The sequence below is a fragment of the Balaenoptera ricei genome, chromosome 7 (genome assembly GCF_028023285.1).
Source record: "Balaenoptera ricei isolate mBalRic1 chromosome 7, mBalRic1.hap2, whole genome shotgun sequence".
In the NCBI taxonomy this organism is placed as follows: Eukaryota; Metazoa; Chordata; class Mammalia; order Artiodactyla; family Balaenopteridae; genus Balaenoptera; species Balaenoptera ricei.
Window position 1 is genome coordinate 16961502 of NC_082645.1, and position 144179 is coordinate 17105680.

A 144179-nucleotide genomic window follows, 5' to 3' on the forward strand; every position below is an offset into this window, starting at 1 on the left:
AATCATATTAGGAGACTTTAACACCCCACCTTCACCAATGCACAGATCATCCAAAATGAAAATAAACAAGGAAACACAACTTTAAATGACACATTAAACAAGATAGACTTGATTGATATTTATAGGACATTCCATCCAAAAACAACAGAATACACATTCTTCTCAAGTGCTCTTGAAACATTCTCCAGGATAGATCATATCTTGGGTCACAATCAAGCCTTGGTAAATTTAAGAAAATTGTAATCGTATCAAGTATCTTTTCCAACCACAATGCTATGAGACTAGATATCAATTACAGAAAAAAACTGTAAAAAATACAAACACATGGGGGTACACAATACACTAGTAAAAACCCAAGAGATCACCGAAGAAATCAAAAAGGAAATCAAATAATACCTAGAAACAAATCACAATGAAGACACGATGACCCAAAACCTATGGGATGTAGCAAAAGCACTTCTAAGAGGGAAGTTTAGAGCAATACAATCCTACCTCAAGAAACAAGAAACATCTCAAATAAACAACCTAAACTTACACCTAAAGCAATTAGAGAAAGAAGAACAAAAAAACCCCAGAGTTAGCAGAAGGAAAGAAATCATAAAGGTCAGATCAGAAATAAAGAAAAAGAAATGAAGGAAACAATAGCAATGATCAATAAAACTGAAAGCTGGTTCTTTGAGAAGATAAACAAGATTGATAAACCATTAGCCAGACTCTTCAGGAAAAAAAGGGAGAAGACTTAAATCAATAGAATTAGAAATGAAAAAGGAGAAGTAACAACTGACACTGCAGAAATACAAAGGATCATGAGAGATTACTACAAGCAACTATATGCCAATAAAATGGACAACCTGGGAGAAATGCACAAATTCTTAGTAAAGCACAACCTTCTGAGACTGAACCAGGAAGAAATAGAACATATAAACAGACCAATCACCAGCACTGAAATTGGAATTGTGATTAAAACTCTTCCAACAACCGAAAGCCCAAGACCAGACAGCTTCACAGGCGAATTCTATCAAACATTTAGAGAAGGTGCTAGCACCTATCCTTCTCAAAATCTTCCACAATATAACAGAGGGAGGAACACATCCAAACTCATTCTACAAGGCCAACATCACCCTGATACCAAAGCCAGATAAAGATGTCAGAAAAAAGAAAACTACAGACCAATATCACTGCTGAACATAGATGCAAAAATCCTCAACAAAATACTAGCAAACAGAATGCAACAGCACATTAAAAGGATCATGCACCATGATTAAGTGGGGTTTATCCCAGGAATGCAAGAATTCTTCAATATACGCAAATCCATCAATGTGATACACCATATTAACAAATTGAAGGAGAAAAACCATATCATAATCAATTGATGCAGAAAAAGCTTTTGACAAAATTCAACACCCATTTATGATAAAAACCCTCCAGAAAGTAGGCATAGAGGGAACTTACCTCAACAGAATAAAGGCCATATATGACAAACCCACAGCCACCATCATTCTCAATGGTGAAACACTGAAACCATATCCACTAAGATCAGGAACAAGACAAAGTTGCCCACTCTCACCACTATTATTCAACACAGTTTTGAAAATTTTAGCCACAGCAATCACAGAAGACAAAGAAATAAAAGGAATCCACATTGGAAAAGAAGAATTAAAACTGTCACCATTTGCAGATGACATGATATTATACATAGAGAATCCTAAAGATGCTACCAGAAAACTACTAGAGCTAATCAATGAATTTGGTAAAGTAGCAGGATACAAAATTAATGCACAGAAATCTCTTGCATTCCTATACACTAATGATGAAAAATCTGAAAGAGAAATTAAGGAAACACTCCCATTTACCACTGCAACAAAAAGAATAAAATACCTAGGCATAAACCTACCTAAGGAGACAAAAGACCTGTATGTAGAAAACTATAAGACACTGATGAAAGAAATTATAGACGATACAAACAGATGGAAAGATATACCATGTTCTTGGATTGGAAGAATCAACATTGTGAAAATGCCTATACTACCCAAAGCAATCTACAGATTCAATGCAATCCCTATCAAACTACCAATTGCATTTTTCACAGAACTAGAACAAAATATTTCACAATTTGTATAGAAACACAAAAGACCCCGAATAGCCAAAGCAATCTTGAGAAAGAAAAATGGTGATGGAGGAATCAGGCTCCCTAACTTCAGACTATACTGCAAAGCTACAGTAATCAAGACAGTATGATACCAGCACAAAAAAATATATAGATCAATGGAACAAGATAGAAAGCCTGGAGATAAACCCACAAACATATGGTCACCTTATGTTTGTTAAAGGAGGCAAGAATATAAAATAGAGAAAAGATATCCTCTTCAGTAAGTGGTGCTGGGAAAACTGGACAGCTACATGTAAAAGAATGAAATTAGAACACTCCCTAACACCATACACAAAAATAAACTCAAAATGGATTAAAGACCTAAATGTAAGGCCAGACACTATCAAACTCTTAGAGGAAAACATAGACAGAACACTCTATGACATAAATCACAGCAAGATCCTTCTTGTCCCATCTCCTAGAGAAATGGAAAGAAAAACAAAAATAAACAAATGGGACCTAATGATACTTAAAAGCTTTTGCACAACAAAGGAAACCATACACAAGATGAAAAGACAACACTCAGAATGGGAGAAAATATTTGCAAATGAAACAACTGACAAAGGATTAATCTCCAAAATATACAAGCAGCTCATGCAGCTCAATATCAAAAAACAAACAACCCAATCCAAAAATGGGTGGCAGACCTAAATAGACATTTCTCCAAAGAAGATATAAGATTGCCAACAAACACTGGAAAGGATGCTCAACATCACTACTCATTAGAGAAATGCAAATCAAAACTACAATGTGGTATCACCTCACACCAGTCATAATGGCCATCATCAAAATATCTACAAACAATAAATGCTGGAAAGGATGGAGAAAAAGAAACCCTCTTGCACTGTTGGTGGGAATGTAAATTGATACAGCCACTATGGAGAACAGCATGGAAGTTCCTTTAAAAACTAAAAATCGAATTACCATATGACCCAGCAATCCCACTACTGGGCATATACCTTGAGAAAACCATAATTCAAAAAGAGTCATGTACCACAATGTTCATTGCAGCTCTATTTACAATAGCCAGGACACTGAAGCAACCTATGCGTCCATTGACAGATGAATGGATAAAGAAGATGTGGAACATATATACAGTGAATATTACTCAGCCATAAAAAGAAATGACATTGAGTTATTTTTAGTAAGGTGGATGGGCCTAGAGACTGTCATACAGAGTGAAGTAAGTGAGAAATAGAAAAATAAATACCATATGCTAACACATATATATGGAATCAAAAAAAAAAAAGGTTCTGAAGAATCTATGGGCAGGACAGGAATAAAGATGCAGATGTAGAGAATGGATTTAAGGACGCAGGGAGGGGAAAGTATAAGCTGGGACGAAGTGAGAGAGAGGCATGGACATATATACACTACCAAATGTAAAATAGATAGCTAGTGGGAAGCAGCCACATAGCACAGGGAGATCAGCTCAGTGGTTTGTGACCACCTAGAGGAGTGGGATAAGGAGGGTGGGAGGGAGACACAAAAGGGAGGGGATATGGGGATATATATATTAGTATAGCTGATTCACTTTGTTATACAGCAGAAACTAACACAACATTGTAAAGCAATTATATAATAAAGATGTTAAAAAAAATAATAAGATGCAAGTGTTAATTACTCTTTTTACATATTTCTGTTCCTCACCTGGGTCAGCAAATGCCTTTCAGTTGATGGATTAACCTAGTCTAAACTCTCTCTTGATATTTGGATTTCTTAATTGTAAATCTTTCCCATATCCCCAAACTGCCCTATGAATTACGTCTTTCTGCTTTCCCTTGGGTAACTGAGTATATGAAAGGGAATTCAGTGAAACTTATGGAGGCCTCATTCTGCCTTCTAATACTAATTCTTAAATTCTGGGCTACATTTAGAAGTTGAGGATCCAATCTGATTAAATTTTCAGAAGATCTTTTCTGCATATTTTGAAACATATCAATAAGTTTAAACATGGCTTAAATAAATACAATTTCCCCCTAAATCTATGCTAATTATACTACTCTGGCTCTTCCTTCCTGAAATACAAGATACAAATCCAATTTTAGAAGAGCAACAACAAATGTATACAGCAGCTAATGGATACTATTTATTACTTGATTAATATTAAAAAATTACAGTGTTGTATATGAGAGTAATACAAATCATAGCTTATTGGACAACATGGAGGAAGGAAGTTCTAGAGTTAGCACTCACCTTATAAGAATTTTATAAGAACTCAAGTTTCCAAATTTAAGATAAATTAGGGAGAAATAATTTGGATTTCAAAATATTGATGTGATTTATGACGGAATTCAACAGAGTTCTTTAAAACAGTAAGCCACCTAAATGAATGTAAAATATGGTTTTGATTTCCTAATGTCAATATGTATTTTTTCAGCAATACAACAATGGTTTAAATAACATAATACACTAAAAACATTATGTAAACTATGAATAGAACTCCTTGAATATCAGATACACAATGAAAATTCAAATTTGCCATTAAATTACATCAACTTTTCAGTCAGACTGTATTATCTACTTTCAGAACAGAGACAATTACAGTTAAGTCCACTAGATATGAACGAGTTCCATTCCTGAGAGTGCATTCGTTAAGTCCAGTTTGTTCATAAGTCCAACAGAGTTAGCCTAGGTACCCAACTAACGCAATTGGCTATATAGTACTGTACTGTCATAGGTTTATAATACTTTTCACACAAATAATACATAAAAAACAAACACAGAAAGTAAAGAAAACATTTTAAATCTTACAGTACAGTACCTTGAAAAATACAGTAGTACATTACAACAGCTGGCATACAGGGCCTGGCATCAAGTGAACAGGCAACAAGCTTTACTGACTGGAAGAGGGAGAGGAGATGGGCGATGGTAGAGCCGAAACATCGTCAGCAATAGGAGACAGAGGTCAAGCAGCAATTTCACTCATGTCTGACACTGATGGAAAGCACGTTTGCATCTTTGAAAGTTTACAACTTGAAGGTTTGTATGTAGGGGACTTACTGTACCTGATTTTCCCCCTCCGGTTGTCTCTTAATTCTTTATAATAGGTGAAAAAAATGCAAGCACATACAATTGTGTTTTGTTTTGTTTGCGTTCACGTTCATGGCTAAGGTTTTGCTAGAAGATTATCTCTTGTAGTAGGAAAAGCATGAAAACAAATAAAAACATCTACAGACATACATCTTAAAGAAATAGAATTTATGACAGTAAATTTTAACTTTATAATGTTTATTTGTATGTAATATAAATATCTAAATTCTGGGCCTTTCTCACCTTCTGAGATGGCCCATGCTCTGTCTATGAGATGTGTATCTCTCTAAATAAATCCACTTCTTACCTATCACTTTGTCTCTCACTGACTTCTTTCTGCAATGGGACATCAAGAACCTGAGCTTCTGATCAGCTCGGTGCTTTGTGACCACCTAGAGGGGTGGGATAGGGAGGGTGGGAGGGAGACACAAGAGGGAGGAGATATGGGGATATATGTTTATGTATAGCTGATTCACTTTGTTATATAGCAGAAACTAACACACCATTGTAAAGCAATTATACTCCAATAAAGATGTTAAAAAAATAAAGTAAAGTAAATCCATTACTTCTAAAAAAAAAAGAATCTGAGCTTCATTAAGTCCTGAAGCCAGGTATGTGATCTCAGTTGCAAGACCGTGGGTTTTGGCCAGGTTCGAGTCCCAGCCGTGTGGGTTCGAGTCCCAGTCTGAGTTTTGGCTGGGTTTGAGCCTCAGCCGCGTGGTTTCAAGTCCCAGTCTGGGTTTTGGCTGGGTTTGAGTCCTGGCACGTGGGTTCAAGTCCCAATCTGAGGTGCACAGTTTCAACAAGGGTAGTCCAAAAGGGAAAATCCCAACCAACATTCTGCTACAGGCAAAGCCCAACGCGATAGGGTACCCTGGTGTTGTCACATGCGAGCCCTGTTATTCGTCTCAACCAGTCAATGCAAGTACTGAGACACATACATAGAGACAACAAACATGGTCCCACAAACAAAAGATCAGACAAGATGTAGCCCACTTCCACTCCCAGACAGAGGACTCAAAATGGCTCGCAATGATAACGGTAGAATTTTCCCACCCTACACAAACAAGAGTGGCTCACCCCAAAACAATACACACAAACAACAGATAGGCTATGGCCACACAGACAGAAACTCAGAGGAGGTATAGTTTAAAAATTCCACTTCCACTCCCGGACAAAGGCTTCCAAACAGATTGGCTCAGTTCTTGAAAGAGAACAAACCCAGAGTTGGCTCTCAGGGGGCCCAGAGTGGCTCAATTCTTGCAAGGGAGTGAGGCCAGAGTGGCTAGCCCAGATGGAGTGGAGAAAATTCCCAGCCTTTCCATTCCTGTGACAAAACAATTCTAGCTGAAGAATAGTATAATAATTTAGGCCACCATACAAAGGCCACCTCTCCTCACTTTTAAGAATATACATTGGCTAAACAGAGATTCATAGCTATAGGCTGACCAATCTGCCAAAATCTTCCCTGGGGGGCTGTCAGATGGAGAGGAAGAGGAAGCACTTCCCATACTGAGTCGAATTAAACAGCTATGTGCACAAAACCGAAAGCAAAACCAGAATTCTCACCAGCCAAACAGAAGCCACACACATGCACAAAACAAACCAAAATAATTAATTAATTAATTAATTAAATAAAATAAATTCTGACCTAGTTATAATATAATTAAATCACTTTGCTGTATTTTTTGGTTATTTATATGAACAAAAAAACCTGAAAAATAAATCTTACTCACAGAAAAAAAACAATAGTTTAGAGATTCATCTTAATGCATTTATTAAAAGAAGAAATGTTCATAATCTGAGAAAAAACATTTGTGGTAATACTAAAATGATCAAAATGTTAAATCAAGATTGTGATTGATATAAAAAAATAATAAAATAAAAAATTTTTAAAAATAAAAAGGACTATGAGCAATTATATATCAACATAGAAAACTTAGATCAAATTTACATATTCCTAGAAAGATGATAAACTATCAAATCTCACTCAAGAACAAGTTTAAAAATCTAAATAGGGCTTCCCTGGTGGCACAGTGGTTAGGAATCCACCTGCCAATGCAGGGGACACGGGTTTGTGCCCCAGTCCGGGAAGATCCCACATGCCACGGAGCGGCTAGACCTGTGAACCACAACTACTGAGCCTGTGCTCTGCAACGGGAGAGGCCGCGACAGTGAGAGGCCCACGCACCGCGATGAAGAGTGGCCCCCGCTCGCCGCAACTGTAGAAAGTGCTTGCACAGAAACGAAGACCCAACACAGCCATAAATAAATAAATAAATAAATAAATCTAAATAAGCCTATAATAAGTAAAGAAATTGAATTCACATATTTTAAAACGTCCCAGAAAGAAAGTCACAGGCCCATATGGCCTCACTGAAGAATCCTAACAAAAATATAATTAAAACCAAGCCTTCAGACACTCTTCTACAAAATATTAGAGAAGGGAATACATACGAACTAATGCTGTGAGGCTAGTGTTAGGCTGACACCAAAAACCAGACAGAGATATCACAATAAGATAAAACTACAGATCAAAATCCTTATAGACCCAAATATCCTCAAGAAATGCTTCAATTAGCAAATCAAATGCAACTACATATAAAAAGCAATCCATGGTGACCAAGTGGGATTTTTTCCAGGAATACAAGGTTGGTTTAACATCCAAACATCAATGTATTACAGTATACCTTATATATAAATTATAGGACAAAATCCTCCCAATCATCTCCAGACTAGCCAAAAAAGGCATATGACAAAATCCTACACCTTTTCATGATAAAAGCATTCAGCAAACTGGTACTAGAAGGAAACTTCTTCAACCTTATAATGGATATCTCCAAAAACCTACAGGTAACATCATACTTACTGGTTTAAAACTGAATTCTTTCCCCCTTAAAATCAACACCAAGATAAAGATGTCTGCTCTCATCACTTCTATTCCGTAGTGTATGGAGATTCAAGTCAGGGCAGTTAAGTAAGAAAAAAAGATAAAAGACATCCATACTGGAAAGCAAAAAAGTAAAACTATCTTTATTCACAAATGACATAATCTTATATACAGAAAGTCTTAAAGAATCCACTAAAAAACTATTAGAACTAGTAAATGAGTTCAGAAAGGCTGGATAATCCAGGGTCAAAGTACAAAAATTGATTGCATTTCCGTATGCTAACAATGAACAACATGAACTTAAAACACGTTAGAGCTTCAAAAATCAAAGAATCACGAGCAGGGGGCTTCCCTGGTGGCACAGTGGTTGAGAATCTGCCTGCCAATGCAGGGGACACAGGTTCGAGCCCCGGTGTGGGAAGATCCCACATGCCGCGGAGCAACTGGGCCCGTGAGCCACAACTACTGAGCCTGCGCATCTGGAGCCTGTGCTCCGCAACAAGAGAGGCTGTGATAGTGAGAGGCCTGTGCACCGCGATGAAGAGTGGTCCCCGCTTGCCACAACTAGAGAAAGCCCTCGCACAGGAACAAAGACTCAACACAGCTAAAAATAAATAAATAAAAATAAATAAATAAATAAATTTATTAAAAAAAAAAAAATCACGAGCAGAGACATTAGATTACCTAAGGCTTTTAATTTGGACAAGAGCTATTTCACCGTAACTGAACACAAATCACATCACCTTCAGGCATGCCAGTACCTCAGTCTTCAGCCACATCATCTAACAGTGGTTGCCATGGCAAAGATGGTTGTAATTTAAAAACGTGGCAGGAAACCTCTGCTTGGCACCCAGGACAGCAGAAGATACTGGGGAGTCCACACCCACTAAGGGATATCTCCACACCTCCTACTAGACCCTGGACACTTGGATATTAAAGCAATGAGAAGCCAGAACAAGCTCAATAGGAGTAAATGGCTACTCCCTAAAGGAGATGGATTTTTAAGAGGAATTTGTTAAAATTAAATTGTAGGGGTGTCTTTGTTTTTGTGTTTTAACAAGACAGTGCACGTACAGAGGTTGAAAGTTAAATAGCACCACAGGATGAAAAAGATGTGTAAGCAGGGCCCTGCCTTACTCCTTCTCACCTCAAAGAGCCCGCTGCTCAAAGGCACCGCTTCAGCCTCTGCACCTGCTCCCACGTGGGATGCACCCACCTGCGTGCCACGGTGTGTCCCTGCTGCTGCTCCTTCACGTTCAGCCTTTACCGATTGAATTCCTGCCTTTTGTACCGTCTCCCTTCCCACCTACACAGACTCATCTCCCTCTCAGCCTGCCATTATGATTGCATCATACTTTCTGTTTAAATAATTACCTGAGGTTTGAATTATCATAACAATGGACATAAACATTTTTCATGTCAGGTTCAAGAGTATACAATGATTACATTTTATTTCTTGCATAACTTTTTTGTTTTTGTGGGGGTTAATAAGTCCCTGTTTGTTTGTTTAGTTTTCTATGTGCCTTTCCCTAGTTTAAGCTCTTAAATATCAAATGAACCCAAAAATGTATTAGTTCATATGTTTCTCTTGGAGTGATCTCCGTGGAGTCCTGTGTGCTCCTGCACAGTTCCCCTCACCATTTCTGGGCACTCCCTTCACTTCTCCACATGCATGGGATCCCTCATTTCCTGGATTCTATGTGTTCCATTTTCTCAAACTACTGCCTTATCTTCTTGGGGCACAGCTTCCGGATAGGCTCTTGAAGAAGGATGACAAGGAGGTAAGTTTTCTAAGATTGTAAATGACCCAAATTATCTTTATTTTAGAGGCATCTAAATCTCCATCCAAGAGGCAAATGGATAAACATACTGTGATATATTTACATAATGGAGTACTATATAGCAGTTACATAGATGAGATTTACACGTATGAACATGGATGTAACTCACAATAATCATATTGAAAGAAAAAAAGGAAACTGCAAAAGACTACATAGTGCAATAATGATCTATAAATATGTAACATCACTGCAATACGTATATATATATATATAGTCATCTCATTATTTTGTATTTGTGAATTTGCCTGCTGGCTAAAATTTACTGGTAACCGTCAAAATCAATACTTGCCGTTTTTGCAGTCATTTGCAGACAATATGCAGATGGGAGAAAAATTTGAGTAGCTCTCACACATCTTCTCAGATGAAATCAAGATGCCTTCTTGTCAGAGCTCTCATGAACAAAGGGCGGAGATGGAAGGGGAGAGTGTGGTGCAAGGCAAGCAGCTCAGCTCCAGATGCATGGGTTTGAATCCTGACTCTGGCACCTGCCAGTAGGGAGGCCTTGGGCAAGTCACTTGGCACTTCTGAACCTTGTTTTCTCTTTATAAATAAAGAAAGTAGAATAAGTTGTTTTAGGATTTAAGATTACAATCTATGTGAGACATGTAAATATTTCCCCTTGGAGAAATGTTTCACACACACACACACTTTGGCTGAGCACAGAATTCCAGATGAGAAATCCATTACTTACAAAAATGTGAAGGCACTGTTCCATGGTCTTCTAACCTTCAATGGTGCTATTAGCAATGCTATCTTACCTAATACTTTACCTAATAGTATTTTAAATACTAGTTCTTTAAATCTAGCAACTTGTTCCTTCAGTTCTGGATGTTTTTCTTTTATTATTCCTTAAACAAGTTCTTCCACTCGGGGTGACGGTTCTCTCTGCAGAATGATCAGGCAGGGACCTGGCCATTCCACTGGGCTTTTAGCATTTGGTACCTGTCAGCATTTCCTCTTAGATGTGTCCTTTTTCCCATAAGAAATTCTCCCCTTCATGCCTTTATATAAATAAAGATCTGATTAAGCGGAAAGACTGATCATTTTCATGGCTAGAAGACAAAATATTATAAACTTAAATCTATAAATACAATAAAATTGCAAAAATCATGTTTAAGTGTGTGGGTGTCTGTGTGTGTGTGTGTGTGTGTGTGTGTGTGTCTGTTTGTGTATGTGTGAATGTGTGGGTATGGGTACGTGTCAATATGTTCCATGACAAGCTCATCTTACAATGCATAGGATGATAAAGAGACAGGATAATTTTGGAGAATAAATGTAGATACACGCCCTAACAATTACCAAAGCTATTATAAAGCTAGGGTAATTAAGATAGAGTAGGATATTAGCACAAGAATAGACAAATTAACCAATGAAACAGAAAAGAGAACCCAGAAACAGAACTTGAAAAATTACACAATTTAGAGATCAGAGGGGGAAAGATGAACTATTCAATAAAGGATGCTGGGGCTCTCCAAATGGCAAAATTATAGCAATAATAATAACAACAACAACAACAAAATTTTTTTTCACTTTCCCTATTAACAAAATTAATTCCAAGCAGATTAAAAATTGAAATGTGAAGAGCAACAATTCTAAATTTTTTGAAGAAAAGACAGGAAATACACTTATGATCAACTGATAGAAATAGAAAAGAACTTCTTATATTAAGACACAAAATTAACTAACCATAAATAAAAGCAAAATAAGAAATTTGGCTTCATTAAAAGAAAAAAATCTAAACAAAAGAACAAAAATTACCTTCTAAAAGGTGAAAGTATGAGCCACATGCTAAAATTAGATAATGAAGTATACAGATAGAGGCAATGCATTTGACCAGCATAACCATCTGTCCTGGTCTGCCTGGGACAGTCCTGGTGCACATCTATGGCCTCAGTGTAACTGTTATTTATACCCTATTCTCACTCTCAAAAATATCTAGCTGGCATGATGTATTATATGATCACTCTACATATAAACAAAAAGGATTAGTATCAAACAGTAATCACAGAACCCTTGCAAATAAATAAAAATTCTAAAATATTAAAAAGACAACAAGAAAATAAACAAGGAAAACAAAACAAAACAAAATGAGCAAAGACTATGGTTAAGCAATTCACAGAAGAAGAAAAAACCCTAATGGCCATAAACTCATGAAAAGATGTTCAACTTCACTAGTGAACAGGAAAATACAAATAAAAACCACACCCATCATATTGGCAAAATTTAAAGTCTGAAAATGCCAAGTGTTGGAAGGATATAGAAAAACAAGGATGCTCACGGCCTGAAGGTATGAATGTGAAAGGACTCACCTCCTTGCAGAGCGACTTTGTATTATCTGGTTAAAGCAGATACTCTTAGACCAGCAACTTGACTTCATGAAACTTTTATTTATGTCCACAGAGAGATACGGACAGGATGAGAAAATTTGGAAATCATCTAAATGGGCAAATGAATTAAGCCATGCTTTGGCAAAATAATATTATACAATACTCAAAATAAATGATCTGGTCCTAAAACATCAACATAGGCAAACCTTAAGCACAGTAGTGAGAGGAAAAAGCAAGTGGCAGAAAGACATATAAAGTATGATACAGGGCTTCCCTGGTGGCGCAGTGGTTGAGAATCTGCCTGCTAATGCAGGGGACACGGGTTCGAGCCCTGGTCTGGGAAGATCCCACATGCCGCCGAGCAACTAGGCCCGTGAGCCACAACTACTGAGCCTGCACGTCTGGAGCCTGTGCTCCGCAACAAGAGAGGCCACGATAGTGAGAGGCCCGCGTACCGCGATGAAGAGTGGCCCCCCGCTTGCCGCAACTAGAGAAAGCCCTAGCACAGAAATGAAGACCCAACATAGCAATCAATCAATCAATCAATAAATAAATCTTTAAAAAAAAAAAAAGTATGATACAGCCTATATAGAGTTAAAAACATGCAAAGCAATGCTACTCATTGATTAGGTGCAGCTTATAAAGAGTTGCTACTCACTGAATACATTGAATACATAAACACTAGAGAAAGATGCATGAAGATGAGAAATGCAAGCACCATGATAGCCATATTTCTGGAGAGAGAAATAGTAGAATGGGACAGGAGAGGGTTCATGGAGGGCTTTAACACTACCCGTAGGATTTTCTTTCTTTTGAGAAAATAAGATATGAAGCAAAGATGATGAAACCCTGAGACTGAACGAAGCTATGTGGTGTACACATGTATATTCTTTTATATAATTCCCTATACTTGCCTGCATGTGTGAAATATTTCATAATAAAACCTTTTGATAGTAAAAGAAGTAAATAACCATCAGTGGGTCTGGGAATTTAATTGTCCATACCTAGTTTCTGGTGGGGAAAATCAGCTGTTCTCTCCAGATCTAGTGTCAGAGCCCACAGGAAGCCAGCCAGCTTTGTCTCATCATCTCAGCCAAGAAACTGGATCCCAGTTTCACAGAAGCCCTAGCAGGTACTGCCCGTTCCATTTTACACACAAGGACACCGAGGCTCAGCAAGCAGGTGGCATGTCCAAGGTCACACGGACTGCAGGCAAGGCTTGAACTCAGACTGCACAGCTCCAAAGACCCTTCATGTCCCAGTGCCCCATGCCCCCCGAGTGTTAGTATAGCTTTGCCTGTTATTCGCGAATCACAGATAATAGAAGTGATCCTCAAGAAGGCCCATGAAAAACTCACAGCCGGGAGCCAGGTCAGCCCTCACCCCTAAGAAAACCTGTGTGATGGACTTCCTTGGTGGTCCAGAGGTTAGGATTTGGCGCTTTCACTGCCAGGCCTGGGTTCAATCCCTGGTCGGGGAACTAAGATCACACAAGCCCAGCGGCGCAGCCAAAAAAAAAAGAAAAAAAGAAAACCTGTGTGGGAGCCCGTGGGGACCCAGGTGAGCCACACAAGTCCACCAGACCAGACTCTTCCTTCAAGAAGACAAATGCTCCAGCAGGAGCCGGATCCCCATGCCGCTCCCAGGTACCCTCCCAGCTGTGCCCCCTGCCGCAGCCCCAAGGGTCAAGCAGTATCCACCATGGGCCAGGCAGGCAGCTGAGGACAGGAGCTCCCCACCCTGCAGTGACCTGGGCCGAGTTCTTCTGCAGCAGCTCCCAGCCTTCCATAGCCTCTGGAGCAGCCACCCGCCCAGCTCATCACTCACTTCTACTGCCAAACCCCAGAGCCCTTCCCCCTATTTGAGGAAATGTCCACCGTGTGAGCCCTGGAGGAAGACCCCAGCCCCTCCTCAGAAGCTCATAGCCATGATCCGACTTCCCCAGACTCCTGGGCAGTCGGAGTGAAGGCTCAGAGCTGGAAGGCTTGCAGACGCCCCATCCCACGCTCTGCCCCAGCGGCCTGGCGCGGGGCCAGGCAGGAGCAGTGCTGTGCTGGGCCCAGGCGGGGTGCAGGTAGACCGGGGGCCCGGAGGCAGCCTGCCGTCCTCACTCCTCCCCAGCCCTCTAGTAAGTTGGGAGGCCCAGGAACCATTTAATGAAATGCTTTTCTGCTTCAATCAGCCAGAGTTGGTCTCTGGTGCTTTCAACTAAAAATCTTCCTTCACTTTTATTTATTCATTCACTCACTCACCAAGTACTCGTTGCTCCCCTGGGATCCACAGGCTCCTGAGCCACCTCCACCACTCACTGCTGTGTGACTGCAGATGAGTAGTTTACTTTTTTGTGTTCAGTTTCCTTACCTGGAAGATAAGAATAATTATCACTGCTAGCTCACAGGATTGCTGTAAAGTTGCCTGGGGTACAGTAACTTGTATGTACTAGTTAATGCGGTCACTATCGTCATCATCACCATCATCATCATCGTTATAGCTACCACTACCACCATGGGCCAGGCACACAGCTGATTCTGGGAGGTAAGTACCACCAGGGCCTTAATCCCAAGGAGCAGCAAGTCTGACCGTGAAATAGACAGGACATGTGACCATAATGGCAGATGGTGACAATGTTGGGGAAGGGAAAGAACAGAGGGGGTTGTTCCATGGAGGGGTCAGACTTGCATCCGAGAGAGACCTACCCCAACAGTAGGGACCAAAATCTTTCCCCCACTGGCTAGTCTGAGGTGGACACATACCACCCCTTTTTTCTGTATTCTTTCAAACTACAAACACGTGGCCAGCAGGGGGCGGGAGGGAGGTCGGTTCTTGATGTCCTCCCTTCTGAAAAGAAGACACACAGCAGCAAAGCAGCTGCAGCCTAGGGCTGGCAGTGAGAATATTTCCACGAGGCAGAGAAGGGAGGTGGGGAACAGTGGAGACTCCCAGCAATTTGCTGAGGGGGTTTGTCATTCTGGGCCAGCTGCCTGCCTCCCCTAGGCCAGAACCTGACCTTGAGGTTTGATCAGAGATGAAGCCCCAAAGCCACCGGGCAAGAGGGGAATGAAAAACTCACCTGGGGAGGGGTGTCTTCTTCTAGCCCTCACAGAGGGCCCCCTCTCCTCACTTCATCAGCTGCACCCTAGGAGGCATGAGGAAGGATGCTGTCTCAGCAGGCCATGCGGGAGGAGAAGGCAGCTCTCCAAGCTGCCCAGACCTTGGAAAGGAGAGGTTTGCTTCCTGGTTTTGTTTTTGTTTTCTTGGGGTTCCTTGCTCACTGTCTTCTGTCTCACCACCGTCCCCAAGGTTTCCAGGGCCCTCACACTGACCCCTGGTGGTCTGCAGTCCCACTATCTTAGTCCCACCCTTCTGAACCTTGACCTGCCACAATACCTCCCTGAAGAAGCCAGTAGTCTACCCAGCGGCTCCTTCCCCTCTAAACAACGGCACAGGCCTCTTTGTTAAATCCCCCTCTCTCTCTCTCACACACACACACACACGCATGCACACACACGCACACCTCCCTCACATTTCCACCCTCCTCATCCTGGGCTGTAGGAAATCCTGGGACACCCGAGCTCTTCCCACGCCGATCCCGGCTTCCTCATCCAACCCACACGTTGCCCTTTCTCCAGGACGCAGCTCAGGTGCCAGGAGCCCCAGAAATTCTCTGGTTTCTCCCTCTGACTTCCACTCTTCTGTGTCCGTAGCACTCTGTTCTTGCCACGTTACAGGTGGATCCCAGCGTGGCAGTCCACACTCAAAACTTCCAAACGTAGCAAACATAAATGCAAATGCACCACTGAGGTCGCGCTGAGAAATGATGATTTCACTGGACACTGAACGAACCTCCAGGCCATACCACACACTACACGACAGAAGCAGAATAAACCCCCTTTCTTTACTTCTACTCTTTCCCGCAAGCTCCTCCCGCTCCCAGCCTTCGCATCTTGCCTCTTCTTTTTCCTACACTGCCCTCCGCGGTCCTAGGTCACGCTGGCCCCCTGCGGCCTCCGCCCCTCACCCCGTGAAAAGGAGCCAGAGGAGCCCTCTGGGGCATGAGCGCGCATGCGCGCCCGCGCAGCCTGCAAAGGGGGCGTCCCGCCCTATTCCAAACCGTTCTGTCCTTGAGGCTGTATGGTGGGGTCTCGGAAGGGGTTTGGGTGGAGAGGGAGACCACATGCCCCCAGAATTTCCTTGGTTGCCGGATTTGCTCCGCAAGCGAGAGAAAAGCGGTTTCCGAAATCAACGCATTCTCACTGGGGTGTATTTTGACAAGAAAATAAGATTTGTGTCACATTTTTAAATTATTTGGGTAATGAGTTCTCCCACGGCTGTGAGCTCCGCTGAGGCAGGGTCCTTGCTTCCTTCCTCTGCACACCCAGCACCACGCAGCTCATGCCGCAGCGGAAAAGATAGGATCCAGCCCAAAGGGCCACACTGCGGCCCCAGCGTCAGACCCCACGCCCACTGCCACCGTTACTGTCCTCATCACTACCGCAGTTCTGGTCACTGTAAATATGCCCTGAACTAGACGAAACAGTGGTCGGGCTGTGGGCGTTTGTAAACCTGGTGCCTTGAATGCAGGAAGGAGTATGTCCCACAAACGTCCATATTCATGACTCCGGTGCTTCTTGTTCTGCCAATTGCGCAGCCCAGCCGCAAAGGAAGGGGAGAGGATAATTCACGCCTTCCTCAAGAGTTAATCCTGAGCCTTTATCTATGCAAAGCCTAGTCTGGGGGACCATCAGACCCAGCCCACGTGAGGACCCAGCTTTAAGTCCAGCTTCCCAGGCACTGGACTCGCGCGGGGGGAGGTGAGGGCACTGCAGGCAGGACAGGCTGTGGTCTCCCAGCAGGCAGACAGCAGGTGCCCCCGGAGCAGTCCTTGGAGGAACATGAATAATGATAAGGCCCAAAGAAGAGCCTGGTGATTGGCCCCTGGGAGAGTGTGCAGCACCTGTCACACGCACTTCTCATCATACACGCATCTCCCCCGTGCCTGGTGTGAAAGACCTCCCACGACACATTTCTTTTTGTCTAGCGTGTGCCTGGGGAGTATGACAGGTGGCAAGATCTGAGAATACCCTCATCTGCCTTCTAAAATGAGATGGAAAGGGGCCCAGCGGGGAAGTCCTGGGCTGAAATATTATTATTATCAATTACAGTGACACTTTCTGACAGTACAATGCTTTGTGATATGTCAAAGCCTGATAATATCTGCTCTTTTGTTTGGCCCTCGCCAGATCACTTTGCAAGACCAGGGCTGTGATCCCCCGCCTCTGACAGGGGAGGAACTGGAGGTGGACTCCAGAGGCTGACCCGAGGCCACATGGAGGGAGTGGCCTCAATAGGCCGGGTCTCTCTGGTGCCCACATGACATGTGGCAGAGCCTATGGTCCAGGCACTAAGAAGAGCAGGAAGAGGGGAACTGACCCCCAGTGCTTGGGCGCTCCCAGCTTTGGCTGGCTGCTGTTCAAGATGGGGAGCTGTGGCCCCGCTCCCAGGGAGCCTACCTCACTGCTCTGTGCATGGTCACCACTTCCCTCCTGGTATAAGGGGCACATGTACTAGTATGTCCTGAACTCTGAGGGTCTGTGAGAGCTCACAAGGCGGTAAAAATATGTTCCAAGAGCTTTTAAAATATTCACATCATTAGACCCAGTCATTACACTTCTGGGAATGCAACCATGGCAGAGTGGAAAGAGGACTGCTTGAACTTCACACGAATCAGGATTCACATCCTGACTCTACATTCTCTCACTGGGTGGTGTGGGAAAGTTACCTGCCCCATCACCTCCTGCTCCCTAGCCCATGACTCATAGTCACAAGCCCAGTGGACTGTGTTGAAACACAAGGGCCACTCTATGAATAGTGACCAGTGTTATGAACACAGAAAAACCACATTCACCAAGACGCTTTTCACAGGTATACTTAGAGAGTAGAAAAATCAGAATGGTGCAAGCTGCACTATTTTATTCCAGAAGTTTAAGAGTTTAATTTAAAAAAAAAAGAGTTTAATTAAGTGTGACTCTTTAGTAGATGCCACAATCGTGGTGAACTTCCAAGGCCAAGAAGCCTGGTACCTGCTGGTGGTCACCCAGGAAACTGCATCCCAATGAAAAAGAGTTTCAAGGGGTTCATTCATGCCACCGTAGTGGCTGGAGAGTTCAGAGGACCCTGGAAACCACCCACACTGATCCTGTAAATTCATAAGTGAGGAGACCTAGACCCCAGACAAAGAAATAACCCACCAATGCTCTTAGGCCCCAGAGGTGGCATCAAGTCCATGACACCAAGACTTCTGAAGTCCCTGCCATCAGGCCAGATCTTGAAACCACACCAAGGGATAGAAAGAGCACCTGAGCAGAGGCAAGGGCGAGGAGACACAGCTGAGTTGTTCCTGCATTTTATGATCTGATTACAGCGGGAAATAAGAAGAAAGTCTGGTTCTCCACTAGCAGGGTGACCAGCCTCGGCCCACCGCTGTCCTGGAGTCATGTCCAATTTAGCATTTGTCCTGGGTTTATTAATGAAGAATCATTACTAGTAGTTGTATTGATAACCCAGGATGAATTTGCAGACTTCCAATTTACACTTCCAGCTTCTTCTGAGGTCTGTTAAGTATCATTTACGATGAATGGGTCCAGAGGTCTTCCATTGGCATCTGAAAGGTGACAGTGATAAGTCATCTGTAAACATCTTCCTTTCCAGGATAGAATGCCAGGTCATTGCTGTCATGAGAAAGCTCACTCAAACACAAGCCGTTAGGGACAGCTAACTGCTCCTGGCCTCTGTGGTGGTAGGAATATTCAAGGCTACCGCTCCTGCTCGGCAGGCTTGCAAATGAGCCATGACCAGGCTGCAGCCCTGTGGCTCCATGAACATGCGTGGGAGACTGAAGTGGAAGACTCCCGCTGTGGCACATGAGGAGAGGAGGTCGAAGGATCTGCTACAGTGTTTGTCATGTGGCCGTTTACTTATTTTATTATTCCATAACACTTAAGAGAATTTTTTTTCAATAAGCACTTTCAGTAGCAATGAACTCAAAGAAACCCACATTCATATTTAATGAAAGTTAAGTACTGTTGGCTAGTATTTTATTGAGGATTTTTGCATCCATGTTCATCAGTGATATTAGCCTGTAGTTTTGTTTCCTTGTGACAACTTTGTCTGGTCTTGGTATCAGGGTGATGGTGGCCTCGTAGAATGAGTTTGGGAGTGTTCCTCCCTCTGCTATATTTTGGAAGAGTTTGAGAAGGATAGGTGTTAGCTCTTCTCTAAATGTTTGATAAAATTTGCCTGTGAAGCCATCTGGTCCTGGGCTTTTGTTTGTTTGAAGATTTTTAATCACAGTTTCAATTTCAGTGCTTGTGATTGGTCTGTTCATATTTTCTATTTCTTCCTGGTTCAGTCGCGGAGGTTGTGCATTTCTAACATTTGTCCATTTCTTCCAGGTTGTCTCTTTTATTGGCATATAGTTGCTTGTAGTAATCTCTCATGATCCTTTGTATTTCTGCAGTGTCAGCTGTTACTTCTCCTTTTTCAATTCCAATTCTATTGACTTGAGTATTCTCCCTTTTTTTCTTGATGAGTCTGGCTAATGGTTTATCAATTTTGTTTATCTTCTCAAAAAACCAGCTTTTACTTTTAATGATCTTTGCTATCACTTCCTTCATTTCTTTTTCATTTATTTCTGATCTGATCTTTATGATTTCTTTCCTTCTGCTAACTTTGGGGTTTTCTTGCAAAAATCCTCAACAAAACACTAGCAAACAGAATCCAACAGCACATTAAAAGCATCATACACCATGATCAAGTGGGGTTTATCCCAGGAATGCAAGGATTCTTCAGTAAATGCAAATCAATCAATGTGATACACCATATTAACAAATTGAAACAGAAAAAACATATGATCATCTCAACAGATGCAGAGAAAGATTTCAACAAAATTCAACACCCATTTATGATAAAAACCCTCCAGAAAGTAGGCATAGAGGGAACTTACCTCAACATAATAAAGGCAATATATGACAAACCCACAGCCAACATTGTCCTCAGTGGTGAAAAACTGAAACCATTTCCACTAAGAGCAGGAACAAGGCAAGGTTGCCCACTCTCACGACTATTATTCAACATAGTTTTGGAAGTTTTGGCCACAGCAATCAGAGAAGAAAAAGAAATAAAAGGAATCCAAATTGGAAAAGAAGAAGGAAAGTTGTCACTGTTTGCAGGTGACATGATACTATACATAGAGAATCCTAAAGATGCTACCAGAAAACTACTAGAGCTAATCAATGAATTTGGTAAAGTAGCAGGATACAAAATTAATGCACAGAAATCTCTTGCATTTCTATACACTAATGATGAAAAATCTGAAAGTGAAATTAAGAAAACACTCCCGTTTACCATTGCAACAAAAAGAATAAAATATCTAGGAATAAACCTACCTAAGGAGACAAAAGACCTGTATGCAGAAAATTATAAGACACTGATGAAAGAAATTAAAGATGATACCAACTGATGGAGAGATATACCATGTTCTTGGATTGGAAGAATCAACATTGTGAAAAAGACTCTACTGCCCAAAGCAATCTACAGATTCAATGCAATCCCTATCAAACTACCACTGGCATTTTTCACAGAACTAGAACAAAAAATTTCACAATTTGTATGGAAACACAAAAGACCCCGAATAGCCAAAGCAATCTTGAGAATGAAAAATGGAGCTGGAGGAATCAGGCTCCCTGACTTCAGACTATATTACAAAGCTACAGTAATCCAGACAGTATGGTTCTGGCACAAAAACAGATACATAGGTCAATGGAACAGGATAGAAAGCCCAGAGGTAAACCCACGAACATATGGTCACCTTATCTTTGATAAAGGAGGCAAGAATATACAGTGGGGAAAAGACAGCATCTTCAATAAGTGGTGCTGGAAAGCTGCACAGCTACATGTAAAAGAATGAAATTAGAACACTTCCTAACACCATACACAAAAATAAACTCCAAATGGATTAAAGATATAAATGTAAGGCCAGACACTATAAAACTCTTAGAGGAAAACATAGGCAGAACACTCTATGACATAAATCACAGCAAGATCCTTTTTGACCCACCTGCTAAAGAAATGGAAATAATAAGAAAAATAAACAAATGGGACCTAATGAAACTTAAAAGCTTTTGCACAGCAGAGGAAACCATAAACAAGACAAAAAGACAACCCTCAGAATGGGAGAAAATATTTGCAAATGAAGCAACTGACAAGTGATAAATCTCCAAAATTTACAAGCAGCTCATGCAGCTCAATATCAAATAAACAAACAACCCAATCCAAAAATGGGCACAAGACCTAAATAGACATTTCTCCAAAGAAGATATACAGATAGGCAACAAACACATGAAAGGATGCTCAACATCATTAATCATTAGAGAAATGCAAATCAAAACTACAGTGAGATATCATCTCACAGTGGTCAGAATGGCCATCACCAAAAAATCTAAAAATAATAAATGCTGGAGAGGGTGTGGAGAAAAGGGAACACTCTTGAACTGTTGGTGGGAATGTAACTTGATACAGCCACTATGGAGAACAGTATGGAGGTTCCTTAAAAAACTAAAAATAGAACTACCATATGACCCAGCAATCCCACTACTGGGCATATACCCTGAGAAAACCATAATTCAAAAAGAGTCATGTACCAAAATGTTCATTGCAGCTCTATTTACAATAGCCAGGACATGGAAACAACCTAAGTGTCCATCAACAGATGAATGGATAAAGAAGATGTGGCACATATATACAATGGAATATTACTCAGCCATAAAAAGAAACGAAATTGAGTTATTTGTAGTGAGGTGGATAGACCTAGAGTCTGTCATAGAGAGTGAAGCAAGTCAGAAAGAGAAAAACAAATATCGCATGCTAACACATATACATGGAGTCTAAAAAAAAAAAAAAAAAAAAAGGTCATGAAGAACCTAGGGGCAGGATGGGAATAAAGACGCAGACCTACCAGAGAATGGACTTGAGGACACGGGGAGGGGGAAGGGTAAGCTGGGACAAAGTGAGAGAGTGGCATGGACATATATACACTACCAAATGTAAAATAGATAGCTAGTGGGAAGCAGCCGCATAGCACAGGGAGATCAGCTCTGTGCTTTGTGACCACCTAGAGGTGTGGGATAGGGAGGGTGGGAGGGAAGGAGATGCAAGAGGGAAGAGATATGGGGATATATGTATATGTATAACTGATTCACTTTGTTATAAAGCAGAAACTAACACACCATTGTAAAGCAATTATACACCAATAAAGATGTCAAAAAATAAATAAATAAAGTTAAGTACTGAATTTCTACTACTCAAGGAAGTCTTTGATGGATATGCACAAAATGTCAATATTTACCATGAGAACCCTGGAAAACCAAACCCCCAAACTTAAAGAAAGAGATCAGCTTTTAATCCAAAAATTCAAAGGTTTGTGTGCATGTTTTAAGACTGTGCCCTGTGATGATGATTAAATCCTCATAACTGCAGAATGTACCCCTCTGTCTGTGAGGCATGATTTTTTTAACATAATTATCACAGTATTTTTGTATAGCTGGTTTATTATTTTTTAATTTAATTTAATTTTTTATTGAAGTAGAGTTGATTTACAGCATCGTATTTGTTTCAGGTGTATGGCACAGCAATTCAGAATATGTATATTCTTCTTCAGATTCCCTTCCTTTATAGGTTGTTACAAGATATTGCATATAGTTCCCTGTGCTATACAGTGGGTCCTTGTTGGTTATCTATTTTATATATAGTAGTGTGTACATGTTAATCCCAAACTCCTAATTAGCATGACTTTTTATTTACATCCACAGGTTGTGTTCTAGGATGTATTTCCTTTGTTTTGATTCCAGTGTTTGTCGTGTAGTTACAAAATGTAAAATGATAGTTGACTTCATCAGCAGAAGAACATCACACACAGTGAAATGATGCCAGGTTTACACCACTGTCCTCAGATGCTTCAAGTAGAAATTAGTTCATTCCATTAACGGTTTGATTTTCTCATCAATCAATGGAATCAACATCAAACTTGTGTAAGTTCATTCCATCAAAGGTGAAACATTTGACATTATTATGACTGCTATTATAAATCAGTTTAAAGGTTCAAAGCTGAAGATAAAATTGTTTTGCAATGACTATGTGAATAAAAATTTTAGTAGCACACAACATGTGGTAAAAAAAATTCTTAACTAAATTTAAAAAACATCTGTAGGGCTTCCCTGGTGGCGCAGTGGCTGAGAGTCTGCCTGCCAATGCAGGGGACACCGGTTCGAGCCCTGGTCTGGGAAGATCCCACATGCCACGGAGCAACTAGGCCCGTGAGCTACAATTGCTGAGCCTGCGCGTCTGGAAGCCTGTGCTCCGCAACAAGAGAGGCCGCGATAATGGGAGGCCTGCGCACCGCGATGAAGAGTGGCCCCCACTTGCCACAACTGGGGAAAGCCCTCGCACAGAAACGAAGACCCAACACAGCCATAAATAAATAAATAAATAAAAATTAAACTTAAAAAAAAAAAATCTGTAGCAGAATGTATTTGGAATAAATTGTAGTGTGCATATAATTGATAATTGCATTCCAGCAAGCTGCACTATTTTATTTGAATAGAAAGCACAGTTTTCACATTTAAAATACTTCTATATATATAAAGGGAAACAGACTTCAAAATGTTTATAACAAAACCGATGTGGAAAACAAAACATCACCTTGCTTTCTCTCTTTGCGGTCTGTTATCAAGCTGGTATTAGAAATATTTGAGACCTCAAAGAAGTACTTTGTGAACCAACCTAAATGGCTGACAGTGATACTAGACCTTTTTGCAAATGAGTCCATTAAATTCTAGTTGTATTTAGATCAAAAGTGTTCAAAGAAATACACACACCAAAAAAAAAAAAAAAAAAAAAAAACTGTTTTGAGGCTTTTATCAAAATGTAATTATTGAAAACAAACAGGAAACCATTGAAAATTTTTCCCCTCAAATGAGCTGAACAAAATAAGCAATTAAAGCTCAAGCTATGTATGAGGTTTATCTAAAATATTATAATTGTGCTTTGTAAAATTTCAACTGATTGGGAGAATGTTTTGATAGAGTTATATTTTTAAATGGATAAATTTATATTCTAAATTGTAATAAAATAAAATTAAGAAACCCCATGATTTTGCAGCATCTAAATTTAGCAAAACCTTCAAAGGAATAATAGGGATAACATATTAATAAGTTTTGTAATGTAAAAAGTTTTCTAAAGAAAGTGCTCTGTGGGGAAGCCATAAGATAATTCCTATTGAGATATTTGGGCTGACACATTTTTCCATAAAATACAATTTTGAAAAAAAAATTGCATGCAATTTTGTGGAAAAATAAATATGACAACCCTGAAAAAAGTACGTTCATCAGAAAAATACCAGGAACTTTGTATTAGAAAAAGAAATGGCTAAAAACGAGACAAACAATGGTCAAATTTGATTTATCAAATTTAGGATAAAGTCAAGCAATAATTAATGGCAACAGATGTTTCATCAAAAAAGTATTTTTAAAGAATGTATTTTGCTACTTTATTTTGAAATTATGTTTAGATAAGATGTCCATGTCTACACAACTATTATGAAGTGCAACAACTACTCCATACTGTTATTTTATGACATTGTTTGTAGGATAAGCATAATTGTACTTAATGTTAGGTTATCTGAGGCATCCGTTATCCACACCCCTGTAAACCTATTGTCCGTCTCTAAATGGCTGCAATGCTCCCCCAATCATAATGGCTTAGTTGGTGACTCAGGGCCTAGAAGGAACAGCACCACACTACTTTTTTTTTCTCTTTTCCTTCTTTATTTTATTTATTTATTTATTTTTAAACATCTTTATTGGAGTATAATTGCTTTACAATGGTGTGTTAGTTTCTGCTTTATAACAAAGTGAATCAGTTATACATATACATATGTTCCCATATCTCTTCCCTCTTGCATCTCCCTCCCTCCCACCCTCCCTATCCCACCCCTCTAGGTGGTCACAAAGCACCGAGCTGATCTCCCTGTGCTATGTGGCTGCTTCCCACTAGCTATCTATTTTACGTTTGGTAGTGTATATATGTCCATGCCACTCTCTCACTTTGTCACAGCTTACCATTCCCCCTCCCCATATCCTCAAGTCCATTCTCTAGTAGGTCTGTGTCTTTATTCCCGTCTTCTTATTTGCTTACTACCTACTGAGTGTGTACTGTGTGCCAGGAACCACATAAATAACCTGATGAATGCTAGATCCCTGTTATCATCGTCCCCAGTTTAGAAACAAGGGAAATGAGACTCAGAAGGCTTAAATTCCTATGCCAGGACCGTATGAGCAGGAGATGGGCTCCATCTATCAGGACCTGTGAGGTCCCCATGATATTGTACTGTCCCCCAAAATGGCAGACAACACAAAGCCTTTAAGGCCCACTTAAATTTACAGTGTCTCCTACCATTCTCTTATTTCTTTTTCGTGTTTTTTAATCTTAACTCCTTAGTCATAGATTATTTTTCCCAAAATGGAAAATGTTTTTGCTTTTCTGATCATACATACATAGTCCTCCTTGAGAGTGGGGGTTATACCTTCTTCAGTACAGCTGTGAACAAGAGAGATCATAGCCCACTGTACATTATAAACGTTGGCCAACCCATTGCTAAGTGAAATTTTGTTGCACTGACCACCACCAACACAGAGTGTCGGTGATGATGATCAAGGGATAGAAAGGAGGAGAGAAACAGCCATGAACTTAATTTCTCAAGTCTTCCTTGATGAACGGAGCTTGTTATTTGCCCATGTGGTCAGCCTCACTCAGAGGCTGGAAACTTGCATTCTGGCAACTGAGAATCTCCAGTTGACACCTGGCAGCCACTAGAAACATTCTGGGATTCTTTAAGCATTCATGGTTCCACCAGCAAAGAGTAAGGAGTGAAGAGCAAAATAACCTAACTTGACCAAAGTGATTCCTTTAATTAAGACATGTGTTACAGTCTGCCATTTTAATCTGTAATTCTTACCCTCTGTGGGAATTCTAAGAAAAGAAATTGATAGATATCAAATATGAACATTTATGAGGAGGTATTATTACGTTTCTTAGAAATACATAAACTAGGTAAGTAATGTTTTATTAAATTTTGATTTCCCAGAGATCACACAAACTATATTTGCAAAAGGCTAAACGAAGTGGAGGGCAAGAGGAAACTCATGCATGCCCCCACCTGCGATCTCCCAGGCTTCATCATCATTCTCTCTACTCTTTAATTAGCACTGTGCCCCTGAGCAGGTACTAAGCTCAGCGTTTTACACATTGGTTATGTATTATTTTCCTCTTCTTATAAGTAAGGAAACTCAGGCTGAGAGAAGTTATTAAATAACTTTGGCAAGGTCACTCTATACTTTCTGTTTCTATGATTCTGACTATTCTAGGTACCTCATATAAGTGGAATAATACAGTATTTGTCTTTTTGTGACTGGCTTATTCACTTAGCATAATGTATGCAAGGTTCATCCTCATTGTAGCATGTGTCAGAATTTCCTTCTTTTTTAAGACTGAATAACATTTCATTGTATGTATATGCTGCATTTTATTTATCCATTCAGCCATCAATGGACTCTTGGGTTGCTTCCACATTTTGGCTGTTGTGAATAATGCTGCTATGAATATTGGTGTAAAATGCCTCTTTGAAACTCTGCTTTCAATCCTTTTGAGTACTTACCCTGAATGGAATTGCTGGATTTTATGTTAATTCTTTTTTTTTTTTTTTTTGAGGAAACAGCATAGTGGCTGCACCATTTTATGCTCCCTTCAACAGTGCTCAAGGGATCCAGTTTCTATACATCCTTGCCAACACTTGTTATTTTCTGATTTTTTGATAGCAGCTATCCCAATGGGTGTGAGATGACATTTTATTTTGGTTTTGATTTGTATGTTTAATGATATTGAGCATCTTTTCATGTGCTTGTTGGTCATTTGCACATCTTCTTTAGAGAAACGTCTATTCAAGTTCTCTACCACCACATACAAAAGTCAGCTCAAAACGGTTTTAAGACTTGAAACCGTAAAAATCCTAGAAGAAAACATAGGGGAAAAACTTATGGACGCTGGTCTTGGCAATGATTATTTTTTTAATTTGAGACCAAAAGTACAGGCAACAAAAGCAAAAATAAGTAAGTGAGACTACATCAAACTAAAAAGTTTTTGCACAGCAGAGGAAAAATTCAGAAAAATGAAAAGGCAACCTATGCAATGGGAGAAAATATTTGCAAACCAAATATGTGATAAGGGATTAATATCCAAATTATATAAGGAACTCATACAACTCAATAGCAAATAATAATAATAATAACCCAATTTAAAAATGGGTGAAGGACCTGAATAAATATTTTTGCAAAGAAGACATACAGATGTCTTCTTTGGCCATACAGATGGCCAACAGGCACTTGAAAAGATGCTCAACATCTCAGAGTTTTATAGTTTAAGGCCTTATGTTTAATGATCAGGGATATGCAAATCAAAACCATAATGAGATATCACCTCACACGTCTTAGAATGGCTGTTATCAAAACGCCAAAAGATAAGTATTGGTGAGGGTGTGGAGACAAGGGAATCCTGTTAATGGGAATGTAAACTGGTACAGTCATTATGGAAAACAGTATGAGGTTTCTCAAAAAATTTTAAATAAAACTGTTACATGATCCAGCAATTCAATTTCTGGGTATATATCCAAAGGAAATGAAATCAAGATCTCAAAGAAATATTTGCACTCCATGTTCATTGCAGCATTATTCACAATAGCCAAGATATGGAAACACCTAAGTGTCAGTTGATGGATTTATGGATAAAGAAGATGTGGTATATGTAAATAATGGCATATTATTCAGCCAAAAAGAAAAAAAAAAAAGGAAACCCTGCCATTTGCTACAGCATATAAACCTAGAGGACATTATGTTAAGTGAAATAAGCCAGACACAGAACAACAAATATCCCATGATCTCAATTTTATGTGGAATCTTAAAAAAAAAGCCAAGCCAAACTCATAATAACAGAGAGTACAATGGAAGTTGCTAGAGGCTGGGGGTGGGGAAATAGGGAGATCAAAGGATACAAACTTTCAGTGATAAGATGTGTAAATTCTGGAGACCTAACATATAGCCTGGTGATTATAGTTAATAATAGTGTATTGTACACTTGAAATTTTCCAAGAGAGTAGATCTCAAGTGTTCTTACCACACATGTGTGCACACACACACATAAATGGTAACTATGTGAGGTGATGAATATATTAATCAGCTTGATTGTGGTAATCATTTCACAATGTATACATATATTAACACATCACATTATACATCTTAAATATATACAAATTTTATTTGTCAATCGTAATGCAATAAAACTGGAGGGAGGAGTCTTTTGCCCATTTTTAATTGGGTTGTTCTCTTCTATTGTTATTGAGTTTTAGGAGGTTTTTTATATTCTGGATATTAATCCCTTATCATGATATGCAAATATTTTCTCTCATTCTGTAGGTTGCTTTTTCACTATGTTACTTACGTCCTTTAATGCACAGACGTTTTTAATTTTGGTAGAGTCCAATTTATCCATTTTTACTTTGTTATCTGTGCTTTGGTGTCATATCCAAGAAATCAATGCCAAATTCAATGTCATGAAGATTTTCTCCAACGTTTTCTTCTCAGAGTTTTATAGTTTTAGGCCTTATTCTTAAGTCTTTGATCCACTTGAGTTAATTTTTGCATACTGTGTGAAATAAGAGTCCAGCTTCACTCTTTTTCATGTGGATATCCATTTTTTCCAGCACTATTTGTCGAAAAGACTATCATTTACTCATTGAATAGTCTTAGAACCCTTATCAAAAATCATTTGACCATATATGTAAAAGTGCACTTCTGGGCTCTGTATTCTATTCCATCAGTTTACGTGTCTTTCTTTAGACAGGTACCACACATTTTGATTACTGTAGTTTTGTAGTAAGTTTTGATATCAGGAAGAGTGAGTCCAACTTGGTTTTTCTCTTTCAAGATTATTTTGGATATTCAGGATTCCTTGAGATTCCATATTAATTTTAGTACACAAATTTTTCTACTTCTGCAAAAAACATCATTATGATTTTGATAGGAATTGCATTGAGTCTATAGGCCACTTTGCATAGTATTGACATCTTAACAATATTAACTCTTCCAATCCATGAGCACAAGATGTCTTTCCATATATTTGTGTCTTTAATTTCTTTCAGCAACATTTTATATTTTTCAGTGTAATAGTCTTTCACCTCATGGGTTAAGTTTATTCATAAATATTTTGCTCCTTGGATGCTATTGAAAATGGAGTTGTATTTTAATATTCATTTAGGATTGTTCATTGTTAGCAAGAAGAAATGCAACTGATTTGTGTATGTTGATTTTACATCCTACAACTTTGCTGAACTTGTTTATTAGTTCTAACATTTTTTGTTGTTGTTGAATCTTCTGGGTTTTCTTCATACAAGATCATGCAAATAGAGATAATTTTACTGTTCCTTTCCACTTTGGATGCCTTTTATTTCTTTTTCTTGTCTAATCACTCTAGCTAAGACTTCCAGTACTATGTTGAATAGTAGTGGTAAGACTGGGCATCCTCGTCTTTTTCCTCATCTTAGAGGGAAAGCTTTCAGTTTTTCACCACTGAATGTAATGTTAGCTGTGGACTTTTAATATATGACCTTTATTATGTTGAGATAGTTTCCTTCTATTCACGTAGATCTTTTAACTTCAGCCCACAAAATCGATTTAAGAGTGACCTCAATACTCCATTAAAACAATGAATATTGATATAGCACCCTCCATGGCCCTGGCACTATGCAACTCCATGTGAGGTGATTCACAGAAGTACAAGGGCACAGTCTTGGCCTTGAAGTAAGTTATCTTTGTTAGAGAAATAAAACAACAGAGAGAAAATTTATAACACAGCGTAAAAATACAAAATAAAGAGAGTAAACATGGCAGTTGTTCTGAAGGGAAATGGATGCAGGCTCAGGTGAACAAGATGCCATCCATCCTGGAAGAGGAGAACCCTTAGCTGAACCCACCTTAGACCGGCAGATGGTGGAAAGCACCCTCCACAGACACTGCTGGGGGCCACTCCCTTACCCCCTTCAGGACTCTGCCCTCCTGCCACATATCATACAGCCTTTTTGGATGAGCTTATAAAAAAGCCAGTCTCCACCCCATTGCTCTCCAACCCCTTCTAGTTTTATAGCATGAACCACCATCTGAAATCTTGCTCTGTATTTATCTATGTATCTGTTTGCCTGTTTATTGTCCCATGGTAGAATGTGAACTCCATTAGAGCAGTATTTTTGTCTGCCTTGTTCACTGCTAAATGCCCAGCTTCTTGAACAGATTCTGGCACATGGTAGGTGCTCAGTAAATGTCTGTCGAATGAACAAATGAATAAGTGCATAAATTAATGAATGAAAATATAAGGCCCCAGAGCCAGAGTGAGATAGGAGATAGATGGACCCCTGGACCAGACAGCTGAGGTTTGTCAAGTGGAGTAAAATTGAAGCTTTGTTCTCACCCAGACACTCCAAGGACAAAGCTAGTGGCAGAAGCTGAGCTCTGCTGAAGTAAAGAGATGACCACTCCTGAGGTCAAGAAAAACTTCCCTGTCTGTACATGCGCAGGAAGGCTCCTTGGGGGTCAAAAAGGGAGGGGCCGCCATCCCATAATAAGCATGGACATGCACCCACAGGCCTCTGGGGTGGGATCCAGCTTAGCAAAAGTTGCACATGCATGTTGGGGAGGGTCCTGGAACAGGGCAGGTGTGGAAAAACAAGCCAGATAATTGGCCAAAGGTAAACAAAGACCCAGAAGAACTGTCCTGTATAAGTGATTTAAATCACCTGCTCCTCATTCAGGATTTCCCACCCCACCCCCCCACCCCCGCCCCTGCACTCCTCTCCAGGTGTGTACTTCTGCCCTGCTTCTGACTTAAATAAATTGTTTCCCTGTGTGCTCTCTCATGAGTTGTGCTGTGTCTCTAATAATAAACTTTGTACCTGTTTTTTAGTTTTTGCCTCCTTGAAACATTCTTGCTTTCAACAGAGGTAAGAGCCAGGGAAACTTTGCTTCTTGCTTCTAGCTTCTAGCTTCTAGCCTCTGGTGGTCTAGCAGCTATGATTCCTGGTTTTCATCCAGGCTACCCAGGTTCAATTCCTGGGCAGGGAACTAAGATCTCTCCTCAGGACCACTCGCTGCTGTCTCTCCGAGATCAAGAGCAGATACATATGCTAAAGACAAGGTCAGAGAGGTGCTGGGTTGGACCAGACTTCCAATGACCAGCACTGTCAGACAAAGAAATAAGGTCTTGATACACCGATTTAGGTCAGGCAGTGACATTAGAGAAAAGTATGACGGTTCAGTGACATTTATGCAAAAGAAACCAACGAACTAAACATATGACTATTTCCTGTGGAAATTCACCAGAGGCTTTAACAGATATTGTCTCTGGATATGAAGGTTAAGGGTGATTTTTTAAAATCTATTTCTCCTTATTTTCTATATTTGGGTGGTTTCTATAATAAATATATTTTGCCTTTATAATAGAAAAACATTTTTAATTAAAAAAGACCGGGAAAGTGAATATAATAGCAGCATGCAGGAGAGATAGAAGGACAGAAGCTAAAGATGGAAAACCCAATCTGCCAGAATGTTAAAGAATAAATTCAACCTATGTGAAAATGGCTAAATCCATTGTCCTCAAAAAAAGTAAACAAACAATATTCAACAGGATTTTAAAATTTTTTTAAGATATAATCTTTTAATTAATTAGTATTGTAAAGCCGATCATAAGGTATTGATTGCCAAGTTATTAAAAAGAGCAGTTCAATTATCCCAGAATCTGGTTCGCTCTTGGGATCCTGTCCTGAGAACTGGAGGGCTGACTGACCTGTCAAACCACAGGTTCTCACTGAGGATTTTAACACTGTACACAGTGCTAAAATCTGTCTTGAAGGCTATTTGAAATCAAAACAAGCATCTTTAAGATCCTAAGAGGTGCTCGTGGGGAAATGGATTTTAGTGACAAAGTTGGCCCTGGCACATGCTTTCTGCAGGAGTCCTTTTACTACAAAAATATACATTTGTAATTAATGGAGATGAGCATACAGCTCCTTGGAACCATCTGAGAGCACAACCTCAGGCAGGGACAACCTCAAGGAGGAGGTGATGTGGAGCTAGGTCCTCAAGGACAGCCACCCTGGCTGCTAAATGTTTGGAACACCACTCTTGGGGGTAATCCAGGAAAAAGGAGGTGAACCAATGAGGCCCTAGACTATTATGCAGGCTAGAGGAGAGGGGCACAGAGTGATTATGGCTGGAAGATGCCCCATACAGTGGAGAGGTTTTTAATGGACAGCTCATATGGAGCTTGCTTCCCTCCTGCCAAAAGCAAGTCACTAAATATTTCTTATACTACTTCAATATAGAAGACATGGGCATAAAGAAAAACAGGTAAGAGGAGGCTGTAGTAGAAGTTTTACAGAGCAAGCTTTGAAAGGACATGACCCCCTGTATGTTGCAGCATCTTCACTGATCTTCACAGGAGAAGAAGCTACCACTCTAGACTTGGAATTACAGCTGGTGGTGACTCAGTACTCACTGCATGAGCCAGAAGCAACTGTAAATAGAGAGGGGGCACTGTAAGAGTAGAGCATGCTGGGGAGGTGACCCTGCTGTCACAGACGCCTATGGGGAGGCACAGGGGACAAGCAAGAACATGGCTGGTGCAGCACTTCTACAGCGGAAGGGGTGGGAGTTACATCAGAACAATACTGAGGATGTGTAGGTTGTATGTGATGTGTGTGCATGCATGTGTTATCTATGATATGTGTGTATATAGATACACATGCATGCACGTGTTCTATAGTCTATATGTGTATGTAAATATACACATATGTGCATGCATTGTGTTGTATATGATTTACATATGTATCAACTTGCATATATCTATCTATATATATATATACTGTATACAGTTTACTACAGAATCAGCTTACATATACATACATGTACATGTGTAAGTATTTACGTGTGTGTGTGTGTGTGTGTGTGTGTATATATATATATATATATATATATATATATATATATATAATTGATTCTGTGGTAAACTGTATATAGTTCTCCTTTGTGGGCTGGCTTCAGTTGTTCTCATATAACCTCTTTGCCTCTCCCTGAAGCTCTGGGTTGAAGTACCTCTCTCATTTGGGACAAGTGCGGGTGCCTGGGCTCACCCCTTCTGTGAGTACAACAGGGCAGAGGCAATTTCCATAGAAGGGGACTGTTGTGCAATAGGAGCCCCAACTGTGCCTCTTCCACACCCACAGGCCCCTGCCATGAGCAAACCTTCAGCAGTTACTCTCGTCTGAGCCATGTAATTGTCACAGCTACATGGCTTGGGAGTGAGAGCTCTGGCTGCAGACTGACACTCCTACTTCTGCCAGAGGGCACTGAAGGATAGGGCACATGCCTTGTACATTTCTTATAGCATGGTCACCTAGAGTGAGCATGGTCTATGTGTAATAGGGAAGAACAAAACTCACTCCATATTACACCTGGTTCTTTTACTCTAACTTTTGTATTCTATTGTTTTTGCTAAAAGTTAAGAATGTTGCCTAGAGCCTGAAGTATACAGGATAGCCCATTCTCAAGGCTCTGACCTTTAAAGGTATAACACTTTTCCATTCATATAGAGACAAAAAGTTTCAGAACACAGAATAGCACTGGTCTTGTTGGCGGTTTACAGGAGCATCATGATCTGACCTATGTGGACCTTAACCCTAACAGGATTTGGGCACCAAGGAACCTGAATTCTAACTCAGGTAGGATGGTTCTTTGGGACATTTGTCCGCCATCTTCATCGGTCTGCTGGCTTTCCAAAAAAAGTTGTTAGCCCTTTGCCCCAACAACTTGTCTCTCAATTTATTGGCCTGTCATAGGGCAAGCAGTACGAGACTGGACTCGTAACACATGGACTAATATAAGCCCCAGTCTGAATCCCAGCCCTGCCCTGTGCTCTCTGCAAGACTTTGAGCCAGTGCCTTCATTTCTGCCTTAGTGAATTCCACTGCTGGTCTGTGGAAGGAGCCCAACCAAGTTTGCTGCCCTTCCCTTGGACACCCCTGCAGCCCTTCTGCAGCCAGGTCCATGAGAGACCCTGGGGAGCTCCTTGCTGGTTGAGAGCTAAATTGAAATCAATGCATCCTCAGCTGGCTACAACCTCTGCTCGGGGCCCGACTCCTACCCTTGGCCTCATGAGAACTAGAGTTGTGGAGAGAAGCATAAGTCATGGGTGAGAGCAGGAGACACCGCAAGGGTCTCGTGCCCATGCCACCTCCATGTCTCACCGTCTTCTTCCCTTTACAAGGGCACGGAGCCACCGTACTTTGCTCATGGATGCAGCAGACCTGCCCCTCGTGGCCACGGCATAAACCTTCGACTCTCGAGCAGATGTCGTGAATCCTCACACGGGATCCTTAGAAGACCACAAGCTCAGCAAGGGAGGCTGGGGCAGGGAGGCACGATTGACGGGTGCAGGGAGACCACGGAGGTGCTCGGTAATTATGAGTGGAAATAAAGGAAGGGGTAGATTAATGAATGAGTGAGTGAGTGAACGAACTAATGGATGAGCCAGGAGGTTTACTCCACTTCACGCTGCCACACAATAGATACCCAAGTACTCAGTTTTCAAAATCCCAGTAAGCCAGTTATTTTAGAACAATACAGTAAAAGACAGAGGAAATAAATCTTCTCAGAGGAAAAACAATGGTTTGAGGAAAGTGTATGTTCAAGGGGAGTAAAGCCCACTGGGAAAGTCAGAACAGACCCTGCATTTCTTGGAGAAATTCTTCTTTTTAAATCACTTGCCCCCATGCTAACAAAGTCTTACTTGTACCGGCACAGACAGTTACCATTTATTACTTCTTCTTGGCCTGTGGGGGTGGATATCTTAGAGCATTTTTCATACCAAGGAAGGTTGTGTTTTATTATCATTTTTATTATTATTATTATTAAACTAAATCAGGGTAATGAATCCAATACAAGAAGCATTCATTCATTGCAGGCCTCACCAGCTGAGACCAGCATCACACCTTTGGTAGCAGAGGACAGCAGAGTTGGGTGGACACTAGCCACGGGGAGTCTCAACATACATGGTTTATTTTGTAACCATTTTCATTTTATTTATTCAGTGCTTGTTTGATTATTTCACAGGCATCTGCTGCCCAAGGCCAGAGGTAATGGGGCAGGTCCATTTCTCCTCAAAGGCACCCAAACAACTTCAAAGGGAGGAAGGAAAGCAAAAAGGACCCATGCTCACTTGGAAGTGAGGGCCTTTGACCAGTGAGGGGAGGGCTGGCTTTTCATGCAGTGACAGAGGAGGGTGACCGCTGGAAATCCCATCTCCCGGTGGAAAGTCTGTTTCCATTTTTTTCATGTGACTGGGGGTTCCACCATTAGCCTAGTGCCTTTGGGTCACTGCCTTGAAAACTGTGAGTTATCAGAATGTCACCCAGCCCTCCACAGGGCCAGAGTCTCCTTGGAGGGTCCTGGCGGGGTCGCCAGAGCTGGAAGTCACTGCTCTCAGGTACCCCTCTGGAACACGCTGATCTCTACAGATCAGGTTAAGACAGGCCACCCCAGACTAGCCCAACAGGAAGGGGCATTGGGGCTGTGCCGGCTCTGTCACCCCCTTCCAGCAAAGCCAGACAGGCCTGAGTCCCAGGGCAGGCTTTCCTCAAGGACACCGCATGATCTTGACCCATCACAATGCCCCTGGGTCCTTTGGTTTCCCCATCGTGTAATGAGGGGAGTGAGCCAAATGATGACTCTCTGAGGGCCTTTTAAGCTCTGGCATAAACATGATGATTTTATGTTTTGCAGTTCCTTCCAATGGCTGTTTTTGCATTTTCTAAAAGAAAATCAATTTGCTTATGCGTTTTTCCATCTACTGTTCTCCTTTCCACCACAAGCCCATCTTGTGAATTATGCAAACTTCACTTGCCACCCAAGATGAAGCTAATTAAAAATGCTAAAGGGCACATTAAATGGAGTGTCTGCCACCATTTTATCTTGGTCAACACTAGTGAGTAACTGTCAGTCCTCACCACAGAGCTCCCTGCCCCATCTCAGACACAAATCATCACCACAGTGATCAAAAGGCATGGGGACAAATCATGCTCCAAAGTACACGATGAGCACTGAAATAGCTGAGTGGTAGGATCGTTCAGAGTCTTGTGTAGATGTTGCCTCCCCCTTTTCCACCCCTTACCCCCAGAAACACACAAATTTGCGTTAGCATACCTTTAAACTTCTAGTACCCACTTCAGCTGCTAATAAATTTAATGAAAAGTGTCCCCAGGGAGTTCTCTCAAAAGCCCTTTTGATTGGAAGCCTATTTTATGGAAAAGATGGTTTGAATTATAGCAAGAAAAATCTAAGCTACAGAAAGGAAGCAGCAATTCAACAATATCAGTTCTTAGGAATTTAATTAAAATGACACCCCAAAAAAGGTACAAAAAAACACAGTTGACTCTCAGCAGTGTTTGACTTTTCTTGAAACATCCTCTTCCTTGGCTTCTGTGTCAACATTTCCCACAAGCTGTCTTCCCGCATCTCCTATCTCCCAAGCTGCTTCTCAGCTTCCTTTGTACTCACTCCCTAGGCCTTGACTACAAATGTCTGAGCTTATCGAGGTGCCGCTCAGCCCCCCATTCCCCCTCCTGGATGCCTTGCCCTGGACAACCCTAGCCACAGGTGCCACTGGCATGCCCGCAACTCATCCTTTTATGTGCCCTGACCTGACCTCATCTGTGGCCTCCAGACCAGCTCACCTGCCATCCTGCCCTACCTCAACCCCTCTTCTTGGGTATTGCAAAAGTATAGCAAACTCAGTATGTCCAGCTGAGTTCACCTACATCCTTCTCTGTGTCCTCATCTCAGTGGAACCTCCATCAGCTGGATCACATGAGCCAGAACCTGAGATCCAGTATTAAATCGTCCCTCTCCTTCCTCATCCCACAGCCAGTCCATCATCAAGTCACTAGATATTGGCTTCTAAACCTATATATATAATAATTTTGTTCCATATATGTAGTGAACACGCATCATTTTCAAGAAAACTTGTAACCACAAAATTTGGTCAAATATAAGGCCAAATGAAAATGTCAAGTAATCCCCTAAAGCAGAAATGATAGGAACCACAATCATTACCCACAATGCAGTAAAAGTTAATATGGACCACAAAAGGATAGCCCCCTCAAAATTGATTAACTCTAAAAATAAAAAGAAAATATTTTTCAATAACTCAGACTAAAAAGAAATCAAAACTGAAATCTAAAACTATTTAGAGGAATAACTATGGTAGGACTCTCACCTCTTGGGCTGACCGCCACCAGTGTCCCTCGGTGGCCATGGCAGTCCTGTGCTGCGCTGATGTCCACTTGCCTTTCCCTCCAGGCACACGGGAGGCTGGACTTCCTCATCTTCCCGCGCCTGCCATGGCCCTGTGGTCAGATCTGGACAGCGAGTCCTGAGTGACATGCATCACTCTTGGGCAGGGACATTTAACTGCTGCCATGCAACCCCCCAGGGTTTCTTCTTCCCTCTGAGCTGGCGGCTGTCCTGTCCACCAGTTCCCCATGACTGCAATGAGCAGGATTCCTCTGCCTACCCACAACTGCTTTAGAATTTTAACAACAAAATCGCCTTCATTGTCTTGAGCCCAGAGATTTGGAGGTTGTTATTACTATAGCACAACACAACCTATGGGGATCAATGAGTGGCTCTTCCTTGTGCGTTCATAAATAAATGTGTATGCATTTATTCAGCAAATTGTATTAGGTTCCTATGCTGGATCAAAGTGTAACTGACAGCAAGACAAATAAAGCTCTTGCCCTCATGGAGTTCACATCCTAGTAAAAGGACAGGCTGTAAGCAATTGAATAATAAACAGGACAATTACATACTGTGCTATGATGGAGAGAAATGTCATGTGATGGAGCATGAAAATGAGGGGGACCTACTCCTGGATAAGGGGTCCAGAGAGGTCTCAGTGTGCAGCATCCTGAGAGTGTGAGAGCTGTACTGTGGGTGGAGGGAACTCCAAGGGCAATGCCTCAGGGTGTTTGGAAAGCTGAGAGCACAGGGCAGGAAGAAGGGGGACGAGGCTGAGAGAGGAGGGTCAGAGATACTGGAGAGAAAGTAGACAGGACGGTGTCATAGGAGCCAAGGGGGACTGTTCCCACATCGATGCTGTGAGAGGTCAGTACAGACAAAAGGGGCAGCTGGGTTGGAATCCATGAACCCACGAGCAATTGGGAGGGGGAAGGAGAGGCAGTGAGTGTGGGCAATTCTTTTGAAAAGGTTTCTTCTGAGGAGAAAATAAGATAAATGCAGAAGTTTCTGAAAGGAATGGTTTGTTTTTTCACGGGAGATTCCAGAGCATGCTTGTTTGCTGATGGGAATGATCGGTGGAGAGGGAGAGACTGGGGAATCAGGGTGGGGGACCGTTAAAGAGCGAGCCTCCCGGGAAAGGAGAGGGACTGGGGTCTGCGGCCATGTTGGGGACCATGGCTGCTTACCGGGAGGAGGAAGAGGAGCTTCCGCAGTTGAAACCAAAGGTCGGAGGCTGGGCTGCCCGTGGGGGACACTCTGTGGTCTCACCCGCTCCCTAATCTGTATCTCCCATGCTCCAGACCTGCACGTGCCATGCCTTCTTGGGGTCCTGAGCTAAAACCAACTCATAATCTCTTTCCTCACACCTGCTCTTTCTCCCAGGGCTTCCACAGTAGCAGGTACTTAACTATTAGTAGCTGATTAATTCCGTGCTATTTGATGAAAATAACACAATGTACCATCAACATAGACACCACCATTATCTGTTTAGATAATAATAAAAGTCATTTCCTCTTATTTGATGGCTTATACACTATGACATAATCCTCTTATTTCCTTATGGGAACTCGGTGGGTAGGAAGGGCAGGTGATATGAATCCAACTGTGTAGAGAAGGAAGCTGAGACATGGAGAAGCTGGGACTCATTCAAGTGCAGAGTACTTTTCATCCCACATGCTCATTTTCTACCACTATTCAACATTTGACCTGTTGTTACGAAAAAGGGATTGGTGATGGATACATCTTTTAGTATTTTGGGAACTGAACTAAATTTTCCAGCTCCCTTGTGCACTGGTTCTATTTCTTTAGAGATGAGTGGTTGAGAAGCAAGGACGAATGTGCTAACAGGCAACACTATTTCATATCACGGAGTTGTTAGCCCAGAGAAGATGAGGAATAAGGAATAGAAATATATCCTCTATACAGTGAGGTGCATAGCTCAGTGAAGTGGCTGACTGCATGATAAAGGAGGAATCCTCTAGAAAACAAAGGTAATGTACAGCATGAATCCCCACAGCCAGGATGCGTTTCCTTTCTTTATCCCTGTTTGCTTTTACTTTTTCATATATGGGATGAGTGCCTTCATTTTGTTCACGAGTATCATGATTCACATCTAAGACCAGCTCTTCCTGACAAGAGGCTGCAGTCTTGGCCAGAAGGACTCTGGGCTTGGGGACCTCACCCCGCCAAGCTCTGCTCCTGACCTCAGTCTCTCTGACCTTTTGATCAGCTCCTGACCAAGACCTGCACCTAGGTGGACCGCGGCACTACCTGTACCAAAGCACAGCCTCTGGCCACACCTGGTGTTCCGCCTGGTTCCCACAGCATCTGTCTTGCATTGTTCTATAGGATGCTCTGCATCTGACTCTTCTCTCCTAGTCTGAAGCTCTTTGACAATGGAGACTGTTTCTTCTACTGATGGAAGCTTAATAAATCCCTGCTCGATCTACACTTGTGGGCACCCACAGGATGGGAAGTTTCCTCACTTGACAGATGGGGAATCTGAGGCCTGGACATGTTAAAACTTGGCCAAGTTCAGACATGAGGGATGACTTGAGCGTCCCTAAATCTGCCCTGAGTCTCTGCCCAGGCCTCTGCTGCTTTTGGCCCTTGGGGTCCATATCACCCCAGTTCCCCTCCCGCTGCCCAGGACTAGCTGTCAAGACTTTCCTGTGGGCAGATGTTTCAGGGAGCATTTATCCAAAAAACAGGGAGAATTTATCCTGCCAGTTGGTTGATTCTTCTTTCCACCATACAGAATTTCTGATTTTATTGGGTGGTTGAAATGTTGAATCTGCAGGCTGGGAAAATAAATTAAGCTATTAACGATTAATACCTCCATATAAGCTAGTTTCACTTTTAGTAAAGAACAAATTTCCACATTGTTTTTCCTCGATGTTAGTGGGGATTGTAGAAAAAAGAAAATTGGTTGGTGTTCTAAAAATGTTAGGAAATGTTACATTTCCTAACATTTGCAGAACTTCTCCAAGCCTTTGACATGTTACTGTGTAGTGTGACTCTCCCAAACAGCCTCCTAAACATGTTCACTGCAAAGCAGCGTTCTCAAGGGGAGGACTAGCTAAGGGCACCTTTGCTCCACGGGAAACACAGAGAGGAGGGCCAAGGGCCAGACTGGCCAGGAGACTTGGGTTTGTGTTGCCTCCACACTCCTTAGCTGAGTAGCTCTATGCAAGCCCTGGATTGCTTTAAGCCTCAATTTTCTGATTCAGAAAATGTTAACAATCCTTACTTAGCACCCATTGAGAAAGCATGCAGGCTCTTTATCTGATGAAGAATGCTACAAATATGAAACATTACAATCTCATTTACCAGGTCACTCAGTGTTGAATATTCATCCATTGCTCAAGATTTGGCTGAGCTCAAACTGTGAAGATGCAGGGCTCTGGAGCTTATGGAGCTAACTGTTAAGAAAAAACCCTAGACAAATATCATATTATAAAGTACAATGTCTATCAACAGTCAGGACTCCATATTTTCCTGGCTCAGGCCCAGTCCAACCTATGAGAATTCAGCCCCAGATAGTCCTGGGACATTCACAGTTGTCATGAACTGGACCTCTTGGCCATTCTGGGGCTACCATTTTCCTCCTGCTCCTATGACTTGGGTGGCAATGTCTCCTGCCCTTGGCAATACTGAGGGTCCTGATGATTTTGCCATTGTTCCCACCAAAACCGCTGTTGCTGGTGCGGCTCAGAGCTATGTGCCCTGTCAGGGAGGAGTGCCTCCCTGAGGGCCGCACCATCTCTCAGCTTGCTGGGCCCAGAGGTATTGAAGCTGGCTGGCTTCCTTCTACTCTCAGAAACTGTAGTGAGATGCCCAAATTCACACATCGTTCTCCTTCTAGGACACAGGCCTAGCTTCCAGGAGCTGTGCTGGGGCATGAGCTTAATGACGGTGTTACCGACCAGGGTTCTTGGCCTCCTTAATTAATAAAAATTGATCAGAGGCCAGACAAGAAGTTCAGACAAGGCTTTACTGGGGTCCCTGCTGCAGCAGGAGGAAGCAAGAACAAGTAGCAGTTTCCCTTGCTCGCTCAAGCTGGTTCCGTACACTGTATGGGGTGAGGGTAGGGGTGGGTCCAGGGGTCGGGCCAGAGGGGTGGCTTAGGTGCTTTGCCCACCCCTTTGGTGGTATTTGTGTGCAGGGGGCATGCGCAGTACCCTGCTTTTGCTCCCGACACTCTGCTTTTGTTCCTGGCTCCAGAAGTGGCAGTTGGGCTTTTTGGTCTTTTTGTATCTTGTCCATAATTTGCCCCAACTCTTCATGCATGCACTTATTTTTAGTCCCTTATATTTTCTTTGTATTTTGTTGCTTGAGGAGACGTTTGTCCAGGTGCAAGCACTGCGGCAAAGGCTGGGGTCCCAGGTCCCAGGTCCTAGCCTGTCTCACAACCCTGCAGAGGAGTCTGCAAGCATCCGCTGCATTTGGCAACTAACTGGTGACTGGAGAACATGAAGTTCCGGTGTCCTGGGAATGTGGGAGAATCCAAATTCAGTGGATTGAACAAAAGAAATCGGTGAAGAAGTGAAAATAGGAGAATAGGCAAAATTTTCAGGAAATGTGACTGCTAAGGAGGGATTGGGGCAGTAATTTGAGACAGATAGTCAAAGTGATAACGTTCTCAGGTCAAGAGAGGAGCACATATGCTCTGGGGGCGGGGGTGAGCCGGTTAAAGAGCCAAAGAGGAAGCGGGTGGAAATGGTAGAAAGGGGAACCGGAGACTCTTCTGGAGGCCTGGGGGTGGAGTGGGAAGAGGACAGGGAGTGGGGGGAGATTCGCGCCTTCGGATGGGGCACTGGAAACGGGACAGATCTTAACAGCTCTGCGGGAACCCTGAGTAGACACTGCATTTTTGTCAGCTATTACAGGATTATTATCCTACATTTTGCTTCCTCAACAACATCAGAAACTGCAGCTGTGAGAGAAGGAGGCCCAGATGACAAATAACTGCTAAAGTAATTTCTTGGGTCAAGTCATTATTACCCCACCAGAGGTGGAGAGAATTCAACGGAGAAGGGTACCACCAACAGCAGTCAGAGCACAGATGCTGAGGTTAACTGGCCCAGGAGAGGGAGAGGGAGACGCCTGTCAGGAAAGGTGATGGACAGAGTGGCTGAAAGTTCATTCCCAACAGTGGACCAGGTGAGCACAGAGTTAACCTCCTCTGTCTAGGTCAACTCAGAGTCTGGCCATGACGGAGCAACTGGCTCCTGTTTGGCCAAGAGTCAAGGTCAAATTGACTTTGGTAACTGGGCAGATACAATGAGAGTAAAAATAGGATACTTTGTTTGGATAACAAAAATGCTAAGGTCAAGAGCTGCTGAGTTAAACTGAAATCATTCAACAATGGGCATGCAAACAACAGAACCTAATCACTAAGGACCTAGCTTGGAGATATTCCGAAGAGCCATGGGGAGGTAGTGGGGAGGAGGTGGGCAAGGGTGAGAAGTCACTGCACAGCTCAGAGATAATCTGAGGCAGGGTGGAGGGTGGGGAGGTGGTGCGCGACTGCACAAGAGAAACGGGGGACAGTAACCTCTGTACCCTCTCACCCCTCTGCCCACACAGCTCCATGTTCTCGTAAGGGCCCGTGTTGCTCGGGCCTGCTCTGGTACCCCTCCCCAAAGGAACGGTTCTCAGTGCTGTCCCAGTTACCAATGACAGACATGAAGGCTACAGCGCCTCCATTCTAAAACCCATGTATGAACAAATCTCTGTTTTAAAAAATTGTTTTCTCCTGTGAAGAACCTTTGGCAGCCACTCACAGGGTTCTACGGAGACAGACACCAGCAGGCTGATGGATGTCCCCTTATAACAGGTGGCTTTTTTAAAATGCTGGAGGCCTTTTGTATTTGTTAGCAGGTAGTTTTAGGCAATCTACGGGAGGAGGGGTGCATGTGTGTGTTTTTTATTCTTGAGCATTGTAGGGCAGAGAGGTGAGACAAGAAGAGGTTGGTGAGAAAGTCCAGCCCACCTCTGTGATTTTTATAGATGTGGAAGAACTAAAGTAACTGTAGGAACACTCACTTTTAAGTAATGACAAAGATTGCAATGCCTATTAAAATACATATATTGTGTTTTCATACATGTTTAATGTTAGTTAATGGTAAAGATGAAAATTTGGCTTTGTTAATTTTCCTCCACCAATGCAGAAGTGTACTGTGAAGATTTCAATGCAAGTTCTACCTCAGATAATGACATTTCTCAACACAGAAACAAATTTTTAAATTAATAAATATGTTACCAAAATCCTTATGTAAGGTAGAACTTTTACTGGAACTAAGAGTTAACTATTCCAAGATCAAAGACTTTTGAAATGAGAAGGGGATGAATGGGAGGATTGTAGCACAAAACATTGCCAAGCTTACATTAGGTGTTTTATGGACACTACCTCATTTCATGTTTCCAATAAGCTGGTTAAATATTAATATTTTACTTGGTTCAAAATAAGAAAATTAATCAATGTAGTATACTACATTAATAAAATGAGGGGAAGAACACATGATCATCTCAATGAAAAAAAAAAATCTTCTGACAAAATTCATGCTCCCATGATAAAAACAGCCAGAAAACTAGGACTAGAAGAAAACTTTGTCAAAGTAATAAAGGGCATCTATAAAAACCCACAGCTAACACCATATTCAATGGTAAAAGGCTGAAAACTTTCTCCCTAAAATCAGGGACAAGGCAAGAATGCCCACTTTCATCACTGCTGTTTAACATTGTGCTGGAAGTACTAGCAAGAGAAATTAGGAAAGAAAAATAAAAAGAAATGACATACACATACAAGAATATGGATGAATCTCAAAAACACCATTTAAAGCAAAAACAGCCAAATACATAGGAATATATACTGTGGGATTCTATTTACATGAAACTCTTAGAGAAGGTAAATCTACTCCATGTTGATAGAAATCAAAACAGTAGCTATCTTGGGGTGGAGGGACTGACTGCAAATGAGCTTCAGCACACTTTCTGGGGTGATATAAATGCTCTATATCATGATGTAGATGTAGGTTACATGAGCGTGTACGTTTGTCAAACTCTACACGTATGTGCATTTCACTATGTAGATCATACCTCAGTAAAATTGTTTCGTGAAGAAAACGTAATTGGCACTTTATAAAGGTATGTTAAGTGTTTGACGTTGTGCTTAATGTTTTTTAATTTTTTAAGTCAGGGGATTCTTTTTTCAACTAATATAGCCTGTATTTAACAGAGTATCTAGAACATAGAAGTTATCAATAATTATTTGTTGTTGAATGAATGACTGAGTGGGAATGTCTAAAGTATCCTTCAAATTATCTTCAGTCCTCTGGATTCCATTCCATTTACTAAATAAAAATAATGATTTCTTCTCTATATAGTTATTCTGAAGGGTAAATGAGATCCTGTTACACAGACTTCTCTATGAGTGGTGGTGGTGGTGGTGGACTTGGTGATGGTCATGGCTGTGGTTAAGATTGCATTGCATATTGTTGATGCTGTTGAAAGTACATTCTCACAGCAAATGGTGCCTTCATTTTGCTGGGGGAATAAAATCTTTACCTCCATACCTTCTCTGTAAATGGGTTTATATGTAAAACCTTAGAGACTTAGCGGGAAATGATGACTTCAGAGACTTAGCGGGAAATGATGGGATTATTCTGAAAGTTCTATAAGATGATCAAAAATTACCCTTGGTCTCCCACCCCTTAAATCCTTACTCTACAGTGAAGGGAGAAGAGCCCTTAAATATTTATATATTCTATTCACGGCTCCTGTGTGACCAAGATGATTAAAAATGTACCTCAATTTACACAATATGTAAATGAATATGATATAGTCTTAAAAATCAAATCAATTTTTGAAAATTAAATTTCTATTTTAAATTCATTAAAGGAGCTGGATGTTCATGAATAAGCCTCCCTATTTCTTTTAGAAAAGTTCTAATTTTCCCCCAGTGGGTTTGCATAAAGACAAGGGCAACCTGTCTTCAGGAGTCACTTCTATAAACTGCACAGCCCTGGAATGAGCCCCAGAGAGTAGCAGCCAAGTGAGAAGCACAGCTCCTGACCCCATTAAGCCCCAGGAACCATCCTCATCAGTTCTTGAGCTTTCACTTGATGGTTTTGTGCTTTCCAAGGAGCCACCTCTTCTGTCATTGGTGGAAGTTCCTAAGGGGTTGGTCCTGGTGGAAAAGGCCAGTAGCCCAGACACTCCTGAACCCAACGTGAGAATCGCATCTGTTTTTACTTACGTTGGCTTACTTGGGACTCACAAAAAGTCCTTAGGTTACACAGGTCAGGGACTATTGGGATTATTATTAATATTATTACCATTTTATAAGAGCAGAGAGTGACAGATCTGATCCCAGAACGAGTTCTCCTAACACCAAGGCTGGTGGGCTTTCACCCACTCCACCCAGAGTTGCTTGCCCAAATTCTGGAGGTAACCAGTGATACCATCAGTGTTACCGCAAAGCATCAGAGATGTGATTGCACCCAAACAGCTTGAATTAAGGGGCAGAAATATCTCTTTTTCTCCAGTCTCTCCAGAGGGAGGATTAGACAAAATAATCTACGAAGTTAAATACTCAATTCAGTTCAATTGAACAAGATTTATGGAGCAACCCATACTAAGCACTGAAGTTACAGCAATGTCTCAAGGAGTTCAGGATCCAGAAGGCAGAGAAGAACAGGCCAGCTGCCCCTTGCTGCCACACGCAGTTGCGGGGTGGGTACCCCACCACCCAAGGCCAGCCTGGTGCGGAGAGAGAGGTCTGTGCTATCCGTGGCCTGGAGGCAGGGATGTGGTATCTGTGTGCGGTATTGGGGGCTGACCAACCAGGGATTAACCAGGGATGCAGCTGTGACAAGCATCCACAAACCTGAGTAGCCCTTGGGAGATGACTTCCCTGGGCAGATTTGCTATTCTAACAATGACTCGACCTGGCTTAGCTTGGAGTAGTAGACAACCGGTGATTCTCTTCCTCTCATCAGCCCTGCCTAGGCAACCCGTTGAAAACCACTGACTCCTTAGTCCCGGGGTGTCAACACTCTGGCCTCCTGGGAGACAGTGCTCACTTAGAGGAGGGTGTGAAGCAGGTGCCCCCACGTGCTTCAGCCCCAGAACACAGGACTTCAGGCTGGTAGCAGGGCCTCAGCACGTCAGAGCCCTGGAGGAGAGCCACACCCCCGTGTCGAGAGCCCAAGGTGCAGCCTCTGCCTGTGAGCACATCTGTTTCCCCATCCCCAATCTCATTCACCACCCAGGCTCCATCCTTCCAGCCTAGACCCTTCCTGGGCAGCTCGGGAAGCTCCAGGCTCTCTGGGTCACAGTCTGGCACAGGCTCTATAAGACGGGCTCCCCCTTCCACAGGCCTGGAGGGCCAGCTCAATGCCACCTCCCCAGAAAGCGTCACCCCATATCCTCAGCTCAAAGTCCATCGGAGCCACTCCATGGGCCCAAACCCTCCGCTGACACCCTGTCTTAAGAGCAGACCCTCTGGCTGAGATGCTTGTGTCTTGCCACTGAATGTCCTTCAAGACACTCAACTCATTTCCCCCACGGGCTGCAAGCCAGGGTGTGTTCTGGGATTGCACTGTAGGCAGGAGACCTGATTCAGTCACTCCTTAGAGCAGAGCTTCTCGGCCTTTTATATCATCGTCATCATCATCAGATCACCCCCCAAGGAGAAAAATTAAGTTTAACTTTATGAGAGAAATAAATGAGAACTAATAGGAAAAGGGTGGGGGGAGCAGTTCACAGGGAAGAGAAATAATGTCTGATTATTCCATGTCAAATGTACATTAATTTAATTTAGTAAGAGGGAAATTAGATACTAAGGAGTAGGAGTTCGTGATGTAAACTTGAGTTCTGGAGAAAAATAAACCATCGTAATAGCTAAGTTTTTTGTCCCCCCGCCCCCAACACCAATTTTTTACTCCTTTGGGGATGGTATCACCCTATTGAGAATCATGCCACAAAAGAAAAATCCTCAAGTGAGCAATTACATTAAAATGAAGCTGAGACCAGCCCTTTCCTCCAGCTGCATGCTCCCCACGGTCCACAGAAATAGGCTGGGTACCCACACCCCCCCTGCACGTCTCCAAGGTCTGCAGACCCCACATCCTCCCAGCTTTGGCTGGGTGTTCCTCCCAATGTTCCTACTTCAAACTCAATTTGCTCCAAATTGTGAAAGAACTCTGCACGGGCAGACAAGATTTGCCGCCAGAAGCCCACGGGTTCGCTCTCTTTGTTGGGGAAGAATCCTGCTGTCCCCAGGACCCGGACCTCCCCATGAAACAGCTGTGGTCACTTGGCCGCTTTGCTGGGCAACCCCTTCCCTACACAGGCATAGGCCATGCCAGCCCCTGTGGAATGGAGGAGGTTAAATGAATTGTGAAAGTAGGTAAGGCTCACTGTTTCACAGCCTCTCTAATTATTTACTAATTAAAAGGAACCATAACTGTTAATCAAGGGACTGAGGGTGTAGCAATGGTTGGCAGGGCTATTTGTGTGATGCCTTTGATGGGGAAACTAAATACTACTTGACACCTTCCCACAGAGCTTTCTGACAGGGCTTTAAACATCAATCAACTATTTAAAGTCCCACATATATTGCCTTTTTTTAATTACAGAGCTTTCCAGAGCTAAGGGAATGCAAAGGAAGAAAGAATGAGGTCGCTGCAAAGAACACTCCATTTGTCTTAGGATTTGATCTATTTCCCCTCTGCTTTATTAAGACCTCGCTTTGTTTTATAGATCCTGTGACCAAGTTGCCAGTTTGTTTTCAACACAGAGTTTGCTTATTTTTTTCTCAGGGCAGGAGCCTCTCCACTTAATTGGCCTACCTGGGGTGGATGGAGCCTTCAGGAGAGGGCATGCATTCTGAGAGGTCTGATGCTGCATCTGGGAGGACCAGGCCTCTGGGTAACCCTTCCCCACCCCAAACACCCATTCTGGTTGTATTGTGAATACCACATTGGGAAGGAAGTAACAAGAGTGTGCAAAATCTTTCCCCAAGGGGGAAAACGAGACCACACGTTAGAAAATAGAGCTACTTTTATGGACGCCCTCATACATGACATGCTATTTTTTTAAACAGTAAGTGGAAATACAAGGGACAGCGTTTCTTCATTCCAGAGCACTCCACAGTCTAGAAGGCAGGCGAGTTTATGTATGTATGAGCGTCAAGTCTCGCCTTGTCCTGGGCACTGGAAATAGTGTAAATACGGCAGAGTAGTTGCCTTCACAGAGCTTACGGTCTACCGGTAAAGACAGGCAGTAAATACTTAAGTAGATAAACAGGATAACTTCAGGTATGGAGAAGTGCTATGGAAAGAATAAAAGGTGAAGAGCTGCTTTAGTTATGCCAGCCCAGGACTGCCTTGCCGAGATGGTAGTATTTGAGATGAGACCTGAGGAATGAGAACTAGGCAATTATATGTGGATGTGAGGAAAAGTCATCCCGAGAGGGAGGAGCAGTAGATGCAAAGGCCCTGGGCTGAGCAGGAATGAGCTTGGCATGTCTGAGAGAGAATAAGAAGGCCGTGTGGACGGGAACGAGGCCAGAGTGTGGGTAGGACACAGTGAGGAGGCCATGATCTCTCTTAAGTGTAATGAGAAGCCCCTGGAGGGTTTCCAGGTATCCAAGAAACGGCTGGCGTCGGGGAGGCCCTGAAGCAGCACTGGCTCATCTCTGCGCCATCTGGTGGCCTCCTCAGGGACGCCCCGGTGCCATGCTCTGGGAGGACGACCTCTATGCAGGTACGTCTCAGTTGGAGGCTCCATTGCAAGCACCGCCATGTTTGGCTAAGGTCAGAGAGGGGGTCTCCCCAAGATGCTCGCCTTCTGGTTGGCCAGAGACGGTGACATATTTAGTCTAAAGACCATGGGGATTCTCTTCAACTCTTTCTCACATTCCAACTTCAAAGATCCCCCCACCTCTACCAGCCTCACCACCCCTCACTCATCCATCTACCCATTCACCCAATAGCACCTGGGTCAGGGAGCCAGACTACCCCAGGCCCTCAGGAGCCCCCAGCCTGGGGGAGAAGGACATAAGCAGCACCGTGTCACAGGGCAGTGCAGGACTGGACACATGAACAAGGCACAGCATGTGCACATCGAGAGGACCACCGGACATTGCCTGGGGTAGCAGGGGGCACTTCCTAGAGGTGCTCCTTCAGGTAGAGTGTGCTGGGCAGAGGAAGGAGGGGAAAGAAAGACACAGAACTGTCTGTGTAAAGACCCAGAGTCATGAAGAACCTCGAGGCAGAAAGCCATGAGGGGGCATGGGTGCAGAAGTTTGGGTTTCTCCTGAAATTCCTCCAAGTGACTTATTTCTTATGAATTTTCCTCCTGAAGGAGGAAACTGCTTAAGCACTTGTGGAGTTACATCAAATGCAATATTCAACTGTTGTTAGACTTAGACGGGGCCTCAAAACCACAGTGGACATTGCAGCCACCATTGGGCATCCACTCAACCATGCTTCCCCTTCATTCTTGCCAACAGACTCCAATCTGTTCAGCTTGCCATCCTCCTCCACGTATCTGTGTGCTCCAGGGGAAAGGGCCCATCCTCAGAACTGGGAGTGGGTGGGGGCCCACCAAACATTTCTCATGCCAGCAATTTGTTTAGGCATGGACCTGTGACATAATTTTGGCCACTGAGACACAAAGAATCTTCTAGGGAGCTTTTTGGGAAAGTTTTCCACATTGATAAAAGGGACTTAGGAAAAGAAACACTCCCTCTTCTTCCACTGGAGGGTGGTGAATCAGCACATGACAGCTGGCACTGTGGCAGCCACACTGGGACCGTGAAGATGCTGTCACTGGCAGGCTGAGAGTGACAGAGTGGGAATGTGGACAGGGACATGATCCATTGTTGAAAGACTGGATTCACTAAACCCAGAGCCATCCAGCCTCAGCTGACACGCCGGAAGATTGCTTTCTGAGGCTCCAGCTCCCCTGGCAGGCCAAGTACACTGCCAAGTGAAAGTGCAGACGTGCTCAAGGCCCTCCACTTACACATGGGTGTAGACTCTTAGCAGTTTAACACCCTAGGGTGCAGTTTGCTTGTGCTTTTGAGTCTGACTTAGGACCAAAGTTCTAGGTTAAAGAGGTGACCCTCTAAGTGTCTGGTCTCAGACTGGAAGATCTGGGGGATTCCCTGGTGCCCAAGAGGGAACAGAACTCAGATTCAAGGAGCATCTCAACTAAGAGAGAGAGCAAGGCTCAGAAAATGACCTATACCCATGATCTAGTTACCTCAGCTCACCCCGAGGACATGGATCCTGCTGTGAGTGTGGGACACACTGGCACGGAACCTGGGCGCCTAGCCTCAGCCAGTGAACCTTCACGCACACTGATTCTAGGAAAGAGCTGGGACTTTAGATCAGAGACGTGCCATTAGGTCAAGGCGTGGCTCTGCACCTCACCACTGGGGAGCCTGAGCCTCCCTGACCTCCCGGGGCCTTCCTTCCTCCCCTGTGGCCAACACCTGCCCTCACAGCTGTCACGAGGACTGGAGGAGGCGGGGCCAGTGTCCCCCACTCCCCTCTCCCCTTCCTGGCACAAGGAAGGCCACATCCCCCAGCCTCTCTGGAGTTTGGCGGGGCCAGTGGCAGGTGGCACACAGCACCTGCAGGCTAGGCCCACCCATGCCGAGCAGCTCTCCTCTTCCTCCCCTGACCGCTGGAGCCAGAGCACCCAGTGGAGGACGCTGAGGAAGCCCTAGCAGATAGCAGTACCAAAAGACAGAGGAGCCTGGATTCACAAATCACCAAGTGGAAGGCTGCCTGCTGAATGCCTGCTCAGGATTTAATGTCAGCAAAAAATAAACCTGTATTATGTCGGGTGTTGGGTGGTTTGTTACATTAGCTAGCATCAATAATCCTGACTAGGGAGGAGAGAAGATGGCGGAAGAGTAAGACGCGGAGATCACCTTCCTTCCCACAGATACAGTAGAAATACATCTACACGTGGAACTGCTCCTACAGAACACCCACTGAACGCTGGCAGAAAACGTCAGACCTCCCAAAAGGCAAGAAACTCCCCCCGTACTTGGGTAGGACAAAAGAAAAAAGAAATAACAGAGACAAAAGAATAGGGACGGCACCTGCACCAGTGGGAGGGAGCTGTGAAGGAGGAAAGATTTCCACGCACTAGGAGCCCCTTCGCGAGCAGAGACTGCGGGTGGCAGAGGGGGGAAGCTTCGGAGCCACGGAGGAGAGCGCAGCCACAGGGGTGCGGAGGGCACAGCGGAGAGATTCCCGCACTTCCCGCACGGAGGCTCGGCGCTGACCAGCACTCACCAGCCCGAGAGGCTTGTCTGCTCCCCCGCCGGGGCGGGCGGGGCTGGGAGCTGAGGCTCGGGCTTCGGTCGCAGGGAGAGGACTGGGGTTGGCGGCGTGAACACAGCCTGAAGGGGTTAGCGCACCACAGCTAGCCGGGAGGGAGTCCGGGAAAAAGTCTGCAGCTGCCGAAGAGGCAAGAGACTTTTTCTTCCCTGTTTCCTGGTGCGCGAGGAGAGGGGATACAGAGCGCCGCCTAAACGAACTTCAGAGACGGGCGCGAGCCGCAGCTAACAGCGCGGATCCCATAGCAACAGGGGCGCAGAGGGAAAAACGGAGAGACTCCCGCACAGAGGCTCGGCGCCGAGCAGCGCTCACCAGCCCGAGAGGCTTGTCTGCTCCCCCGCCGGGGCGGGCGGGGCTGGGAGCGGAGGCTCGGGCTTCGGTCGGATCGCAGGGAGAGGACTGGGGTTGGCGGCGTGAACACAGCCTGAAGGGGTTGGCGCACCACAGCTGGCTGGGAGGGAGACCGGGAAAAAGTCTGCAGCTGCCGAAGAGGCAAGAGACTTTTTCTTGCCTCTTTGTTTCGCGGCGCGCAAGGAGAGGGGATTCAGAGCGCCGCCTAAACGAACTCCAGAAACTGGCGCGAGCCGCGGCTATCAGCGCGGACCCCAGAGACGGGCGTGAGACGCTGGGGCTGCTGCTGCCGCCTCCAAGAAGCCTGTGTGCGAGCACAGGTCACTCTCCACACCGCCCCTCCCGGGAGCCCGTGCAGCCCGCCACTGCCAGGGTCCCGTGATCCAGGGACAACATCCCCCAGGAGAACGCACTGCGCGCCTCAGGCTGCTGCAACGTCACGCCGGCCTCTGACGCCGCAGGCTCGCCCCGCCTCCTCTGTACCCCTCCCTCCCCGCGGCCTGGGTGAGCCAGAGCCCCCGAAGCAGCTGCTCCTTTAACCCCGTCCTGTCTGGGCGGGGAACAGACGCCCTCAGGCGACCTACACGCAGAGGCGGGTCCAAATCCAAAGCTGATCCCCAGGAGCTGTGTGAACAGAGAAGAGGAGGGGAAATCTGTCCCAGCAGCCTCAGAAGAAGCGGATTAAAACTCCACAAACAACTTGATGTGCCTGCATCTGTTGAATACCTGAATAGACAACGAATCATCCCAAATTCGGGAGGTGGATTTTGGGAGCAGGATATATTAATTTTTCCCCTTTTCCTTTTTTTTTTTGTGAGTGTATATGTATATGCTTCTGGGGGAGATTTTGTCTGTATAGCTTTGCTTTACAATAGCTTTATTTTACTTCACTATATTATAGCTTCTTTCTTTCTTTCCTTTCTTTCTTTCTTTCTTTCTTTCCTTCCTTCCTTCCTTCCTTCCTCCTTCCTTCCTTCCTTCCTTTCTTTCTATTTTTTCTCCCTTTCACTCTGAGCCGTGTGGACGAAAGGCTCTTGGTGCTTCAGCCAGGCATCAGGGCCGTACCTCGGAGGTGGGAGAGCCAACTTCAGGACACTCGTCCACAAGAGACCTCCCAGCTCCACGTAATACCAAACGGCAAAAATCTCTCAGAGATCTCCATCTCAACATCAAGACCCAGCATCACTCAATGACCAGCAAGCTACAGTGCTGAACACCCTATGCCAAACAACTAGCAAGACAGGAACACAGCCTCATCCATTAGCAGAGAGGCTGCCTAAAATCATAATAAGGCCACAGACACCCCAAAATACACCACCAGACGTGGACGTGCCCACCAGAAAGACAAGATCCAGCCTCATCCACCAGAGCTCAGGCACTAGTTCCCTCCACCAGGAAGCCTACACAACCCACTGAACCAACCTTAGCCACTGGGGACAGATACCAAAAACAACGGGAACTACAAACCTACAACCTGTGATAAGGAGACCCCAAACACAGTAAGATAAGCAAAATGAGATGACAGAAAAACACACAGCAGATGAAGGAGCAGGGTCAAAACACACTAGACTTAACAAATGAAGAGGAAATAGGTAGTCTACCTGAAAAAGAATTCAGAATAATGATAGTAAGGATGATCCAAAATCTTGGAAATAGAATGGACAAAATGCAAGAAGCATTTAACAAGGACGTAGAAGAACTAAAGAGGAATCAAGCAATGATGAAAAACACAATAAATGAAATTAAAAATACTCTAGATGGGATCAATAACAGAATAACTGAGGCAGAAGAAAGGATAAGTGACCTGGAAGATAAAATGGTGGAAATAACTACTGCAGAGCAGGATAAAGAAAAAAGAATGAAAAGAACTGAGGACAGTCTCAGAGACCTCTGGGACAGCATTAAACGCACCAACATTCGAATTATAGGGGTCCCAGAAGAAGAAGAGAAAAAGAAAGGGACTGAGAAAATATTTGAAGAGATTATAGTTGAAAACTTCCCTAATATGGGAAAGGAAATAGTTAATCAAGTCCTGGAAGCACAGAGAGTCCCATACAGGATAAACCCAAGGAGAAACACGCCAAGACACATATTAATCAAACTGTCAAAAATTAAATATAAAGAAAACATATTAAAAGCAGCAAGGGAAAAACAACAAATAACACACAAGGGAATCCCCATAAGGTTAACAGCTGATCTTTCAGCAGAAACTCTGCAAGCCAGAAGGGAGCGGCAGGATATACTTAAAGTGATGAAGGAGAAAAACCTACAACCAAGGTTCCTCTACCCAGCAAGGATCTCATTCAGATGTGATGGAGAAATTAAAACCTTTACAGACAAGCAAAAGCTGAGAGAGTTCAGCACCACCAAACCAGCTTTACAACAAATGCTAAAGGAACTTCTCTAGGCAAGAAACACAAGAGAAGGAAAACACCTACAATAACAAACTCAAAACATTTAAGAAAATGGGAATAGGAACATACATCTCGATAATTACCTTGAATGTAAATGGATTAAATGCTCCCACCAAAAGACACAGGCTGGCTGAATGGATACAAAAACAAGACCCATATATATGCTGTCTACAAGAGACCCACTTCAGACCTAGAGACACATACAGACTGAAAGTGAGGGGATGGAAAAAGATATTCCATGCAAATGGAAATCAAAAGAAAGCTGGAGTAGCAATTCTCATATCAGACAAAATAGACTTTAAAATAAAGACTATTACAAGAGACAAAGAAGGACACTATATAATGATCAAGGGATCGATCCAAGAGGAAGGTATAATTGTAAATATTTATGCACCCAACATAGGACACCTCAATACATAAGGCAAGTACTAACAGCCATAAAAGGGGAAATCGACAGCAACACAATCATAGTAGGGGACTTTAACACCCCACTTTCACCAATGGACAGATCATCCAAAATGAAAATAAATAAGGAAACACAAGCTTTAAATGATACATTAAACAAAATGGACTTAATTGATATTTATAGGACATTCCACCCAAAAACAACAGAATACACATTTTTCTCAAGTGCTCATGGAACATTCTCCAGGATAGATCATATCTTGGGTCACAAATCAAACCTTGGTAAATTTAAGAAAATTGAAATTGTATCAAGTATCTTTTCCGACCACAACGCTATGAGACTAGATATCAATTACAGGAAAAGATCTGTAAAAAATACAAACACATGGAGGCTACACAATACATTACTTAATAATGAAGTGATTACTGAAGAAATCAAAGGGGAAATCAAAAAATACCTAGAAATAAATGACAATGGAGATACGACGACCCAAAACCTATGGGACGCAGCAAAAGCAGTGCTAAGAGGGAAGTTTATAGCAATACAAGCCTACCTCAAGAAACAGGAAACATCTCGAATAAACAACCTAACCTTGCACCTAAAGCAATTAGAGAAAGAAGAACAAAAAAACCCCAAAGCCAGCAGAAGGAAAGAAATTATAAACATCAGGTCAGAAATAAATGAAAAAGAAATGAAGGAAACAATAGCAAAAATCAATGAAACTAAAAGCTGGTTCTTTGAGAAGATAAACAAAATTGATAAACCATTAGCCAGACTCATCAAGAGAAAAAGGGAGAAGACTCAGATCAATAGAATTAGAAATGAAAAAGGAGAAATAACCACTGACACTGCAGAAATACAAAAGATCATGAGAGATTACTACAAGCAACTCTATGCCAATAAAATGGACAACCTGGAAGAAATGGACAGATTCTTAGAAATGCACAAACTGCCGAGACTGAACCAGGAAGAAATAGAAAATATGAACAGACCAATCACAAGCACTGAAATTGAAACTGTGATTAAAAACCTTCCAACAAACAAAAGCCCAGGACCAGATGGCTTCACAGGTGAATTCTATCAAGCATTTAGAGAAGAGCTAACACCTATCCTTCTCAAACTCTTCCAAAATATTGCAGAGGGAGGAACACTCCCAAACTCATTCTACAAGGCCACCATCACCTTGATACCAAAACCAGACAAAGATGTCACAAAGAAAGAAAACTACAGGCCAATATCACTGATGAACATAGATGCAAAAATCCTCAACAAAATACTCGCAAACAGAATCCAACAGCACATTAAAAGGATCATACACCATGATCAAGTGGGGTTTATCCCAGGAATGCAAGGATTCTTCAATATACGCAAATCAATCAATGTGATACACCATATTAACAAATTGAAGGAGAAAAACCATATGATCATCTCAATAGATGCAGAGAAAGCTTTCGACAAAATTCAACACCCATTTATGATAAAAGCCCTCCAGAAAGTTGGCATAGAGGGAACTTTCCTCAACATAATAAAGGCCATATATGACAAACCCACAGCCAACATTGTCCTCAATGGTGAAAAACTGAAACCATTTCCACTAAGATCAGGAACAAGACAAGGTTGCCCACTCTCACCACTATTATTCAACATAGTTTTGGAAGTGTTAGCCACAGCAATCAGAGAAGACAAAGAAATAAAAGGAATCCAAATCGGAAAAGAAGAAGTAAAGCTGTCACTATTTGCAGATGACATGATACTATACATAGAGAATCCTAAAGATGCTACCAGAAAACTCCTAGAGCTAATCAATGAATTTGGTAAAGTAGCAGGATACAAAATTAATGCACAGAAATCACTTGCATTTCTATACACTAATGACGAAAAATCTGAAAGTGAAATTAAGAAAACACTCCCGTTTACCATTGCAACAAAAAGAATAAGATATCTAGGAATAAACCTACCTAAGGAGACAAAAGACCTGTATGCAGAAAATTATAAGACACTGATGAAAGAAATTAAAGATGATACAAATAGATGGAGAGATATACCATGTTCCTGGATTGGAAGAATCAACATTGTGAAAATGACTCTACTACCCAAAGCAATCTACAGATTCAATGCAATCCCTATCAAACTACCACTGGCATTTTTCACAGAACTAGAACAAAAAATTTCACAATTTGTATGGAAGCACAAAAGACCCCGAATAGCCAAAGCAATCTTGAGAACGAAAAATGGAGCTGGGGGAATCAGGCTCCCTGACTTCAGACTATACTACAAAGCTTCAGTAATCAAGACAGTTTGGTACTGGCACAAAAACAGAAATATAGATCAATGGAACAGGATAGAAAGCCCAGAGATAAACCCACACACATATGGTCACCTTATCTCTGATAAAGGAGGCAAGCATATACAGTGGAGAAAAGACAGCCTCTTCAATAAGTGGTGCTGGGAAAATTGGACAGGTACATGTAAAAGTATGAAATTAGAACACTCCCTGACACCATGCACAAAAATAAACTCCAAATGGATTAAAGACCTAAGTGTAAGGCCAGACACTATCAAACTCCTAGAGGAAAACATAGGCAGAACACTCTATGACATACATCACAGCAAGATTCTTTTTGACCCAGCTCCCAGAGAAATGGAAATAAGAACACAAATAAACAAATGGGACCTAATGAAACTTAAAAGCTTTTGCACAGCAAAGGAAACCGTAAACAAGACCAAAAGACAACCCTTAGAATGGGAGAAAATATTTGCAAATGAAGCAACTGACAAAGGATTAATCTCCAAGATTTACAAGCAGCTCATGCAGCTCAATAACAAAAAAACGAACAACCCAATCCAAAAATGGGCAGAAGACTTAAATAGACATTTCTCCAAAGAAGATATACAGATGGCCTACAGACACATGAAAGAATGCTCAACATCATTAATCATTAGAGAAATGCAAATCAAAACTACAATGAGATATCATCTCACACCGGTCAGAATGGCCATCATCAAAAAATCTAGAAACAATAAATGCTGGAGAGGGTGTGGAGGAAAGGGAACACTCTTGCACTGTTGGTGGGAATGTAAATTGATACAGCCACTATGGAGAACAGTATGGAGGTTCCTTAAAAAACTACAAATAGAACTACCATACGACCCAGCAATCCCACTACTGGGCATATACCCTGAGAAAACCATAGGTCAAAAAGTGTCATGTACCACAATGTTCATTGCAGCTCTATTTACAATAGCCAGGACCTGGAAGCAACCTAAATGTCCATCGACAGATGAATGGATAAAGAAGATGTGGCACATATATACAATGGAATATTACTCAGCCATAAAAAGAAATGAAATGGAGGTATTTGTAATGAGGTGGATGGAGTTAGAGTCTGTCATACAGAGTGAAGTAAGTCAGAAAGAGAAAAACAAATACAGTATGCTAACACATATATACGGAATCTAAGGAAAAAAAAAAAAAGGCCATTAAGAACCTAGTGGCAAGACGGGAATAAAGACACAGACCTACTAGAGAATGGACTTGAGGATATGGGGAGGGGGTGGGGTGAGATGTGACAGGGTAAGAGAGTGTCATGGACATATATACACTACCAAATGTAAAATAGATAGCTAGTGGGAAGCAGCCGCATAGCACAGGGAGATCAGCTCGGTGCTTTGTGACCACCTAGAGGGGTGGGATGGGGAGGGTGGGAGGGAGGGAGATGCAAGAGGGAAGAGAAATGGGAACATATTGTATATGTATAACTGATTCACTTTGTTATAAAGCAGAAGCTAACACACTATTGTAAGGCAATTATACTTCAATAAAGATGTTTAAAAAAAAAGTAATAATAATCCTGACTAACACAAATGTTATGGGAGGCATAAGAGTAACAATAGATGCTTTTAAAAATCACGATTTCTTTTTCTACCTCTTGCTTTCTTCTCTCTTCCTAGAACTTGCTCTGCCCCTTTAAAATTCAAGGAGCAGGCATCAGTGCAGAGATGTTTAGCAGGAGGCTCCTTTGAAACCCTGCCTGTGGGCTCTGCCCACCTCAGCTCCTGCTGGTCAACTCTGAAGCCCACAGACGTTTAGAATCTGTGCCATGTGGAGGAGGCCTGTACCTCCAAACACTTCCTCTGATCCCCAGTGCTGGCCCAAGACATGTGCCAGCCTGCCTGGGACCTGGAGAGCAAGGCTCACGCCTGTCTACTTTGACCTCATTAAATTTCCCTGTCTCCAGGAGGCTGGAGGAAGCCGGGCAATGCAGGTGAGGACAGGTCTCCAAAACTGGCCTTGAAGACTCTGCTCCTTGCCAGGACAGTGGGACTGAGCGTGCCCGGAGACCCATCTCTGAAAGGGTGCTTCTGCCCCTGAACAGCCTCAGAAAAGAAGAGGGAGTGTGGTGTGACCTCATGTGGGATAGGATGATGATTCTGAGTCTCTGGACTTAAGGGTATAAGTTCTGGGGACGTAAAATTGTTTGGCTTGTTTGCAATTCACCTGTGTGCCCAGTTCTCTGATGCCTACATTCCACACACAGTCTCTGTTTTCCTTCAAAACACAGCACCTCTTCAAGGTCCCAGACAGAATCAACTCTCACAGAAAAGTCAGCAAGCATCTAGACTAGACACAGAATGGACAGACAGGGAGGGAATTAAATCACGCACATCTTAGCCAGAAACTTTTAAATTCTTGTTAGACTTTTAGTCTTCCTAAAACCGACCCCACCCATAACACATCACCACTGTCCCCTAAACTCTGGGGCCCCTCTTTCCTCCATGTTGCAGGGGACTCGGGGCTTTCCCAGTGTCTGTCCCCAAATCTGCATAACAGCCCCCAGTGGCCACCAGGACAAAGGGCTCCTTAGAAGGCAGCGAGGTGCACGTGTTCTTTGAGTCCCGTAAGGTCTTCCCTCAGGAACCAGCGCTCTGCCCAGTGAGGGATCCGGTGAACAAAGCGTGTTTCCCCTCTGCTGCACATCCATCATCTGTCTATCCCCCCCCAGTCACCCCTCCTCATCTTCATGCAGCCGCAGAGCCGAGCTTGCCTGGCCAGCATGGTCGGGGGAGAACGGTGCTCTCCTGAAACAGCACATGGTCCAGCGAGAGGAAACGCAGACAGGTGAGCTGACGGTAGGGAGGGAAGAGAAAGGGCTAGAAGTGGTCCTTGTTAAGTCAAGGAGCAGCTGAGACTCAGAGGAGGAAGTCACAGTCAAGTTCCTGCCCTTTAAGAAGACCCAAGCCCCACCTGGCACCAGCAGGTCTCAGATCGTGTTCCCTCAGAACCTCAGAGCCGGCACAGTCCAGGAGAGGCCGAGACAGAGGGGCACAGCGGGGCTGGGGGAGGATGGGGGAGAGCAGGTCGGGTCCTGAGCGGCCTCCGGCAGATGCCAAGGGGAGCACCTGATCCTACACAGTCATGGGCTCCAGGCCAGGGGCACACAGCCTTACCTGGGGGGCTTCAGACAGGGGAGCAGCCTGCAAGGGCCCTGGGTGCAGGGCACACACTCAGCCAGAAACCAGGAAGGGCTGTGAGGCTGTGCACGGGGAGGGGGAGGGAGGAGTGGCGCCCAGTGTGTCTGAGGAAGAAGGAGGTGACAAGTGCGCCAGCTCTAGTGAACCACAGCTATGATTTTTGTTTTAACTGAAGGAGAATTTTAAGCCAGGCAGTGACTTTTTTGGTTTGTAAAGACCTCTCGCTTAGAAATCAGGCAGAAATCAGGCTGCATTCATCCAAATGGGAGAGATGAAGGGTGCTTGGCAGTGGCCCTGGAGAGCTGTCTGCATTCAAAACATAATTAGAAAGTGGGCTCAGGAAGAGAGGCTGAGGGAGCAAAAGAGAAGGTGACCAGGAGGACCCCGAGTTCTCTGCCCACCAGGTCGTGAGGGGGCCACTGCTGAGATGGGTGGTCACGGGAAAGGGCCCGCTGGGTGGGGAAGATCGGGACCTGGTCCCCAGCAGGTCTGCTGGACATGCCTTTGGGACATCAAAGGGGCAGCTGGATGTGCAGTCCAGAGCCACAGGGGCAGTGAGCTGGAGGGACAGGCTTGGTGATCCTGGTGTGACAATCATTAAAAGGAGCTGTGGGCACTGACGGGATGACAGACACATGTGCCTGGAAAGGAGAGCTGTGGGCTGCAGCAGTCAGGGGGCCGTCTGCTAGGCAAGGCCAGGTGAAGAGCACCAGCGCGGTGACAGGCAGAGAGGCCGGGCCCTCCAGGGTCCAGCTCAGAGCCCGCCCCATGCTCTCCAGGGAATCGTTCCCTGCCATCAGCCTGACTCAGAGCTGCTGTTAGGTGGGGAAGATGGGCACACCCGCCGCCCCCGTGGATTAGTCAACAGGAGTCAAGGAGACGCCCACGCGCGAGCCACAGGACCTGGCTCTCCGCAGCTCCTCATACCCGCAGCGTCCTCACCAGTCACAGATGTTTGTGCTCCTTAGGTTTCTATCTGTGAATGAGGAGATGCACTAGTTCCACCTCTGCGAAAAGATTAGGAGAAATTACTTCCGGACACAGTCATTAAAATGACACAGTTATACATGTCAATATTAATAACACACGGACATGTGAGCTAAGGGCTCCTCCAGGGGCCTGTCCCAGAAGAGTGTGCCCAGCACGTTAGCCCTGACATCTTCTCTGCAGTTTTACTGTGTGAGGGAGATAGATCCAACTGTAAGGAATGCAGGTGAACCCCTGATGGTACTTCCGTCTTCCAGAAGGTGGGCCTCGTGTCAGAATTCTCACAGAGGGGCAAGTCCAGGAACCTTGGGATAAAACATGTCATTGATCTTCACCCAAAGCACATTTGTCCCTGGATATGATGGCGCAAACCCGGTACAGAATGCAGGAACTCAGGCTCATTCACTGCCCAGCTCACATTACTATCTGTGTGAACCTGAAAAAACATGCAACCCCTGAGCCCCAGTTTACCTGTCAATCAAGTGGGAGCTTTCACTCCTGTTGGTCAAACTGTACACAAGTGTCATGAGGTTCAAATTAGACCATGAAAAGCATGAACCTACCTGGTGAGTAAATGGAATCAATTATCAAAAGCAATTAGCAGATTCTTGGTCAACGAAATTGATTACGGAAAATGAATGACTTATGACCCCCCAAAAAATTTGAGTTTAACAAAAAGAAAAAAGAGATTTAACCCAACAGTGTTCGGCAGATCATCCAGCATAGTCTCTATGTACAGTGTATCCTATAAGCAACTAAACCAGAGACGTTTCTCAGGAAGATGCATTGATTCTGATTATGGTGTCAAGATGCAACTATTCTACTGGAAAGACACCCAGCATGATACAGCAGTTACCCCTGCTCCCCACTCCCTTTCCCAGTATTGGGATGGCCAAAATTCTCCTCTAGAACTTTCTTGCCAATGCCCATTATGTGGGTCTTCATTAAGTCTCAAAAGATTATCCATGGGCCCACTAACCATTAATTCTATATTCAGGAGAGAAACACTTTAATTAACAGAACAATAAGAATTTATCGGAATATTTTTCATAGCTCAAATCTGCTGAAGAAATGCAAAATGTTAATTTAAGAAAGTATCAATATGTCCTCTACAGATAATACACTGCCCATTGCCTGGTACATTTTAAAGGGATTTGAGACAAACACTAGGCATATGCAATTATGGGTCCTGTGAAATATAGACACAGCATCTTTTTCTTAATTAATAACCTGGACAGCCAAAGAGTATTAGCAAGTGATATAAAAGAAGCTAATTATCACAGCAGACTGGGGCAGCAGTCTTCAGCACAAAGATAAGGCAACCTTCCTTCAAACAAACAAGTGGGAAAGGATTTTTTTCCAACGACCATCTTTACAGGAGGAACAGATATAGATAAGATCATTGTCTATGTGTACAGAGGACGGTCCCAAAGGCCTTTCCTGGCACCATCTTCCCATCTTCAATTCATCCTTCACCATGCAGCCCTTCCTGAAGGGCAGCTTCAAACCTCTCCTTGCCTTGATGGCCCCAAGATGAAATCCAAACTCCTTGCTGTGGCTCATGAGGTTTGCACAACCTGAGCCTAGTGACCCCATCAGCCCTCTCCTGCCTCTGGAGCCCCCATGCTGGCTCCAGCAGACTCTGTGTTCCAGGCTCTGCCCACTCCCCTGCCTACTTCTTGACTTGCTGGGACCAGCTCAGGTGCACTTCCCGGAACCCACGTTCCAAGGACTCCAAAGCATCTCATCAGCTGTGTCTGACCTGCAGGAGGCACTCAGAAATATTCTGTGGAATAGATGAATAATTGAGTGAGTGGGGGAGCACTTGACAGAGCCGGCCCATATCTCTGACCAGATCTTGCCTGGGCTGTGATGAGAAGGCCTGTGAACACAATGACAAAACAGTGTCCCCTTAGAGCAGAAGGGGGGCTGAGTGCGACCGGTGTCAGAAGCCAGTCCTGGCCAGGCCCAGGGCTCCGTCTGCCATGCTCTCTCTCCAGACTGGGGCTAAGGCACAGCCTGAGCCAGCAGAGTGAGTGACCCCGTGATAAGCCCAGCAAGGCTGATGGCAGATTTTCTGTTCTAAGCAGCATGTTTCGTTGTGCTCCAGTGAGTAGATAAACTCTCCCATGTAGCCGGCACAGCTCAGTGGAGAGATGAGGAGAAGGATTCTCCCAGGATAGCAGTTAGATGTGCTCCTGGGCTGGAAGGTAGCTGTCTGCAGGGGGAGAGGGCCAAAGCACCCTGCCCCCCACCCCTGCAGGGGCAGCTTTCCTGAAAGGAGAACAGAACCTCGAGGGTTCCAACGCTGCTACACAGGACTCAGCTGTCAGCGTTGATTGGATGATAGATAACCTGTGAAGGCCCCAGTGCTCGGGGTCTCCCCAGGTAAGGCCGGCTGGGAACAAGGTTCACTCTACAGAGCAGCCAACCACGAACTGCACAGGATGACCTTGTACTTGTCCCTGAGGAAATTACAGCTTAGAAGGACAACTTGTCTGTAGGTAAATGTTAATGTCCCCTGAAGCTTGCTCCAGGACACTATACATCCATTTCCAGAGCTAAAATCACCACTCATACGCCAACGGCTCCCAAACCTGGCACTGCAGCACAGACTTCTCACCTGAGTCTCAACCTAACATCCCACAGCCTGTCACATGGATATCCCACAGGTACTTGAACTCAGAACTGAGCTCAGCATTGTTCTGTGTTCCTAGATCCAATGAATCAGACTAATAGTCAACCAGTTTCCCAAATCAAATGCTGGAAGATCATCCTTGACTTCTCCTTCTCCCTCTTCATCCACTGCCCTAACTACAGCCCAAATATCATTGACCTTACCTCTGAAATAACTCTCCAACTCACATCGTATCTGCAGGCCAGCTCTCATAGCTTATCTCCAAAACTATTGCAACATCCTTTTAAAAGCTCCCCCTGACTCCATCCTTTTCATTCCATCCTCCACTTGGACCACCAAGGTGGCCATGTCACCTTGCTGCTTAAAATCATGTCTTTCATCCCCAAGCCCATCCTTCCCTACTCTATTCTGTGATTTAAGGCTGGAAATCTGCAGACAGCCATTCTCAGACTTAGGAGCCAGCTGGCTCTGGTTAAGATACACCAGTGGAAGGCAATGGCAAGAGAAAGGGAGAATGGTCTCCTGTCGGCACCCAATTTTGCCTCCCAGTAGAGGAGTAAAACACATTAGCTCCGACGTCTTTCAGAACTCCAGCCCTGACTCTGCAGTACACCCCTAGGATTATGACAGCTGCTCTTGATGTACCCCCCAGCAGCTCAACATAGATGCTGTGTCCTCGGAGGTCCAGCCACCAGCCAACTGTGCCCCTTTGAAGACCTCAGTGGCCCTGCCTCTGAGTTCCTAAGATCTGGGAACATCATTTCCATTTGTTTCTACAACCTTAAGTATAATAGCTGCTTCCTGCAGTTCCTCATACCTGAGTTACTGCAGAGTTCCTTTCACTCTGCTCTTTCAGCTCTGTGTAACCAATGCCTTGTGTTAAATCTCCTCTAATTGAAGTGCCTAGCATGGTTTCTTTCATCCTCACTGTACTTCATCTGATACAGGTAGACTGAAAACACAAGTCTATGTCTATTCCTTCACAAAATACCACTAAAATAACAGTAAAAAGAAAAATCAAAAGATCTAAACCTTCAAGCACAAAGAAAACACATGAAAAGATAACCACAGATGAGAGATATCAACCACATTTTGCAGAAGGGAGAGCAGCTGAGAAGACGGTAACTGACTTGGTGGACCAGAGAAAGCAGAAAACTCTGTACCTGCAGTTGCTTGGAGGCATCAGGAAGCAAGGCAGCTTCAATTGCAGAACTCTAGAAGAGTGGAGAAACAGGGACTACAACAGACACTCTGCGGTGAGCTCGCAGGGTGAGGTTAAAAAGAACAAAGAGGTGTAAAAACCTGAGATCTATGTACAAAGAAAAGCAGATCCCTTCCTCCAGCCACACAGCAGAAGCTGCTCCTCCCCGTGGTTGCTGAAAGAAGCAGATCACTATTGAAAGCGTGAGCCAGAGAGGGCCTGGAGAGCAGACTGCTGAGGGAGGGGTTGTCTGGAACACAGGGAGTAGGGGGCATTCAGCAACAGTCTGCAGTGCAAATCAGCTAGCTCCTTTTTTTTTTTTTTTTTTTTGGAGTATAATTGCTTTATCATGTTGAGTTAATTTCTGCTCTACGGTGAAGTGAATCAGGGATATGTATACATATATGCCCTCTCTCTTGGACCTCCCTCCCACACCCCCATCCCACCCATCTAGGTCATCACAGAGCACCTAGCTGAGTTCCCTGTGCTACACAGCACGTTCCCACTGGCTATCTATTTTACACATGGTAGTGTATTTATGTCAAATCTCCCAATTCATCCCACCCTGCCCTTCCCCCCCGTGTCCACAGGTCCATTCTCTACATCTGCGTTTCTATTCCTGCCCTGCAAAAATGACTATACTAACCAAAGCAATCTATAGGTTCAATGCAATCCTTATCGAATTACCAATGGCATTTTTCACAGAATTAGAACAAAAAATTTTACAATTTGTATGGAAACACCAAAGACCCCAAATAGCCAAAACAATCTTAAGAAAGAAAAATGGAGCTCGAGGAATCAGGCTCTATGACTTCAGACTATACTACAAAGCTACAGTAATCAAGATAGTACGGTACTGGTGCAAAAACAGAAATATAAGTCAATGGTCCAGGATAGAAAGCGCAGAGATATACCCATGCACCTATGGTCACCTAATCTATGACAAAGGAGGCAAGACTATACAATGGAGAAAAGACAGCCTCTTCAATAAGTGGTGCTGGGAAAACTGGACAACTACATGTAAAAGAATGAAATTAGAACACTCCCTAACACCACACACAAAAATAAACTCAAAATGGATTCAAGACTAAATGTAAGGCCAGACACTATAAAACTCTTCAAGGAAAACATAGGAGAAACACTCTTTGAAATAAATCACAGCAAGATCTTTTATGACCCACCTCCTAGAGTAATGAAAATAAAAACAAAATTTAGCAAATGGGCCCTAATTGAATGTAAAAGCTTTTGCACAGCAAAGGAAACCAACCATAAACAAGATGAAAAGACAACCCACAGAATGGGAGAAAGTATTTGCAAATGAAGCAACAGACAAAGGATTAACCTCAGCTAGCTTCTTGTTTCCTCCCTACCTGCTTCTCAGGAAGCTATCAGAGCACATGCACCAGCAAAAGGAAGGCACAAATAAGCTCTTAGATACCACATCAAAAACACAGGTGACAAAATATAAAAAACAGATGCTACCATCCAGAAAGTAAAAAGACAACATTTTTAACCTTTTATTTCTATTCTCAAAAATAGAACAGAATGTGGAGAAAGGGGAACTCTATTGCACTTGGTGGGAATATAAATTGGTGCAGCCACTGTGGAAAACAATGTGGAAGTTTCTCAAAAGAACTAAAAATAGAACTACCATATGACCCAGCAATCCCACTCCTGTATATATATCCGGAAAAGATGAAAACTCTAATTCAAAAAGGTACATGCACCCTAATGTTCATAGTAGCACATTTTGCAATAGCCAAGACATGGAAGCAACCTAAGTGTCCATCAACAGATGAATGGATAAAGAAGATGTGGTACATATATTACAATGGAATACAACTCAGCCATAAGAAAGCATGAAATTTTGCCATTTGCAACAACATGGATGGACTTGGAGGGTATTATGCTAAGTAAAATAAGTCAGACAGAGGGAGACAAGTACATATTTGGAATCTAAGAAATACAACAAGCTAGTGTATATAACAAAAAAGAAGCAGACTCACAAATATAGAGAACAAACTAGTGGTTACCAATGTCGAGAGGGAAAGGGGAGGGGCAATATAGGAGTGAGGAATTAAAAAGTACAAATTATTATGTATAAAACAAGTTACAAGGGTATATTATACAACACAGAGAATATAGACAGTATTTTATAATAACTATAAATGGAATATAACCTTAAAAAATAGAATGTAGAGACTATTTACAAATCATGTATTCCATAAGGGACTTGTATCCAGATATATAAACAATTCATAAAAATCAATAAGAAAAATTTAAATGACCTAATTAACAAATGGACAAAGGATCAAAATGGACATTTCTCCAAAGAAGATACACAAATGGCCAATAATCACATTAAAAGATGCTCAACATCATTAGGGAAATGCAAATCAAAACCACAATAAGACTCCATTTCACACCCTTAAGATGGCTGTAATCAGCGAGGTAAAATATCAAGAATTGCTGAGAATGTAGAGAAGTTAGACCCTTCATACATTAGTGGTGGGAATGTAAAATGGTTCAACCACTGTGGAAAACAATTTGGTGGCTCTTCAAAAAGTTAAACATAGATTTACCATATGACCCAGCAATTCCACTCTTAGATATATACCCAAGAGAAGTGAAAACAGGTGCTCATATAAGTACACATACATCCATGCTCATAGCAGCACTATTCATAATTTTCAAAAGTTAGAAACAGCCCAAATGTCCATCAGTAGATCAGTAGATTTTTTAAAATGCGGTATATAGATAAAATGGAATAATAACCAGTCATAAAAGAATGAAGTACTAATAAATGCTATGTGGATGAACCTCAAAAACATTTTACAAAATGAAAGAAGCCAGATGCAAAAGGCCACGTATTATATGATTCCATTTATATAAAATGTCCAGAATAGGCAAATCTATAGAGGCAGAAAATAGATTAGTGGTTGCCAGAGGCTCGGGGAAAGGGTACTGGGGAAAGATTGCTAGTGAGTATGGAGTGTCTTTTGGGCGTGATGAAATATTCTAAAATTAGATTATGGTGATTGTATAACTCTGTGATTATACCAAAAAAAACAAAAAAAAAAAACAAAACATTGAATTGCACACTTTTAATTGGTGAAATGTATGGAATGTAAATTTTCTTTCACCTGATGAAGCAAAATTGTCCGTGTGTGAGGTGTTTCAGATAATTTACACATTCCATACTAGCCTTGCCTGGGAAGACATAACCATGACCATGGAGCAGGAATCACACCTTCATTGCAGAAAATCCATGGAGCAATTCATGAAGGATTATGACCCCAGATTATGATCTAATTAACTGAAACACTCCTGAGATAACAGAAATAACTTTTGCACAGTATTTTCCATTTTGAAATGCACTTTATAACTTAATTGGTCTGAAAGCTATCAGTCCAAATCTTTCATTTCCCCATCACTATCTGATAATCACACACACAGGAACCCTTACAGGCATATACCTCAAGGACACGTGGCACAATTATGTTTAGGGCAGATTAAGATGTCAATCTCTTTGCAGCATCTGATCTCCTTTTAGATGCATGTTAGCAAAAAAACAGCTTGCAATGAGGATGATCTGGTTGTCTCAGGAGTGCCCTTGCATCCATCATGACCAGTTTGGTCAGTCTCAGAAGGCTGGGACAGTCCAGGCAGGCACTGTCCTAAGGAGAGTATAGAGGAGAGGGAGGACCAGAGAGAGTCAAGTGGAAATGGTGTAATTCAACAATTCTCAAGGAAAGCTGTCACCAAGGGGTCATGCAAACCATAGCCACAAAGGAAGGCAAGTGGGACACCAAGGCAAGCCAGTCAGGGAGCAAGGCTCGGGTTTGCAGGACCTGGGCAGCAAAGGCGGGGTTCAGAGAGCTCAGGAGAATGGCAGAGGTAGGAGGCACCTGTGTGAGGGGAACATATGCTGTTTCTCTGCAGGTTTCCCTTTCCCCTTCCCACCCATTAGCACCTCAGCCACTGCCCTCCTGAGACCAAACAATGAAGGAGGTCACTCCCTGCCCTTGGAGATGGTTTGTGAGCTGCTCCATCAATGTGCGAGCCTACTGTGGGACTAGCTTCAGCCCCTCTGCTGCCAGCTTTGATAGGAAAAGGTCATTTTTCAAACCAAACACGGAACAGTCCATCAGCATGTGCTGCAGATGATAAAGCACCCTCTCCTACAGTCTATTTTCCCACAAATCTTCTTTACCAGCCCCTGCACACTCCAAGCCAGCAGCTCTCACACTTCAGCCAGCATCAGAAACACTGGGAGGGTCACTAAAGCACAGGGTGCTGGGACCCTCAGGTGGCGATGACGGTGATGCAGGTGCAGAAACCACACTCTGAACCCACCTTCCAAATGTTCCTCCCAAGCCTCCAGGAGCACTCAGTAGCCCTATGACCTCAGAGAAGTTCTGGAGCCACGCCGTGCCTTGTTTCCTTATCTGTAAAGTGGAAAACTCCCAGTTCACAGGGTTGTTGTAAGAATGAGTGAGCTAACAGGTGTGAAGTTTGGGGACAGTGCCTGACACTCACCGGTGCCGTGCCTGTCTGAGCTCGTGACCATCCCCCAGTGACTTGCCAGTGCACAGGATTGGGTGTCTGATGCATTCACGGTCTCTGGTGGGAAACACTGTTCATTTTCTCATGAGAAGTGGATCTGGTACAGCTGTTTCTGCCTATATCCTAGCTGACGTTTCAATTTAGGTGCCAGCTGTACACGTCTCTTCACAGGTGCATCAATTGATCCAGCAGCTTTGAGTGAGAACTTACCTTCCAGATGTGATGTACTGACGTCTGCCCCGACTTCTCACCTCATTACAACCCTCCTCGCCCATGCGGGTCGGGGAGAACGCAGAGGCCGGCCTGTCCAGTCCAGCTGAATTTAAGGGCAACAATTATTTGACTCTTGTGTCATGGTTTTGTACCTTTAAATAAGCCACAATTTAGATAGATAGGTATAGATATATAGATGTAACTGAATCACTGTGCTATACATCTGAAACTAACACGACATTGTAAATCAACTATACTTCAATTTAAAAAATAAATAAAATAAACCCCAAGTTCTTTGTAGGCAGTGGTTCCTTCTTTCATCCCTGTGCTGACAAGAAGCGGGGGTGCTCTGGGGAGGAAGAAATGTGCTCGTGCCTGAGTGAGGCCATTTGTGAAATGAAGGCTCAGGTGGGCAGAGCCGGCACAGGGTCTCATGGAGAGACAGCTACTTTGAAAACCAAAAGGTGGGCAGCCCCCCACCTGCTGGGACTCAGTTCCTCACCTTGCACACAGCAGGAACTCACTAGAAGCCTCGATCCTTCCAGCACCCGCCGCATGGGTTGTGTTTACTGGTCTCTCCGCAGGCGCGGTGGATGGACCAGGCTGCCCCACGTCGGATCCCGGCACCCAGCACAGCCTGGCTCATGGAGGGCCTCAGCCAGCAGGTGCAGGATGGGAGGCAGGGCTTGTGGTTGAACTCTGTGCTGCTGGGCAGCTGGGCCCCCGCTCGGGACAGAAAGTCAGTCATTTGCCCCCATTCACTGTACGCGGCAGCCTATAGATTACTACATGCTAGCTTCTACTCTCCCTGGCAGTTGTAAATTGATCATTTGATGATCTATTCCAGCATTTTCTCACCCTTCCTGTTAAGCTGACAGATGCCTAACTGTAGGCCCAGGCTTGCTGAGGGTGGGCACTCTGTGACCAGAGCTGCTTAGGGTCTGCAGGAGGCTTGAGTCTGAGCTGAGAAGTTCTTTCTACAAGTCTTTGATCTGCATCTCTGCAACAGTGGTTCTCAAAGTGTGGTACCCGGCCAGCACCATCGGCATTACCTGGGAATCTGTTAGAACTCCACATTTACAGGATTCAATCCAGATCTGCTGACTCTGACACCTGGGGGTTGGGGCCCCACCAATTTGTGTTTTATGAGCCTTCTAGGTGATTCTAATGCTCACTAAAGTTTGAAAGTCACCGTTCTGGAGACCCCAGGAAGAAGTTAGGATTGAGACAGTAATTCTTTATTGAAGGTGAAGAAACTCAAAGCCAAATGCATATGATTTGTACAAGGTGACTCATTCGTGTATTCTTTTATTCTCTCATTAATTTGTCAAACACTTACCGATTGCTGGCTCTGTGCACGGCACTGGGATAGGAACACAAGTTACAACCCCATATTCAAGAGTTCACTGTCTAGTGAGAGGAGACAGAAATGCAAAAGAAGGGATTAAAATCTGCCAATGCAGTCAGCAAGCACTTTCATGGCCTGGAAGTGCTGAGCAGCTGCCCCAGGACACGATGGTGAACGTGTCACCACACGTCCAGCCTCGTGGATGCTGCAGCTGAAAAGGGAGCCAGACCTCCAGAGAAACACTCACAGACAAAGGCTGGGCTAAGTGCTATGGAGGCACCCAGGGCAGAGCGGGTGGTGACATGGCAGGTGGAGTTGCCTAGTCTGCAGGGTCCAAACAGCCAGCTGTGGGAATGAGAGCAGTGCTGACCAGGGAGGATGGGCGGGAGTGGGAGGGAGGGAGGCGCATCCGAATGTGCAGGCTGCAATTCGGCATATCCCGGGTCCTCTTGGTCGCGAGCATCTTGGAGGTCTAAGTGGAGATGTTGAGATAGCAAGTGGATATATGGCTCTCTGGTGAGAGCCAGGCTAAAGATGAGCAGATGACAGTCTTCATCCTCGGGATCCGTGGCTCCTGAGACCACCTGAGAAGGGGATGCAGGCAACACACCCACTGGGGAGGGGTGGAGGGGTGAGGGAGAGGATGGTACTGGCAAAGGTGAGAAGTTCGTCTCCACTTAGGAGATTGGGATTAACATACACACACGACTGTATATAAAATAGGTAACCAACAAGGACCTACTGTAGAGCACAGGAAACTCTCCTCAATATTCCGTAATAATAACTTATTTGGGTAAAGAACCTGAAAAAGAATGGAGATATCTATCTATCTATATATATATATATATCTATATATCTATATATAGATATATATATATATATATACACATATGTATAACTGAATCACTTTGCTGTACAGCAGAAATTAACACATTTTAAATCAACTATAATCCAATAAAAATTTTTAAAAAATAAATAAATCCTTTTGACCACAATAAAAAAGTTCATCTCAGAGGACATGACTTCTCAGCTGGTTGTCCTGTGTGCTCTGTTGGTTTTGTCTCCGTACAGTGGGAGAGATGTAAGAATAGGAGGGGTGGGGTTGCAGATGTAGGACGTGGGGCTCATGGATGGGGCAGGGTCCCTAGGCAGAAAGAAGGGGTGGAATCCAAAGCATGGGAGGGCTGTTGGCCTCAGAAAGAGAAGCTCACAGCTCCTCTGCTATAAAGAGAGAGAGAGAAGGAATGGCTACAGATGCAAGATGACCGACGGGCTCGGCGACGGAAGCTGGGGACATCCCTGGATGGCTTCCGTCGTCCCTGCAAGTAGGTAGGGACGCCTTGCTAAAGGAGAGGGAGGAGCTGGATGTGGGAGGACAGTCCAGATGTCCTGAATGTTGTTGCAGGTACTGGATGCTCAAGCTAGCCGGGCAGATCTACCAACACTGCTGGGCACAGGGAGGGCTGCGGAGGTCGGGCAACACAGGTGCACATCCTCCGTGACAGCCAGCCCTCTGATTCCTCTGCCTGACAGAACCAGAATAGACACGGGTCTCCAAGCTGTGGGGAAAGATTGGAAGGTGGGCAAAACTTTTACGAAAATCGCTCTGCCCTGTGTGGGTCCAGGCATCAGACAGCCTTGGTTCAAACCTTGGCCCCGACCAGGATTTAGTGGTGACCTCTGGAGCAGCCTAGGCGGCCTCACAAAGCCTCATCTTCTTCCTTGCAGAAGAGGAATAATCACATGGTTTACACTGAGGCCACTGGAATCGTCCCCGGTGTGCCCGGTACGCAGTGCCTCTCCAGTCCATAACCATGCTACAGTCAGCGGTGGCAAGAGATAAAGCTGTCTCATGGGCTCCCCAAGTCAGACCCCCATGCAATCACACAACCCCCCACAGATGTGTTCAGAGAACCACACACTAGGAGGGGACCTCAGCTTAATCACTTTTTCTTACCCTAATCCAAAGTACCTTAACTGTGAACAGCAACAATGCTGGTCACCCTGGGCCTTAAGTGGCCATTCCATTTATTTATAATTTTTTTAAGGGAACTTTATTTATTTACTTATTTATTTGTTTGTTTATTTATTTATTTTTGGCTGAGTTGGGTCTTTGTTGCTGCGCGCAGGCTTTCTTTAGTTGCGGCGAGCGGGGGCTACCCTTCATTGTGGTGCACAGGCTTCTCATTGCGGTGGGAAGTGCTTCTCTTGTTGCGGAGCCTGGGCTCTAGGCGCTCTGGCTTCAGTAGTTGTGGCTCGCGGGCTCTAGAGAGCAGACTCAGCAGTTATGGTGCACGGGCTTATTTGCTCCACGGCATGTGGGATCTTCCCAGACCAGGGATTGAACCCATGTCCCCTGCATTGGCAGGCAGATTCTTAACCACTGCGCCACCAGGGAAGCCCTAGCCATTCCCTTTAAAAAGAAATCTCTGGATTTTCTAAGGCTCTGGAGTCAGCTAAGCTGGTCTTCCCTAAAGAGGCTTAAATGCATCTGTCCTGCCCAGGTGCCCAGTGATGCCCAGTGTGGACAAAGCAGCCCCTTCCTGAGGCACCTGCCGATGTTTATGCAGGTGCTGCAGGGGCCCCTTCTCCCTCCCCACTGTCGTTGTCCCTGGGTTTGCTGGAGGAAAGAAAGGGGCATCATCCTGCTTGCAGACAACCAAAGGAAGAAAGATGCCAGTAATGGCTAAATTCCAAAGGAAGTGGCGTTCAAAATGTGAGGCTGATCTCTTAGGAAGAGTATCCCCAATAGAGAGCTTTGAAGTCTGGCCTCCACAACTTACTTCAAGGCTGAACTCTAATGAAACCTGCACATCTAAAACTATATAAATTAACACTCTCATTAGGGCCCTGGAGCTACAGGTTCTGTGCAAAACAGGCCCATTTAAATGTAAATCTTGACATTCAGTCCAAGACTAGAAAAGAAATAGTTTCCACACCTAAGCACGGGTTAGGAGACTGAGGACTAAATATTAATTCTTTATGACAGAAGACTTTTTAATCATGTTTACTTTTAGACCGTCATGATTCTGAGTCTCTTCTCCGTCTTGGAGAATATTGGATTTCTAATTACCTGAAACTCGGAGACAGCATCCACATGCCTCTCAGGTTCTCCTTCAAGGCCACAGATAGTATGATTAAGTGTAATTTTGTTAAAAGTGGAGCTCCCAGCGCTGCTGACAGGGGTCCTGGAGACACTGAAGATAATCAAGCAGAAATGAAAACATGTGATTCTGGCCAAAAATGAAAAGAGAAACCTGCTCTGAATAATAAACCATGCTGCTGATAAAGCTTCTGCTGTTTGTAAGATAGTGGAAAAGCTAACGTCCCTCATCCCTGTGTATTATATTCCGCTAAAACAGTCCTGGCGGAAATGTGGTCACTTAGCTACCTAGAGGCAACGTGATTTCCATCTCTGCCTTCGAAGCTGACAGCCTGGGTTCGAATCCCTACGCTCCCCTAACAAGCTGGGTGACAGTCAGGCATCATGTAACATATCTGAACCTGCTCGCTCAGTGGGCTGAGAACACCTTCCGGGTAGGATGCTGTGAAGGTCAGTGTGATGGCCCAGGCCAGTGCCCAGGTGCCCAGGCCCTCACAGAACCTCCCCCGACTCCCCAGCCACCCACTGGGGTGGCCACACAGATCCCACAGCAGCACAGTGCAGACCAGGTTCTGGCTTTCTTAATCGTGGCCATGTGGCCCTGAGAACATGGCCTGGTGTTCCCGTCAGCGAGATAGGGAGCATCTCACCTTCCTGGAGAGCTGTGAAAACACATCCAGCATCAAGTCAGTGTGCAAGGGCCAGTTGCCCCCTCCCTTCATCCAAACATCCCGGGAAACGTGAAATAGCAGAGTGTGGGTTTCCGCTCTTGAAGACATTCCTACCTACTTAGAACACACACCTCTATACCCTACAAACACAGGAAAGGCACCCCGGGTGCTACAAGCCCAGGACGTCCACTGAGGCTCCGTGGTGGCAGTGGGCAAGTCCTCAGGGCGTGGGCTACACCTCAGAGCTCCAGGATGGACCTGGCTGCGTGCCTGTGAGCCCTGGGCACCAACGTGCCTTCAGCACTCCATGCACACCTACAACTGCTGCTCCCAGGACCCGTGCTTGTCCTTTAAAATGTCCCTGAGTGAAGTTCTGCCCTCACTCCAGCCGTGTGAGAATGAGTGTCTCCTCCGTCGTATCCATTATTTCGTTTTCTCACCCATGAACCACGCTGTGTATCCAGCCACACAGACACGCCCTGTGGGTTCTGTGTACTTCTCGGTGTCAGGCACCAGCAGGAAACAGCACGTTTAGAACCCCAGATTTCCACCAGCCCCTAAGCCACCCTAAATTACCGTTCAATCTAAGTAAAAGCAGTTGCTTTCCAAATGCAGCTTTCGAAGAGTCATCTAACGCCCTAACCCACCCTGAATCCCTCCACTGCAGAAATTCTGGAGCTTCCACTGGGTTATGAGGTGAGCAAGGCCAAGAGCCTCACAGGCCAGTCAGGAGCAGGGCAGTCAACAGTCAAGAGAACATCCCGGCACCAGCAAGCCCGCGGTGACACAAGCCCCTGTACTCCCGAAGGCCGGAGCCCAGCGCCCATGTGGCTTAGAGGAAGACAGGGCTGGTGAGATGGGCAGGAACCAAGACTGAGTGGGCCCCACACCCTGGGGTGAGGAGCCTAATCTTCACCAGGGCAGCTTTAATCTGGGGAGTGACTGGTCTGCTTGAATCTTGCTCCAGTATAGATGTTGGAGGCAGGAGACCCAGTGGGCAGGGAGGCCCCTTAGTGGGGAGGCCACAGCAGAAGCCTGGGTCCAGGAAGATAGAGGGTGGCAAGGGAGAGGAGGGGTGTGAGGGAGAGAGAGCTTATAGACCAGGACCAGGGCCTTGATCATCAGTAGGAGGCTGCTGCAGGCTAGATTAAGGGGAAAAAGATGCCATGACATCTGGGTGTAAGATGTTTGCTCTGGGTATAAGACAGGCATCAAGAACCTGTGAACAAATGAGGAAGAGGTGGGACCAGACAGCCAGTGCAGGCCAGGGAGGGCTTGGCCAGGCAGCAGGCCCCTCTGGGGCCCTTGTTGCCCATCAAGATGGTCCTTCACCAGGCTGAGGTGGCAGGGTCTTTGCATGCCCACCTTGCCCAGGCTACAGATGAGAACCCAAAGGGGCTGACAGCTAGACACTGCCCACTGCCCACACTCCTTCCTTGAAGGGGTCAGTGGTCGACTCCATGCCCACAACTGACGCATGCAAGAGAAGGGTGGTTGGAGGTGACGGCTCTGGCTTCCATCACTGTGTGAGGATCCAGGCACAGGGATGGTAGAGGCAGGAATAGGGCCGAGTGCAGCTCGGGAAAGGGAGGTCTCAGGGGCCTGCTGAAGCTGCCCAGTGAGCAGTCAGAAACTCTCAGTTTTATCCAGTCCTATTTCCTGACTTCACACTTCTACGAGGCAGGACTAAGTTCATGAGTCTTTGGGTCCTTGGTACTTAATGCAGTGTTAACACACAGTAGATGCTCAATAAATACATGGTGGAAAACACCCCTGTATCAGGAAAGCCGTCTCAGGAAGCTTGGAGCTAGGCATCAGGGCCCAGACTTGGCCGCAGGCACTGGGTACACATCACCCAGCACTTAGTGCAACTCCATGCCCGCTTCCAGGTCTCCCGCCAGCTCCCTTGGACAGGAGCCATGTCCCAGCACCACTTGTGGTGCATAGAAGGTTCTTAGTATGTTTTGTTAAATAACTAAATGATGAGAGAGAAATGACATTGCAACACACAAAGCACTTCTCCCAGTTGTGTGACCCTGGGAATGTTAACTCCCCTGGATCTATGGCTTGTAACATGTAGAATGTTCTAGAATATGTTGGAGGGATGATAAGGGGCACCTTGAGATCCTCGCGGTCTGCCAATAGCTCTATAGGGTAAGGGTTCGTGTATTCATTTAACAAACCCTCAAAGAGCACTTATTATGAGCTCTACAGTATGACAACATGGTCAGGACAGGCAAGGCTAACACCACCAAGTTCACTTTCCAACCACAGTGCATGTCTGCCAGGAGCTGTTTGGTGCAGCAGGGGCTCTGCTCCAGGCACTCCCTCAGGGACCTAGGGTGAGGGCGGCTGCACCTTTTAGTAACTGTACCATCTGGAACACACAGTCTGTCCTTGATTGTCTCAGCCGGAGCGTGTGCACTGATTCTGATGTTTTTGCTCAGAAGTGACACATAGCACTCATTCCACTGCCCGTTAGCCGCCGTTAGACAGCCATCTGTCCCAGCCTGACTGCAAGGGGTCTGGGACGTGCGGGGGAGCAGCGCCGCCTCTGCCATGTGCCACAGAGAAATGACAGGAGGCCAAAGAAGTCAAGTGCCGGGTCCGAGAGCACACAGAAAGGAATTGTCAGAATCAGGCCGTCAGGCCCCGAAGTCCCTGCTTGTAACCAGTACACTACGCTTCCTCTTTGACTGCCCACATGTTGATGAGAATGATTTTGGCCCTAAGTTGCTATTTTCCTGACGCCACCTAAGGGTCTCCCATAGGGAGAAGAGGGATGAGGAGAGAGGAAGAGACATTTACTAGGGACCTGGCAGGGCCAGCAGTGGGAGCCTGGGGCTAGGGCATGGTCAGGCCAGGCCTGGGGCTGGGGTGGCTGGCGGAGGTTGCAGAAGAGGGACACATCCAGGAGAGGAGAGGCACCACACCCTGGAATGTGCGCTTTGCAGGTGGCTGAGCGTCCCCAGGGGCTCCTCCTGGAGGCTCCCTGAGCCCCTCACAACTCAGAGGCCACGAGGTGCAGCTCCGCCAGCCCAGTAGCAGCCGTGGCAGGACGGGCTGTGCTCACCAGAGCCACAAGGCTCAGGGGATAGGGCCTCCCAGGAGGCGGACAGTCTATGACATCAGCACTGCCACCCAACAGTAGAATCATGACTTGTATGAGCCATTCACATGCTGTGCCATGTCCTGATGGCCCTTCACTCTGACTGACAGAGCCACCTTCCTGATGCCAAATGTTACCCAGGGAACTCAGGGGGTCAGGGGTTTCTCCCTATGACTGACCAGTGTGTCCCTCGGGACACTGAAGATGACCCTATGGGTTTGACCTCAGTGCCTTCAGTGTGCACCGCAAGGCCTGGCACCGCAAGGCCTGGCCCCAGGCACCATCTGGGTGGAGGGACATTGGAGAGATGGGTGGGTGGGCAGGTGGTGGTGTGTACACGGCACTCTCAGGCTTCCCCCATGCTCGAGCCTCTGCAGGGGCACAAAGTGTGGTCAGCCCACGGCGTGGGGAGGGGAGCCCCGTGCACACACCAGCCTCCTCCATGGTGAAGGGTTGGGATTTGTCTCCTATTCACAGAGTCCTAGAGGTGTGCCCTGCTCATTTCAGAAAGCACAGGAAAGTTCCAGCAGGCACTGCAAGGAAAATAAAACACTCTAGAACAAGAATTCAAAGGAAGAAAGTCCTACTTTGCATATTTGTAGTAAAGGTAATTGCTCCCCATGAAATTATATGGACTCCTCCTTTTACAGTCCAATGCAAGAGCAAGTTGTGAAATACGGGAAATTTCAAGATTTAATTAAAACACAGTTCACTGCACTGAAGTTCGCTTATAAAATATAGCAAAGATTAATGAGAGATATCAAACCAAACTATTTGTGCACAACCTGTTGGGTCATAATATATGGGAATGAGAGGAAATGAACAAGATCATAGCCTTAAAATGAATTTACTGCTTCTCTGGCTTAAGTAAAATGGAAATAATAAAAACCCTCAGGTCAGCTCAGCCGCACCAGAATGAAATAGCAGGCAGGCCAGGTGGGAGACAATCAGTTAGCAGGTATCTGTCAGGGTCTGCTGAATGCACTGCTGTACTTGCTGGGAGGGGCAGAGGAGAGGGACAAGGGGTCCCCGCCTTACCTTACATTTATTTCTCATATGACTACAATGATGATTAACCCTGCTTTCCAGATGAGCTCAGGGAGACCAAGCAACTTGTCCGAGGCTACAGTGCCAGGAGGTGGCAGGGCTGGGACTGGACCAGCCATCTGGCTCAATGTCTATGCTGTCCCACCGTAATCTTCAGCCACCCCTGTGCTCTGTCCTTGCAGGGCCCTGATCATCTAAGTGAGGGGATGTGGGTGGAACGTGCCAAGCACCAGACCCAAACAGGGACACCCAACTCAGGACAGGAGCCGCTGGACAATGACCCCCCAGAAATACCCATGTCCTGATCCCTGGAACTTTGAGTGTTACCCTGTGTGACTGTTAATTTCAATGTGTCAACTTGGCTGGGTCACAGTACCTAGCTATTTGGTCAAACACTATTCTAGATGTTTCCATGAAGGTGTTTTTAGAAGAGATGAAGACTCAAATTAGTAGATGACCCTCCGTAATGTGAGTGGGCTTCAGCCAATCATTTGACGGCCTCGAGAGCAAAGACTGAGGTCGTCCAGGGAAGAGGGAATTCTACCAGCAGACGGTTTTCAGACTTCAGCTGTAACACCAACTTCTCCCTGGGCCCACCCTGCAGATTTCAGACTTGAACCTTCACAATCTCATGGGTTAATTCCTTAAAATGAATCCAAGCAGATAGATAGACAGACAGACAAGAGAGACAACATTGCAGGAGGACTGGGTGTGCCATGGAGATCAGCACGTCTACACATACATATGCATATATACGTTCTGTTTCTCTGGAAAACCCTGACAACACACACTACTTGGCAAAAAAGGATTTTGCAGATGTGATTAAGTTAAGGATGTTAAGATGGAGGGGATCATTCTGAATCTTTCCAGGTGGGCCCGGTGCCATCACAAGTAATTTTATAAAGGAAGGCAGAGAGGGGAGGGATGCAGTCACAGGCCAAGGAAGGCCTGCAGCCACTGGAATCTGGAAGCAGCAAGAGATAGATTCTCCCCTGGAGCCTCTGGAGGGAGCAGGGCCCCGCCGACACCCTGATTTCAGACTTCTGACACCCAGAGCTGTGAGAGAATAAATTTCTGTTGTCTTAAGCCACCTGGCTTGTGGCAGTTCATTACAGCGGCCCTGGGAAACTAACACAGTGGTGACTCTCAAAGGAGGCCGGGGGTGCTCCGGATACTTCCTCGTGGGGGATGGGTGGGGTGCCCCAGCATTGAACAAAGCCTCAAGGGGCACCGCTTGGCATGCTCCCTTCCCACCCACCCCAACCCCTAGAATGTCCCCTCTGGGAAGCCTCTCCGAGGCGCACCCCCTTTCCTTTTCCGTACAGGGCTGGCGTTGCAAACAGCTTGGCCACGCTGCAGGCCGCTGAGTGCCTGCGGGCCTGCCACACTCCTCTCCCCAAAGCCACAAGCACAGCCCAACTAGGCTGTGGGCTCAGGACACTTGTAGGAGGACCGGGAGGGCCGTGGAGACCAGGAGCTGGGTGGGAGTTCCTTGTGACGCAGGCTGGGAGGGGAAAGGGAACCCTCTTCCTTGTATGTTCTCTTCAACAACTGCATCCCGGGTCCCAGGCTGCTGTGTAGCTGTCCTGCCTTCAATCACTTTTCCAGTCCTAGCAAAGATGAGCCCAGCCCCTCCTCACCACACCTAAGGACCCTAGAGGAGCGAGACTCTGACTCAAGAGCGGGACCACAGGGCAGCCCACCCATTCTGTCCCCAGCTCATACCTCGGGGAAGTCCAGCCACAGCTGAGTCCAGGGCCCAGCCCTGGGGTCTGCTCAGGGCTCCCCACCCAGACCCAAGTGCAGGCTCTCCGAGCAGGAGGTGGGGAAAGTGAGGGCGCCGAAGGGGAGACACTGTGGGCTGACAAAAGCCGGTGCCGAGGACGGTGATGACACGTCCACCACCGTAGTCCTCGGAAGTCCCATCCTAGATTCTGGGGCAGCCCAGTCCTTCCCTTCACTCTGGAGTCACTTGCCCAGCGTCGGCTGGAACACCCATCCCTTGTCCTGCGTGGTGTCCTGAGGATGCACCCCGAGCCCAGCTCTTGCCTTTGGACAGTGCCAAGTGCTGCACTGAACCTGAGAGCCACCCAGGTGAGGCCATAGAGACAAGGAGAGGAACGGGGCAGTGCCGGACTCAAGCCACATCTACCTAACTTCGGAGGCATCGCCTCAACATCCTCACTGCCAGCCCCCAACACACGTCTGACTCATGTGAGCTTCACAGAATCCTGTGACTTTAAGCAACAGCAAGTCATTTAGTGCAGCTGGACGAGAGGTTGAGAGCAGGGCAGAGGCAAGCCCACTAGGGGTCGTACACCAACGACATCTGAACAGAAATGGGACGCCGTAAAAATGCATTCAACACAGGAGGGTCACCACGCATGGTCACAGTGGAGTGATGCCCATCCCTGGAGGGCAGCTGCAAGGTGTGCCCACACAGACAGGCTGCCAGGGTCAGCACTCCTCATACTTGGAACTGTCACCCCATGCAAACTGGTGTCCTTAAAGATTCACACAGAAGTTTCATCACAGGTTCACTTGTAAGAACTAAGAAGTGCAAACAACTCAAAGTCCACAAATACTGGAATGCATACATAAATGATGGTAGACCATGGAATAGTGCAAAGCAACAAAAATGAGTAAACTACAATGACACAAAACAACACAGATGAATCTCACAAAGTGCTGAATAAAAGAAACCAGACACAGAAGAGGATATACTATTAATACAATAGGGATAATCGTTACCTTTGAGGGAAAAAGGGAGCAGTGATGAGGAGAGGCTTGAGAATACAAAACAGTCTTGGAAATTAAAAACATGATAGGTGAAAAGCAATCTACAGATGTAATGCAATCCCTATCAAAATACCCAGAACATTTTCCACAGTACTAGAACAAATAATCCTAAAATTTATATGGAATCACAAAAGACTCAGAACTGCCAAAGCAATCCTGAGAAAAAAAAAAAGAGCAAAGCTTGTGGTACAACCCTCCCAGACTTCAGACATACTGCAAAGCTACAGTAATCAAAGCAGTGTGATGTTGGCACAAAACAGACATATGGATAAACAGAACAGGATAGAGAGCCCAGAAATAAACCCACACAACTACGGTCAATTAATCAACAAAGGAGGCAAGAATATACAATGGAGAAAAGATAGTCTCTTCAATAAGTGGTGCTGGGAAAATGAGACAGCTATATGTAAACCAATGAAGTTAGAAAACTCCCTCACACCAGACACAAAAATAAACTCAAAATGGTTTAAAGACCTAAATATAAGACATGACACCACAAAATTCCTAGAAGACAACATAGGCAAAACATTCTATGACATAAATTGTAGCAATATTTTCTTAGGTAAGTCTCCCAAGGCAAAAGAAATAATAAAAATAAACGAATGGGACCAAATTTAGTTTAAAAGCTTTTGCACAGCAAACAAAACCATCAACAAAACAAAAAACCTACACACTGGGGGAAAATATTCTTTTTTTAACATCTTTATTGAAGTATAATTGCTTTACATTGTTGTGTTATTTTCTGGTGTATAACAAAGTGAAACAGCTATACATATACATATAACCCCATAACCCTCCCTCTTACATCTCCCCCCACACTCCTTATCCCACCCCACTAGGTGGTCACAAAGCACCGAGCTGATCTCCCTGTGCTATGTGGCTGCTTCCCACTAGCTATTTTACATTTGGTAGTGTTTATATGTCAAAGCCACTCTCTCACTTCGTCCCAACTTACACTTCCCCCTCCCCATGTCCTCAAGTCCATTCTCTACTTCTGCACCTTTATTCCTGTCCTGTCCCTGGGTTCTTCAGAACCATTTTTTTTTATTCCATATATATGTGTTAGCATACAGTATTTGTTTTTCTCTTTCTGACTTACTTCACGCTGTATGACAGTCTAGATTCATCCACCTCACTACAAATAACTCCATTTCGTTTCTTTTTTTTTTTTTTTTTTTTTAATGTTACTGACCTGGATTCTTAGACTCTTTTTTTTTTTTTTTTAATGGGTGTGTTGGGTCTTCGTTTCTGTGTGAGGGCTTTCTCTAGTTGTGGCAGGCGGGAGCCACTCTTCATCGCAGTGCGCAGGCCTCTCACTATCGCAGCCTCTCTTGTTGCGGAGCACAGGCTCCGGACGTGCAGGCTCAGTAGTTGTGGCTCACGGGCCCAGCTGCTCCGTGGCATGTGAGACCTTCCCAGACCAGGGCTCGAACCCATGTCCCCTGCATTGGCAGGCGGATTCCCAACAACTGTGCCACCAGGGAAGCCCCATTTTGTTTCTTTTTATGGCTGAGTAATATTCCATTGTATATATGTTGCACATCTTTATCCATTCATCTGTTGATGGACACTTAGGTTGCTTCCATGTCCTGGCTATTGTAAATAGAGCTTCAGTGAACATTGTGGTACAAGACTCTTTTTGAATTTTGGTTTTCTAAGGGTATATGCCCAGTAGTGGGATTGCTGGGTTGTATGGTAGTTCTATTTTTAGATTGAAGGAAACTCCATGCTGTTCTCCATAGTGGCTGTATCAATTTACATTCCCACCAGCAGTGCAAGAGGGTTGCCTTTCCTCCACACCCTCTCCAGCATTTATTTTTTGTAGATTTTTGATGATGACCATTCTGACTGGTGTGAAGTGATACCTCATTGTAGTTTTGATTTGCATTTCTCTAATGATTAGTGATGTTGATCATCCTTTCATGTGTTTGTTGGCAATCTGTATATCTTCTTTGGAGAAATGTCTATTTAGGTTTTCTGCCCAATTTTGGATTGGGTTGTTTGTTTATTTGATATTAAGCTGCATGGGCTGCTTGTATATTTTGGAGATTAATCCTTTGTCAGTTGCTTCATTTGCAAATATATTCTCCCATTCTGAAGGTTGTCCTTTCGCCTTGTTTATGGTTTTCTTTGCTGTGCAAAAGATTTTAAGTTTCATTATGTCCAATTTGTTTACTTTTGTTTTTATTTCCATTTCTCTAGGAGGTGGGTCAAAAAGGATCTTGCTGTGATTTATGTCATAGAGTGTTCTGCCTGTGTTTTCCTCTAAGAGTTTTACAGTGTCTGGCCTTACATTTAGGTCTTTAATCCATTTTGAGTTTATTTTTGTGTATGGTATTCAGGAGTGTTCTAATTTCATTCTTTTACATGAAGCTGTCCAGTTTTCCCAGCTCCACTTACTGAAGAGGCTATCTTTTCTCCATTGTATATTCTGCCTCCTTTAACAAACATAAGGTGACCATATGTGCGTGGGTTCATCTCTGGGCTTTCTACACTGTTCCATTGATCTATATTTCTGTTTTTGTGCCGGTACCATATTGTCTTGATTACTGTAGCTTTCTAGTATAGTCTGAAGTCCGAGAGCCTGATTCCTCCAGCTCTGTTTTTCTTTCTCAAGAATGCTTTGGCTATTCGGGGTCTTTTGTGTTTCCATACACATTGTGAAATTTTTTGTTCTAGTTCTGTGAAAAATGCCATTGGTGTTTTATAGGGATTGCATTGAATATGTAGATTGCTTGGGGTAGTATAGTCATTTTCACAATGTTGATTCTTCCAATCCAAGAACATGGTATATCTCTCCATCTATTTGTATCATCTTTAATTTCTTTCATCAGTGTCTTACAGTTTTCTGCATACAGGTCTTTTGTCTCCTTAGGTAGGTTTATTCCCAGGTATTTTATTCTTTTTGTTGCAATGGTAAATGGGAGTGTTTCCTTAATTTCTCTTTCATATTTTTCATCATTATTGTATAGGAATGCAAGATATTTCAGTGCATTAATTTTGTATCCTGCTACTTTACCAGATTCATTGATTAGCTCTAGTAGTTTTCTGGTAGCATCTTTAGGATTCTCTATGTATAGTATCATGTCATCTGCAAACAGTGACAGCTTTACTTCTTCTTTTCTGATTTGGATTCTTTTTATTTCTTTTTCTTCTCTGATTGCTGTGGCTAAAACTTCCAAACTATGTTGAATAAAAGTGGTGAGAGTGGACAACCTTGTCTTGTTCCTGATCTTAGAGGAAATGGTTTCAATTTTTCACCATTGAGAATGATGTTGACTGTGGGTTTGTCATATATGGCCTTTATTATGTTGAGGCAAGTTCCTTCTATGCCTATTTTCTGGAGGGTTTTTATCATAAATTGGTGTTGAATTTTGTTGAATGATTTTTCTGAACCTATTGAGATCATCATATGGTTTTTCTCCTTCAGTTTATTAATATGGTTTATAACATTGACTGATTTGCATGTATTGAAGAATTCTTGCATTCTTGGGATAAACCCCACTTGATCATGGTGTATGATCCTTTTAATGTGCTGTTGGATTCTGCTTGCTAGTGTTTTGTTGAGAATTTTTGCATCTATGTTCATCAGTGATATTGGCCTGTAGTTTTCTTTCTTTGTGACATCTTTGTCTGGTTTTGGTATCAGGGTGATGGTAGCCTCGTAGAATGAGTTTGGGAGTGTTCCTCCCTCTGCTATACTTTGGAAGAGTTTGAGAAGGATAGCAGTTAGCTCTTCTCTACATGTTTGATAGAATTTGCCTGTGAAGCCATCTGGTCTGGGGCTTTTGTTTGTTGGAAGATTTTTAATCACAGTCTCAATTTCAGTGCTTGTGATTTGTCTGTTTATATTTTCTATTTATTCCTGGTTCAGTCTCAGAAGGTTGTGCTTTTCGAAGAATTTGTCCATTTCTTCCAGGTTGTCCCTTTTATTGACATATATTTTTTTGTAGTAATCTCTCATGATCCTTTGTATTTTGGTAGTGTCAGTTGTAACTTCTTTTTCATTTCTAATTCTATTGATTTGAGTCTTCTCCCTTTTTTTCTTGATGAGTCTGGATAATGGTTTATCAATTTCATTTATCTTCTCAAAAAAAACAGCTTTTAGTTTTATTGATCTTTGCTATTGTTTCCTTCATTTCTTTCTCATTTATTTCTGATCTGATCCTTATGATTTCTTTCCTTCAGCTAACTTTGGGGTTTTCTTGTTCTTCTTTCTCTATTTGCTTAAGTGTAAGTTTACATTGTTTATTTGAGATGTTTCTCATTTCTTGAGGTAGGATTGTATTGCTATAAACTTCCCTCTTAGAACTGCCTTTGCTGCATCCCATAGGTTTTGGGTCATCGTGTTTTCATTGTCATTTGTTTCTAGGTATTTTTTTATTTCCTCTTTGATTTCTTCAGTGATCTCTTGGTTACTAGTAGTGTATTGTTTAGCCTCCATATGTTTGTATTTTTAGATATATTTTTCCTGTAATTGATATCTAGTCTCATAGCATTGTGGTTGCAAAAGATACTTGATATGATTTCAAATTTCTTAAATTTACCAAGGCTTGATTTGTGACCCAAGATATGATCTATCCTGGAGAATGTTCCATGAGCACTTGAGAAGAAAGTGTATTCTGTTGTTTATGGATAGAATATCCTATAATTATCAGTTAAGTCCATCTTGTTTAATGTATCATTTAAAGCTTGTGTTTCCTTATTTACTTTCATTTTGGATAACCTGTCCATTGGTGAATGTGGGGTGTTAAAGCCCTCTACTATGATTGTGTTTCTGTCAATTTCCCCTTTTTTGGCTGTTAGCATTTGCCTTCTGTATTCAGGTGTTTGTATGTTGGGTGCATAAATATTTACAATTGTTATATCTTCTTCTTGGATTGATCCCTTGATCATTATGCAGTGTCCTTCTTTGTCTCTTGTAATAGTCTTTATTTTAAAGTCTATTTTGTCTGGTATGAGAATAGCTACTCCAGCTTTCTTTTGATTGCCATTTGCATGGAATATCTTTTTCCATCCCCTCACTTTCAATCTGTATGTTTCCTAGGTCTGAAGTGGGTCTCTTGTAGACAGCATATATATGGGTCTTGTTTTTGTATCCATTCAGCCAGTCTATGTCTTTGGGTGGGAACATTTAATCCATTTACATTTAAGGTAATTATTGATATGTATGTTCCTATTACCATATTCTTAATTGTTTTGGGTTTGTTATTGTAGGTCTTTTCCTTCTCTTGTGTTTCCTGCCTAGATAAGTTCCTTTAGCATTTGTTGTAAAGCTGGTTTGGTGGTGCAGAATTCTCTTAGCTTTTGCTTGTCTGTAAAGCTTGTAATTTCTCCATCAAATCTGAATGAGATCCTTGCTGGGTAGAGTAATATTGGCTGTAGGTTTTTCCCTTTCAACACTTTCAATATGTCTTGCCACTCCCTTCTGGCTTGCAGAGTTTCTGCTGAAAGATCAGCTGTTAACCTTATGGGGATTCCCTTGTATGTTATTTGTTGTTTTTCCCTTGCTGCTTTTAATATTTGTTCTTTGTATTTAATTTTTGATAGTTTGCTTAATATGTGTCTTGGCGTGTTTCTCCTTGGATTTATCCTGTATGGGACTGTGTGCACTTTCTGGACTTGATTGACTTTTTCCTTTCCCATATTAGGGAAGTTATCAAGTTTAATCTCTTCAAATATTTTCTCAGTCCCTTTCTTTTACTCTTCTTCTTTGGGGACCCCCTATAATTCGAATGTTAGTGCGTTTAATGTTGTCCCAGAGGTCTCTGAGACTGTCTTCAATTCTTATCATCCTTTTTTCTTTATTCTGCTCTGCGTTAGTTATTTCCACTATTTTATCTTCCAGGTCACTTATTCGTTTTTCTGCCTCAGTTATTCTGTTATTGATTCCTTCTAGAGAATTTTTAATTTCATTTTTTGTGCTGTTCATCATTGTTTGTTTGCTCTTTAGTTCTTCTAGGTCCTTGTTAAATGTTTCTTTTATTTTCTCCATTCTATTTCCAAGATTTTGGATCATTTTTACTATCATTACTCTGAGTTCTTTTTCAGGTAGACTGCCTATTTCCTCTTCATTTGTTTGGTCTGGTGGACTTTTACCTTGCTCCCTCATCTGCTTTGTGTTTCTCTGTCTTCTCATTTTGCTTAACTTACTGTGTTTGGGGTTTACTTTTCACAGGCTGCAGGTTCATAGTTCCCATTGTTTTTGGTGTCTGCCTCCAGTGGCTAAAGTTCATTCAGTGGGTTGTGTAGGCTTCCTGGTGGAGGGGACTAGTGCATGTGTTCTGGTGGATGAGGCTGGATCTTGTCTTTCTGGTGGGCAGGACCACGTTTGGTGGTGTGTTTTGGGGTGTCTGTGACCTTATTATTATTTTAGACATCCTCTCTGATAATGGGTGGGGTTGTTTTCCTGTCTTGCTAGTTGTTTGGTATGGGTTGTCCAGCACTGGATCTTGCTGGTCGTTGAGTGGAGCTGGGTGTTAGCATTAAGACAGAGATCTCTGGGAGAGCTCTTGCCGAATGATATTACATGGGGCTGGGAGGTCTCTGGTGGTCCAATGTCCTGAACTTGGCTCTCCCACCTCCAAGGCTCAGGCCTGAAACCAGGCTGGAGCACCAAGACCTTGTCAACCACACAGCTCAGAAGAAAAGGGAGAGGAAAAGAAAAAGAAAGAAAGAAAAGAAAATAAATGAAGTTATTAAAATTAAATATTTTAAAAATATATTATTAAAATAAAAAAGTAATAAAAAAAAGGAGAGAGCAACCAAACCAATAAACAAATCCACTAATTTTAACAAGCGTTAAAAACTAAACTAAGATAAACCTGTAAATCAGAAACTAGTCAGTCGCATACAGCAAACCCCAAGTCTACAGTTGCTCCCTAAGTCCACAGCCTCAATTTTGGGATGATTCCTTGTCTCTTCAGGTATTCCACAGGTACAGGGTACATCAAGTTGATTGTGGAGATTTAATCTACTGCTCCTGAGGTTGCACAGGGAAATTTCCCTTTTCCTTTTTCACACAGCTCCTAGGGTTCAGCTTTGGATTTGGCCCTGCCTCTGCATGTAGGTCACCCTCTGGTGTCTGTTCTTCACCCAGAGAGAAGAGGGTTAAAGGAGCGGCTGATTAAGGGGCTCTGGCTCACTCAGGCCCAGGGGAGGGAGGGGTACGGAATGGGGGGTGAGCCTGCGGTGGCAGAGGCCAGCATGATGTTGCAACAGCCTGAGGTGTGCCGTGTGTTCTCCCGGGGAAGTTGTCCCTGGATCACAGGACCCTGGCAGTGGCAGGCTGCACAGCCTCCCAGAAGTGGAGGTGTGGATAGTGACCTGTGTTTGCACAAAAGATTCTTGGTGGCTGCAGCAACTTTACCATTTCATGCCCGTCTCTGGTATCTGCACTGATAGCTGTGGCTCACACCCATCTCTGAAGCTCGTTTATGCTGTTCTCTGAATCTCTTCTCCTCGTGCACCGTGAAACAATAGTCTCTTGCCTCTTAGGCAGGTCCAGAGTTTTTCCTGGACTCCCTCCCGGCTAGCTGTGGTGCACTAGCCCCCTTCAAGCTGTGTTCACACAGCCAACCCCAGTCCTCTCCCTGGGGTCTGACCTCCGAAGCCCAAGCCTCAAATCCCAGCCCCCACCCGACCCAGTGGGTGAGCAGACAAGTCTTTCAGGCTGGTGAGTGCTGGTTGGCACTGATCCTCTGTGTGGGAACCTCTCTGTTTTGCCCTCTGCACCTCTGTCGCTGTGTTCTCCTCTGTGGCTCTGAAGCTTCCTCCACCCCACCCCCTGTCTCCACCAGTGAAGGGGCTTCCTAGTGTGTGGAAACTTTTCCTCCTTCACAGCTCCCTCCCAGAGGTACAGGTCCCATCCCTATTCTTTTGTCTCTTTTTTTTCCTTTTTCTTTTGCCCTACCCAGGTATGTGGGGAGTTTCTTGCCTTTTGGGAAGTCTGAGGTCTTCTGCCAGCGTTCAGTAGGTGTTCTGTAGGAGTTGTTCCACATTTAGATGTATTTTTGATGTATTTGTGGGGAGGAAGGTGATCTCATGTCTTATTCCTCTGCCATCTTGAAGGTCCTCTGGGAGAAAATATTTGCAAATGATGCTACCAACAAGGGTTAATATTCAAAATATACGAACAGCACATACAACTCAATACAAAAAACAAAGAATCCAATCATAAAATGGGCAGAAGACTTTAATAGATATTTTTCCAAAGAAGACATCCAGATGGCCAAAGGCACATGAAAAGATGCTCAACATCACTAATTATTAGAGAAGTGCAAATCTAAAATACAATGAAGCAGCACCTCACACCAGTCAAATGGCCATCATTAAAAAGTCTACAAACATAAATGCTGAAGAGGGTGTGGAGAAAAAGGAACTCTCCTACACTGAATATAAATTGGTACAATCACTGTGGAAAAGATTATGGTGGTTCCTTAAAAAACTAAAAATAGAAATACCGTCTGATCCAGCAATTCCACTCCTGGGTGTATATCTGAAAAAAATGAAAACACTAATTGTAAAGATACATGCATCACCAATCTTCATAACAGCATTATTTACAATAGTCAAGACATGGAAGCAACCCAAGTGCCCATCAACAAACAATTGGATTAAGAAGATGTGGAACATGTGTAACATTTTACTCAGCCATAAAATGAATGAAATACTGCCATTTGCTGCAACATGGATGGATCTAGAGAATATTATGCTTAGTGAATTAACTGAGACAGAGAAAGACAAATGCTATATGATATCACTTGTATGTGGAATCTAAAAAATAATACAAATGAATCTTTATACAAAAAAGAAATAGACCCACAAACATAGAAAACAAACTTGTAGTTAATGAAAGGGAAAGGGACTTGAGGACACAGAGGGGGAAGAGGAGGCTGGGATGTAGTGAGAGAGTAGCATCAACATATATACACTACCGAATGTAGAATAGTTAGCTAGTGAGAAGCTGCTGCATAGCACAGGAAGATAAGCTTGGTGCTTTGTGATGACCTACAGGGGTGGGATAGAGAGAGTGGGAGGGAGTCTGAAGAAGGAGGAGATATGGGGATATATGTATACGTATAGCTGATTCACTCTGTTGTACAGCAGAAACTGACACAACATTGTAAAGCAGTTATACTCTAAAAAAAGATGTATAAAATTTTTTTTTTCTTTAAAGGGAAAGGGAAGGGGGAGGGATAAATTAGGACTATGGAATTAACAGACACAAACTATTATACATAAAATAGATAAGCAACAAGGATTTACCATATAACATGGGGAATTATAACTGTTAGATTGTAATAACCTATAATGGAGTATAATCTGCAAAAATACTGAATCATTATGCTGTACACCTGAAACTAACACAATATTGTGAATCAACTATACTTCAATTTTTAAGAAAAGACAAAAAACGATAGGTGAAATTTTGTTTAAAAATTAGAAAATAAAGTTAAGGAAATCTCTAAGAAGTCAAGGTAAATATAAGAAGAATTGAAGGCCTGATGTAGCAGAAAGAGAGAAGACAGGTGGTGCTGGGCCAGGGGTGCTCTCTTAACACGGCCCAGTTTTCGCCTTGCAAAGGGAAACAAGCAAGGCCCCCTCCTGAGCTCTACATCACAGCCATCCCGTCCCCCAGAAACACTAGCTGTCCTCCCAGGGCCCCAAGCTCAGAAACCTAAGGAAAGTAGACAAGTGGACTGGCATTAGTAAAGAGGCTGTTGTGAGTGCTGGTCACCTACAGCCGGGGCCAGGAGGGCCTGCCTGCACAGGGTTGGACTGAGCCAAAGGGTGGACCTCAGGATAAAGGTCCACTGACAAAGAGGCCAGCCCCACACATCCATTCATTCACTCACCCATTCATCAAGCTCTCGTTGCGAGGGCCGGCCCTGGGCTGGGAACACAGTGGTGCTCCTGACCTATGAAGCTGATGGTCTAATGATGTGCTGTGGCCGCAGCCACCAGTATGTGGATGGCAGTGCTGTAGGAAAGGTTTATTTAGCAGCCTGCAGGATGTAACTGGGAATTTAACAATGCCATGAAATCTTGAGCTCTGGAATTTCTTGCTTCACAATCACTTCTGCACAGCTGATTTCCTTTAGTTGATGTCTTTGGGGTGGGGGGGTGGGAAGGAAACTTAAACGCTTCTTTAGCTTCTGCTAGGTTTTACATTTAATTAACCGCACATCTCAGAGCACCTGCATTGTGAATGGACATCTCAGAAAAGAGGCAGCTAAAATGGCAGCAGGGACGTGCACAAAATGGGATGCTGAGAAAAATGCTTGTGGGAAAATATTATTTTTATGAGGCTGGAACACCTCAGTTAGTTTGTGTTACAGGGAAAGCCTACTCCCCACTCCCTGTGGAGGGAGCCCCACCAGGCACTTGTCCCAAGGCAGAGAGGGGCTTATATTACCAAGTAGTTAGGAGTAGGGGGGCTCCTGGCCACCTCTCCTTCCCTCCCTCCTGGGGCTCTCCTCTTGCTGGGCTCACCCACAGTGGGTGGGAAGGGTCTGACCCGCCAAGGAGCCTCACGTGCACTATGAGTGGGTCTAAAGCTGGAGTCTGGTATTAGAAAACTCAGTTTCTATCAGGAAAATAGCTCACTGCTTGCCTTTCCCTTAACTGACTCAGAGCTTGAGATGAGGAAAAGGGAGATACATTGGGCTCCCTCGAACCCCCAAAACTTAGCCAACAGATAAATCCCCCCCAATTTTTCCAGGCCTCATGTGTCTGTGGCAGTATTAGCTCCAGCCCAGTATCCACAGTGACACATTTTCCACACCCTCAGACCTCACCATCCCTCTGCTCCCCGTCCTGGGGCAAGTTTCCTATGGGCATGGCTGCCTCACACACAACCCAAATTATCTCCTCCTCAGGAGGGGCTCATGTGTCACTGGTCTCCCTGGAGCCCAGCCCACCCCAGCCTGAGGCTCAATAACACACACTCAACAGCCGAGTGAGCCCGGCCTCACTCACTTCCCACAGCAAGTCTAGATCACGGCTTCTCGAACTCTCTGTGGGGAAGGACCCATTTCATTAAACTCCAATATGTGGCAGACTGATTATTTTGCAAAATACAATAAAAATAAAATACTAAAAAAATGAAATGAAAAAACAATGACACAAGGAATACAAGGCCCCACATCCTTGTGATTAGATCTAACAGACATAAAATTACTCAGAAGAATTGCTACAGCATTTTCTAGCCATGTGAATCTATTCTGCCTTTATCTACTTGTGCACAGGTGGTCCACACTGTGAACGCAGTAGTCCTAAATGACGTCTTCAGAGAGATGGTGAGGGAGCACACAGCCTGCCTGCCTGCACAGGGTCCCCTCCTTGCCACCTTTCTGCCTGTGCACAGCGTTGGAGGCTCAGCACATGCCAGGGGATCTGACCAAGCAGCCTGTGTTCCTGAAACTGTTTTTCTGGAGCCATAAAATTACCTTCTGGAGTAAAATATTAAACTTCACTCTGAAAACAGAATAATTTATGCTCTTTACAGAAGAAAAACAACAGTGCAGCTTTTAGCTTCCCTAAGTGATTTAAATCTCAACTTAATTTCAACCTAAGGAAAAAATAAGTAAAAACAATAAAAAGCACTACTAAAGAAAGTCTCCTTTACTCAGGGATATGGGTGGGGTGGGCACTGTAGCCCTTCTCAGTGCAAAGCCAGGTCCCCCATGGGACACTCCAGGGGACTTGCCAGAGCCCTATCTGTGCCCATCCGTCCATCACCCTCCCCATACTGGGCCATCACTCCTGCCTCTGACAGCCACAGAATGCTGCAAACAGGATTAATCTGCATGGCAGCAGCTAGTTAAAAGAACAATGAGAAGCAGTGTCTTATGGTTCTGGTCCTCTTTTCTACAGGAAGGCACAGCCTGAGAGAAGCTACAGGGCAGATGCAGAACCACCACCATACTGATCAGTGCCTGGATTCCTGCAGCCCTGTCTGTCCTGGCAATGGACTGGGCACACTTTCTCCATTTCCCTCTGTCTTCAAGGACTGAGGGCACCTTCTCACTCCCAAGTCAAGCAGCCAGGCAGCTGCTGAGAGCTGAGAGGTAAACAAAGCTTTGAGCAGTCTCTCAGGACTGTGCAGGGGGAGTGGAGTCTTACCCACTGAGGAGGAAGTGGTCTGGTGAGCACACAGTCATGCCTCCCATAGGGGTAGACTGGGCCAGAAAAGGCTCACCTCACAAACACTAAGACTCAGCTTCAACTCAGTGCAGGTTAAGGAGATTTCTCCATGCTAAGAGCCTGCACACAAATCCTCTCTGGAGGAGCATAACCTCGTCTAGAGCCTCGAATTGTATCTATGATTTTATTACAAACAATTCTGGCCTTCAATATGAAAAAAACAAGCTGTGCAAAAAGTCAAGAACTGATTGAAATGAAAAGGAAAAAGAGACATGAGAAACAGACTGCTGGAGATCTGAGTTATCAGAAATGGGTATTAAATAGCTGTGATTAATATGTTCCATAAATTAAATGATAGGGGGTTTTAGCCAAAAAAAAAAAAAACCAAATGAAACTTCTATATTAAAAATAGAATAACAGAAATAAGAACTCAGTAAGCAGCAGTTTAAAGATAATGAAGAGATAATTCATGAAATAAAAGATGATTCAGAAGAACACGTCTAGACTGAGGCACAGAAGATGAGAAATACAGAAAGAAGCAAGAGACACAGAGACATGGTGGAAAGGTCTTTCATATGGTGACTGTGGTCCCAAAGGAGAAGGGGGATGGAGAAACAACCAAAAGATAATGCAGAGAATTTTCCCCAAAATGATGACAGATATCAAACCACATATTCAAAGGTGTTACAACCTGTAAGAAAACAACCCCTAAGTACATCAGAGTAAAAGTGCTAAAAGAGAGAGAAAGAGAGAGATTGTTTATACAGCCAGAAGAAAAAGATCACCTCCAACAGAGCAACAACAATAAGACTGACAGAAAATCCCTCTCAGAAGCAATGGAAGTCAGAAGAAAATGGAACAGCATCTTTAAAGTGCAGAAGAAACAAAACAATTGCCAACCTACTATTCTATACCCAGAAAAATGTATCCTTGAAAACAAAGGCAAAACAAAACATTTCAAGCAAACAAAAGTACAGAATTCATCATCAGGAAACCCACTCTAAAAAAATACTACAGTAAGTTCTTTGAGCAAAAGCATGGAAACCAACAAATCCACCTAACCAACAGGTACAGAAGACTGTGCCCCACTGCAGAATGTGTGCTCCTTCCAAGGGCACATGAAATATTTATCAAATTGGCCATATATTGGGCCTTAAGCAAGCTTCAAGTCTTAGAATCACTCAGAGTATGTTCCTTGAGCATTCTAAATCAGAAGTCAATAACAAAAGTTAAATATAAAATCCCTACATGTTTAGAAATTAAGCAAAATAATAAATCCATGAGTCAAAGAAAAAAGTCACAGTTGAAATTTTAAAATACTTTTAAATGATATTGAAAATATGACATATCAAAGTTTGTGGGATACAGCTAGATTCAAAATTAGTGAGAATTATATAGCCATAAATGTAAATATTAGAAGAGAGGCTAAAAAATAAAGTACCTTCTTAAAAATAAGAAAAAGTAAAGAAAGTAAAAACAGTCATAGGAACAATAATATTAAGAACAGAAATTAAAGAAACAGAAAACATAAAATACAAAAAATGAACATCACCAATTTTTTTTTAAATTCTAAGCTATCTAGTCAAGAAATAAGGAGAAAAGGCACAATCAACTAATATCAGAAACAAAAAGGGGATCATTGGTATAGATTATACAGAGATTAAAAAGATAGAAAAAGAATTTTATAAAAACTTTATGGTAATACATATGAACATTTAAATAAAATGGATAAATTCCTTGAAAAACACAACTTACCAAAACTGATGTAAAAAGAAAATCTAAATAGGTAGATATCTTTTTAAAAATTGAATCATTAACTAAAATTCTTCCAATAAAGACAACTCCAGGTCTAACTGGCTTTACCAATAAATTCTATTGAATATTAAAAAGAAATGACACAAATCTTACACAAACTCTTCCAGATAGTGGAAAAGAAAGGAACATTTCCCAGCTTATTTTAATATTGCTACCAAAAATTAAGGGCATTACAAGAAAGGAAAATCACACACCAATATCGGTCATGAACGTAGTTACAAAAGTCATAAACAAAATATGAGCAAATTGAATCCAGTGATATACAACAAAGAAACAAGTTAAATTTATTTTAGGAAAGCAAAATTGGTTTACAACTAAAATTCAACCAATGTAATTCAACACAGTATCAGAATAAGGGAGTAAGATCTTTTGAGCGTCTTAATAGATGTAGAAAAAGCATTTGATAAAATTCAACATCCATTCAGGAAAAAAAGATTTTAGCAAATGAGGAACAGAAGGTAACTTCCTTAATCTAATAAATAGTATCTACTAAAAACAATCCCTGCAACAAGTATCTCCCCTAAACAGTAAAATACTGAAATCCTACCCTCTGGATTCAGGACCAAGAAGGGATGCCCACTGATTACCACTTTCACTTAACATTTTATTGGAGATAGTGGCCAATGTCTAAGGCAGGCAAAAAGTAATAAAAGATTTAAGATTTGGTAAAGAAGAAATAAAACTATAATTTATATTTCTATATTCCAGCAACAAAAAAAATAGAAAATGAAATTTGAGAAAGGTACCCACTTATAATAACAGCCAATAAACATTAAATACCTTAGATTAAATCTAACAAAGGGGGGGCCAAGTCCTCTACACAGGAACATGAAACATTATAGAGGGAAAACTTAAAGAGACATAAGTTCACAGACTGGAAGTCTCTATAGTGTACACATGTCAGTTCTCCCCAGATTAATCGACAAGCTCAGAGCCATCCAATCAACCTCCCAGTCTGCTACCCTGCCCCACCCTGGTCATTCCTGGCCCTGAGCTGAGCACAGGCCCACCAGGGCTGCCGGCTCCAAGCCTGGGAGCTCCACCTGCCTCCCCGCAGAGCCTCAGCCTGACCGGAGGCTTTGGAACCACTTGTGTCCCCAGTCAAGGCCAGTTTATGAGTCCTCAAGTGTCACCTCCAGTTAGCAGACTTGCCTGGCATCGTCTTCACGGCAGTGTCCTGTGCAATTCTGGATTGGCTCCTCACATCATCTGCTTCCCTGTCATGCTCTGAGGATGCTCTCCTGACTGCAGACACCTGCCCCACCCTACTGGGCATGCCCACCTTCCTCTGAAGCAGGCAGCCTGTAGTTAGGCCAACCCGGGTTCTTGTCCCAGGGTCAGCCATCAGCGACACAGCCTGCTTAAGCCGTGTCCCCCCCTGAGCTTCCGTGTCCACACACACAACCCTGACATTTCAGGGCTGATATGAGGATTAAGTACAATATAATGCTGAGAGTACCTGGCCAGGTGAGTGGCTGACACACAGTAAGTGTCCCAACAAAGACAGGTGGGAGATGGCAGGAAAACACGCTTTGCTGTGGGAGAGCTCATGTCTTCCTTCTATGGTGCTGAATCTAAAGCCAAATTTAGTGGGGTTTTTTCTGTCCTTCCTGAAATAAACTCAGCCCTTCTGTGCTTGTCTTTGCAGGCTTCCTCATTGCACAGGTATTCTAAACATCCTAGTCTACTCCGGCCACCATAAAGGAAAATGGAGCTCTGATATTACAAATTGATAGCAGGTCCTACCTAATTAAGACTGATTTTATGTGAGACCCTGAGAGCCTAATGACTTCATATGATGTTGCAATTGCTCTGGAATCCATCCTTATTCCTGACCCCAAAACCTCCTTTGGAAACATGCTTGGTTAGGTGCAATTTAAGTTTTCTAGTTTAATTATCATTTATTGAGCATCTACTATGTGATACTCATTTTACATGCCTTATCTCCAAACCTCATAACAACCTTACAAAACTAGGGATTAATATCCCCATTTTACAGATGAAGAAAATGACACTCAGAGAAGGGAGATGACCTGCCCAGGATCACTGCTGGAACTGAGTTCACCATGGGTTTCTAACCCTAAATCATGGAGCCTCCTGGGGCCAACATCTGGGAATGTTTCCAGGCCCTTCTTCTACTGAGCACTGAGGATTCCCTTCATCCTAATAAGTATGACTAGTCCATGAAAGCATGAACGGGAGGGAAAGAGGTGCATCCTATGAACAAAGTTTTCATGACACCACAGATTCAGGAGTCACTTCTCTACTTGGTCTTATGAAGACCAGCAGGTCTGTACTCACCCTAGTTTGGTGTCAAGATTGATTTTCACTAGTGATGAGCATGTGTTGAGAGTAGGACCCAGAGAAGCTGTAAAAAGTGACCCTTTCAGACAACTCACTCCCAAGGTTCTGGGTACCCAGTTAGAGAGGAAGCAGAGTTCCCTCAAGCACTGTTCACCCAGGTGCCACACAGAATTGTGCACCATCCTGGCTATGAGAACCTCACTTGTGAATTGAGCATTTAGCTAAAAGGCAGGAAGGGACTAACATAAAGTGAGCAGTGCCTGTGAGTCAAGCTGGGTGTTGTACATGCAAATCTCATCATTGCCCCATTTTTCCAAGGGAAAAAAAACAACTGATGTTTAAAGAATTTACCTAGTTCGTCCAAGACTGCATGGCATGGTGTCCTGGAAAAAGCATTAGGCTTGAATCTTGGTTCCAACATCTACCAGCTTGGGCAAACTACTTAAAATCTTTGAGTCTCAACTCCCCAACCTGTAAAATGAGATAACAAGAGATTCCTGCCTCCAGCCAAGATGGATTGACAAGTACCCTCCTGTCTGAAACAGTTGAAAAAACAGGCAAAATATATGAAACAACAGTTTACTGAGACACTGTACATCAAGCAACAAAGGACAGGAGCCCCTGAGAGGTGGTCAACAGGTGAGAAGAGCCTTATGTTGGTCCCAGCTTATTCCCCAGAAAGAGGTTTCAGGCCACAGCCAAAGGAGAGAGTTCCCTAGAGCTCACAGTCTCCTTGAGTTGAGGGTCTAGGGAGACTGGCTAGTTTGCAGAACAGAGCATCAGGGGAGAGAGAGAATACTGCAGACTTGCAGAGAGCCCTTCTTGAGTATTCAGGGTCCTCATCAGCATGTGCGTACAGTTAGTCCCCTACATAGGAAAGAGCTCTGTTCTGAGAGCACATTCATAAGTCTAATTTGTTTATAAGTCCAACAAAGTTAGCTTAGGTACCCAACAAACACAATCGGCTATATAGTACTGTACTGCAATAGGTTCATAATATTTTTCACACAAATAATACATGAAAAACAAACAAACACAAAAAATAAAGAAAACATTTTTAATCTTACAGTACAGTACCTTGAAAAGTACAGCAGTACAGTACAACCGCTGGCATCCAGGGGCTGGCATCGAGTGAACAGGCAAGAAGAGTTACTGACTGGAGGAGGGAGAGAGGTGGGAGATGGTAGAGCTGAAGGATCATCAACAATAGGAGACCAAGGGCAAGCTGCAATTTCACTCAGGTCTTATGTGATTGGACATGCAAACACACATCCGCATCTTTGAAAGTTTACTACTTGAAGATCTGTATGTAAAGGATTTACTGTACAAGGAAACTGTGCTCAGCCAGGAAAGAACTACCTAAAAGAATGGAAGGTAGCAGTTCCTAGAACTCACACGGGGCCAGAAATATTGCCTGTCCCCACCAGCCAGACTGGAAAATCTCATGGTTCAAGGTTGTTGGGTGGAGTATACAGAAGGGCCTTGCCTCAAGAATGTGGAATAATTAAACTTAGACTGAGTACAAAGTCTAGTCCTGACTAAAAAATCTTAAAATCCAAAAGATCAAACTCTTCCTAAATAATTTAACTGAATCACACAACAAAGTTCAAGAACACTGGTGGGAGTTCAAACTGTCCAGTACCCAACAAGGTGAATATATGATGTCTGACATCCAATCAAAAATTACCAGACAGGTAAAGACACAGGAAAATATGACCCAGATTTCTGACTCCAGGCTCTTAAGAAAAAGAAATTGGCAAGACAGGAAATGATGCTTCATTTAACCTTGGGTTATTTGTCTTTCCCCAAAACTTCATAAAAGAAACACTAGAAATGTTAATCTTCTTAGAGGATAATAGAAAAGAGATCATCTGGAGTTTATAAAGTATCTTGGTTAATAGGTTCATTTTAATAATAGCTGATCCAAGGAGAGGCTGCTCTGCCAACTCAGCAAGTCTCCTCGAAGACTTTCCAGGGTGTGCTTTACTGCTAAGATATAATAAAAATACAAAGGGTGGTTGCCATTCTTGGCGAACAGTAACACCCTGGCCTAAAACCTGACAAGTCATTTGATTCATTTTATAAACTAATTTTTATAAACGTTCTGCCACTGCTGAGCCAGAATTTGTCGACACAGTTCCCAGTTCACAAAGGAAGGACTTGCCCAGGGCAAAGCCTTGGTGAATAGGTTGCTGGCCCCTGCAGACACAGGATCTAGCCCAGGTCTGGGCCAGCAGGTTTGCCTCTGCCTAGATGGACCCCTCAAACCGCTCCCAGCCTCGGGGGCTCGGCCCCCCGTGCGGCCAGCCAGATCCTGCAGCCTCTGCATGCCTTGTCCACTGTCGTGGGCCCTCTGTGGTCTGTCTGCCTGGACAGCAGCATGAGTCCAGCATGTTTAGCTCACTGATCCTTAAAATGCTCCAGGTTGGGACCCCTCTAAGCTTCTTTCATGCCAGTCTTCCCATCCTCAGCCCCCCAAACCTATACTCCAGACCCTGGGCCTGCTTGTTTCTGACTCTGCTGTTCCCACCAGTGTTCAGGTGACACTTTCTCCCTGGCGTGCTGTCTCCACCCTCAGTTGCCCCGACTTGGGCCCTGGGGATACAGAGATGAATGGAAGGTGCCCTCCCCCCACCACCGAGCAGCACCCAGGCCAGCAGACCAGAGTTTCCTCCATCACTCCCAAGGTCGGGGAGGGCTTGTGAGCGACTGAACGCCAGACTCTCTTTGAGGGAAATGTCCTCAAGAAAATAGTTACTTTTGTTCCCAGAACGTCAAAGTGCAAAGATGTAAAGTTCTTAGAAAATATAAGCACTAAACAAGTGTATTCCTTATTGGCCACAGCTTTGCTGTTCACAAAACCATCCCAGGTGCCCATGCCCCTAACAGACGTCCGGCAGCCCCAGACCACAGGCTCACACAAAGCACATGCCCAGCACCTCACATCAGACCCTGCATGAAAGCTCTTATGGGTTCTTTTAATTCTCACAACAATCCTACAAAAGAGGGCTATAGTTTCCCCAGTTTACAGGAAAGAAACTGACATGCAGAGAGTTAAAATGATCTGCCCGGGAAGGTCATGTAACTGAGAAGCGCAGAGCGAGGATGGAGCTCCAGTGTATGAGTGCCTAACCACTGCACTACACTGCCCCCTATAAATGCAACCCGAAGGGCACTGCAGAGGACTGCTTCTGTCAGCAAACATGCATTGAACACACATTAAATAGTCCTGCTACGTGCCAGGTCCAGCAATGAGAAGATTCAGCCCAGGCATCAAGGAGTCATCATCGTAAAGACCAGTCAGATTTGCAGCAAGTGATGATGACGCAGTGGAATTGGCGGTGCTTATCCACACACGGTTCAGGTGCCCACCCACAGATCGGGTGAGGAGCTTGGCTCACTGATCTGCACACATCAAACCCGATCATTCTAACTGAGTCATTTTCCTTCTCCATGGTCACATGGGCGCCTGGCAGCCTGTAATTCCCTGTGGCCACCGGGCAACTGCCCCTGCCAGCTCAGCGCCCCCAGCCAGACACAGAAACACTGAGTCCCAGGATGTCTCCCCACTGCCTGGTCTGAAAATCTATGCTTCTTACAATTTATTGTTTGTTTTTAATATTACTCCAAAAGTGGCAAAATCACTTCTTTAGTTGGTCTGCAAACAAGAGTTAAATACTCATTAAGTTGTGAAAAGGATTAAATATGTTATAAAATGAATTCTAACAAGATTCTTTGCTCAAAAAAGCAATTTACTGAATAGTTTGACTTCCATTCCATTATTAATATGCCCAATCACTCTTGCTTTGCAAGAAGTGACTATACGTAGAGGATGTTACTATAGGACCACATATTTTTCTGTGCAACTAGCTGCATACGTTTTCTGACAGGCTAATTTATGTATTGATGCTTTTTTTTTTGAATTTTATTTTATTTACTTTTTTTTTTTAAACATCTTTATTGAAGTATAATTGCCTTACAAAGGTGTGTTAGCTTCTGCTTTATAACAAAGTGAATCAGTTATACATATACAATATGTTCCCATTTCTCTTCCCTCTTGCATCTCCCTCCCTCCCACCCTCCCCATCCCACCCCTCTAGGTGGTCACAAAGCACCGAGCTGATCTCCCTGTGCTATGCGGCTGCTTCCCACTAGCTATCTATTTTACATTTGGTAGTGTATATATGTCCATGACACTCTCTTACCCTGTCACATCTCACCCCACCCCCTCCCCATATCCTCGAGTCCATTCTCTAGTAGGTCTGTGTCTTTATTCCCATCTTGACACTAGGTTCTTCATGGCCTTTTTTTTTTTTTCCTTAGATTCCGTATATATGTGTTAGCATACTGTATTTGTTTTTCTCTTTCTGACTTACTTCACTCTGTATGACAGACTCTAACTCCATCCACCTCATTACAAATACCTCCATTTCATTTCTTTTTATGGCTGAGTAATATTCCATTGTATATATGTGCCACATCTTCTTTATCCATTCAGCTGTCGATGGACATTTAGGTTGCTTCCATGTCCTGGCTATTGTAAATAGAGCTGCAATGAACATTTTGGTACATGACTCTTTTTGACCTATGGTTTTCTCAGGGTATATGCCCAGTAGTGGGATTGCTGGGTCGTATGGTAGTTCTATTTGTAGTTTTTTAAGGAACCTCCATACTGTTCTCCATAGTGGCTGTATCAATTTACATTCCCACCAACAGTGCAAGAGTGTTCCCTTTCCTCCACACCCTCTCCAGCATTTATTGTTTCTAGATTTTTTGATGATGGCCATTCTGACCGGTGTGAGATGATATCTCATTGTAGTTTTGATTTGCATTTCTCTAATGATTAATGATGTTGAGCATTCTTTCATGTGTCTGTAGGCCATCTGTATATCTTCTTTGGAGAAATGTCTATTTAAGTCTTCTGCCCATTTTTGGATTGGGTTGTTCATTTTTTTGTTATTGAGCTGCATGAGCTGCTTGTAAATCTTGGAGATTAATCCTTTGTCAGTTGCTTCATTTGCAAATATTTTCTCCCATTCTAAGGGTTGTCTTTTGGTCTTGTTTATGGTTTCCTTTGCTGTGCAAAAGCTTTTAAGTTTCATTAGGTCCCATTTGTTTATTTGTGTTCTTATTTCCATTTCTCTGGGAGCTGGGTCAAAAAGATTCTTGCTGTGATGTATGTCATAGAGTGTTCTGCGTATGTTTTCCTCTAAGAGTTTGATACTGTCTGCCCTTACACTTAGGTCTTTAATCCATTTTGAGTTTATTTTTGTGCATGGTGTCAGGGAGTGTTCTAATTTCATACTTTTACATGTACCTGTCCAATTTTCCCAGCACCACTTATTGAAGAGGCTGTCTTTTCTCCACTGTATATGCTTGCCTCCTTTATCAAAGATAAGGTGACCATATGTGCGTGGGTTTATCTCTGGGCTTTCTATCCTGTTCCATTGATCTATATTTCTGTTTTTGTGCCAGTACCAAACTGTCTTGATTACTGAAGCTTTGTAATATAGTCTGAAGTCAGGGAGCCTGATTCCCCCAGCTCCATTTTTCGTTCTCAAGATTGCTTTGGCTATTCGGGGTCTTTTGTGTTTCCATACAAATTGTGAAATTTTTTGTTCTAGTTCTGTGAAAAATGCCAGTGGTAGTTTGATAGGGATTGCATTGAATCTGTAGATTGCTTTGGGTAGTAGAGTCATTTTCACAATGTTGATTCTTCCAATCCAGGAACATGGTATATCTCTCCATCTATTTGTATCATCTTTAATTTCTTTCATCAGTGTCTTATAATTTTCTGCATACAGGTCTTTTGTCTCCTTAGGTAGGTTTATTCCTAGATATCTTATTCTTTTTGTTGCAATGGTAAACGGGAGTGTTTTCTTAATTTCACTTTCAGATTTTTCGTCATTAGTGTATAGAAATGCAAGAGATTTCTGTGCATTTATTTTGTATCCTGCTACTTTACCAAATTCATTGATTAGCTCTAGGAGTTTTCTGGTAGCATCTTTAGGATTCTCTATGTATAGTATCATGTCATCTGCAAATAGTGACAGCTTTACTTCTTCTTTTCCGATTTGGATTCCTTTTATTTCTTTGTCTTCTCTGATTGCTGTGGCTAACACTTCCAAAACTATGTTGAATAATAGTGGTGAGAGTGGGCAACCTTGTCTTGTTCCTGATCTTAGTGGAAATGGTTTCAGTTTTTCACCATTGAGGACAATGTTGGCTGTGGGTTTGTCATATATGGGCTTTATTATGTTGAGGAAAGTTCCCTCTATGCCTACTTTCTGCAGGGCTTTTATCATAAATGGGTGTTGAATTTTGTCAAAAGCTTTCTCTGCATCTATTGGGATGATCATATGGTTTTTCTCCTTCAATTTGTTAATATGGTGTATCACATTGATTGATTTGCGTATGTTGAAGAATCCTTGCATTCCTGGGATAAACCCCACTTGATCATGGTGTATGATCCTTTTAATGTACTGTTGGATTCTGTTTGCTAGTATTTTGTTGAGGATTTTTGCATCTATGTTCATCAGTGATATTGGCCTGTAGTTTTCTTTCTTTGTGACATCTTTGTCTGGTTTTGGTATCAGGGTGATGGTGGCCTCGTAGAATGACTTTGGGAGTGTTCCTCCCTCTGCAATATTTTGGAAGAGTTTGAGAAGGATAGGTGTTAGCTCTTCTCTAAATGTTTGATAGAATTCGCCTGTGAAGCCATCTGGTTCTGGGCTTTTGTTTGTTGGAAGGTTTTTAATCACAGTTTCAATTTCAGTGCTTGTGATTTGTCTGTTCATAGTTTCTATTTCTTCCTGGTTCAGTCTCGGCAGTTTGTGCATTTCTAAGAATCTGTCCATTTCTTCCAGGTTGTCCATTTTATTGGCATAGAGTTGCTTGTAGTAATCTCTCATTATCTTTTGTATTTCTGCAGTGTCAGTGGTTACTTCTCCTTTTTCATTTCTAATTCTATTGATTTGAGTCTTCTCCCTTTTTCTCTTGATGAGTCTGGCTAATGGTTTATCAATTTTGTTTATCTTCTCAAAGAACCAGCTTTTAGTTTCATTGATTTTTGCTATTGTTTCCTTCATTTCTTTTTCATTTATTTCTGACCTAATCTTTATGATTTCTTTCCTTCTGCTGGCTTTGGGGTTTTTTTGTTCTTCTTTCTCTAATTGCTTCAGGTGCAAGGTTAGGTTGTTTATTCGAGATGTTTCCTGTTTCTTGAGGTAGGCTTGTATTGCTATAAACTTCCCTCTTAGCACTGCTTTTGCTGCGTCCCATAGGTTTTGGGTCGTCGTATCTCCATTGTCATTTGTTTCTAGGTATTTTTTGGTTTCCCCTTTGATTTCTTCAGTGATCACTTCGTTATTAAGTAGTGTATTGTGTAGCCTCCATGTGTTTGTATTTTTTACAGATCTTTTCCTGTAATTGATATCTAGTCTCATAGTGTTGTGGTCGGAAAAGATGCTTGATACGATTTCAATTTTCTTAAATTTACCAAGGCTTGATTTGTGACCCAAGATATGATCTATCCTGGAGAATGTTCCATGAGCACTTGAGAAAAATGTGTATTCTGTTGTTTTTGGGTGGAATGTCCTATAAATATCAATTAAGTCCATCTTGTTTAATGTATCATTTAAAGCTGTGTTTCCTTATTTATTTTCATTTTGGATGATCTGTCCATTGGTGAAAGTGGGGTGTTAAAGTCCCCTACTATGATTGTGTTGCTGTCGATTTCCCCTTTTATGGCTGTTAGTATTTGCCTTATGTATTGAGGTGCTCCTATGTTGGGTGCATAAATATTTACAATTGTTATACCTTCCTCTTGGATCGATCCCTTGATCATTATATAGTGTCCTTCTTTGTCTCTTGTAATAGTCTTTATTTTAAAGTCTATTTTGTCTGATATGAGAATTGCTACTCCAGCTTTCTTTTGATTTCCATTTGCATGGAATATCTTTTTCCATCCCCTCACTTTCAGTCTGTATGTGTCTCTAGGTCTGAAGTGGGTCTCTTGTAGACAGCATATATATGGGTCTTGTTTTTGTATCCATTCAGCCAGCCTGTGTCTTTTGGTGGGAGCATTTAATCCATTTACATTCAAGGTAATTATCGATATGTATGTTCCTATTCCCATTTTCTTAAATGTTTTGGGTTTGTTATTGTAGGTGTTTTCCTTCTCTTGTGTTTCTTGCCTAGAGAAGTTCCTTTAGCATTTGTTGTAAAGCTGGTTTGGTGGTGCTGAACTCTCTCAGCTTTTGCTTGTCTGTAAAGGTTTTAATTTCTCCATCACATCTGAATGAGATCCTTGCTGGGTAGAGGAACCTTGGTTGTAGGTTTTTCTCCTTCATCACTTTAAGTATATCCTGCCGCTCCCTTCTGGCTTGCAGAGTTTCTGCTGAAAGATCAGCTGTTAACCTTATGGGGATTCCCTTGTGTGTTATTTGTTGTTTTTCCCTTGCTGCTTTTAATATGTTTTCCTTATATTTAATTTTTGATAGTTTGATTAATATGTGTCTTGGCATGTTTCTCCTTGGGTTTATCCTGTATCGGACTCTCTGTGCTTCCAGGACTTGATTAACTATTTCCTTTCCCATATTAGGGAAGTTTTCAACTATAATCTCTTCAAATATTTTCTCAGTCCCTTTCTTTTTCTCTTCTTCTTCTGGGACCCCTATAATTCGAATGTTGGTGCGTTTAATGCTGTCCCAGAGGTCTCTGAGACTGTCCTCAGTTCTTTTCATTCTTTTTTGTTTATCCTGCTCTGCAGTAGTTATTTCCACCATTTTATCTTCCACGTCACTTATCCTTTCTTCTGCCTCAGTTATTCTGCTATTGATCCCATCTAGAGTATTTTTAATTTCATTTATTGTGTTTTTCATCATTGCTTGGTTCCTCTTTAGTTCTTCTACGTCCTTGTTAAATGTTTCTTGCATTTTGTCTATTCTATTTCCAAGATTTTGGATCATCCTTACTATCATTATTCTGAATTCTTTTTCAGGTAGACTACCTATTTCCTCTTCATTTGTTAAGTCTGGTGTGTTTTGACCCTGCTCCTTCATCTGCTGTGTGTTTTTCTGTCGTCTCATTTTGCTTATCTTACTGTGTTTGGGGTCTCCTTTTCACAGGCTGCAGGTTCGTAGTTCCCGTTGTTTTTGGTATCTGTCCCCAGTGGCTAAGGTTGGTTCAGTGGGTTGTGTAGGCTTCCTGGTGGAGGGAACTAGTGCCTGAGTTCTGGTGGATGAGGCTGGATCTTGTCTTTCTGGTGGGCACGTCCACGTCTGGTGGTGTATTTTGGGGTGTCTGTGGCCTTATTATGATTTTAGGCAGCCTCTCTGCTAATGGATGGGGCTGTGTTCCTGTCTTGCTAGTTGTTTGGCATAGGGTGTTCAGCACTGTAGCTTGCTGATCATTGAGTGAAGCTGGGTCTTGATGTTGAGATTGAGATCTCTGAGAGATTTTTGCCATTTGGTATTACGTGGAGCTGGGAGGTCTCTTATGGACCAGTGTCCTGAAGTTGGCTCTCCCACCTCAGAGGTACGGCCCTGATGCCTGGCTGGAGCACCAAGAGCCTTTCGTCCACACGGCTCAGAGTAAAAGGGAGAAAAAATAGAAAGAAAGAAAGAAAGAGGTTATAATATAGTGAAGTAAAATAAAGCTATTATAAAGCAAAGCTATACAGACAAAATCTCACCCAGAAGCATATACATATACACTCACAAAAAAAAGGAAAAGGGGAAAAATTAATATATCCTGCTCCCAAAGTCCACCTCCTGAATTTGGGATGATTCGTTGTCTATTCAGGTATTCAACAGATGCATCACATCAAGTTGTTTGTGGAGTTTTAATCCGCTGCTTCTGAGGCTGCTGGGAGAGATTTCCCCTTCTCTTCCCTGTTCGCACAGCTCCCAGGGTTCAGCTTTGGATTTGGACCCGCCTCTGCGTGTAGGTCGCCTGAGGGCATCTGTTCCAGCCCAGACAGAACGGGGTTAAAGGAGCAGCTGCTTCGGGGGCTCTGGCTCACCCAGGCCGCGGGGAGGGAGCGGTATGGAGGAGGCGGGGTGAGCCTGTGGCCGCAGAGGCGTCGTGACGTTGCAGCAGCCCGAGGCGCGCTGTGCGTTCTCCCGGGGAAGTTGTCCCCGGATCACGGTACCCTGGCAGTGGCGGGCTGCACCGGCTCCCGGGAGGGACGGTGTGGAGAGTGACCTGTGCTCGCACACAGGCTTTTTGGAGGCGGCAGCAGCAGCCCCAGCGTCTCACGCCCGTCTCTGGGGTCCGCGCTCATAGCCGCGGCTCGCACCTGTCTCTGGAGCTCGTTTAGGCGGCGCTCTGAATCCCCTCTCCTTGCGCGCCGCGAAACAAAGAGGCAAGAAAAAGTCTCTTGCCTCTTCGGCAGCTGCAGACTTTTTCCCGGACTCCCTCCCAGCCAGCTGTGGTGCACTAACCCCTTCAGGCTGTGTTCACGCCGCCAACCCCAGTCCTCTCCCTGCGATCCGACCGAACTATTTACTTTTTTATACAGCAGGTTCTTATTAGTTATCCATTTTACACATATTAGTGTATACCTGTCAATCCCAATTCCCAATTCATCACACCACCACCACCCCTGCCGCTTTCCCCCCTTGGTGTCCATACGTTTGTTCTCTGCATCTGTGTCTCAATTTCTGCCTTGCAAACCAGTTCGTCTGTACTGTTTTTCTAGGTTCCACATATATGTGTTAATATACGATATTTGTTTTTCTCTTTCTGACTTACTTCACTCTGTATGACAGTCTCTAGATTCATCCTGTATTGATGCTTTTTAAAAGCAAAAGCATTTTGCCTAGAATAGTGTTCCTTGTAATTCATCTTTTGACAAATGTGTGTGCTTCTCTGTTTATTTGCTAAATATTGTCTCCTGCTCTGGGATGGTCTGGCCAAGGAGTCAAAATGTTTTCTGGATGAAATAAACACTAAAGGGTGATTAAAGACCAGATGCTGGCTGGTGGGAATGTGTCCACAAGGTATGGTGAGTTCCCAGTTTGAACTTTTTATTGCTGCTAAGTGGGAACTGAATTATTGATAAAACATGATTAAAATTGCTACTTTGGATTTACTTGTTTTCCAATCACCTTCTGTACCAGGTGGAGGTCATTACAAGTTTGCTAAACTAGTCCAAGAAAGCATCAAACCACAGTCACTTTGATTTAGAACTCCACTAACTTGGAATACACTGGGCTTCGTCAGGTTAGCCTGATACACAAGTAGAACATCCCATCACCCACAGCACGCAGCTGGAGCTTTCCTCTGTGGGACTCAGTCCTTTACATTGGAAGAGGAATAAGCCCACCTCCCCACCAACTTGTGGAGGTCTTTGAAAATTGCAAAGCACTTTGATTTCCAATATTTTATTTGGTCCCAGTCTTCACTATTGATGCCCACCAGCCAAAGACCACCAGGAACACACTCGAACAGAATTAGGTGTTTTACTTGCTGGAGCAAGGGAGGCTGCATGCAGAGAGAGCATGGAGCAGCTTCATGCAAGGGAATCCAGAGGGGCTGATTATAGGATTGGAGCTTATGTCAGGTGACCTTGGAGAACGTTCAAGGCAGCAAGAGTGTATTGTAGGTTGGGTGCTGTCAGGACATGGAGACAATTCAAGGAGCAGGTGTCTTAGTAACTCTTATCTAGGAGGCAAGGAGAACAGATCAAGGCTGGAGTTGTCATGGGAGGAGAATCAGCAGCCAGTGGAGTTAGCCGGGTCATTCTGTGGCTGCCTAGTGCCCTTGTTTTTAATGTCTGTTCATGCAGGGCTGGGGAGCAGGGTCTTATGTTTGTCTTGTTCCATCACACTCAAGGAGAGTGTGCAATTGTGTGTGCCAGCTGGGCGATGTGGGCTGCTTCCTGTGGCCTCATAGCAATCCCATGGGTGAGGCACAGTGCCTAGATGGAGCACCCAACAAATGTCAGCCAGATGACAGCAGGGAAGGTGGGAGGGAATAAATGAATGGATACCTATGGTTGACATCATCAGCATTTTATGGATGAGGAAATTCAGGCTCAGAAGGGGGTTGGAGGGAAGGGACAGATCACTTTCCATCAGGTTTGGGAGTCAGAGAGAAGACCCACCCAGCACCAACCCTAGTAACCTTAACTTAGCAATCTCTCCACAGCTGTATTAGCACCAACCCACCTTACAGACCTGGAAACTGAGGCTCAGTGAGATGAAGTGATTGATTGACCCATAATCATCACATGATTAGGCACATAATTAGCAATGAGGCTAGGATATGGCCCACATCTAACTCCAAATCCTCTGGTCTTCCCACTACCCCAGCGTGCCCGGGTCAGTGCCCACATTGAGAGAGCAGGAAATTGAACCTTGGGTCACAAAGCTGGTGGGTTTCCAGCATCAGGTGGGGGGGTGGATGGGTGCATCCTGTCTGACTCCAGAGCCTGGGCTCATTCTACCCTTCCCTCCGCCCCTGAGGGAGGGTGGAGATCCAGCCAGCCCTGGAACTGTCACCTGCAGAAGCAGAGACACACAGAATGAAACAGGATCAAGGGCTGCGGAAAGCCAGGGCCTTGCGTCTGTGGAAGGGGCCCAAGCTCAACCAGGAAGCCTCCAGAGGAGGCGTCCCTGAGCTGAAGGGCAGGCAGAGAGCAGCTGCCCCAGGAGAACACAGAGCAGCATTATGCTTACCAGACAGCTGCAGGGGGGCGGTGGTTCCTGTCCCCGTCACAGTGTGAAAACCCTGAGCTCGGTAGAGACACGAGTTAGCAAGTCGTGCAGCCAAAACTCAAAGGCAGGTCCGTGTCACTGCCTGGCACACAACAGACAGATGGGGACTCAGCCTTGAGGCGGCGGGGGCAGAATGCAGAGGGACGGGGCCCTGGCTCTGCCCGTCTGCATGCAGCCCCCTCCGTGTCCCGGGGCATCTCCATGTCTGAAACGGAGTCTGGCCCGAATGAGCGCTCTCCACGCCACGTTCACGGAGCCCTGGGGCCTCACAGAAACGCTGAGACCAGCAAGGCTCAGCTCCCCCGGCCCCGCTTCGCCACTTCCCATGCGCTGCCGCCCTCCTGTCTGGTTCCCAGGTGGGAGTCGACCTTGGGTTGCATTTGGACAAAGGTTCAGTTCTGCCACCACCACTCTAGGACCTTCCTGTTCAGATGAGGTGCCTCTGGAATCGTGCCCTTCCCCAGCCAGGCTCCCCAGGTCTGCGAGGCCCGCCAGTGGGGCTTGTGGAGGAGCCCGCAGGTTCACCCAGGCTCCTTTGGAGCACGGTGGGCACTGAAGAGACACTACCTCACCCTCCAGCTCTCCTGCCCACCCCACTGCTGCCCTCCGCCCCCACCTGTCCCCCATCTCACCCCAGGTTGCCCTCCTCTCCAGGAAATTTGATTCTAGTGTGAGGATTGAAGATTTTGTGACCCAAATGAATGACCCCCTGGTTGTGGGCTTAGCCTTGAACCTGTGAACAGGAAGCCCTCAGCACACCCAGCCATGCCCAATTGGAAGAGCCCCTGAGGTCCCCTTGGCCTCAACTCAAGCCCTTAGGGAGTCTTTAGCCTGGAAATAGAAACACATACCTGCAGGGCTGCTGGGGACTCAGGAACCAGAAGCTGTATTAGTACCAACCCACCTTACAGACCTGGAAACTGAGGCTCAGTGAGATGAAGTGATTGACCCATAATCATCACATGATTAGACACATATTAGCAATGAGGCTAGGATATGGCCCACATCTAACTCCAAATCCTCTGGTCTTTCCACTGCACCAGGTTGCCCGGGTCAGTGCCCCTCTGGCCTCTGAGACGGGAAACTGCTTCTCCCACCTGTCGCCAACCCCCATCTCTCAGAGGCCCCCCATACTGCTCTCAGCACTTGAGGGGAAGCACTCCTAGCAGGCTCACCAGAACGGCAGAGGGATTCAGACGCCAGGACAGGAGTCTGGGGAGTGATGTGGAGGAGCGGCCCTTCACAGCAACTTCAAATACCAAAATGCTCTGCCTGCTCACCTAAGACTTGCCCTGCCACCCAGCCGGGGAAATGCACCTTCAACCAATGACATGAGCGTCCTCGCACCCTGCACGCTGTCCGGCAGTCACTGCTTCCTGAATCTCTCTCATCTCAGCATCCTGGGGCACTGATACACACTCTCAGTTTGCACTTACCAAGGTTATGCAAAGAATATCTGACTCCAAGGACATCCTCACTTCTTGATTTTTAAAGCTCCCAGTCATCCAAACTCAAAAACGAAATCTGTAGGAAGGCCCTCTTGGCCTCGATCATATGAGCCATTTTTTCTTTCGCTCATTCATTGGTCCACTTATCATCTTTGAAAGCACCACTAAGCTCCAGGTACTTTCTAGGCACCAGGACACTCGGCTCTGCCCACCCTCTTTCATGAGGGGCTTGTGTCCTGACTGCTAAGTCCTGCCAAAGCTCTCCGCAGACACCCATCCGCCAGCCCAAGTCAGTTCCCATCCTGGCCTGCCCGAGCCCCAGTCATGTATAACTCGGTACGCTTTGTTCTGGCTCATTTTTTCAGAAGACTGAGGTTGGCCCCATGTACCATCTTGTGCACTTTATATGCTCTCTGTCCTTAGCGATCTCATTCACACACTCATACCTTCCTGGAGAGAGACTGGGCGGATAACATACAAACCTCCATCCTGGAAGAGGGCTGTCCTGTTTTCAACCTCTGCACTCACTGGAAACCACGGGCAGACCACAGTGGTAGTAGGGTGGGGTATGGTTTCCACCTGGCCTGATTCCATCTGGAGACAAGTCCCGTCATCCTGCTCCGTGAGGGCCTTAAGGAAGCTGACAGAAAAGTGGCTAGAAGAGGGCTGTACCCCAGCCCCCAGCCTCACCTGTAATGAAGGTCTGCAGAGTTCTTCTCTGTGGCTCCCCACTTTCTGCTTGCAAGATTTGGGGCAAGGTAAACCACCCACTAAATTTCCATTTTCTCACCTGCAAGACAGGGGTTATAAGAAGGACTACCTCCTAAGATAAATGAAATGAAAGGGGCTAAGCTCTTAGCACTCTACCGGAGCCCTGGTGGCACTGGACCCTCACTCTCCTCCTTCTGGCCTCATTGATGTCACCCTGGGATCTCTCCCCTCAGCCTTCTGCTGCAGCCAGGTGCTGGGAGGGCATTTAGCTCCCTTGTGAAGGGAGAAGCCTCCTCCCACTCCCTTCACGAGAGGACCTGTGGATCACCAGCCTGGTCACCACTGCAAAGTCCAGACATTTCATCCTTCCTAAACCTGGATGCAGGGGTTGGGTGTGTGCACATCAAGTCCTGGAGGAGCTCACCCCATGACTCATGAATGAGAAAGGAGTTTATAACAAGGAGGGCCTCACTTGGAGAACTGGGCTCAACTTATGTCACACACACAAAATAGAAAAGCTACAGTGCGGGTTCTGATCTGCCTTTACTTTCCTCCATCAATGAACAGAAAAAACACAGGTCTTAATATACTGGAGTTCATTATACTTTGTCACTAAAAGGAAAATCAAACCAGAGGGTCACAACTGCATTATTTTCAGACAACACACACACACACACACACACACACACACATTCACACTCAAAGTCCAGTTGAAAAATCAGGTAGAAAACACTCAGTTCACCTAGAGAACTTTTCACAGTAAATCAAGGGTGTTATGAAATTAAAATTAGCCTACTCACACAGTTTTCTCTTACTTTAAAAATAAAATATTGGAAGATTCTGGGTGGGGAGTGGCCAAGATGGCAGAGTAGGAAGACCCTGAGCTCACCTCTTCCTATGGGCACAAGAAAATTACAACATTTAGAGAGCAACTGTTTATGAGAACAACCTGAAGACTAGCAGAAAAAATCTCCTGCAACTAAAGACATAAAGAAGAAACCGCAGCGAGGCAGGTAGGAGGGGTGGATTCGAGGTACAGTCAAGACCCAAACTCCCAGGTGGGAGACTCACGTAAGGGAGGATAGTCACAATTGCAGAGGTTCACCCCAAGGAGTGAGGGGTTGAAGCTCCCCAGTCCAAAGACCCTGCACTGAGAAGAAAAGTCCCCAGAAGTTCTGGCTTTGAAGGCCAGGAGCTTACTTTGGGAAAGTCAGAGGGCTGTGGGAAACAGAGACTCCACTCTTAAAGGGCAAAATCTCACACACTCTGAGACCCCGTGCAGAGGCAGTAATTTGGAAGGAGCCTGGGTCAGACCCACCTGCTGATCTTAGAGAGTCTCCTGGAGGAAACTGGAGCTCGCCCTGGGGACATAGACTCCGGTGGAGCTGTTTTGGAGATCTTGTTCTACCACAAAAACACTGGTGCTGACAAACATCAGACTGGAGTCCTCCCTCTAGCCTGTTCTTACCAGGGGCTCATCTGCCCACCAGCCAGTCAGAACCAGTCCTGAGACCCTCTGGGTCAAGCAGCCAGCTGTGAGGGGAACCAGCCCCAACCACAAGTGGGCTGACACCAGTCCCAGGACTCCCCAGCCCCCCAGCCAGACCCCCTGGGACCTGACCTTGCCCACCAGTAACTAGCAGCCTTCACATGAGGAAAGACCTGACAGCCAGTTGGGCCGGGAGCCAGCTCTGTCCACCAGCACACCCACAGTGATTGTCCCCACCATAGCAGAAGGACCCATGCAGCCCACACAGGGGTCACCCCTAGAGCATATAGCTCTGCTGATCAGAGGTGAGTGTGCTGCTGGGAAGCATAGGAGGTCTCCTACACAAGGCACTTCTCCAAGACTGGAAAATGTAACTGATCTACCTAATACATAGAAATACAAAGAGAATTAGGCAAAATGAGGAGACAAAGGAATAAGGAATAATAAATTCCTTTGTTCTAAGCAAAGGAATAAGACAAAAACCCAGAAGAGGAACTAAGCAAAGTGGAGATAAACAATCTTCCCAATAAAGAGTTCAAGGTAATAATCACAAAGATGATCATTTGGGACTTCCCTGGTGGCACAGTGGTTAAGAATCCGCCTGCCAATGCAGGGGACACGGGTTCGTGCCCTGGTCCAGGAAGATCCCACATGCTGAGGAGCAACTAAGCCCGTACGCCACAACTACTGAGCCTGTGCTTAGAGCCCATGAGCCACAACCACTGAGCCCACGTGACACAACTACTGAAGTCCGTGCACCCCAGTGCCCATGTGCTGCAACTACGAGCCCGCATGCTGCAACTACTGAAGCTCATGCACCTAGAGCCTGTGCCCCACAACAAGAGAAGCCACCACAATGAGAAGCCTGTGCACCCCAAACGAAGAGTAGCCCCTGCTCACTGCAACTAGAGAAAGCCCACGCACAGCAACAAAGACCCAATGCAGCCAAAAATAAATAAATTATTTTAAAAAGATGCTCAGTGAACTCAGAAGAGTGAGAAGTTTAACAAAGAGAAAATAGAAAGAAGAACAAAACAGAACTGAAGATTGCAATAACTAAAATAAAATACACATTAGAAAGAATCAACAATAGATTAGATGACACAGAGGAATGGATCAGCAGACTAGAAGACAGAAGAGTGGAAATCACCCAAGCTGAACGAAAAAAAATTTTTTTCTAAGGAGAATACTTTGAGAACTCTGAGAAAACATCAAGCACACTAACATTTCCATTATAAGAGTCCAAGAAGGATAGACAGAGAAAGGGGCAGAGAAATTTTTTGAAGAAAATAATAGCTGAAAATTCCCCTAAACTGTATGTATGTATGTGTATATATATATACACACACACACACACACACACACACACACACTCACACACACACACTATGCTCTGGCACAAAAATAGACAAATGGAACAGAACAGAGAGCCCATAAATAAACCCACAGTTTATATGGTCTGTTAATGTATCACAAAAGAGGCAAGAATATACAAAGGGGAAAAGACAGCCTCTTCAATAAATGGTGTTGGGGAAACTGGCATCTACATGCAAAAGAATCAAACTGGACTATTTTCTCACACCATATACAAAAATGATCTTGAGATGGCTTAAAGACTTTAATGTAAGGCCTGAAACCTTAAAACTTCTAGAAGAACGTTTTCTAGAAGAAAACGTAGGTAGTATGCTCTTTGACATTCTTAGCAATATTTTGTTGGATATCTCCTCAAGCAAGCAAAACAAAAGCAAAAATAAACAAATGGAACTAAATCAAACTAAAAAGCTTTTGTACAGTGAAGGAAACTATCAACAAAATGAAAAGCCAGTCTACTGAATGGGAAAAGATACTTGCAAACAATATAGCTGATAAGGGTTTAATATCCAAAATATACAAAGAACTCATACAACTCAACATCAAAAAAATATATTAAAAAATGGACAGAGGAACTGAATAGACATTTCTCCAAAGACAACAAACAGATGGTCAACAGGCACATGAAAATATGCTCAGTAGCACTCATCATCAGGGAAATGCAAGTCAAAACCACAATGAGGTTTCACCTAACACCTGTCAGAATGGTTATTGTCCAAAAGACAACAAATAACAAATGTTGGTGAGGATGTGGCGAAAAAGAACACTCGTGCACCATTGGTGGGAGTGTAAATTGGTGCAGCCACTATGGAAAACAGTATGGAAGTTCCTTTAAAAACTAAAAATAAAGTTGCCATATGATCCAGAAATCCCACTTCTGGGCATATATCCAGAGAAAACTCTAACTTGAAATATATATACACCCCAATGTTCATAGCAGAGCTATTTACTATAGCCAAGAGATGGAAGCAACCTAAATGTCCATTGACAGATGAATGGATAAAGAAGATGTGGTACACAAATACAATGGAATACTACTCAGCCATAAAAAAGAATGAAACAATGCCATTTGCCCCAACATGGACGGACCTAGAGTTACATACTAAGTGAAGTAAGTCAGAAAGAGAAAGGCAAAATACCATATGATGTCACTTATGTGTAGAATCTAAAATATGATGCAAATGAACTTATTTACAAAACAGAAACAGATTCACAGACATAGAATACAAGCTTATGGTTAACCAAAGGGGAGAGGGGGTGGAGGAGGCATAAATTAGGAGTTTGAGATTAGCAGATATACACTACTATATATAAAATATATAAAAAACAAGGACCTACTATATAGCACAGGGAACTATATTCAATATCCTGTAATAAACCATAATGGAATGTGTGTGTGTGTGTATGTGTATATATATATATATATTTCTGTATCTCTTTTCACTTTACTGTACACTGGAAACTAACACAATATTGTAAATCAACTAAACTTCAATTTTTAAAAAAAGAAAAGAAAAGAAGGTAGGAGGACTCTCTCTTCCTGGCACTAATTCTCACTATATAGTCACAGAAATCTAGACAGTGTGGTATCAGCAGAGGGCAACACATTGGGCAACACAAAAGAACAGAGAATCCAGAAAGAGACCCGCATGGATTTTTTACAAAGGTACAAAAGCAATTCAAAGGAGGAAGAAGAGCCTTTCCAAATGCTGGAGCATGTGGACATGCTAGGCCAAAAAATGAATCTCAACCTAAGTCTCACGTTGTATAAAAAATTAACTCAAAAAGGACTTAAATGTAAAATGAGAAACTTTAAAAATTTTAGGGAAAAGATGTAGGAGAAAATCTGCAAGACCTAGGCCTAGGCAAAGTGTTCTTATACTTGAAACCAAAAACATAATCCACAAAAGGAAAAACCAGAAATCAGAGCTCATCAAAAATAAAAACTTTATATGTATAACTGAATCACTTTGCTGTACACCTGAAACTAACACAACATTGTAAATCAACTATACTTCAATTTTTAAAAAGTTCTTTGTTTTGAAACAAATAATAAAAAAATTTTACTCTGTAAAAGATCCTGTTAAAAGGATGAAAACACAACCTACAAACTGGGAGAAAATATTTGCAAGCCACATATCCAACAAAGGGTTTATATTTAGAATATATAGAGAACTCTCAAAAGTCAACGGTAAAAAAAACAAACAATCCAATTAGAAAATGACAAAAGTCATAAACAGATGTTTCACTGAAGAGGATACCCAGATGTCAACAAAATACACATGATAAGATGTTGAACATCATTAACCATTAGGAAATTCGAATTAAAATCACAATAAGATATCACCACATGCTGATCAGAATGGCTAAAATTTAAAAAAGTAATAAAATCTGGTGAGTATGCTGAGAAACTGGACCACTCATACATTGCTATTAGGGATGTAAAATAGTACAGCCACACTAGAAAATAGTTTAGCAGTTTCTTTTAAAACTAAATACGTACTTACCAATTGCACTTTTGGACATCTATCCCAGAGAAATGATAACTTACGTTCAAGGACTATTCTTAGCAGCTCTAGTCATTATAGCCAAAAACTGGGAACAATGCATATTTCCTTCAATGAGTGAATAGCAAGAATGGTCCATCCACAGTGCAGAATAGGACTCACCAATAAAATGGAACAAACTAATGATACCTGCAGTAACTTGGATTAATATTAGGAAAATATGCTGAGTGAAAAGGATAATCTCAGAAGTTTCCATACTGCATGATTCTGTTTATATAAATTTCTTGAAATAACAAAATTATAGAAATGCAGAACAGATTAATGGTTGCCAGGAGTTGGGGATTGATGGAGAAGAGGTGGGTGTGACTCTAGAGAGATAGCATGAAAAAGCCTTGTTATGTGGTCACTGTTACATGAAGTTACACATGTGATAAAACTATGTAGAACTACACATACACACACATACACACACAAATGCTTGTAAAACTGGTGAAATATAAACAAGCTCTGTGGATTGTACCAGCCAATTTCCTGGTTTGACATTACTCTAGTTCTCTAAGATGTTAACACTGGGGGAGTCTGGGTGAAGATGCATGGGACCTCTCTGTAAACTTTTTTGTAACTTCCTTTGAATCCACAATTATTTCAAAGTAAAAGGTTCTTTTTAAGTGACAACTTTTTCAGGGACAGCTCACAAAGAAAAGAAACTATTTTCTAAAGACTCAAGCAATTGAATTTCTAGGTTAACTGTAGATTCATCACTAAATCTTTGCAGGTTCTTGTAATGAGATAATAGAAAACTGTGGCCTGGGCATGGTGGGATCTGGTAGTCTAGGAGAAGTCCGTCACTTTTTAGCAAATGGAACCCCACGTGTGGTCGTGACCCACCTGAATAAATGGGTCGTGACCCACCCTTTGAATAAATATTTGACCCCCTGCCAACAGGTAGGCTGGAGTATGAGTCCGTATCATGTCCTCAGCCACAAAGCTCAGTGCTGTTCTCCTGCTGCCCTTCCCTTCTTAGAGGGAGGCTCTTGTCTTATGTTATTTAAATACACAGCTTTGAGTTTTAATCACTGAGACAGCAGAGGACAAACATGATTTCTGCAGAAATTTTCCAGATCGGCTAGTTCTGATCACTGAGATGACAACTTCTCCAGCGACTTGATTGAGGCATTAGCACATTATCATGGTTGAGCAGGGAAGCTGACCTATGAGTTTAAGGTGTCTGTTCCAAGTAAAGAAATACTTTCCCCCTAGACTTAACTAGTTCCATTCTGATTAAATCTAGATGGAACCCCCTCACAGCTCCAAAGATAGAATAAAAAGTAAACTCCGCTAGCTCAACAACTCTGCCCAGACATGTTTCGTCCAGTTTGAAGCAAATGTTCTCAACAGACATTTCCTCACACCTGGATTGGGAGGTGGACGCCATTAGTCCAGGTAACACCAGAGCCATTTTCCTCTAAGCTGACTTCACATCTTTCTGTAAACAGGAATTTGAGTCCCTATCTTCTATCGCTAGAAATAATAACAGCCAGACTCTATGGAGTGTCTACTGTGCCTGGCACCATCTCTTTTATTATCCCCATTTTGCCAGTGAAGATCCCTAGATTCAGAATGATAAAGCAATCTTCTAAGGTCACAAGCCAGTAGGTGTCGGAGCTGGGTCTAACCCCAGGATAACCTGTGTCCAAAGTACATGCTCTTTCTACCCCACTGACCCCACTTCCCATGTGCCCAGCACCCTAAACGTTGTGCAAATGAAAACAAAATCAAGTCCTTGTTCTTAGAGAGTGCAACCCTCCATATGTGAGACACGCAAGAAGAGCCATTGCATTCAGTTACAAGTGTGTCTGTCAGATCATAAGAGCAGGAGAGTTTCTAAGAGGGGGTGTGGTCAGTGGCCTAGGGGGTCAGAGGGAAGGGAGGCAGGGGGAGGGGGAGCAGCCCCTGTGAGGACAGGCAGCATTTGGGCAGGAATGGGTAGGGTTATTTTTATTGTGCTGTGGTAACAAAATGTATGCATTTTCATTTTATTTCCTAACCATCTTACTTTGACTTCCCAAAGCAAGTGTCCCTGTGTATGGAGAACAGGTCAACATATCAGAAAGCAGTGGTTTTCATTGTATAATTTAATGTATTTATAGATTTTTTTTTTCACACACACACACTGTATTTTATTTTTACAAGAGATAAATAGACTGACACCAAGCATTGTACATGGATGACCACAACAAAAGCAACACTGATTGCAATTACCAAACATGAAGCACACTCATACTATGTCATAATATTGACATTCAGTCCAGTAATCCTCCACTGTAACAGCTCCTTTACTTTGCAGTGAAAATTGATTTGTATATTCTTTGCCTCTGAGTCCTTGTGGGATTTTTTTTTTTTTTTAATTCAGACAGAAAGTCACACAAATTATACTCATCCTCATCAGTTCACTCAGTCCCATGTAATTAATTTCTTTTTTCATCTTCATCTTTTGTTAGTACTTTTATGAGTTCATCAGTTTTTCATTAGAGTTCTGAAAATGCTTATTCATTCAGTTCAGCAGTACAGTCAGTTACCAGAAACCTGTACTTGTCAGAGTCTTTTCCATGAATTTCTTGAAGATGAAACCCTTTTATAGGAACATATTTGCAAAATCATCAGAGTACACCCAGAACTGTCTGTAAGTGACAAAAAACTTAAAAATGACCACGGTTAAAGATTTGATGAAAGTTCATAATAATGCAGTTGACAAGAAAATTAGTTATTTCTGAGATATACATTTTAAAGTAATAACTAGGATTATTACTTATAACATTATACCAGAACATATAAGATTTTTAGAAATTTCATGCAATGTCTGAAACATTTATATTAACATATTTCCATACATATTTCCATACAAATACAAATATAAGATTTTTAGAAATTTCATGTAATGTCTGAAACATTTATATTAACATATTTCCATACAAATACAAATATAAGATTTTTAGAAATTTCATGTAATGTCTGAAACATTTATATTAACATATTTCCATACAAATAACCCAATGAAAGTTTAGTATTAGTTGTTTTGTTTGTTTTTTTATACTGCAGGTTCTTATTAGGCATCAATTTTATACACATCAGTGTATACATGTCAATCCCAATCGCCCAATTCAGCACACCACCATCCCCACCTCACCGCAGTTTTCCCCCCTTGGTGTCCATATGTCCATTCTCTACATCTGTGTCTCAACTTCTGCCCTGCAAACTGGCTCATCTGTACCATTTTTCTAGGTTCCACATACATGCATTAATATACGATATTTGTTTTTCACTTTCTGACTTACTTCACTCTGTATGACAGTCTCTAGATCCATCCACGTCTCAACAAATGACTCAATTTCGTTCCTTTTTATGGCTGAGTAATATTCCATTGTATATATGTACCACATCTTCTTTATCCATTCGTCTGTTGATGGGCATGTAGGTTGTTTCCATGACCTGGCTATTGTAAATAGTGCTGCAATGAACATTCGGGTGCATGTGTCTTTTTGAATTACGGTTTTCTCTGGGTATATGCCCAGTAGTGGGATTGCTGGGTCATATGGTAATTCTATTTTTAGTTTTTTAAGGAACCTCCATATTGTTCTCCATAGTGGCTGTATCAATTTACATTCCCACCAACAGTGCAAGAGGGTTCCCTTTTCTCCACACCCTCTCCAGCATTTGTTGTTTGTAGATTTTCTGATGATGCCCATTCTAACAGGAGTGAGGTGATACCTCATTGTAGTTTTGATTTGCATTTCTCTAATAATTAGTGATGTTGAGCATCTTTTCATGTGCTTCGTGGCCGTCTGTATGTCTTCTTTGGAGAAATGTCTATTTAGCTCTTATGCCCATTTTTGGATTGGGGTGTTTGTTTCTTTGATATTGAGCTGAATGAGCTGTTTATATATTTTGGAGATTAATCCTTTGTCCGTTGATTCATTTGCAAATATTTTCTCCCATTCTGAGGGTTGTCTTTTGGTCTTGTTTATGGTTTCCTTTGCTGTGCAAAAGCTTTGAAGTTTCATTAGGTCCCACTTGTTTATTTTTGTTTTTATTTCCATTACTCTAGAAGGTGGATCCAAAAAGATCTTGCTGTGATTTATGTCAAAGAGTGTTCTTCCTATGTTTTCCTCTAAGAGTTTTATAGTGTCCAGTCTTATATTTAGGTCTCTAATCCATTTTGAGTTTATTTTTGTGTATGGTGTTAGGGAGTATTCTAATTTCATTCTTTTACATGTAGCTGTCCAGTTTTCCCAGCACCACTTATTGAAGAGACTGTCTTTTCTCCATTGTATATCTTTGCCTCCTTTGTCATAGATTAGTTGACCATAGGTGCGTGGGTTAATCTCTGGGCTCTCTATCTTGTTCCATTGATCTATGTTTCTGTTTTTGTGCCAGTACCATATTGTCTTGATTACTGTAGCTTTGTAGTATAGTCTGAAGTCAGGGAGTCTGATTCCTCCAGCTCCATTTTTTTGCCTCAAGACAGCTTTGGCTATTCGGGGTCTTTTGTGTCTCCATACAAATTTTAAGATGATTTGTTCTAGCTCCGTAAAAAATGCCATTGGTAATTTGATAGGGATTGCTTTGAATCTGTAGATTGCTTTGGATAGTATATTCATTTTCACAATGTTGATTCTTCCAATCCAAGAACATGGTATATCTCTCCATCTGTTGGTATCATCTTTAATTTCTTTCATCAGTGTCTTATAGTTTTCTGCATACAGGTCTTTTGTCTCCCTAGGTAGGTTTATTCCTAGGTATTTTATTCTTTTTATTGCAATGGTAAGTGGGAGTGTTTCCATAATTTCTCTTTCAGATTTTTCATCATTAGTGTATAGGAATGCAAGAGATTTCTGTGCATTAATTTTGTATCCTGCAACTTTACCATATTCATTAATTAGCTCTAGCAGTTTTCTGGTGGCAGTTTTAGGATTCTCTATGTATAGTATCATGTCATCCGCAAACAGTGACAGTTTTACTTCTTCCTTTCCAATTTGTATTCCTTTTATTTCTTTTTCTTCTCTGATTGCCGTGGCTAGGACTTCCAGAACTATGTTGAATAATAGTGGTGAGAGTGGACATCCTTGTCTCGTTCCTGATCTTAGAGGAAATGCTTTCAGTTTTTCACCGTTGAGAATGATGTTTGCTGTGGGTTTGTCATATATGGCCTTTATTATGTTGAGGTAGGTTCCCTCTATGCCCACTTTCTGGAGAGTTTTTATCAGAAATGGGTGTTGAATTTTGTCAAAAGCTTTTTCTGCATCTATTGAGATGATCATATGGTTTTTATTCTTCAATTTGTTAATATGGTGTATCACATTGATTGATTTGCGTATATTGAAGAATCCTTGCATCCCTGGGATAAATCCCACTTGATCGTGGTGTATGATCCTTTTAATGTGTTGTTGGATTCTGTTTGCTAGTATTTTGTTGAGGATTTTTGCATCTATATTCATCAGTGATATTGGTCTGTAATTTTCTTTTTTTGTAGTGTCTTTGTCTGGTTTTGGTATCAGGGTGATGGTGGCCTCATAGAATGAGTTTGGGAGTGTTCCTTCCTCTGCAATTTTTTGGAAGAGTTTGAGAAGGATGGGTGTTAGCTCTTCTCTAAATGTTTGATAGAATTCACCTGTGAAGCCATCTGGTCCTGGACTTTTGTTTGTTGGAAGATTTTTAATCACAGTTTCAATTTCATTACTTGTGATTGGTCTGTTCATATTTTCTGTTTCTTCCTGGTTCAGTCTTGGAAGGTTATACCTTTCTAAGAATTTGTCCATTTCTTCCAGGTTGTCCATTTTATTGGCATAAAGTTGCTTGTAGTAGTCTCTTAGGATGCTTTGTATTTCTGCGGTGTCTGTTGTAACTTCTCCTTTTTCATTTCTAATTTTATTGATTTGAGTCCTCTCCCTCTTTTTCTTGATGAGTCTGGCTAATGGCTTATCAATTTTGTTTGTCTTCTCAAAGAACCAACTTTTAGTTTTATTGATCTTTGCTATTGTTTTCTTTGTTTCTATTTCATTTATTTCTGCTCTGATCTTTATGATTTCTTTCCTTCTGCTAAATTTGAGTTTTGTTTGTTCTTCTTTCTCTAGTTTCTTTAGGTGTAGGGTTAGATTGTTTACTTGAGATTTTTCTTGTTTCTTTAGGTAGGCTTGTATAGCTATAAACTTCCCTCTTAGCACCGCTTTTGCTGCATCCCATAGGTTTTGGGTCGTTGTGTTTTCATTGTCATTTGTCTCTAGGTATTTTTTTATTTCCTCTTTGATTTCTTCAGTGATCTCTTGGTTATTTAGTAACGTATTGTTTAGCCTCCATGTGTTTGTCTTTTTTACGTTTTTTTCCCTGTAATTGATTTCTAATCTCATAGCGTTGTGGTCAGAAAAGATGCTTGATATGATTTCAATTTTCTTAAATTTACTGAGGCTTGATTTGTGACCCAAGATGTGATCTATCCTGGAGAATGTTCCGTGTGCACTTGAGAAGAACGTGTAATCTGCTGTTTTTGGATGGAATGTCCTATATATATCAATTAAATCTATCTGGTCTATTGTGTCATTTAAAGCTTCTGTTTCCTTATTTATTTTCATTTTGGATGATCTGTCCATTGGTGTAAGTGGAGTGTTAAAGTCCCCCACTATTATTGTGTTACTGTCGATTTCCTCTTTTAGAGCTGTTAGCAGTTGCCTTATGTATTGAGGTGCTCCTATGTTGGGTGCATATATATTTATAATTGTTATATCTTCTTCATGGATTGATCCCTGGATCATTATGTAGTGTCCTTCCTTGTCTCTTTTAACATTCTTTATTTTAAAGTCTATTTTATCTGATATGAGTATAGCTACTCCAGCTTTCTTTTGATTTCCATTTGCATGGAATATCTTTTTCCATCCCCTCACTTTCAGTCTGTATGTGTCCCTAGGTCTAAAGTGGGTCTCTTGTAGACAGCATATATATGGGTCTTGTTTTTGTATCCATTCAGCCAGTCTATGTCTTTTGGTTGGGGCATTTAATCCATTCACGTTTAAGGTAATTATCGATATGTATGTTCCTATGACCGTTTTCTTAATTGTTTTCGGTTTGTTTTTGTAGGTCCTTTTCTTCTCTTGTGTTTCCCACTTAGAGAAGTTCCTTTAGCATTTGTTGTAGAGCTGGTTTGGTGGTGCTGAATTCTCTTAGCTTTTGTTTGTCTGTAAAGCTTTTGGTTTCTCCATCGAATCTGAATGAGATACTTGCTGGATAGAGTAATCTTCATTGTAGTTTCTTCCGTTTCATCACTTTAAGTATATCATGCCACTCCCTTCTGGCTTGCAGAGTTTCTGCTGAGAAATCAGCTGTTAACCTTATGGGAGTTCCCTTGTATGTTATTTGTCGTTTTTCCCTTGCTTCTTTCAATAATTTTTCTTTGTCTTTAATTTTTGCCACTTTGATTACTATGTGTCTCGGTGTGTTTCTCCTTGGGTTTATTCTGTATGGGACTCTCTGCGCTTCCTGGACTTGGGTGGCTATTTCCTTTCCCATGTTAGGGAAGTTTTCAACTATAATCTCTTCAAATATTTTCTCTGGTCCTTTCTCTCTCTCTTCTCCTTCTGGGACCCCTATAATGCGAATGTTGTTGCGTTTAATGTTGTCCCAGAGGTCTCTTAGGCTGTCTTCATTTCTTTTCATTCTTTTTTCTTTAGTCTGTTCCGCAGCAGTGAATTCCACCATTCTGTCTTCCAGGTCACTTATCCGTTTTTCTGCCTCAGTTATTCTGCTATTGATTCCTTCTAGTGTAGTTTTCATTTCAGTTATTGTATTGGTCATCTCTGTTTGTTTGTTCTTTAATTCTTCTAGGTCTTTGTTAATCGTTTCTTGCATCTTCTCAATCTTTGCCTCCATTCTTATTCCGAGGTCCTGGATCATCTTCACTATCATTATTCTGAATTCTTTTTCTGGAAGGTTACCTATCTCCACTTCATTTAGTTGTTTTTCTGGGGTTTTATCTTGTTCCTTCATCTGGTACATAGCCCTCTGCCTTTTCATCTTCTCTATCTTTCTGTAACTGTGGTTTTTGGTCCACAGGCTGCAGGATTGTAGTTTTTCTTGCTTCTGCTGTCTGCCCTCTGGTGGTTGAGGCTATCTAAGAGGCTTGATGGGAGGTTCTGGTGGTGGGTAGAGCTGACTGTTGCTGTGGCGGTCAGAGCTCAGTAAAACCTTAATCCACTTGACTGTTGATGGGTGGGGCTGGGTTCCCTCCCTGTTGCTATGGCGGTCAGAGCTCAGTAAAACCTTAATCCACTTGACTGTTGATGGGTGGGGCTGGGTTCCCTCCCTGTTGGTTGTTTTGCCTGAGGCAATCCAACACTGGAGCCTACCCGTGCTCTTTGGTGGGGTTAATGGCAGTCTCTGGGAGGGCTCACGCCAAGGAGAACTTCCCAGAACCTCTGCTGCCAGTGTCCTTATCCCCACAGTGAAACAGAGCCACCACTCGCTTCTGCAGGAGACCCCCCAACACCAGCAGGTAGGTCTGGTTCAGTCTCCCCCAGGGTCACTGCTCCTTCCCCTGGGTCCCGATGCACACATTACTTTGTGTGTGCCCTCCAAGAGTGGGGTCTCTGTTTCCCCCAGTCCTGTCAAAGTCCTGCAATCAATTCCCACTAGGCTTCAAAGTCTGATTCTCTAGGAATTCCTCCTCCCGTAGCCGGACCCCCAGGTTGGGAAGGCTGACGTGGGGCTCAGAACCTTCACTCCAGTGGGTGGACTTCTGTGGTATAAGTGTTCGCCAGTCTGTGAGCCACCCACCCAGCAGTTATGGGATTTGATTTTACTCTGATTGCGCCCCTCCTACCGTCTCACTGTGGCTTCTCCTCTGTCCTTGGACGTGGGGTATCCTCCTTGGTGAAGTCCAGGGGCTTCCTGTCAATGATTGTCCAGCAGCCAGTTGTGATTCTGGTGCTCTCGCAAGAGGGAGTGAGAGCACGTCCTTCTACTCCGCCATCTTGGTTAATCTCTCCCACCCAAGAAGAATTCTTGATTTTCTAGGAGGAGGGGCACACCATGCTACACAAGAGAAGCATCAGGTGGTCAGAAGACCTAGATTTATTTTTGAGGAAAAGTGAAACAGATTTCCCACTTTGGACACAGAGCAGCTGACCTTCCAGGCCAGTGAGTCAGGCATCATCTTGATAAGAGCAAGCATTATTTATTGAAGGAGTGTGTGTGATCTTCCACTCACTCATTTATTTACATGCATTTTTTTCCAGGAAGGATATCAGGGGGTGGGTACCCACCATGTGCTGGAGTTTTTACAAATCTTGTTTCTCACCACCATGCCCTCAACATTCCTGGAAGACTGTTCTAGTTATCAACATGGAGGGACCAGAATGCCATGGTTCCCCCAAACCCTGACACCAGGGGATCAAGGACCCCTCCTAGAGATCAATTGTATAATGTACAGTATAGACTAACACGGATAAACAAAATGCCACCCTACAGATGCAGATGTTTCCCTCAACAAGATGAGATTATCTGACTAAAGACAGTCAATTACCCAAAGGTTACCGTTTATTTCCTTGTAGGACTTTAACAAGTTTTGTATCTAACCCAGAAACTAGTTTTTTATTAAACTACCTATAAATACCTACCTCCTCAAGTGTTTTTCAGCCTGGTTTTAATGTTTTACTTGCTCCCTCATTACGTGATGAGCTGAATAAGCTCTTTGATGTATGTTTGTTTTATATTTGCATCAGAGTAACAATTTTTAACCTTAGGAAAATTATACCTTAGCAGGCTAAATGTGAAGAAATAAGGTATCTTCCTAGAGCAAGCAAGGGCTTTGTGGCCAGGCAAATGTGGGCTCAAATTGCAGCCTTTCTACCCACGTGATGGGACAGAAGTTACTTCACTCTTAAATCTCCAGCTTCCACACCTGCAAAATGAGGATAATATTTACCTTGCTAATTTGTTATGAAAATTAAATGAAATAATACATGCAGACATTTAACATATTGTGGAATCCAACAAATGGCATCTATTACTATCGTAAATATTGATAATATTATGGATGACTCTTGGAATATCTGCCCATAGGGTCACCTTGCCCTTGCCTATAATTGACTAGACCAAAGGTGGAGACACCAGGGCCAATAAAGTTCTCTCTCTCTCTTTCTCTCTCTGGAATTTAGAATAGGGATTCAAAGTTTTGTCTGCCTTTGTTCATTATTTGAACTAAAGATATGTCATGTTGGAGCCGAGGCTACTTCTGTGGGGTAGTCTCCTCCAGCCACATGCCTGAAGAAGTAAAAGAAGTTGTTTTTTAAAGAGATTAAATGCAGAGAAATGAAAGCAATAATTACTGAGGCAAAAGAGAAGAAAGAAAGGAAGGAAGGAAGAGAGAGAGAGGAAGGAAGGAAGGAAAGGAGGGAGGGAGGAAGGAAGGGGTGAAGGAAGGAAGGAAGGGAGGGAGGGCAGGAGGGAGGGAGGGAGAAAGAAAGAAAGAAAGAAAGAAAGAAAGAAAGAAAGAGAGAGAAAGAAAGAAAACAGAAAGGAGGGAGGGAGGGAAGAAAGGAAGGAAAGAAGGAAAGAACGAATGAACGAAGGAACGAAGGAAGAAAGAAGGAAAGAAGAAAGAAAAGAAAGGAAAGAAAAAGAGGGGGGCTCAGCTCAGAGAGGGTTTCTGTCCAGGAAGCCCCAGGGCCCTGCCCTGGGTAGCACAAATTGCCCTTGGGTGCTTAACAATAAGTATCTCTTTACGGCTGAAGCTGAAGCTGCGATGAAATTGTATCTCTCACAATCAGGTGAACTTTGACTAAAACTAATGTTGTTATTGTTACTATTGTTACTACTATTCCTATTTTTATTACTACTACTATTATTATCCCAAGGACGCACACAGGGAATGAGATGAGACTCCCATTATCAGCTGTGGGGCCCAGCATGTCACAGGAAGGGCTGGATGTTGAGTGGGACTGGCTGCCCCGGGTTCTCAGCTAGGATTGATCCCAGAGGCCCAAGTGGGCCAAGCCTCGGGCAGTCTCAGCACCAGGAAGGGTTGGCTTAAGAATCTGGGAGCCAGACCCTCACCTCCTTCTACACTAAGTAGAAATGAAGATTAAGTTCCCTCCATCCCAGGTGCTATAGCTCACTCTGCCAACACGTGTCCTTTTGAAAATTCACCAAGGAAGGAAAGGTCTGGAGGAGATTAGGCAAATGCCCCATCCTCTGCAGGTGAACCCAACTTTAATAAGTATGCATGCTCCAGTCTTATGTGTCTGATGACCAAGGGAGGGTGTTTGCTTTATAAATTTCCTTCTGACAGCCAGCTTTCTGAGTTCATTTAAACATGCATTTTGGGGCATAATTTTTCATTTTACATACAGCAAATGCATAGATCTTAAGTGTACATTTTACTTTGACAGATGTACACATTCATGTAGCTGTGATCTGAATCAAGATATAGAGCATGCCTTGTACCCTGAAAGCCCCTTCATGACCCTGCCCAGTCTCCCTCTGGCTCCACAAGACAGACACTGCTCTGATTTCTATCAGCAGAGACCATATTTGCCTGTTCTTGAGCTTCATATACATGGAATGATAGAGTATATTGCCATCTGAGTCTGGTGTCTTTCACTCAGTATAATGCTTAGAGAGTCATCCTTTTTGCTGTATGTGTCAATAATCCATTCCTTTTTATTGCTGAGCAATATTCCAATGTACAAAGATAGTGCAATTTTGTTCACCCAATCATCTGTTGATGGACGTTTGGGTTGTTTCCCATTTTGAGCCGCTATACATGAAGCTGCTATGAGTGGTCTTATATAACTTTCTGTGTGATCGTATATTTTCATTTCTCTTTGGTAAGTACTTAGGAATGGAGTTGCTCTATTAGAAAAACACCCCACATCTCACCCATTGCTGCATGGAAGGCCACCTGAGCCCACAGAGCTCAGTCTCGCCTGGCTCCCCAGGCCTGCTTTGCTCTTGTCTTCTTATCCATCCTGCTTTCTGGCTGGCAATTATAATCCTTCCCCCAGGGATGAGCATCTTGCTCAAGGCCTTGTCTCTTCTGTATCAGCAGGAAGCTTACTCAAGGAGAACTAATGAAAATTATAGCTATTTATCCACCACAGCTATGAAATCATACATTACGGCTCCCAGAGCCCCAGATCATTGTACTGTGACAAATAGGATTGTTTCCTTGAGTGCCCAGAATGAGAACAGGCACAGAAGGAAAGGCATGTCGCAGATCTTCCTCCCTGCTACCTGATTATCAGAAGAATAAGCTATGAATTCAGCTTAGGATATTTTAAAAATATTAATCAGGTGCTTGTTAGGAGTTTCAGTGAAAGGATGACTCAGCATCAACAGACAGCCTCCCAAATTTAATACAGAGTTCCAAAGCAAACAATTCTTCACGGAGAGGCCACCATGGGGAGACAGATGTTATGTGTCAATTATACCTCAAAAAACCTGGGAAAAAGACACAAGAAAGAGAGATTCTGGCAAAGAGGAGCAGGAAGAGCTTTCTGGCAGGAAGGGCACCTTGTGCAAAGCCACAGAATACTGAGAGAGCAATTGTTCAGAAACTTCCCAGATAACGGTGGTTGGAGCACACAGTGAGCCTGGGGCAGCAGGCCAGGTGAGACCCACGCAGAAGGGCATGCTGTGTGTGTGAGTGTGAGTATGTGAGAGTGTGTATGTCTTTCACTATGTGTCAGTGTGTGTGTGTCTGAGTCTCTGTGAATGTACGTGTGAGACTGTCTGTGTGTGCATGTGTCTGTGTTTCTGTGTATATGTTTACAGGGTCTCACTCCTTCCTGCTCCTGGCTGGTTTCTCTGCTCCTTGCTCACATTTCAAGATGGAACTGGGGCCAGGTTGTACTCACTGGGTCCCTGGAGAGTCAGAGCTCAAGGGGTTATATTCCACCTGAGAGCATTGCTAAGCACTTCTCTGAAAAAATTTACACAATTCCCATTAAGCCTCAAGCCATCTACACATTTTCACTCTCACGTTACAGAGGAGGAAACTGAGGCCCGGGGGCAGTGCTAGTCAGGAAAGGAGCTCCATGCTCATTTCTGTTCCACCTCTGGCCATCGATTCCTTGACAACGCCACTGCACCAAATGGGGGCCTCAGCTCTCTCAAAAAGCCCTGCCTGGAGAGGAAGGTCAGCCAGGTGCTGGCCAGCAGTCGTGGTGCTGAAATAGGAAAGACGCAAAGAGTGGAGAAGAGGTCAGAGTAGAGAGGAGGCTCTACAGCTTCCCTTTCTAGTTCCTCACCCTCTAACAGACAATGGTTCGGGAGCCTGCATTCTGGGTCAGCCAATGCAGCTGACACCGACTATGACCCTGAGATGGTTCAGCCCAAGTGGAGTGAGGCGTGAGGACGCTGTGTACCTTCAGGCTCTTTGGAGTCACATTCAGCACGTCAGCCAAGAACAGACACCCTCTACTTTGTGGGGGACAGGGACACTCTGGATTTCTGATCTAGAAGTCCACAGTAGGACAACGTGGCTGCCCTGTGCTGGAGGAAGTCTCATGCTACCCAGACACAGAGAAAGACAAGGCCTTCACCCTAAAATCCAACCTGCAGTCACTGTTTTCTTCTGCCTTGCTTTGTGCTTTGGAGATTCCCACTTAAGAATATATTTTTGCCATTCTCTGGTCTGGTTTCATGAATTATTTATTGGAAGTCTTCCAGGCCACCAGGAGGCATGCATGTAGAGGATGCTTGTCACCTCGTGGTGAGGTATGTTTTCTCTGGCCTCTGAAGTCCACTGTCAGCTTCCATGGAGTGACTTCAGCCTCTGTTGCTTCTGTGATGAAAACTCTCCATGGGAGGAAGGCAGATGGTATCAGCAGGGCCTGGGAACTCACCAAGGGGCATGAGACAGAACTGACTTACCTACAAGGCACAGCAATGCCAGGTCCTCCCCAGAGAGTGAAGTGGAGGTGAATCCACTTGAAACTGGCTGGGAAAAGAAGCAAAGAAATGCAATGAGTCACACACACTCTTGAAAAAAAAGAAAACAGGGCAATTATTAACCTGCCCCAGGGCAGACCTGTCAGCTACATCAAAAGGAATCAAAGCTCAGAAATCAGGTCTCAACGTCCTGCAGAACAGGATCTTCAGCCAGCACCCTGTCTTTCAGTCTTTTGGATTACATTCAGCTCATTGATTACCGAAACCATCCAGGTTGCCAGCACTGCACCAGCGCAGGGAGGTACCAGAAGTGCCACACAGCCTTCACACCCAGTCTGGGGAGATGGCCTGAGACAGAGAGCTTCTTTCATGTCATTTGTCTGTGGATTTAATCTACTCAACTGATATTTATCAAGCACTTGCTGTATACCAGGGACTATTCAATCAACAGACAAACATTCTTCCTACATGGAGCTTATGCTGAGTGAGAGGAGACAAAGAATAAACAATAAATAAAATAAACCCTGTTGGAGGTATCCATATCAACACCAAGAACCAGCCCCACACAACTGCCTGGAGGGTCCAGTGCTAAACACCTCACACCAAACAGCCAGCAAGACAGGAACACAGCCCCACCCATCAATAGACAGGCTGCCTAAAGTCATACTAAGTTCACAGACACCCCAAAACATACCACCTGATGCAACCCTGGTCATCAGAGGGAAAAGACTCAACTCCACCCAACAGAGCATGGGCACCAGGCCCTCCCACCAGGAAGCATACACAAGTCCCTGGGCCAACATCACCCACCAGGGGGCAGTCAACAGAAACAAGAGGAACTACGACTCTGCAGCCTGTGGAAAGAAGACCATAAACACAGTTGGTTAGACAAAATGAAATGACAGAGAAATACACCACAGACAAAGGAACAAGGTAAAATCCCACAAGACCAAATAAATGAAGAGGAAATAGGCAAGCTACCTGAAAAGGAATTCAGAATAATGATAATAAAGATGATCCAAGATCTAGGAAATAGAATGGAGAAAATACAAGAAACGTTTAGCAACGACCTAGAAGAACTAAAGAACAAACAATCAGAGATGAACAACACAATAACTGAAATAAAACATACACAAGAAGGAATCAACAGCAGAATAAAGGCAACAGAAAAACGAACAAGTGAGCTGGAAGATAGAATGATGGAAATACTTGCCAAGGAACAGAATAAAGAAAAAAGAATGAAAAAAATTGAGGACAGTCTCAGAGACCTCTGGGAGGTCAAAGGCACCAACATTCGAATTATAGGGATCCGAGAAGAAGAAGAGAAAGGGAAAGGGCCTGAGAAAATATTTGAAGAGATTATAGTTGAAAACTTCCCCAACATGGGAAAAGAAATAGTCAATCAAGTCCAGGAAGAGCAGAGAGTCCCATACAGGATAAGCCCAAGGAGAAACACTCCGAGACACATATTAATCAAACTAACAAATATTAAATTCGAAGCAAAAATATTAAAAGCAGCAAGGGAAAAGCAAAAAATAACCTACAAGGGAATCCCCATGAGGTTATCAGCTGATTTTTCAGCAGAAACTTTGCAGGCCAGCAGTGAATGGCAGGACATATTTAAACTGATGAAAGGGAAAAACCTACAATCAAGATTACTCTACCCAGTGAGGATCTCATTCAGAATCGACAGAGAAATCAAAAGATTTACAGACAAGCAAAAGCTAAGAGAATGCAGCACCACTAAACCAGCATTACAACAAATGCTAAAGGAATTTTTCTAGGTGGGAAACACAAGAAAAGAAAAAGACCTACAAGAATGAACCCAAAACAATTAAGAAAATGGTAATAGGAACATACATATTGATAATTACCTTAAATGTAAATGGATTAAATGCTCCAACCAGAAGACACAGGTTGAATGGATACAAAAACAAGACTCATATATATGCTGTCTACAAGAGACCCACTTCAGACCTAGAGACACATACAAACTGAAAGTGAAAGGATGGAAAAAGATGCAAATGAGAATCAAAAGAAAGCTGGAGTAGCAATACTCATATCAGACAAGATAGATATTAAAATAAAGACTATTACAAGAGACAAGGAAGGACACTACATAATGATCAAAGGATCAATCCAAGAAGAAGATATAACAATTATAAATACCTATGCACGGAACACAGGAGCACCTCAGCAAATAAGGCAAATGCTAATAGCCATAAAAGAAGAAATCAACAGTAACAAAATAATAGTGGCAGACTGTAACACCCCACTTAAACCAATGGACAGATAATCCAAACAGAAAATAAATAAGGAAACACAAGCTTTAAGTGACACAAGAGGCCAAATAGACTTAATTGATACTTATAGGACATTCCACCTGAAAGTGGCAGAATACACTTTCTTCTCAAGTGCTCATGGAACATTCTCCAGGATAGATCACATCTTGGGTCACAAATCAAGCTTTGGTAAATTTAAGAAAATTGAAATTGTATCAAGCATCTTATCCAACAACAACACTATGAGATTAGAAACCAATTACAGGAAAAAAACTGTAAAAAATACAAACACATGGAAGCTAAACAATGTGCTACTAAACAACCAAGAGATCACTGAAGAAATTAAAGAGGAAATCAAAAAATACTTAGAAACAAATGATAATGAAAACACAACGAACCCAAACCTATGGGATGCAGCAAAAGCAGTTCTAAGAGGGAAGTTTATAGCAATACAATCCTACCTCAAGAAACAAGAAAAATCTCAAATAAACAATCAAATGTTACACCTAAAGGAACTAGAGAAAGAACAAACAAAACCCAAAGTTAGCAGAAGGAAAGAAATCATAAAAATTAGAGCAGAAATAAAGTAGAAATGAAGAAAACAGTAGCAAAGATCAATAAAACTAAAAGCTGGTTCTTTGAGAAGATAAACAAAATTGATAAACCTTTAGCCAGATTCATCACGAAAAAAAGGGAGAGGACTCAAATCAATAAAATTAGAAATGAAAAAGAAGTTACAAATGACACCATAGAAATACAAAGGATCATAAGAGAGTACTAGAAGTAACTATATGCCAACAAAATGGACAACCTGGATGAAATGGACAAACTCTTAGAAAAGTACAACCTTCCAAGACTGAACCAAAAAGAAATAGAAAATATGAACAGACCAATCACAAGTAATGAAATTGAAACTGTGATAAAAAATATTCCAACCAACAAAAGTCCAGGACCAGATGGCTTCACAGGTGAATTCTATCAAACATTTAGAGAAGAGCTGACACCCATCATTCTCAAACTCTTCCAAAAAATTGCAGAGGAAGGAACACTCTCAAACTCATTCTATGAGGCCACCATCACCCTGATACCACAACCAGACAAAGATACTACAAAAAAAGAAAATTACAGACCAATATCACTGATGAATATACATGCAAAAATCCTCAACAAAATACTAGCAAACAGAATCCAACAACACATTAAAAGGATCATACACCACGATCAAGTGGGATTTATCCCATGGATGCAAGGATTCTTCAATATACGCAAATCAATCAATGTGACACACCATTTAACAAATTGAAAGAGTAAAACCATATGATCATCTCAATAGATGCAGAAAAAGCTTTTGACAAAATTCAACACCCATTTATGATAAAAGCTCTCCAGAAAGTGGGCACAGAGGGAACCTATCTCAACATAATAAAGGCCATATGTGACAAACCCACAGCAAACATCATTCTCAATGGTGAAAAACTGAAAGCATTTCCTCTAAGACCAGGAACAAGACAAGGATGTCCACTCATACCACTATTATTCAACATAGTTTTGGAAGTCCTAGCCACGGCAATCAGAGAAGAAAAACAAATAAAAGGAATCCAAATTGGAAAAGAAGAAGTAAAACTGTCACTGTTTGCAGATGACATGATACTGTACATAGTAAATCCTAAAGATGCCAACAGAAAACTACTAGAGCTAATCAATGAATTTGTTAAAGTTGCAGGATACAAAATTAATACACAGAAATCTCTTGCATTCCTATATACCAACAATGAAAAGGCAGAAAGAGAAATTAGGAAACACTCCCATTTACCATTACAACAAAAAGAATAAAATACCTAGGAATAAACCTACCTAAGGAGGCAAAAGACCTGTACTCAGAAAACTATAAAACACTGATGAAAGAAATCAAAGATGATACAAACAGATGGAGAGTTATACCATGTTCTTGGATTGGAAGAATCAATATTGTGAAAATGACTATACTACCCAAAGCAATCTACAGATTCAATGCAATCCCTATCAAATTACCAATGGCATTATTCACAGATGGAAAGATGAACAAATGGGCAGTGGATTTCCTTCCTTGTGCACTGAGGCAGACCCACGAATTGTCAGGCTCTTCAGGGGGTGGGGCAGGACAGACAGGGGCTCCAGGCCAAAGGCCCTGCACCCAGATGTTCCCTCACTGGCCTATGGAGTCCTTTGGGATTCCTCTAAACTGTGAGAACCACCACTTTCTGAACAGCAGAAAATATGCCAGTGGTCCATCTCCCAAGCTCCACAATAACCCAGGTAGTAAGAAGGGGAGCCTCAGAGAAGTCATCGGTTTAATTATTGCTTTGTTTGTTCAGGGAAGTCTTTCTGTGCTCAGTGCAAGAAAAGAAACTAAATGTAGATGGGGAAAAAGACAATGGGAAAATGAGAGTTAAAAAGTGAAATGGAGATAAGAGCACATGAAGAAACACTATGGTCTTGTTGAGAGAGGACTGCCGGCCGAACAGAGGGGTGACCAGCACGTGCTGCCTGCCATGAAGTGAGGAGAGGAGGGGCGAGCTTCCAGCCGGTGCCACAAAGGCTCTCTGTGGCAGTGGAGAAGTAAGATGACTGATATTCTCCACATGAGCTTCAGAAAACACCACTCCCCATGCCTTCTCTTTGCACAGAGACTCTGCAGGATGCCCCAGTGAGCCAACAACTGGGAAGACCTGGGATGGGTCAGTAGATGTTTGGGAGGGACAGCAGTTTGAGCACCACCTTGGTCCAGACTTGGTCTCACAGCCAGCAGCCTCGAGGTGTGGAAGGGTTCCTTCTGCTGGGGAACAACACATGAACTTCAAAATGGAGCAGACCTGGGATGAACCCCAGCTCCAGTGCTATTGGGGCAGCAGAAGACTCAACCTGGAACCTCTGCTCTACATCTCTAGGATGGAACAGTAGTTTTCCCTGTGATGTCTTCCTGTCCTATCCTCACTTCAATCTTCCCTGCCCACCTTCCTGTCTGTGTTAGCCCATCTCCTTGAACTGGCATCTTCCACCACTGCAAATCTAAAGCCCCACCTTCCCCTCAAGACCAAGCTCAAATGGAGCTGCTTCTGTGCAAAGTCTTCCCTGATCATCCAGTTGGAAGGGACCTCTCACCCTGCTGGCCCTCAAAGACATTTGTTCTGCCCCTTCTTCATGGCTTTTAGCATTTTAGCATCTTCTATTTTTTTTTAATTTAAAAAGAGTTTCAGATTCTCCCATGATAGTAGCCTGTAAAATAATTTGTCCATTTCGTCCCCTGCCCTTATCTCACTCCCTCTCTACCTAGTAAACTCTGCTGGTTCCAGAGGATTCCAGGGATCAATCAACAAGTTTGCTGTGAAGACATGAAAAGGGAAAGCCCCTGTCCCAGTGCATAGCCCACCAGTGGGACACCTTACGTTTGGAGCTGGAGAACAGATATATTGACATGGAAATATGTTTCCCCAAAGGAGCCCATTAAGATGGGAACATTAATTTACAGCCTTCTGGCCCCTTATCACAATTGTAGTTAAATAATTCTTGGTGCTGGATTTTTGTAAGTTTTCAAAGATTCTATTTTGGTGGTGGGTGCACAGCAGGGACAGAGCTGAGTTAGCATTCCACAGGCCACAGAATATGCCCTGTCTATATCTATATTAGTATTTATTTATATCTATGTCTCGAGATGATATACAGATAGCTCCCATTTATCTCGTATTACCATTCTCATTCCCCATATGCACTAAATGTATTGATATATTTCCTTAAATATGCCCATCTCTTTGTAAATGATATAGTACTGTTTTTATATATGTATATCCATGTAAATTATATGAGTTATATTAGCCTTTAAACCTCATTCTGTTTCTTCTTATATTTTCTCTTGACCATAGGTTTTTTTTTTTTGCATCATTTTGCTCTATATACATCTAGATTATTGCTTCTCAATGCTATTTACTGTTATTCCACAGCTACCTTCCTCCTTATTTTATTTCCAACACCATATAGTGGACACCAAGTTGCCCCCATTTCATTCCATCATAAATAAAAAGACAGATGACCTCCCTGTGCATGTCTCCCGATAGGGCCATCAAGGATTTCTCTGAGGCACTTAGCTGGAGGTGGGTTGCTAGTCATAGGGCACATGCTCTAAATTTCACTAAGTTCTCTGAAATGCCCACACAGTCCACACTTCAGAGTTCCTGTCTGCCCACATCCTGATCAATACTTGATTTTGTCCCTTGTCTAATTTTAGCTACGCTGCTGGGTATGAAGCAGTTTCTGGTATTGACTCTAACTTGCACTGTGAACATCTCTTCATGCGTTTGTTAGTCATTGGTGCTTCCATGTCTATGAATTGCTTACTCATTTCGTTCATAAATTTTTCTATTGGAGTGTCCCTTCTTTCCCTTGTATTTTGAAGGAACTCCTATTGGGTTTACCTATTCCTACTGTCTTTCACTAATATAGCCCTCACTGAACAGAAATCCCTAATTTAGAGGTAATAAAAACATTCATTTGCTTTATGGTTATTATTTGGCAACTTTGTTCAAGCAGCTATTTGCTTCACCCCTGCGGGCCTCCAGCCGACTCCAAGTGTAGGAGCCAAGGCAGTCTTGTGCCCCCAACGTCTACAGCAGTACTTGTTACACTAGTTCATGAATGAATATTTGGGGAACGAATGAGGCCAGCAGCTGGTGCATTGTAAGTACTTGATAAATGAAAGCTATTATTTTTTTTAATTAATTAATTTATTTATTTATAAATAAATTTGTTGCTGCACGCAGGCTTTCTCTAGTTGCGACGAGCGGGGGCTACTCTTCATTGCAGTGCACGGGCATCTCACTGCGGTGGCTTCTCTTGTTGCGGAGCACAGGCTCTAGGCTCACGGGCTTCAGTAGTTGTGGCACGCTGGCTCAGTAATTGTGGCTCACAGGCTCTAGAGCGTAGACTCAGTAGTTGTGGCTCACTGGCTTAGTTGCTCCGCGGCATGTGGGATCTTCCCGGACCACGGCTTGAACCCATGTCCCCTGCATTGGCAGGCGGATTCTTAACCACTGTGCCACCAGGGAAGCCCCTGAAAGCTATTATTTTTAACGAAAGAAGTGTTTCCCAAGGAAAGGCTCTAAAGAAATATAATGAAGCCATCTTCTTCAGAGAGATATACAAAATCAAAACCAAATTTTAGAAGCTAAAATACCAGTGAACCTCAGGAAATAGGAAGGATTTCCTAGTTTTCTTAAGAGGTTTGAATGTTTTTCTTTAGTGCAGGAAGCCTCTGTGAGGAGTAGATGCAGATTTCTAACTTGGGAACAGCATTGTCATGACACGGTTTTGTTTGCTTTCATTTTAGTTTTTGTTTGTTAATTCATTTGTTTTGATTTGGCTTGGTCTTGAAATAGAAATGTTACAGTTATGCCTGGGTAATGTGGAAATCCAGGATAATGTGCCATGTCCCAGTGATTCCAATGCAATGCAGTGAGAATCTCTTGTTGGAATCCCTTAAGAATCTGTGATTAGCTCCCCTAATTCAATAATAACATTCCACGGGTACAGCATCGCCTTCGGTAAATTCTTTGGGAGTCACCTGTGAGGTCTCATGCATTACAGTTGGATTGCCACATGTCTAAAGTTTTATAGACGAGAAAAGAATTGCCTCCTTATCTGTTTCAAGGGGTACAACCCCATACACAAGTTCCCCTAACCAGGCAGGACCCACCCTCCCCAATCTTTTCCCTATTAGTTAGAAACTGCCTGAAGTCAAAAAGGGGCATAGGTGTGGCAGACGGGTCAGGCCAGTGAAGATCAAATGATTCTCAAGGTCAATTCCAGTATGATAGTGTGAGGCACTCCACTGAACTGCTCCACAGTAAAAACGGTGAAAATTATTTTTTTAAAATACAATCATTTACAGCATCAACTCAACTGTTAGTATTTTAACCGGAACACTTAAGTGCTTAGGATGCAAAAGTTTAGGATTATAAGGTGTGCTCTGAAATACCAGTGGAAAGAAATATTTTGAGATATTGCTGATATGGGAATTTAGTATATAACATATAGGTAAAACAATCTTCCAGCACAGTGAGCTTGAAGTTAACTCTAAAAGAATATACCTGGAGTAAAACAATCCCATCATCTTAAGTAAAGAAATGAAAGTTTTAAATCTTAGTAATGAGATTAAAAGAAAAATACCAGAGAGTATTCTTTAACCAGGAAGTATTCTTTAAATAGAGATTACACAAATAAAAATGCAAGTAATGACCACTGGAAAAGCTATCAATTTCGACACACAAACATTTCTTTTCTTGTAAAAAGAAAAAAAAAACAGTTAAAGATTAAAATTAGAAGAAACCAACTCCCCATGACATTCAATTTTAAAGTAGCAAATTTAAGTGGAATAGGCTCTTTTGGTTTTCAAAATTCTTTTGGAATTCTTGGGGAACCCTTAAGTGTGATGGGCATAATTGGAAAAGATTCTTAGAGCTAGGGAAATTTCTGGGAAAATTTTTAGCTCTACTTTAAAAAAAAGATGTATTTTTTGCTTTGCTCAATAGGACACTTCTCTTTTGAAGAACTTTGTCACTGCTGCATCTATAATTATTAAGCACCAACTATGTGTAAAATTTCATGACTTTTCATCTTATCCTTATTTATACTCTATATATCTAGATATTTCTTATACATTTGATTGTGTATCATTTCAATTTCCCAGTTTCTATTTTATTGGTGTCATATTCTTTAGAAATATTTAAATCCCATGTCATTTTAATCTGTTATATTAAAAGATAATAAATGAACAGGACAATCAAAAAAAATATATGGTCATTTAAATCCTCTAAAAATGTTCCTAAGGGTAAAGAGCAAATGAAGAAATATCTATTGAAGAAAGTCTACAAAAATTCAGTCAGGGAGACTGTGGTGTTTCAACCTGGACAGATCCCTTCCTCTCTCCTCCAAGCTTAGCAAAACAAAGACTCCTCTCCAGACCACTGCAGCCAAGAACACAGGGCTCCCTCTCCCCAGCTCCCAGCTGGAAAGCGTTATTCCTTGGAGGAGCTGAACATCAGTGTTTCTTACCCTGCCCCCAGCTACCTGTTGCTGAGTGACTGCAGCTGAGGGGTGGGGACTCCATTTTTCCAACCAGCTCCCACTCATGGAACTGAGGCTCTATTGCCGGGACAGTGCACTGAGAATACCAGGCTCATGGTTCTTCCCCTGGTTCATACAGTGGTGTTTCCACATCAGGAGAGGCAAACCAAGAGGAGCCCAGATCACTGCCTCCCCTCCATCAAGTATTCAGATCCTAGAGCATGTGTGTCACTGAGAGAGAAGCTTGACATTGTCCCCACCTCCAGCTCCAGAACCCTAATTAAGAGATTTTTCCTGGGAGGAAATTAGCAGACACTAAACATAAACATACAACTCTTAATTTCTTCTCAAAGGAACTGACTTTATTTGCAACAGAGCATGGAGAAGTTCAGGCTTAAAGGTGCTCACAAGAATGATGGAAGTTATGGTGAAAGGCAATTTGGAAAGAAATGCATGAATTTAATGAAGATACAGCCTAGACTATAGGCTGGCTAGTTTGCAGGAGAGAACCAAGGAATCAGTCAGCTGAGAGAAGTCCTCCTGGTGCAGAACAGAAATCAACAGAAACTATTTCTTAAAAGGAGCCACAATTTGATTGGATTAGTTTGAAGAATAATTTATGTCCCAGGACATTGTTGAAATGAAGATATACAAATGACCAATAAACAGATGAAACGATGCTTAGCATCATTAATCATCAGGAAAATGCAAATAAAGATCACAATAAGATACCACTTCACACGCCCTAGGGTGGCTAATCAGATAATAAGTGTTGGTAAAGATGTGAAGAAATTTGAATACTCATACACTGGTGGTGGGAGTATAAAATGATCCAGCTCCCGTGGAAAACAGTGTGAAAGTTCCTCAAACAATTAAACCTGGAGCTACCATATGACCCAGAAATTCCACTACTAGTCATATACTCAAAAGAAAAGAAAATATATGTCCACAAAAAATTTGTACACAAATGTTTATAGCAGCATTATTCATAATAGCAAAAAAGTGTAAACAATCCAAATATACATTACCTGATGATGGATAACAAAATGTGGTCTAATCTGAAACCATAAAATTTTAGAAGAAAACATGGAAAGTAGGCTCTTTGATATCAGTCTTAGCAATATTTTTTTTGGATATGTCTCCTTAGGCAAGGGAAACAAAAGCAAAAATAAACAAATGGGACTATATCAACTAGAGAGCTTTTGCACAGCAAAGGAAACTATCAACAAAATGAAAAGGCAGCTTAGTGAATATGAGAACATATTTGCAAATGATATATCCAATAAGGGTGAGTATCCAAAATGTATTTTTAAAAACTCATACAACTCAATATCAAAAAAATGCACAACTTGATTTTAAAAATGAGCAGAGAATCTGAATAGACATTTTTCCAAAGAAGACATACAGCTGGCCAACAAGCACATGAAAAGATGTTCAACATCACTAATTATTAAGGGAAATGTAAATCAAAACCACAGTAAGATATCACCTCACATCTGTCAGAATGGCTATTTTCAAAAAGACAACAAATAACAAGTGTCAACAAGGATGGAGAGAAGAAGGGAGCACTCGTACACTATTGGTGGGAATACAAATTGAAGCAGTCACTATGGTAAACAGTATGGACATTCATTGAAAAATTAAAAATAGAACTGCCATAGGAGCCAGCCATTCCACTTCTGGATATTTACCCAAAGGAAATGAAAACACTAATTTGAAAAGAATATGCACCCTTATGCTCCTTACAGCATTATTTACAATAGTCAAGACAAGGATGAATAGATAAAGAAGAATGGAATATTACTAAGACATAAAGAATGAAATCTTGTCATTTGTGACAACATGGATGGATCTAGAGGATATTATGCTAGGTGAAACAAGTCAGACAAAGAAAGAAAAATACCATATGATTTCACTTGT